Here is a 144,179-nt window from a genome sequence, read left to right as displayed (position 1 = left end):
CCTCAAGTATAAAGAATGGTTAGTAGGTGGATAGCATTCCTCCCCAAGATTGTGACTGATATAGGAGGGGTTCAGGAAGCACAAAGGGACAAGCCATCAAACTCATCCATTACCACAGAAAAACAACCCTGCAGCACTAGACAGGGAGAAAAGCTTCAAAGAGATGGATGCACTTCAGTTATTATTGACTTTTCTTTTGTTCTTACACAGAATCACAGACTTCAACAGTGCCTTCCAAACCCATGACCTCTAATGCCTAGAAGGACAGGGCAACAGGTGCAGGGGAACAGCACCACTGCCTGCAAGTTCCTCTCCAAGCCACAGACCATCCTGACTTGGAACTATATTGCCGTTCCTTCACTGTCGCTGGATGAAAAACCTGGGACTCCCTCGCTAATAGTACTGTAGATATATCTACACCAGATGGATTGCAGAGCTTACGACCACCTTCTCAAGGGCAAAAAAGGACGGGTAACAGATGCTGACCTTGCCAGTGATGCTTACATCCGAGATACAAATATAAAAAACAGAATTACATAAGAGTTCCAGCATAGAAACAGGCCATTTGATCCAAGTGGTCCATGCCACTGTATAGGTTCCACATAAGCTTCCTCATATCAGCATAATCTTCCATTTCTTTCTTCATGTTTATCTTGCATATGCATGTATACTGTTTTTCTTCCTTATCATAACCACTGTATAACTAATTCCTGCTGTTCCTATTCCCTTTACAAAGTGAAGTTAGGCAGCTTAGTTCTAAAATGATCTTTGATTTCAGTGTTGATTCTGTAATGAGTAATCTCATATTTGGTGATTCCAAGAAAAACAACTCTTGCTATTACTCTCCAACCTCACCTGGGTTATCAAGTCCGTTTTGCATTAAGACCACCTGCCCCGTTATTCAAGATTTTTTAAGTGAACTAAACATTTTCCTCTTCCACAAGTTCAAATGTAATACTTGGGGTTAGTGTTTTTGATTTCTGCAGTCTCTATAAGCCCTGGGTTGTTAGTGCATTGAAATTAGTACCACTACTATAAGCAGCTGCTCTACAGCAAACTCACTTCTGCAAATGCCAATTCTTTTTGATGTGAGTAAACTAGTTTCAGGAACTACACAAATTATTAAAGAAACAGGAGACAGGCTTGCAAAGTCAATCTAAGATGGTGTGGAAAGTGACAGGCATGAATGGGGAACAAAGCAAGCAGTATAGTTTGTTAAACACACAGCAAAATTGTTTGGATCAAAGCTGCTATTGAATAACAAATAAAAAAGTGTCTTCACATAACTCTACAATGTCAGCAAATTTTACTCCTTGTAACATTGACAGTAATTGTACAAAAATGGCATGGAGTTCATCCTAAACCTTACATTTCCACCAACAGTCCCCACACAAATATAAATCAACAGATTCATAGTTCCATTTGTGAAAGACAATTTCTGGCAGTCAACAAGACACAGTCTGCTTGTTTGTGTGTGACACTCCTTAATTGTGGTCATTAATCCCAGATTGATTTGGTGCTATGACCCAGATGATATTGTATGGAAGTCATTTTCCATTATACAACCCAATAACTATTTATACTGTGCACAACACTGAAACTGCTTAAAATAAATAACCAATACAGTATTTGGATAAATGATGCAGAAGCCCAAAAACCTCAAATAACAATGGGTACAACTTAGTTAATGAGCAACTCAGAAAGAAAGGTTTCTGCCCTATGGAATAAAGCCATTTGACAAAGTTACAAGAGTCAAGCTGATTGTCTGCCACTCGAGGACCGTACAAACGTCTATGCTGTACTTACAAAGACTAAAGCACTTATATAGCAGCTTACTGTGGCTCTGAAACACCTCAAAATACATGAATTGCTTTTATTATGTAGCTAATAAAAGTAGCTAGTTTTTGGGCACAGCAAGGTCTCAAACATTGATGACCTCCTAACCTGTTCCTTTTGGTGGTAAGAAACTGTCATGAGGAGAACACCCTTCTATTCTCCAAAGAGGGAATTTTAATGCCCACATCAACAGACAGGCTCAATTTCCCATCTCATCAGAAGGGACAGCACCACTGACAACTCGAGGTTCTCTCACAGCTACCCTGAAGTGCCAGCTTAAATTGTGTTCAAAAGTCTGGAGTGGAGCCAAATCCAAAACTGTCACACTGATATGGAAGTGGGAGATGATCATATGGATAGTGGCAAATATGAAAGAACGAAGTTAACATTTATAATTGTGTAAGTGCAAAAACAGTCAAACCAAACCAAGTATGAAAGGATCGGCTTGACAACTGCAATACCTTCATCCCATGTTGACACTGAAGCACAGCTGGAGCAGGCTGTCAAAAATCACACTATTTAAAAGAGCAGGGGAGTTTTCTGCAGTGTCATGGCCATTATTTACTCCTCAAACAACATCACAGAAAATCCGGCCATTATCGTGTCACTGCTTTTGTGAGTTTGCTGAGTGCAAATTGGCTGCCACGTTTCCCACATTACAACATTGACTACAATTCATTGGCTTTAAACCGCTTTGGGGTGTCCAGAGGTCATGAAAGGCACCAGATAATTGCAAGCTCTTTGTTTATTAACATAAAAGTTCATATATTATTTTTAAGATTACTAATGAATTTAATTAATATTTAGGTGAGGGGTATTTAAGACAGCATGCATTCATTGCGGTAAAGGAATGTTAAAAACAAATTATGGGGGCACAGAGAGAAATTGAAGTCATCAATCTCTACATTTTATCAACAATGACTGCCCTCAGCTCTTCCCCGCCCACCCTCACAGAAAGCAGTCTCCTTACTGTGACCTCTAATTACAAGAACCTGTAGCTGTATTCCCACTGGTTTATGACCATGGCAACTACGTTTATTGTTATTCCTCAGTTTAATGTGTTGGCACTAACATGTTATGAAAAAAATCATACTTAAGCTATTACTGCTTAATATTCTCTTTATTTATCACCTGCAATTGCTCCCATCACTAGCTGCTCCAGTAACAGGACTGCAACCACCATTTCACACTAGCAGACAAAATACCCTTTCCAGTTACAACCTAGATTTAAATGGACAGTACCTGAAACTACACGGTTCGGTGCCTTTCACAGTTCAAGTGGACGTAGCACAAAAATTTCACACTGTTACACTTCACAGGAATCCTAGTCATCCACCCCAGGCCTAGAATCTTTACAGTGTCTCTACTTTATCCATAACTGCTTGTGTAATGGAAACAATTATCAGCTGTTAAAACAATACTTACATAACTGTGTTGTCATCAACTAGGATATCACAGCCATGAGCTGGGCAGGATATAGTCTGCAAAAGGTGCAAAACAAATGAGGTCACCAATGCAGTCAGCCTCAAAAATTTCAGTTCCAAGCAGAGAAAAGGAAACAAATATGACAATGGATACATACCTGCCCCATACCTTCCTCGATGATTTTTGTAGTTAAGTATTCATTCCAGCACTGCATACAGAATTTGTGACCACACTCCAAACCTGTGAAGTACTGCAAAAAGCAGGAAATTAGTGTCATCAACCAGCGTCATCAGCAACCAGCACCTGAGAACATTTTAACATTAAATCACATGCAGCCACTTTACAGAAACACAGCAAAACTCTTAACATCGGGGTCTAACACAGTCCATGTGATGTCCAGCCCTGAAGCACAGGCAGCTAAGTCCTATTTGCAGTTATGGCTTATTTTCTGCTTTGCCCTAGTGATATTAAGATCTGATCTGTCAGGATCTGGAAGTGGACGCAAATAAGTGACAATGGATATTTATATATACAGGTGACCCCACAGCGCAGCCCCCACCCCCTGAAGGGCACAGCAGCACAGCCCACCATGCGACTCTGTGGGGTACAGTGGAGCAGCACCCCCAACCCACCACGCGACGGCACAGGATGCAGCTACCTGAAGGCAAAGCTTGGACCTTGCTACTGCAATAGACACTTGAAAGAATGAAAGGGTTTCTAAAAGACAGAAGTTAAATCCTTTTATGGAATAGTTTGGTGCAAATCATGATTCTCCTCCACACACACACACCCCACCCTCCCTTCCTCCCCCCCAAAAAAAAACTATTCTGGGAAAGGTTTGATATTACAATGCCTTCACTGTCAACACTCTTAGAGTTGCATCGCTCTAGACTCAGCCTACCACCTCGAGTATAGTGGAATCATCTGACTTATCCTTTCCCTTCACACGGTTCACTTGCATCTTCTCTACCCAACCTTGAACCTGCCGAACTAGTTCCTTTAAGCATTCTACCTATTGACTTGGTAAAACTTAGCTAAATCGTAAATAGTTTAGTGCTAGACTTCTAACCACCCAAGGGCTGGGTGCAGCTGTCTACAGTTAAGCTGTTGGATTTTGCTTCAATCTTCAGCCAACGGGCATCTTAATTATTTTAAAAATATTTTTTGTTCAGATCCAACTGACCCAGAAACAGGGAGCAAGCAGAAAAAATTATAGCTGGGCTTTGTCAGTGCCTTTGGAAATGCAGAGAGTTACACAACTTGCCTACGGGTAAGAAATTAATTCCTGAATTAAGCGAATACAACAGCAACTTTATAATTAGATGTTTTCCAGCCGATTGTTCTCTGAACTTTTACAGGGCTGGCTCATTAACTACAAGCACTTGAAAAGCAAAGGCAATGCTGAAAGACAGCACCATCTATTAAAAGAACAGTACTGGAAATAATAAAAGCTTTACATTGTCACTCATTGACAACAGGAAAGAAAGCAAGCCTCTGAGACTGATGACTCCTGTGAAGGACACATCACCTCAATGACGTAGGTAGAATAATCACAAATGACAAAATGGAAGGAGGCCATTCAGCCCACAAACTGTTTGTTCTTCAACTGGCAGTCTACTCTAACCCTAGTCCCTTCCCTATTATCCTTTAGAAATACTAGTCTCTGACTCAGTATTCATTTATGGCTAAGTAGTCCATGATCTTCTAAGCCTTTGAAAATATTTCTTCTAGATGCTCTTTGTAATTCTTGTGATAATCCTCAATCAATGACCCCTTGTCATGATTTGTTAACCAGTAGAAATTCTCTCTCATTACTGTCTCAAAACTTTTCAATCTTGAAAACCTATATTGGGTTACCCTTAACCTCAATAACTTCACATCATAACTATAATCTGTCAACTCTTGCATCACTCTAGTGAATCTTTGTCATCATCTTACCATGGAATGTGTCCAAAACTACAAACAGTACTCTCAACAGGTAAACTTCCTCATCACACTATTGCTTACGTTGTTGTCAGATAAATTTAATTTAATTACCCACTTTCGTCATATTACATTTTACAATTGTACCTATCAGGGGGATGTAAAAAATATCTGTTTGATTCAAGTCTGAAACTTAATGATTTCCTCAAATTTAACATTGTTTTGTTTAAATATTGAATGTTCAAACATCAAGATCCCATTTGTCTTTTAATGGTTATTTACCATCTTCAAACAACATATCCTCATACCTGGAGCTCTGTTCTTGCACTCTGTCAAAAGCCCTACTGTACAGCGTATGCTTCTATTTCACTGTTTTTATGCTGTAAACTGCATCTAGCACTGACCCACCCAATCCACTAGCCTGTTTATGGCTCCTGAAATCATTTGCATTTGTCTTCAGTTTACCAAGCCCTTAATCTGCAATATCAAACTTCAACATAATAGCTACATCCAAATCATTTATATAAGCGGAAAAATAAAGCGGTCCCAAAAATAGTACCTGGGCACCTCTGCCAATTGAGATCATCCATTCACTCTACTTTTGCCTCCTGTCCCCAGTCGAACCTAGCCATGTGATTACATCTCATTTACATCCTGGAACTCCCTCACCAACCACATACCTACACCACATGCAATGCAACAGTTCAAGGAGGCAACTTGCCACCACTTGGTCAGGGGAAATTAGGAATGGGCAATAAATGCTGGCCTAGCCAGCATCACTCTCATCCCAATATATTAAAAAATCACATGCCTTCATTTTAATAGCAGGGCTTCTATCAAACACCTTCTGATTATCAATATATACAACATCCATTATAACTTTACATCTTCACATTGAGGTTTCATTTAATTGTAATAAATTAGTCTAGTAGTACCTGCACCGCATCCCCCTCCAACCCCTCTGCCTCCTCATGCCTTTCTCAGGCGCTCACTAATTTCATCCTGCATTAAGGACTTTAGTGGGTTATTTACAGCAGAGGTGAGGCTAAATGGCCAACTTTCTAGTTTATACTTTACACAGCTCATCAAAAATAAAGTGAAAAATTTCCCCCCCCCCACCAACAACACACCACCCCCGCAACACAGTCCTTTGGAACAATTCCCTTTTGCAACAATCTCTGCAAAGTATGGATAGCACTATCTCCATTAATATTCCAGGACCAATACCAGCTAGGTTTGAAGACTCTTCTACTTCCATTTCGAATGTTTGTTTCAGATTCCAGAGGATGAGGATGGACTCCAAGACCATTCTCCCAAGAATGATGCAGCAGAAACATACACAGCTCTCCTGACCTTAAAGTATCATTTCCTACATTTAATCCCCACATCACCCACATGTAATACATAACTATCATTAAAAAGTGTGAAAACTTGGGCTCTTTCCCCTGGAAGAGGTGGAGAACCGATAGAGGGCTGTAAAACAACGAAAGGTTTCAATAGTTGGATGTGGAGAAACTATTTCCATTTGTGGGGTAGTGCAGAACAAGGAGGCACAAATACAAGATTGTCACTCAAATATCAAATAAATAATTTAGAGGAATTTTTATTTCACAGAAAGTGGAGAGAATGTTTAAACTCAGTTCCATATGGTGTGGTTAATATTTGGTAAAGTTCATCCTTCTGTGCCTTATCAATGACATCTTTGAGGGAATTTTGGACCACTGACGCTACTGGATTTCAACTGATTTTGGCATCAGCAGATCTGGAAAATAGTGACTCGGTGAATGCAAGACATTATATGTTGACATCTCACTCTGTGGACTCCACAAATATTATAAGGTCAGTGCCACACATATCAAAATCAAATATCATTGATTGTTAGAAAAGCAGTGCTTTTTGGGGAGAACGTTAAGAAGCAGTTCGTGGTTATCCTGAATACCAAGCTAATATAGTGACTATCTATCTGTATTAAATTCAGCCAATTCTGTTCCACCTGACTTAAATGCTTTATAGACTCCACTTAGCTGAATGTTTATATCCTGGGTAACAGGTTTAAGATTGACTAAAACTATTTTGTCTTGGATTCTTAAATACTTAGTCAATCCTAAATCAGTTACACAACATACATACAATAAATACAATGCCCAGTAGCAAATAAATGGTTAACTGGGTTAATACAGTGAACAGGTGATGTTACACTTACTGAATAAATTACACATGACAGTCAAGTTGATTATTGAACTTGAAGCACAGTGCCCAGATTACTGGTGAGAAACAATCCTAATCCATTTATCATAATTCCAAATTGCTGCCACTCAGACTAATTTAGTAACTCGAACCTGCAGTCACTTTGCAAAGCTCCACAAGATAATTAATCACTGTCTGCAACTCTCTTCTGCTTATCAAGAAAATAAAAGCTACAATAGCAAAATCAAGACTAAAGATCTGAGTAAGCCACTGTGGACCCACTCGACAAGAATACACGTTCTAATAAATTAATTGGAAAACTTGTGTAGTGGAAATAGATACTGGATATAGCTTGGAACGTCAGTCAGCTCTGCCTCCGTAATTAACACACACGGACACTTTTAGTCAAAAGATTCTTGAATCATTTGAACAGGGTGTACATGTTCTTAATTAAACATCTTCTAACAGTGGATAAACATCATGTAAGAAAGCCCTTGTTGAAAAGACAAAGTAAATAAGGGAGTAAGATGCCCCCTTGACTCTCAATAAAGTCATATTACTCACCTCTCCAGGTTAAGTAATCCATTTTTATACAAGATAAACTTCATACATACAGGCCCATTATAGATAAAACTACCTAATGAGGTCACAGGGGATGCCTGCCACTGTAAGAAAATGGATTAGCCTCAATCACGCAAGTTTCCTTTTCTGCAGCCATTACAGAGTAATCACAGAGCCACAAGCTTTTTCTGGTCAAAGTCACAAGCTGAAATAAAGATACCCAAAATACCCCGAGAAGGCTGTTTAAAAGGAAATAAAAATAACAATAATCTTTTGGAAATTGCTGGGTGGCAAACAGCAAAGTTTGAATAATGTTTTGCTTTTGCCCATTGAGGGCTGCATCGAGTCCTCCTTACTAACATCTGGGGGCTTGTACCAATATTGGGAGAGCTGTCCCACTGACTAGTCAAGCAACAGCCTGACACAGTCATACTCATGGAATCATACTTTACGATGTCCCAGACACCACCATCACCTTTCCTGGGTATGTCCAACCGACAGGACAGACCCAGCAGAGGTGGCTGCACAGTGGCATACAGTCGGGAGGGAGTTGCCTCAGGAGTTCTCAACATCGGCTCTGGACCCCATGATGTCACATGGCATCAGGTCAAACATGGACATGGAAACCTCCTGATTAGCTGAGGGGGTTGCAGTAGGTGGTAATGAATCAGTACTCCTCCACGTTGAGGGCACAGGATGTACTCTGGCTGGGGGACTTCAATGTCCATCACCAAGAGTGGCTCAGTAGCACCACTACTGACCGAGCCATAAATGACATAGCTGCTAGGCTGTGTCTGCGGCAGGTGGTGACAGAACCGAAAAGAGGGTAAAACCTATTTGACTTCGTCCTCACCAATCTACCTGTTGCAGATGCATCTGTCCATGACAGCATTGGTAGGAGTGATCAATGCACAGTCTTCATGGAGACGAAGTCCTGCCTTCACACTGAGGATATACTCCATCGTGCTGTGTGACACTACCACCAAGCTAAATGGAAGAGATTTTGAACAGATCTAGCAACTCAAAACTGGGCATCCATGAAGTGCTGTGGGCCATCAGCAGCAGCAGAAATGTATTCAACCACAATCTGTAACCTCACGGCCTGGCATATCCCCCACTCTACCATTACCGTCAAGCCAGGGACTCAACCCTGGTTCAATGAAGAGCGCAGGAGGGCGTGTCAGCAGCAACATCAGGCGTACCTAAAAATGAGGCGTCAACCTGGTGAAGCTACAACACAAGACTACTTGCGTGCCAGACAGCGGAAGCAGCACGCGATAGACAGAGCTAAGCGATCCCACAACCAATGTTACTTCATGCAAACGATTTGAAAGTAGTGAAATGGCTACTGACACTGTGATGACTATCACTGTGATGGCCTCACCAGATACAAACTGCTGAAACTATTACCTAAGCCCCCTTTTGCTCTCGTTACATAATTGGAAAGGTAAGTTGTTCACATCCATTCTGTTCAGTTTCAGAAGGGAAGAACTGTGACTTTCTTTTGGGTACAAGTTTTGTACATCAATCAGAAAGTCCACGCAGTCACAAGAGGTAGTCAGGACAGCCGGGAAGCTCTGATCTGTTCCAACCTAGCCAGCTTTGAGAAGGAACAAAATACTGAAGACATCCCTTTTTTCTGCTACTTTAGACATTCTAACTAGTTGGAAGTCACAGACGCTCTTTCACCATTAGCTAAAGAGGTAGTCCTTTCAGCCCTTTAAGATCATGGCCAGAACAGCACAAGTTGCCGGTTGTAGTCAGGCCTTCATATATATTCCAGAATGTAAGAATAGTTCAAAGTTCCTCAGTATTTTGAATTAGTTTCTGTTGTCTGCGCTATTCAGGTGGAATTATCAGAGATTCTATTCCCTCGTATACAGAATTTCAAACAATCAATTATAGAGTGGATAATGAAAGCTGCTGGTGTGCATTTGGTTTTTGGAAGGCTTGCCCTTTAATGTCATAGGGCAAATTCTCCAAGCCTCTTGTGTTGACAATAATCACCACAGGTGTCAGCTCCTGTTCTTTTACATTTGCATTATGCCACCTCTAAAAAGTTTTAATGTTACTTCAGCAACTGATAATGTCCTTCCAAAATCATTCGCAAAATTTAGCTGGCTAAACAGACAACTTCATTGTTCGGATAAAGTTCTTTCATTACCATCAGAGATAGTTTCAAGTGTGCTTTGCCTCTGAAGAATTGAGTGTAAGAATTATTAATCTTCTGAACTTTAAGGAGCTACAATTAAGAATACTATTTTCACAAAGACATTAGTGACACTGAATTTTGGCAAGTTTAGAGAAATTGCACCTTGAGTTTAAATCTCACTCAGACTTAAGTTTTGAAAAAGGGAACTTGTTCACAAACTTATGCAGGTGAAGGAAACTCAGTACAAGAAACACTAGAATTTATATAGCGTTTTTCACAACACCGGATATCTCAGAGCAGTTTACAACCAAATAAGTACTTTTAAGTGCCGTCATTGTCGTGATGAAGGAAAAGCGGCAGCCAATATGCATACAGCAAACTCGCACAAAGGGCAACATGATAATTAACAGATAATGTTTTTGTGATGTTGACTGAAGAATAAATATTGGCCAAAACACTGGGATACCTCCCCTGCTCTTCTTTGAAACAGCACCATGGGATTTTTTTTTTTTTTACATCCCCCAAGCAGGCAGAAAGAAGGGTGTCGTTTCTCATTTGAGAAACAGCATCTCCGAATGTGCAGCGCTCCCTCAGGACTACACTGGAATGTTAGCTTTGGTTTTTATGCTCAAGTCCTGGAGTGGGACATGAACCTAGAACTTTGTGGCTGAGACGAAAGGGCTACCAACTGAGCCACAGCTGACAGAAAAGATTTGCATTTATATAGCATCTTGGAACACGTTTGGGGCGTTTCAAAGCACTATATAATTGAAGGATTAATTTAAGCTGCAACTGCTGCCAAACATGGCACAAAGCAAAGTCCCATAGATAGAAAATGAATGAATGAATGGATAGTTCACTGTTTCTGCTAGTCTTGAGTTGGAATATTAGCCAGGCTATTAGGAAAAAAACTCCCTGCTCCTCCTCAAATAAATGCAGTAGATCTTTTACTTCTACTGGAGCAGATGATAAGGCCCCAGTTTATCATCTCCTTCAAGAGATAGAGTGATTTGTTAGTGTTGAAATGTAGTGACAGCCTTACAATCTGACAGCTGGAACAAGATATATGGAGCCAGTCTTATATGGAAATTTTTGTTTTAGAAGACATGAAAGACAGGCAAATGCCACAGACTCGATGATGTAACTATAATGATTTCCACAAGCTGACTTTCACTCTGCTGAATTTAGAAGTTTCAATATTCTTGTAGATTACTGCGCCCGAGACTGGGAATTGGCCATTGTGATAGCAGTAATGGGAGCAGCACTAATGGGTTTCAACAGGTTTGAAAGTATGTTCATGGTGAAAATAATTCATCAGCACTACATCAGCTAATAGCTCCACAGCAAGATGTGCAACTAAATACTAATTTGCTGCGAATTAAGAACAGTTTTGTTCTTTCTTCACAGGAAAATAGCTCTGTTAAAAGCTCGCGACTGGCAAAACATGCAGTGCCTCAGAATGCACCAATTTCAGAATTGTTAATTCTGATTTCAATCTGGTCAAACATCCAAGGATCCAAAATTGAGAAAACTTGTTGAATGCATCTTGGAAGATCCATTTCTTGGGAATGTCTTTGCAAAATAACCAGCGCCCTCCTTGTCAGCCTGGTCTATTGTAGCTCAGTCCACTTTGACGTGACTATATACATTGCCCCACAGGATGAACCTGTAGGAATCTGATATATTGCCCTGTGTTCCAACAGTTACACTCAGCACCATCTGCTCTCCAAGCAGTTACAATAAAGGAGTGTTCCTTGGGCTCTCATGATCCCACCTGTTAGAAAAACTGTTGTGAATGCAAAGCAACATCTGATGGCAACCTCCTTTTAATACATCTAGACTTGCCTCACACAGGTTATTCCAACTTTGTTACTAGGATGGCACTGAAATCACCACAGGTGGCATCGCCATTTCAAACACCTCGATTAGATCACCCCGCAACCCATGAAATGTCTCCATACACATGAACCACTTTACTGCAGTGACAGGAAAGATTCTGTTGCATCCTTGCACTGTTAAAAATATGTCCATAGTGAAAAACAATTCATCAGCACTACATCAGCTAATAGCTACACAGTAAGATGTGCAACTAAATTACAGAAGAGGCATAAATAGTTTAAACGAAAGGGCAAAACTATGGCAGATGGAGATCAATGTGAGAAATCTAATTTGGCTTCAAGTAGGTCAAATTGGAATATTTTATTAATGGTGAGAAACTAGAAGTTTTGGAAGAGCAAAGCAATATAGGTTTCTAAGTATATGAAAACTAAAAGTTAATGCACAAGTACAAAAGGGGGTCCAATAGAATGATAGTCTGCATCACAGAAGTGATGGTCAGACCCCCATCTGAAGTACAGCATTCTGTTTTGTGTACCCAACTTCAATAAAGATGTATTTCAGTAGGAAGGGGTATAGGGCAGATTCATGAGATGTATTCAAGAATGTAAAGGTTTAAATGATGGAGCAGATTGCATGAAGGTGGTTTGCAATCCTAGAGTTCAGAAGGTTGAGGTATGATTGAATGCAAATGTTTGAAATGACAATGGTATTTGATATGGTACAAAGAAACTTTTTTCTATGGTAGGGGAACCCAGGACAAGAAGTATAATCTTAAGAACCATTAAGAATGGCTAGGCCATTCAGGAGTCAAGTTAGGGAGCACTTCTTCACAAAGTGCAGCAGAAACTTAGAACTCTCCCACCACAACCCCTTCAACAAAAGACTGTAGATTCTGGGGATCAGCTGAAATGTTCAAGACTGAGATGAACAGGTTTTTGTTTTACAAGGGGATAAAGGGATATAGAGCAAAGGCAGAGAAATGGAGTTGAAGTACAGATCAGCCAAGATCTAACTGAATAGCAGAAGAGGCTTGAGGGTCCGAATGATCCTATGTTTGCAAATGGATTACCCCCTCAGTTTGAAACAGGTTAGACAAAAGAAGATGAAAACAGCTGGGCAGTGATTTAACAGCATATGCTGAGAGCCTCAACCTAATAAACAAATGTGGATTGTTTTCTGAGGTCAACTACTTTGGTTACTCTGACGTTGGTAATGCTGACTTTGGTAGAGACCCAGTGAAACAGAAGAAATAGAAAAAGGCAGGAATTAGATAGATTCTTGATTGACAAGGGTATAGGGGTAGGAAGGAAAGTGGAGCTAAGGCTGCAATCAGATCAGCCATAGTCCTATTGAATTGCAGAGCAGGCTCAAGGGACTGAATGGCCTACTCCTGCTCCTAATTCATATGTTTATAAGAAACTACAATAAAAATGTTGACTATAGTCAACAAATCCCAGAAATTCAGATAGGTACAGTATAATGAAATATAGCTTGGATAGTATTTCCATTGTGAATCTAATTCTAATGTATATTTTAGACTTTGGGTCTACTGTTAGTTGGTAGTGCCTACATTTTTGTTAGAATGAGAGAAAGTTGAAATAAAGCAAAAGAGAGCTGTGTAGCTCATATGATGAACATTACTCTAAGGTTCAGTTTACATGACTCTGAGGAATGTCAATATATTGCTGTTCAGTGGAACACAAGGACATAAAGGTCTGTGCGCTAAATCCTGAAAAATGTCCCTTTCAAAACTTCCTGTATTAAATTATCAGAGCAGCGTTTGTACAAAGCTTCTTCTTTTGTAGGAAGGCAGGGCAACACTGCAACATAAATTACATTACTGCAACTTAATGTAAATTAGCGTTACATTGGTCACTTTTCCATTAGGCTTCAGTAGCATTGCATCGTTGTTCTTAAACGCATCACAAGGGCATTCCAGGTCAAAAGTTCCTTGAAATGTTATCTTTAATTGAACCAAGAGGCATTAGGCTTTGCTTAACATTTAAATGTCATCACTTAGGCAACTTGCTGTGCCTTTTTTAATATCAATTTGATGCACAAAGTGATGAATCGTGGTGCCTGGGGATGCAATATTTTCCTATGCCAGGTTCCCAAAGACCTCTTTCATCAGGGACAATAACAGTCACCGTTGAAATTAACTGTGAGGAATGCTTCTCACAAGTCCTGTGTTCTGTGCTAATGAATGGTGGTAATAGATTATGTACATCTTATCAAGAAGAGGCTATGCTTAAAAGATCGACAGGTTCAACGGTTGCTTAACGTTTGAGTTACTTGTCTTGAAGAAAAAGTTGCAGAAAATATTTAGGAACACTTATGGTCCAAGGCTCTAATGATGCCAGTACAGCAGCTGGTGTTTTGGGAAGATCATTATATTGGCTTCTTATGTCAGAGTGGCTGCTGTCCTCTCAGTTACATATTTATAACATACGTCAGGAAAGAAAAATGCCACTTAGGCCATCATTACCTATTCCTCTGCAACATCATGGTATCTGATTGAAGTTTTAATAACCCCTTGTTTTTTCTCTTCATTACCTTCCTTGGTAGGTTTATAATATATCTAGCATGTTATCTATGTGTAACAGTGATAGCACCCTCATTTTAACAGATGCCTGCACAATCCCTTATAACTGGTGATAATCAGGCTACATATTAAGGCCAACTTTCTTGCCCAGGTTTAATTCGGCTCAGCTGATAGCAGTGCTCTACTTGTACTACACTGAGTCCAAACATGACACCGATGTCAGGAGCTTCACAGCTGTTGACATAATGAAGATTGCAAGGCAACTCAAAGCATCACTGCAGTCAACCTAACATTATATACTGTAACCTTCTAGCAAGCCTGGTCTAGTAAAGACATCTGCCTTACATCAGTTCCAAATGTTCTCTAAACTTTACAGTTAAAAACCAATATACAGTTCAAGTAACTGTTGCTTACCTCGTCCCCAGACCCAAGCAGAAAGATCCTCCGTCCTCCTAATGAGCACTAACTTTGGGAGGAGAATATTCTGTAGTATATAGTATATGGAATATAGAAGAGGGGCAAATGGTTTGTCTTTTAGGTGTAGTAATCACTTTTGGACTAGTATTTCACATGCCCTATTTCTACCTCTTACTGTGGATTTAGTGTTGGAGTGAACAATGAATGTGTTTGACCAATAAATTACCAAAGCTTTTACTTTTTGTCACTGCTTGTTTCTAGAATTTTGTTATAGTTGTTTGTATCACTAGAAACTAACTAGCAGTTTGACCTCTAGATAGATCAGTTGGAGAAATAACTCTCCAGGATTCAGTCTTCTATTTTGGCCTCCTTTGGTCACAAAAACTGAAGACTGCCATCGTAGAGCGTGCAAAACCAAAATTTGCAGATGCTAGAAATCCGAAATGAAAACAAAAAAAAAATGGAGGAAACGCTCAGCTGGTTAGGTAGCACCTGTGAAGATAGAAACAGAGTTAACGTTTCCAAAACGTTACCTCCGTTTATCTCTCCACACATGCTACCTAACCTGTTGGGTATTTCCAGCATTTTCTGATTTTATTTCATGTTGGATGATGGCTGTGCTCTCACATGACATAAAAACGAAAAAGTTACGAAAACTATTGTAAAGAAGGTGATGCAAATCCTTCAGGTCTCACAGCAATACTATGTACACAAATAACATGCAATCTCTGAAAAGAGGTTAACCTATTTTAATATTTCCCTTTAAACATAAAAATTTAAGATTTATATAGCACTCTTTATGCCTTCAGGGCACTGCAATTAAATATTTCTGAAATGCAGTCAATATTTTGGAACAAACAGCAGCTCATTTGGGCACAGTAAAGGTCCCATGAGCAGCAATGAAATAAATGACCATTTACTGTTTTTAGTTAAGGGATGGCTGTTGGCTCAGACACTGACTGAGTGAACCAAAGGTACTCCATATATAAATAAATGTAGAGGAGACCAATCTGAATGAATAGCTGGAATGAAATGTCTAATGTACCAAGGTTTATGTGAAATTGTCTTAGAAAGTGCAGAAAAATCAAATTAAAAAATTATTTAATTGAAAAGTGTTCTTGCTTTCCTGTGCAAACATCAGCCCAGAATGTTTCCTGGACCCTCCTATAATCAGAACCTTCAACATGAAATACAAGCTGAAGCTCTAAGAGTTTAGGCACATTGTAGTCGATCAAATGGACATAATTTAAAACCAACTTCGGGTTTCTAATTGTTTCACTGGAACAAACAATTTATTAAACTGAAGAGCTCCACGCAAATCAGACCCCCAAATTATGGTTAAGACACACAGGTCACAGCTATAGTTGCAGGTTCAGCAAGTTTAAATCAGGGCCGGTCTGAACCAGTAGATGGAACGCCTCAAAGTCTCCTCTCAGGAATAGGAACAGTTCATTTCATCCCAGAGACAGCCAATACGTTAAAGCTGAACGTGGAGGAGCAGTGCACAGACTTCGGCTTCATTCTTGCTCCTACTTATCCAGGTCGGAGAATCATCCTCCATCTGCTGTGTCTCATTTGTTCAGCTGAATGTCCAATTTTTATGTTTGAGGGGGAAATAAATGAGTGGGTGGATGTATTTTTGATAGACTACACAGCAAACTCAAACCAACTACTACTCTATACTAGGGGTGGCACACTTATGGAGATTTTCACCAATTAATGATCCATTTGGAATGACATATCAATATTGATTCAGTGAAATGGTTGGTCGATACAAACAGTACATACCAAAGGCGATTGGAAAAGGGAACATTTGGAATTGAGTGCGCCAGCAGGAAAGCCACAGGAGCTAAAACTAATCAATATCGGTCACAATATTGATCAAAAAATGCATTATTTTCAATACAAGGTGCCACCCCATACACTATACAGAGCTTTATAATCTCCACCCTACCTGGCAATCTGATACTGAGTTAGTGATCCTAGTGGCGCTTCCAGACCCCCCACTTTCTTCTTTCTAATAAGAGAATACGAGACTGGTTTCCACCTTGTCATTGCTTTATGCTACACCACTATTCTCAATTTCTACATATTATACAGTTATTAAAGCAAATGATTCAGTCTAAAATGTCTATAGATGTATAAAACTTTACACAATTTGTATACCCAATCTAACGCAGAAGTATCTAAACCTCTGCCTTGTTAAAAATCTACCTCAAATTTTCTTTTAGAAAAGGATCTAAATAAAAGACGCCCACAACAGTGAATGGGCCTGTCCAATGATATTCAAGCTCAAAGATAAAGCATAATTACTTGGGTGAGGCAGGGAGGGTGGCCTGTGCCCATGGGACCAGCCCTATTAGGAGATTCAGGTGGGGAGAAGAGAAAAATGATTGGGTGGGGAGTCTGGAAAAAAAACATTTCAAATGAGTGTATTTTGGACACAGAATCAAGTTCACTAGTTAAAACAAAGATAGGGCATTTTCAAAATTCATCTTTATAAATTATACTCTAATGGGTTAGAGATATCATCACATAAACTTCGTATGTTGTGTTTTCACAGCAACTATTGTTTTGTGGGACATCAACAATTTTCTAGGAAGGTTTTAACCAGCACTATAGACCAGGGTAACCAATTAGGGTTTGCTCCACTTGAGTTTAGGTTATGTTAATTTGTTAATCCAGTGTGAACTCCAGTGCTGCACTGTGTTAAATGATACCAGTTCAGTGTGGAAACTGATATACAAACGAACTAATAAATCTTTCATACAGGACATGCCAAGCACAGCAGCCAGGTCGATTAACTGTGGATAAGTGACCTCTGGCTATAAATCAGATTCTTTAACATTATGTCCCTGAAAGTGATTATTTCATACTTTCACAGTGACAGTGCACAGAGCAGACAGAACTTGAACCCAGTTACAACTGTCTCAGCTTAGGGTGAAGATGTAAAGTGTTACTGCGGTTACCACTGGCCTAGCATATCAAATACATCAATATCGCCAGGGAGTGAGTGAGAAAAGCTGAATTTATGACAGTCACGTGAGAATCCTGGAACTCCTGACCTCAATTCTGCAGGGGTACCTTCATTATATGAACTGTAGCTGTTCAAGGCAGTGGTGGCAAACAACCACCTCAAGGCCAACTAGGGATAGGCAATAAATGCTGGCCTTGCCAGAAATGCTGCCCTTATTGGAAAAATAGTTAAAAATGGACATGCAGGTGTGCTGCAAAAGAACTACAACTAACTCAAAGCCCACCCCAATCCCAGGTACAGATTGAGAAAACTGGGGAAAATGTAGAAAGGTAATCCAGATATCAGAGGGGCAACATACAACTATGTTACCAAGAAGCCAATTACAAAACGTTCTATTTTTACATCACATTTTCCACTCAAACACCCATTTTCATTACATAGCATGAACAAGTTTTGTTTGGGCACTTTAGTCATTGTGCGAATTTAGCATCTCACACAAAATTTTAACTTTTAAAAACCTAGTGTGCAAAAAGAGGTAGTTTAAAAGATTTCAGTGCTGATTTGCTTTGAGGCCACAATTACATGAATGCTTACAAGCCATATATAGCCATAACTTTGAGCTCACTCATAATAGTAACAGGGAGAATGACCAGATCAGGTTTTTGAGGCTTAAGCACTCAATTAGAATCTGAGTGGAGTTTTATTGGATATTGTAACCATTGACAAGGAACCAAGAAAATTACAGGAAGTGACCTGAAAAAAATTTCCAACATGAATGTTGAAGCTTTTTAAAATAAAACACAAAAGCACAAACATAGACCCTGCTTTCCAAATGATTGGTGACTGAAATGTATTACGAAACTGACTCTTTATGATCAATTCAAGCAAATGCATCCCAATACATTTGGATTGAGTACTTGGTAATATGGAACCATATAGCTTAGGAGTAACACCTTAGCCAAACCTCAGAAACACAACCCCTCCACTTGCTCAAAAAGTAGTTTCTGGTGACCAGTCAACAGTTTCTCTGTTATAGTTCTGTCTGTTCTACTATTGTGTTATTTACCAAGGCAGCCCAATAACATTTTTCCGGAATAGCTCAGATATTCTGTACAGTGCAAAATATTACACCTGCAGATGCTTGCCATATACAAACTGCATTGGTGCAGGCTGACATTTATTACCTTGGACAAGCACCAGAATCAATTGCCAGTCTCTAGCTTGTGAACAGACTATAATGGCAACAAAACTGGGGCTCCCTCAACCTACTTTACACAGGATCTGGTCAGTGTTACTGAAAATATTCCTTTCAGTAATTAAGGATTTTTTAATATTAAAGACATCACTTGGCAGAGTCCTTTCGAGTTGGGATTATTAACCAGTATGATTAATACGCCACCTCTTAAAAAGAGCATGTGATCTCTCCAAACACAACAAAAGAATTTTGATCCACTGAGTAATTTCAATGAGTGCCATGGTTCACCAGGGTGTACAAGCGGGACAAAAACTTAAACAGAAACTATTAGAATTTGTCATTATGAAAAATCTCCCTGCCAATTTTTTTTTAAAAAACACGGCACCTGTACCAGAACCAGATCTCAGTAAGCTCAAAAAATGAGAGAGATTGCAACATTTTTCTTGTTAAAAAGTTGCATGTTGTCCACGAACAAAGCAAAAATACTACTATAACTTATATAGGATTGGTCTCATAGTAGGCTATAAAGTATCCTACAGAAGAGAGCTGTAGCTTACTTGTCATTTGCTACAGTGAGCAGCAATTGGGAGTTACACATCCTTGGGTTACCCTAAATGGTCAAGGACACTGCAGCATTGAGCAAGGAGCAGGATGACTTATTTTAGAGGTGACTCACTACCCGACTGATCTGTTGAGCTTGCGTATTGCTCAGGAATTTTCCCCAGGATCTTATACACTTAAGCTGCTCCAATCTCAGTAACTTGAATGATTATTCCTGCAACTAACAAAGAGATTTCATGAAACCCACTGTGCACAGTTGTAAAATCTTATTACTTATGAGACATCGTTTGTGGCTGGCTGAACTCTGGCTACATCAGAAAGTTGCACCTTATGCTCTTCAGTCTGAGACTCACCGAGTTAGGATAATTCAGGTAGCAGATCGCACAAACCATGTCCTGTGAGGATGATCGAGTGTTCATCTGGCGTGTTCGAGATTTTTTATAAGGGTTTACTACATGACATTCTGCAAAAAGTTTCTCCAAGTTTCCATCAAAGTATCTGTAAGAAGCAATGCAGCCATTGCAAAAATGAATAAATTTTGTTCAATTTTCATCTGCTTCATATAGAAACATTTTCATAACAGGTGCCTTAATGTATAGAAGCATATCAATGGAAAACTTTATGTTTGCATACACTTAATTATCAACCTTCTCCCAATATAATTTCCTGTGTACACACTATGTAACTGTTTATGTAAATCTGTCATGCTGCAACTACACACCCCTTAGTGGAGGCACCACAACCCCATCACTGGTAAAAGAGCGTAATTACAGCGTGACAAGTTTACATTAACAGTTTCCAGTATAAATGTGGGTACAGGAATTTATAATGAAAATATAAAAATAACAAAATGTATGGCTTAATAAAACAGCAACTAATATCATCTACTTACCCTGTCCCAATTATCCCGCTCTTTAATTCTGCTTCACATGAAGACCACACCTGATCTTAACAAGTGGTGAACAACTCCACTGTTAAAGAGTCATACGGACTCGCAACGTTAACTGTGTTCCTCTCCACAGATGCTGTCAGACCTGCTGAGTTTTTCCAGGTTTTTTTTTGTTTTGGATTTCCAGCATCTGCAGTTTTTTCCTTTTATCCACAGGAGATTGGCTAGTTTTACAAAGCAATTTCCTGCCAATTTGCTTTTTAGCTGCACACCACAACCCAAGACAAATTTCTGGTCACTCCCATGTATGTTGGGATTAGCCACAGCCATGTTCAACATTAGCAACAATTCATAATAAGAGGTGGAAGGGGAGAACAAGCCTGTGAGGCCATGACCTTGTAATGGACAAAGGCTTAGAAAGTGAAGAGAATCCTGAAGACTCTGGCAATAAATTAACTGAGAGGTTGCAGAAAGAGCGTGCCAGTCAAATTGTTCTGAGTTTAGTTGAGGTAAATTATGGGCATTTGTTTAGTGAAGGATAATCCAAATGACTCCTCTACGAATTACACATAATTAATAACATTTTTGAGATTGGTTAATTCCCGATCCCAACATCAAATGCAACTGATCTAATTTTCTTTACATTCTGGAGTTATAAACTATGGGCAATTTCTAGGATTTAGTATTCTTGAAGCAGGGCTTTGCATGGTGCAAGTGCGTATCAGGTGCTTGGACAGGGATCAGTATCTCCAATACATGGCCCAGACAGCACATTGAGTTTCCTGGGGCATTGATTTGAATGAACAAAGCTCCCATATATACAACATAACATACTATATGTAGAATATATGTTACACAGAGTTCAAGAGAGTGGTGTCTATGTGTCCGGCAGACAGGTTAGGGCAGATAAAGATGGGTTGCTAAGTCTGTTGTGTCTGAGACTTATACAGTCTAATGTTGCTCTTGACATCAGCAGATATCCGAGGGCATTAATTAAATTAATCTAGCAACAAGTCTCTTGCAACTGGTCCTGAAATCTGCTATAGCTTTCCCTCCCTTTACTGCCCACTCCTAGGTGTTAACATTGATGGGTTTAACGTTTAACTAAATAATGTTCCAGAAAGATATCTAATAAAAGTCTCCCCACGAGAGGCGGTGCTCAAAATTTGTACTGCCTAATAGCTAGTGTTAACACTGAAGGTCTTTTCTTGATTTTCTATGTCTGTACAAACACAAAAGAGAGCTCATCGCTGCACAGCAGGTTGCCTGTTGAATGGATCTGACAGAGGTACAGGTAAGCAGCCAGTGGTAACCAATCAGCTCGGCAGACCCACAATCAAATACAACAATTTTAGAAAGAGAGGAGTGCTGCTCCATATAATTTAATTGGTATACTCATGGTGGCAGAATTGAACCATTAATGATTCAGCCAGGGTGAATGCCATGTAAATAGTGGGAAAAAAAATCCAAGTCCAGTTACACTTCATGATCCAGTGTCACTATAATGCCATGGAATAATTCAGGCCATGAACATCTTTCACTCTGGTAGGAAAATGTAATTGAATGGGCACCAGTGAGGTAGATGGAGCCATGATTGTTCACTGTCTATCATCCGAGACGCCTCCATCTGCTGCTGCATAATCTCATTACAAAGTTTGATGGTTGTAGCAAAGCCAAAGCTGTGCACCCAATACCAGCGGCTGGAGTGAGCTGACGAGTCACTTGACAATTGTGCTCATTTTGCAGAAGCATTTCTACTCGTGGCTGTTTTTGCAATGTGTCCAATCTACTGGTAGTCTAAAATTCATCCTGCTGAGCCCATGGGGTGGGCAACCACCAGTGTGTGCAGTCATTCAAATGTCTCACTGGTCTTGAGGTAATGGTCTAACTAGCAGTTCCAGGACCAGACACCAATGCCTGAACTAAATCCCCACTGATAGAACCACAGAAGTGAATGCAAAGCAAGGCAGCTTCACTTTGTTGTCTTTAGTAGGCAAGTATGAACAAGATCAGAGTCCCTCTACAGTAATATTACATAGGGACTCCAGAGCTCTCCCATCCGTGCCCCCCAGCCACCAGATCCAGTAAACTAGGGACACTGAAGCACCTGTACCCCCCACCATCACAGAAAGGAGTCTCCTCTGGTAATTCATCATTACTGCACGTTAATCCAGGGACCTGCAGGTTCCCACCTGTTCGCAATTCTTTTCTGTTTCACCCCACCAAAACCTTACAGGAAAGAAATGTTCCCTCTCATTCCTGATACAAGTCCCCCTCCTTAAAACACACAGCACTCACCCTTTAAAATCCCACTGTACACTCAACAGGTCATAACATTGCCAAAAAGGGTAATAAGCTTGAGGATTGGGAGTTTTAGAAACTAAAAGGTGAGCAAAAAAAATGTAAAAGGATAAAATAGAATGAGAGTAAATCAGCCAGAAAGATAAAAACAGGTAAGATCTTCTATAAATAGGTAAAAAGGAATAGAGTAGCAAAATTAAACACAAGCCCCTTAGAGACTGAGACAGCAGAAATTATGGGGAATAAGGTAATCACAAAGGCTTCAAACAAATAGTGTGGGACTGTTTTCACAGTAAAAGAACAAAACCCATACCAGAAATAGTGGAGCTCAAAGGACTAACCAGAGTTAACTTAACTAACTTAAAGTAATTAATATTAGTAAAGAAACAAAAACACTGGAGAAATTAATGTGACTGAAAGCTGACAAAATCTCCTGGACCTGATGGCCTGCACCCTAAGTTAAAAAGAGGTGGCTGCAGAAAAAGTGGATGCACTGATTGTAATCTTCCAGAACTTCCAAGAATCTGGAATGGGTCCAGTGCATTGGAAGGTGGCAAGCGTAATCCTGCTATTCAAGGCAAATGGTGCAAAGTTGTTCCATGGCTGGAACTGGGGGTTATAATCTCAGGATAAGGGATCATCCATTTAAAGTTGAGATGAGAAATTTCTCTCAGAAGGTTTTGAATCTTTGGAATTCTCCACCCACGCAGGGCATTGTGCATACTCAGTCACTGAGTATATTAAAAACAGAGGCCAAAAGGTCTTTATGGACTTTCAAATCAAAGGATATGAGAAAGTGGAGTGGAGGATCAGCCATGATTTTATTAAATGGAGAATTATGTTTGAGGGGCTGTGTGGCCTATTCCTGCTATTTCGTATGCTTATTAGAGTACTGTAAAACATGAACAGGCAAGCGGGAAATGCGATAAGGAAACAAAAGGAGCACTAAATAGCGTGGCCTTGCAAGTGGATTCATAGCTTTCTCTAGGTTGTCTTCAGCACAACGTATCATTGCATCACTATGCCAGCATCTCTCTGGTCAATTTCAAAACAGAATGCTGAGCGATCAGCCAGACAGCTTTAAGTGCCCGTAGTTACATTTGCAATTGGCTTTTTTGCCATTTTTATTTAATAACTGAAATTGGCCCTTCAGCAATTTTCAACTAGAACTTACTTTTAAATCTCTTACTTCTTCTAAATACAAACTTACACTGTGCAAATTTCTGCTGCAAGTAACTGAAGACAAAATTGAAGCAAAATAGATTTTACAATTAATAATAATGAGCCAAACATCCATTTATTCCGGACACACTGCTTGCAATTGCATTGACGTTATAAACCCAGTTCAACAGATCACCAGATATGCCAACAGAGGTGAGCCAGCCTGTCATGGCAATATTATATTTAGTGTTACTGTTTGAAACTTGGGAAGCTGATGTCTTCATATCAGATCCCTAAACTTATATTTCTCAAAATGTCTCCCTAATCTCAACTCCATGTTTGTGAGGCCACGAGTCTACCATCAGGATTTAACAATATAAACACAGGGAATTGGCTCAGAGACCAATTTCTGACCAAGCAAACTACAGAAGATCTACATGTAATAGCAACTTTAATGATGTTAAAATGTCTCACTCTATAGAATATGCCACAATGCCAATCACTTATTATAGTTTCATTCTAGAAATCAAGAATCTCTCCTTCAATAACCCCAAAAACATCACAAATTGCACCAATTCACTCAGATGTCAACTTACTGACCAGGGAACAGGCTGCTGCAGCCAAGTGTGATTTTCATGACTTTGCACAATGGATCTGTGGTCATCAGGGCCTAACTTTGATCCTTTCCTTGTAGGAATGCATTATGTTTGTTTCCCATTAAAATTGTTCAACCCAATTACCAAAGATAGATGTTTCTAGATGGGAAGGCCTGTTAACTCCACCATATGAAATTATGTTGACATTGCCCCTTACCCTCAAGAGCTGACACTCTTATACGGTACATAGGCCCATTATCTTCCCTACACAGACAACTTACCTTTCCATTAGTTTCTCCTTATCCCAGTTGAAGTGGCTGAGAAGTATCCTCGTGATAGTGGCTGGATTCTGGAGGTAAAAGACAAGATCAAATTACACAACGTCCTTAGTTTGAAGCACACTTCCTGTGATTCAGATCTTTAACTGCAGACAACAGTTGGTGTTAACTGTTCTCTGGGATTCCTCCAGTACTAAATTTTGTATAAGGGACACAGTTGACATATGAATGAGATCCAGGATTGTCAAATTGGCGTTAAAGCTCCACAGCTGGAAGAAAACACTTCAGTCGATGCACTGAAATATTGCGTGATGCATTTCAAGTATAATTTCCACCTTTGAGACAGAGGGTTGCAGATTCATCACACAAATAAACATAATGTAGGCCAACAGTAGGATTGAGGCCGTGGTGCATTTGTCGAGCAGTTGTTAAATTACAGCCCAGTCTGCTTGTTCCAATTGGTACATGTAGTTAAAGTTTCAACTGCACTGGCTGAAGGAGACAGGAGCTTCCCCCAACACTACTCACTTAACCACCACTAATACGGTTTAGGCACAAAACAGCTGCTCTAAACAGCCAGTGTACTTTAAAGAGATCTGCTTTATGCAAAACACAGCTATTTCAGTTACGTATGATGTTGTGTAAATTAATTTCTCATTCAGCACTGCCACCATCAGTAACGGACTTGTATTCACTCTTAAAGCTGGGACTTTCAGGCTCACCTAACAATGAGTAAACATGGAAAATCCCACCCTACCTAGCAGCACAAGTATAGGAATCCATCAAACACAATCAAGCATTATAAGGTAGCTGAGGTCATGAGTCTCAGGTTGCTGTGTAATAAGACACTAGTGTACTCAGGGCCAAATGACATGGAATGATTAAAAACATACAATGGTCTTCATAAAATGTCAACAACCCTAGTTATAGGTGAGCGCATTTTTATACATAAGCTTTTTATTCAATTTTATTTATTCAGTTGATAGCATTACCATATGCCCTACCTCACAGGAACTTATGAAGAGTGTGTGACTCAACCGTCACACACACAATTTGGAGTTGAGAGATCTAGAATTGCAAAATTGTAAATAAAAACACTCCATTAATACCTTGGTTAACACATGGCTGGTATACACCTAAAATTTCTTCATGGGATGTGGACATTGCTGGCAAGAACAGCATTTATTGGCCATCCTTAATTGCCCTTAGGATGGTGGTGAGCCGCCTTCTTGAATCACTAGTCCATGTGATGCACATGCACAATGATGTTAGGGAGGGAGTTCCAGGATTTTGATCCAGTGACAATGAAGGAACAGTGATATAGTTCCAAGTCAGGATGGTGTTACTTGGAGGGAAACCTCCAGGTGGTGGTGTCCCCAACCTACAAGGTAGTGGGTTTGGAAGGTGTTATTGAAGCCTTGGCAGTGTGTAGATTGTACACACTGCTGTCTCTGTGTATGATGGTGAAGGGTGTGAATGCTTAAGGTGGTGGATAATGTGCCAATCAAGCGGGTTGCTTTGTCCTGGACAGTGTTGAGCTTTGAGTGCTCCTGGAGCTGCACTCATCCAGGCAGATCTGTCACACTTCTGACTTGTTCTTTGTAGATGGCGGAAAGGCTTTGCAAAGTCTGCTGGTGAGTTACTTCCCCACAGAATACCCAGCCTTTGATCTGATCTTGTGTGTATTTATGCTGCTATTCCAGTTAAGGTCCATGCTGGCGGGTGAAGGGACACTGTTCCTTCAAGAGTAAGGTACCATGTGTGCCGTGTGAGCTGTTTCCACGCCATGTGTATTTCAGATTACATTATACAAGATGGTAGCAAAAAACACTCCAAATAAAGAAATGAAACATCTCAAATGCTTCATGTCCAAGAGAGAACCTGAGACAAGGATGGGACACAGTTTACATTATATTTATGAGGAACAAGGAAGTCCAAAAAAACCCAACACCAACCTCTCCTGTGTTGCCCATTTTGCCAAAAGGTCCAAATTGGCTGGCGCGTTTCCTGCATCACAACGTGGCTACACTTCACAAGTAGGTACATTAGTGCCTGCGGAAAGCGTTTTGGGACACCCTAAGGTTGTGAAAGGCACTACAGAAATACAAATCTGTCTTTCTTTTTTCACCAATCTGCCTGTATCTGCTGAATCTGCAATCAACAGGGACAGAGTGGGAAGTAAGGGAGGCCATACCACAAAAACCTTGAAAAATATTCAATTCTTCAGGAACGATGATGATATTCCTCACTTTATAACTAAAAATGTAGAGTGGATAACATTAATGCAGGAAGCTTTCCTATGCCCCTTTCAATCATGGGGCAATGACGGGGCATTGGTTTAAAATAGTTGAATAAGTTAAACACAGTTTTGGGACTGTGTTTGGATTTCTACAAGAATCTTTGTGGCTAATTTTTAATTTTTTAAGAATTTATTTATGGGATGTGGGCAACACTAGCAAGGTTAGCATTTATTTTCCAATATTGAATTACTTCTTATTTTTGGCATGAGGGTAAACGCACTTTGCCCACAAAAAGAAAATAGTGAGAAAAAAGCATAGTTAATCTGTTTTGGTGGTGGTGGTGGCTGACAGAGGAATGTTGACCAGGACACCAGATGAGCTGCGTGCTTTTCTTCAAGCAGTTCTGTGGGATCTTCCACATACATCTCAATAGGTGAGGGCGTGGGGAAGCTTCCATTTAGTATCCGAAAGACAGCACTTCCAACAGTGTCAGCTAAAATTAGGTGCTCACGTTTTGTGGAGAAGTTTGATTCAGAGGCAAGTGTGCTACCATTGGGCCAAGTGTTTGACACCTGACATACAAACCAGGAGCACACTAGTAAGCAGGCCACAAAGCAAAAGCCAAGAGCATTTCAAAGCTGCTGGAAAAGATTCCAGGGGCCTTCTTGAGCTACAATAAAACTTAGCTGTATGTGGCGAGAAACCTCAATGATGCAGATAAGCACCACCATCAATCCCCCATCCCCTATGAAACTTGGTTTTTGCAACAACATGTTTTAAAATAACTGAATGGATCATTGGAACCAAATTAAGGCACAAATACCTTACAGCCCAGATAACATACATTACACAGAACAAAATGAGTGGGTGGGAACCATCAAAAACACATCTACCAAAGGGTTCAGAGTATGCTGTAAACCTTAGCAACAAACCTCTAAGTCACTCCTAACAGGATTACATCCCTAGAGACTTTTTCCCCTGCTGTAGAATGGTCCAATACATCAGACAAGATATAAGATTAGAGCAACTAATGCTTTCTAATGGGAAATAGCACACGCATTCAGATGTTCAGCCATCCACTCAAATCCAAATTTCCATGCCCTTTCCTGTATCTTTCTGTAATCATTCCTATGAAATGTTTATCCAGTTCCCTTTTAAATAACATCATCATCTCAACAGTCACTTGTGTTAAAGCATGCCAAATGAATTAACCCAACAATGTTCTGTCTAAGATTTTTAGAGAATTGGTGTGTGACATTCTTCACAGCCTCTCAAACCGCTACCACTATGTTACACAACTCAACATGTTCGCTCCAGACATAGCCTAAGTTTGGAAGGACAGAACATATATCATTAGGTATTTTTCACAGTTCAACAGGATGTAGGAAGAAGCTCCTTACAAAGCCAGCAAGTGTGGTTCTGCCACATTATTGTAAACATTCCCATCTTGTTAATTTAGATCCTGATCCATTGAAAGCTGCAACAGCAAATAAACATTAAAATCTATTTACAGACCATACACTCGCTGTATGAGCAGGAGGTAAAGAGCAATACATCACTCTGCCGACATTTAAATGCACATTTAAACAGGGACCTTCCACCATTTTAATGATTGTTTGATGGTCGTGGCAGAATGTGTCAAACTTACAATAACCCTAACAACACAATGTAGGAAGCCTTTGCTCCCATGAGTAATGGTCGCCTACAACATGATTCAGAAGCAAACGGCCCCACCCAGGCACAAATTTCAGTTTCTGCTGGGAAGAACAAACTGCTGCCATCCTGGCTACCTCTGGGAGACAGCAACAAGATAGTTAACCATGAGCAGCCAAGGATTGGACCACAGCCAGCAGTCTGGCTGCACACTCACCATAGAGACAAGCTCAAAAGTAATGACGGGCAGGCTTAGCATCATCTCACTCAAACAAAGGAAAAATCATCCATACTGATCCTGGTCAGCGCAACATTAGTTGTGAACTGAAGGCAGCCATTCACCCTGTTTAGAACCCAGGCCTGTGATTCTAATGCCATTTAAAGTCCACCCTGAAGTGCTCCAGCTGAAAAGGTTTATTTTGATCAGCTGCTCATTTTGGGTAGAAAATCGGAGGTTCCATTCTTCAAACGATATCTACGGAAATCTGTGACCTTTTTGAGAAAGTGTCAATATTAAACTCCTCTTGAGCTCGCTGTGCAGGGGAGTCTCAATACTTTCACAAAGAACATACATTACAAGGAAATAAACTCAAATAAAATAACATTCAAATTTTACAATATTTAGTTCATCCCTTCAAAATGCTCCTCAGCAACTAACGTGTAACCCCAACATTTCCCTGGGCCAAAATGCTCCCTCCAAACACAACCCAAGTTTAGGTTTACAGAACCTGGAGATGTACTGCTGACGCATTAAAGAGAACTACATACTCCCACCAGCAGCTTGTGTTAAATGCTAGTATATCAAGCCAGGCCACTGCTAACTGCAGCCTGAAACATGGGATTGCCCAGCTTCGCAGTTGGTAATAAGGCAATTCTAAGAAATCAATCTCCTCTCTAGCAGAAAGAAGGGAAGGCTCTCTGGACTTTTCAGAGCATCTTACTTTGACATTTGGAAATAAAAATATCGGTTGGTCAGGGCTAATCCACAAGTCACTTGCCTCAAGGTAACTTATCAAAAATGACATCACTTGATGCAGGAACCATAATACGACAGGCTGAATTAAGCCACACATACCTCAAATTAAATCACCATTTGCATTTCTGGTGGAAAAGGATCTAAGTTATGAATTTAACATAACTGTTACACTGAAAGCACAGTTTTCAGTGTATGAAACTCAAAAAAAAAGTCCAATTTTCCTGATGGTTAATCAGGAAAGGCAGAGTGTTACTGAGCCAGAGAGGCCAGATTTAATCCTTAGGTTTAGGCTAGGTTCAAGAGTGAAGAAATCAGCTGAAATTCTGATGGCTGATCAATGGAAAGTGTGCACACAAACAATATGGTGCCTCTACCTCCATGCCCAAATATCCCTTTGACATCTACAAAAAGCGCAAGAATTGCCATTAGAACCATGAATTGACGTGCAACTGGTATGCATCAAACAGTATGCCAGCTAGTACTGGCACATTCCAGAAATGGGGAGCAAATTGGAGAGAGCAATCAACTTGTACGGAGTTGGAGTCTGGGCATCAAATCCTGGGGACCCATCCCTGGAGCCCAATTAAGCTGCTCCTCAAAATAGCAATTGCTTTTGTAAATAACTTGGGGAATCTGATTTTCATCACCCTAGAGGTTATTGAATTCACTCCTAGCAGTTCTGGCATTGTCAACCAAAAATACATTACCCCCCCCAACCACCTCCAGGCTCATCCGTGTACTGGGATCTCTACAGAAGAAAGCAACATAATTGAATTTTCTAATGGAACGCTGAATCCTTCAGCTGAACGAAACGAGTCTTCAACACTTCAAATGTCAGGTTCCAGTCACAGCTGGATGTTAATTCCGAAAGGATACTTCCCTACCACTGTTCAGTGTGTTGACTGGAATTCCAAAGGTTGCCTCAAGGTCAGCCCTGACAAATCAGGGTGGGGGAAGGATTTAAACAAACTTTCCACTCCTGATTGTTCAATAAGCCCCATAGACATGATCTCAAGTAAAGATTGGATCAGGCTTAACTTTTATCTGATCATAAAAAACTCATCCACACTTGGTAAATTGAAAACTGAGCTAGAATATCTAGTGCTGGCACCACACATTTCGCAAATTTAGGCTTCCCATTACCCAATGATAAACTCAAATACTGATTTTGCTAATAGAGCAGTGAAACACACAAGTATTAATATAACTAACATGTTGAATCCTAGAAGGTTGGTGACCTTTCAGTGCTGTCATTTAATCCAAGTTGTGTTGCCAAGCACATCAATGAGCAACAACTAAAACTCAAGGTCTCTTCAGGTCTTCAAGGAGACATGGTCCGATTATTGAAACCTGGCCACTTCTTATTAGGCAGCCTGAATCTTTAAGTGGGAGGATGTGGTGCCAATCAATGGGCTGCTTTGTCCAGGATGGTGTCGAGATTGCTTATTGCTGTTGGAGCTGCACTCATCCAAGCAGGCGGAGAGTATTCCAACACACTCCTGACTTGTGCCTTATAGATGGTGGACAGGCTTTGGAAGAGAGGGTGGTTAAGTCACTTACCATAGAAGGCCCAGCCGCCAACCTGTGCCACGAGCCACAGTATTTATGTGGCTGCTTCAGTTACGTTTCTGGTCAATGGCGACCACAGCATGTTAATGATGGGTGCCCCAAGATTCAAACATGGCCGCTATTCCTGGTTTTGCATGTATAGATTGGGATACCATAACCTTGCAGAAAGTATGTTTCCATCAGCTCTGAATACAGTCTGTGTTTATGGTAATGTGCATTTTCAGTGTCGGGAACTGCAATGAGATCTTCATGCAGCCCAACCTTTTGTTTTGCTTAGGTCCAAGAGTAGCTTTTAATGTATAGGACTAAGTTCACTACATTGCTCATTAATTCCAACTATAATTCACTTCATTTTCTTCTCCCAGATTCTGTTTCACTATGATCAATACTTGGTGGCATGTCACAAAAAAATTTTCTTCTCTTAAAGACGTCCATTGCTGGGAGGCTCCATGGTCCATAGAATATCCAGCACTGACAATCTCAGAACAATAAGACCAAAACTTCCCCAACCTGACCATGCATCAAATATAGCCATTTAACGTTGGTGGAAAGCTGCTGGAACTAAATAAAATTAAGTTAATAAAAACAGAAAATGCTATAAATACTCAGAAGGTCAGGCAGCATCTCTGGAGAGAGAAACAGATTCAGTGTTTCAGGTCAAAGACCTTTTGTCAGAACCGGTATCCAAAGTCGCAGAGTCATTAGGTTTTTTTAAAATTCATTCATGGGATGTGGGCATCGCTGGCTAGGCCAGCATTTATTGCCTATCCTTAACTACCCTTGAGAAGGCGGTGGTGAGTTGCCTCCTTGAATCATTGCAGTCCATGTGGGCTGTTGGGGGGTGGTTCCAGGGTTTTGACCCAGTGTCAGTGAAGGAAGGGCGATATATTTCAAAGTCAGGATGGTGAATGACTTGGAGGGGAGCTTCCAGGTAATGGTGTTCCCGTCCGTCTGCTGCCCTTGTTCTTCTAGACGGTAGCGGCCATGGGATTTGAAGGTGCTGTCTAACAAACCTTGGCGAGTTCCTGCAGTGCATCTTGCAGATGGTACACACTGCTGCTACTGTGCGTCGGTGATGGAGGGGGTGAATGTTTGTGGGTGGGGTACCAATCAAGTGGGCTGCTTTGTCCTAGATGGGGTCAAGCTTCTTCAGTGTTGCTGGAGCCACATTCAGCCAGGCAAGTGGAGAATATTACATCACACTCCTGACTTGTGCCTTGTAGATGATGGACAGGCTTTCGGGAGTCAGGTGATGAGTTACTCATCGCCAGGTTCCTTGCCTCTGATCTGCTCTTGTAGCCACAGTATTTATATGGCTAGTCCAGTTCAATTTCTGGTCAATGGTAACCCATGAGGATGTTGATAGTGGTGGATTCAGTGATGGTAATGCCATTGAACGTCAAGGGCTGATGGTTAAATTCTCTCTTGTTGGAGATGGTCATTGCCTAGCACTTCTGTGGTGCAAATGTTACTTGCCACTTGTCTGCCCAAGCCGGGATATTGTCCAGGTCTTGCTGCATTTCAATATGGCCTGTTTCAGTGTGAGGAGTCCCAAATGGTGCTGAACATTGTGCTAACATCCCCACTTCTGACCTTATGATGGAAGGGGGGTCATTGATGAAGCAGCTGAAGATGGTTGGGCTGAGGACACTAACCCGGGGAACTCCCGCAGTGATGTCCTGGAACTGAAATGATTGGCCTCCAACAACCACAGCCATCTTCCTTTGTGCTAGGTATGACCCCAATTAGTGGAGAGTACCCGCCCCCCCACCCCGCCCCCCGATTCCCATTGACTCCAGTTTTGCTAGGGCTTCTTGATGTTACACTCTGTCAATTGCAGCTTTGATATCAAGGGCAGTCACTCTCACCGCATCTTTGGAGTTCAGCTGTTTTGTCAATGTTTGAACTCAGGCTGTACTGAGGTTAGGAGCTGAGTGGCCCTGGTGGAACCCAAACAGATCAGGTTATCGCTAAGCAAGTGCCACTTGATAGCACTACTGATGACCCCTTCCATCACTTTACTGATGATCAAGAGTAGACTGATGGGCAGTAATTGGTCAGGTTGGATTTGACGTGCTTTTTGTGTACAGGATATACCCGGGTGACTTTCCACATTGGCAAGTAGATTGTACTCAAACAGCTTGGCTATGGGTGCAACAAGTTCTGGAGTACAAGTCTTCAGTATTGCCAGAATGTTGTAAGGGCCCATAGCCTTTGCAGTATCCAGTGCCTTCAACTATTTCTTCATATCACATGGAGTGAATCGAATTGGTTGAAAACTGGCATCTGTGATGCTGGGGACCTCTGGAGGCAGAAATGGATCATCCACTCAAGACTTCTGGCTGAAAATTCTTGCAAATGCTTCAACTTTATCTTTTGCACTGATGTGCTAGACTCCTCCATAACTAAGGATGGGGATGTTTGTGGAGACTCCTCCTCCAGTGAGCTGTTTAATTGTCCACCACTATTCAAGACTGGATGTGGTAGGGCTGCAGAGCTTAGATCTGATCCATTTGTTGTGGAATCACTTAGCTCAATCACTTGTTGCTTACGCTGTCTGGCACACAAGTAGTCCTGTGTTGTAGCTTCACCAGGTTGACACCTCATTTTTAGGTATGCCTGGTGCTGCTCCTGGCATGCCCTCTTGCACTCTTCATCGAATCAGGATTAGTTCCCTGGCTTGATGGTAATGGAGGATATGGCAGGGCATGAGGTTACAGATTGAGGTTGAGTACAATTCTGCTGCTGCTGATGGCCCACAATGCCTCATGGATGCTCAGTCTTGAGTTGCTAGATTTGTTCGAAATCTATCCGTTAGCACAGTGGTAGTGCCACATGATGGCGGGTATCCTCAATGTGAAGATGGGATTTCGTCTCCACAAGGATCGCATGGCAGTCCCTCCTACCGATACTCCTACCGGACAGATGCATCTGTGGCAAGCAGGTTGGTGAGGATGGGGTCAAGTATGTCAGTCTTGATGGTTCCCTCACCGCCTGCCACAGACCCAGTCCTTCAGGACTCGGCCAGCTTGGTGATGGGCATTGAAGACCCCACCCAGAGTACATTCTGTGCCCTTGCCACCCTCCAGCCTTCCCCCAAGTGGTGTTCAAGATGGAGGAGCACTTATTCATCAGCTGAGGAGGGGCAGCACATGGTAATCAACAGGAGGTTTCCTAGCCCATGTTTGACCTGATGCCATGAGACTTCATGGGATCTGGAGTCGATGTTGAGGACTCCCAACGCAACTCTCTCCCGACTGTATACCATGGTGCAGCCACCTCTGCTGGCTCTCTCCTGCCAGTGGGACAGGACACACCCAGGGATGGTAACAGTGGTATCTGGGGCACTATCTGTAAGGTATGATTCTGTGAGGATGACTATGTCAGGCTGTTGCTTGACTAGTGTGTGAGACAGCTCTCCCAATTTTGGCACTAGTCCTCAGACGTTAGTAAGGAGGACTTTACAGGGTCGATAGGACCGAGTTTGCCATAATTTCCAGTGCCTAGGCTGATGCTGGGTGGTCCGTCCGGTTTCATTCTTTTTAGCAGTTTGATACAACTGAGTGGCTTGCTAGGCCATTTCCCAGAGTATTTAAGAGTCAACCACATTGCTGTGGCTCTGGAGTCACATGTAGGCCAGACCAGGAAAGGATGACAGATTTCCTTCCCTAAAGGACATGGTGAACCAGGTGTGTTTTTACAACAATCGACAATGGACAATTAGGCTATGGAAAATGGGCATAAATATATCAGCTGTAAGCAGTTCAAAGTGTGGAGGCCAGCAGCTTCACATGTTTACAGCAACTTTGTTAAAAAAAGTCAAATAAAGCATCAATACAATTATCTGTTCCAGGTAAGCTCTCACCTGAACCTCTTGCAAAACGACGGTCAAACTCCCACATAAAAAAACTCCAGCTCAATATTATGTGCTCCCATCCACTTCCAAATGTTACAGACAGAGAACTATATGCTGACTTGTGGTGAGATCACACCTTTGCCAATAGTTGTATGAACACAAAGATCTTGTCAACTTGGGTAATTAGATTTTCTTTTTTTATCAAGATGGCAAGGTGATGTGGCAAGGACAGCGCAGGACACCAACATAGCAGAAAACTATTGATGAGAAGACAACTGAATGAACAGCAGCCAGCTTGGTTACTGGGTGTCCTTGCCTCAGGGTCCACTCTCTCTCCCCTAATCACATCCCCACCGCTACCGCATTGGTTGCTCCAAGTGATCCAAATATCAATTTCAACCAGTACAGTAAAACTGCAGTGCAATCAAAATCATAGGCAGAAAAAAAACTCTAGAAACTCCCATTGATAAATTAGAACTACCCCAATTCAGGTAATTTCCTCAACCAGAAATATTAAGCACAGAGGAAAAATACAACTGACATAACTGGAAACAATCAGGGGTTCATGAAGATTTCATTAGGGTACCTCACACACAATGAGCAGAGAATTCATGTCAATATATTCGACAAAGCCTGGAATCAGATACATACTAACTGACCAAAAAAAACTAGCTGCCCTCCTGGCACTTGTTCAAAATCCCAGTGAAGCCCAGAATCCTGATCAAAACTGGTCAGTCATACCAAGTCCATGAAAAGCAGGGAGAAATCACTCACTCATTCTGCCCACACAGACTGGCTCACTACCCTCCTCTTGCCTTCCCCTCATTCTGCCCGAGGTCTAGGTCTTCCCCATTTTCCAGCTTCCACCACCACCACCTTTCCTCTTCCAACACTGCAGGGTAACTCCCTACCCAGCCGGGTCCTTTTATATACCACACTGATGGCTAGGCCCCATGTCTGAGGCCTGCTCGCTCAGGCTTTCGGCGGGTTTTCCTGCGGCGTCCTAGCCGGCTCTGCCTTACCTCGATGACCTCGTTGACCTCCCGGATGCACTCCACCATGTGCTGGACGATCTGCTCGGCGCTCAACACCTCGTAGCGGTAATCCTCCTCCTCTTGCTCGGCGCCCAGGCCGCCCAGCCCGCCGAGGCCTCCAAGGCCGCCGCCGCCTCCGCCAACCCCGTCGCCATCCTGCCCGGGCTCCAGGCCGGGCTCCTGCATCTCCACCTCGCCGATCTCGAAGTTATCCTCGGGCTCGCTCTCCTCGCTGTACTCATCCTCATCATACATGTAGCCCTCGTCCGAGTCCATGTTGTTGTGTGTGTGTGTGTGTGTGTATGTGTTGGGGGGGGGGGGGTGCGAGAGGGCTGGTGTGTGGGGGGTGCGAGAGGGCTGGTGTGTGGGGGTGTGAGAGGGATGGTGTGTGTGTGTGGGGGTGTCCCTGCCTCAGGCTCCGCTCTCTCTCTCCCCCCCAACCCCCCCGGGCAGCGTTACCGCAACAAAGGGACTGGGCCGCGCTCTCTCTCCCGGCGACACCCGCGCCGCAGCCTGCGCCCACCCGCCGGACCCACGCCGTCACTTCCGCCCCGCTAGCGAGCCGCTTCCTGCTACACAATAGTCGCCTCCCCCCACCCCCTCTCTGTGACGTCACCGGTTCGCGGGGTATCGCGCGCTTTCTCATGTCACCACACCCCCCTCCCTCCCTCCCTCCTCGGCGCAGCGGTTCGCCGAGCCCCACCACCCCCCCAAGCCCCGCCCCGCGCACCGCCCATTGCCCCTCCCCCTCTCGAGCGCGCCCCCCCCATCTCACGAGCTCGGCCGCTTGCCGTTGGCTCCGGTTTCTGTCAGATTCACAGCTGTGTGAAGTCCCCACACGCAGATCGCTTTTACACTCAGTTACTCTCCATCCTTCACACACACACACACACACACTTATTTCCAACGTTCGGTTTTAATATTTACCACAGACTCAGTATTGTCTACCTCTCTCACTCTGCCTTTTCTCAGAGCCTCTCACTGATGAATCCACATCTCTCTCTCTCTGCTGCAAGCTCACCCCCGCCCAGTCACCTTTACACTCCCACCTTCAAATCATCGCCTTCCACAGCCAATCCACCTATTCACACTTACACTCACTCCTGTCACGACTCCGCACACTCAGTCACTGCAAACAAACATTCAGCGGTAGCCAACTTTCCAGGGCCACCCCCTCAAGCCCTTGTTTTGAGATTTCAGGCTGGTCGCCTCACCTTCCCCAAGCAGCGGCCCTCCCCCCCCCCCCCCAATACTGCTGGGAATTACAATGAAAAGAGGCCAAAAAAAAACAAACCACGGGAGAAATAAAGAGGTAAGAAAAATGGGGAAAGTCACCAGAGAAAGAGAGGAAAAAGTGAGGGTCAAGAGATAAGGAAATGGAGAGAAACAAAATTGGAGATGAAAATGAGCCAGGAATAAAGGCTTGGACTTTATGGAACATTGTAAGTTAGTGTTGAAAACTGAGTTGTTTGGCATAAAAGAAGAAACTGAACGACTTGGAACTGCTGCATTCGCATTTTTCTCAAGTTATGGAACACAAAAATATCCTCCATTCACACTTTTTAATATTGCCTCACTAACTCTCACTTTTTGGTCTCTTTCTTTCCCCCAGTTCTCTGATGTACGCACTGTTACACAGCTTCATGCTGATACAATGAACTAACATTTCATGCCTCTTGTCACACTCTGTCTCTCATAGTTTTATACTCAGCTCATCACCAGCTCAGTGGCAACACTACCAACTAAACCTACTTGACCTTGCCCCCAGTGACCTACCTGTCCGTCAAAGTATTGGTAGGTGGAGACAAAGTCCTGTTTTCACACTGAAGATACTTCCCATTTTGTTGTGTGGCACTACCACCGTGCTCAATCAGGTAAATTCAGAACAAATATAGCAGACCAAAACTGGGCATGCCATCAGCAGCAGAATTGTATTCAACCACAATCTGTAACCTCATGGCCTGGCATATCTCCCACTCAGCCATTACCATTAAGCCTGGAGATCAACCCCGGTTCAATGAGGAATGCAGGACAGCATGACAGAAGCAGCACCAGGCAAATCTAATAATGAGGTGTTAACCTGGTGAAGCTACAACACAGGACTACTTGCATACCAAACAGCGGAAGCAGCATGTGATATACAGAGCTAAATAGTCCCACAACCATCGGATCAAAGCTCTGCAGTCCTGGTGGACAAATAACTGGAGGAGGAGGAGGCTCCACAAATATCCCCATCCTCAATGATAGGCTAGTCCAGCACATCAGTGCAAAAGACATGGCTGAAGCATTTACAACAATCTTCAGCCAGAAGTGCTGTGGATGATCTGTCTCAGCCTCCTCTGGAGATCCCCAGGATCACAGATGCCAATCTTCAGCCAGTTCAATTGACTCCACATGATATCAAGAAACCACTGAAGGCACTTGAAATACTCTCCATTTTTCTCTCTCTTTCTCTGCCCTTTCTTTTTCTGCTGCCTGTAATTCAGGTTTTTTTCATTTCCAATGCTTGTTCAAATTCAACCTTCTTCATTTCTAACAGAAGTCTCACTACCTCCAGCTGTGACTCACTAGTGTCAGATATCACTTCCAGCTACAAATGCTGTGCTATCGCCTCAACTATGCCTGCTTTCCTTGCCCTACAGGTAACCTCAACTGCAACTTATCCGCCAACTCTGTTAACTTACTCTTAGGTACTTTTTGTAACCCAATCAGAGCTATATCTTCTACTTCCAAAAAAGTTTTAGCCATGGATACAGCCATTTTTGCAGTCTCACCACTTTAAAAATCCCTCACACCAACTCCTGAATTCAATGTGCTTCTCGTGCTCATAACCCTTAAGATTCACCAACTCCAAACCAATCACGGAATTTCAAATATCCTGCAAAAAGCCCCCAATTTGTTATGATGTGGAAGATGATGTGTGCCAGGCGGACCAAATCCACGCGGGAAACTTAGTCGTGCTATCACAACGGTTTTGCAATATGTATTATGAGATGTTGAATTCAGAAGTAATAAGTCCACCAAGGCCTTTAGCGATTTTAAAAATTAAATTAAAATATTTATCAAAATAAAAGATTTCAAGCACATACATAAGACTACAATTACTACTATAATAACTCCTAAAACTCCCAATAAACCTGACCTCCAGTTATACTCCCTTTAAGGCAACGGTCCGAAATAGATTTTAGATTTAAAACAGACTCAGCAAGTTAACACAATACCTTGGCCAACGGAATTCCAAATGGCTTTGCTCCAGCTTCTGTTTAATTAATTGGCAGACTTATGCACAAATGCTGGAGGCTTCATTACGGCTTTTCATACACTCCTGTTAGATCTTACATGACCTTCTGATACATAGCCTTTCATTCTCCTTTATATATGTTTCTCTCTTTTTAATATGTAAATTCTATTGTTCCGTATGTCTTTGGAACTATCTTATAATAAAAATTTTCAGTGTCAATATTGCCAGTAACCTTTGGGAAAAATAAACACATTCCTTAGCCTTGCTTGCTTGGCTGGTTGTAAACAGACTGGGATCCCTTTGAAATCCAAATATCCCTTCATTTATTTAAAAATGCAGATTCCCTTCACACCTTACATGCTAACCCAGCATCCACGTTTACTCATTAACATGTCAAGCACCTAGCTTCTTTTGATGACTTAAACTTGCAGTCTGCTTGACTACAAATGTAATTAAATCACACACAGACAGACCCAACTATACTTACCCGCCATGAGCCTACTTCATAATAAAACAGGAAAATTATTACACTTTCATGACAGTGATGTTCCCATGTATCTGCTGCCCTTGTCCTTCTAGATGGTAGCTGTCATGCATTTGGAGCCTTGGTGAGCTTCTGCAGTGCATCTTGTAGATGGTAACGCATCAATTTTAAAATGCTCATTCTTGTTTTCAAAACACACCCTGGCTTAATCCATCCTTTTCTCTAATCTCCTCTAATCCTATAACCCTCCGACATCTCTGCATTCATCCAATTCTGGTATCTTGAGCATCCCTCATTTTAATTGCTCCATCATCGGTGCCTTCTGTTGTCTAGGCCATAAACTCTGGAATTTGCGCTCTAAACCTCTCTACCTCTCTTTCCTCCTTTGAAATGCTCCTTAAAATCTATTTCTTCAACCAATCTGTTGGTCATCTGTCCCAATATCTCCTTATATGGCATGATGACAAATTTAGTTTGATGATGCTCCTGTGAAGTGCGCTGGGACATTTACTCATTAAAGAGACAAAATAAATATAGTTTACTGTTGTATTTGAAAATTTGCAGTTTTCCTGGCCAGGCAATAACCTAAGATATTTTCTGTTGAACTACTGTCTACCACATGTTCAGAAGTTGCCCTCATAAAGACACAGAACAAAAGAAAGAGACAAAGATGTAGGCAATGAATAAAGAAAAAGAGAAAGAAACCAAGCAGATAAAAGGTGACTGAAAAAGGAAGCAGAGATTAAAGATATAGAATTATAGAATTTTACAGCACAGAAGGTGCACTTTTGGCCCATCACCTTCATGTGCTAGCTTCCTGAAAGGGCTATACATTTAGTTTAATCGCCTGCCTTCTCCCTATATCCTTTGAAAATATTTTTGCAAATAATGACACACTTCCTTTTTAAAAATTACTATGAATACTGTTTGCGGGACACAAAAATATGGGTCTGCAGGAGTCATCACAACTTTAGATTGGTCTATAAAATGGCCTCATGACGCACAGTTCAGGAATAGACGAAAACATTAATAGCCCTTCAGATCTCAATTCGTTCCACAGGAACGCAAGAAGTAGGAGCAGGAGTAGACCATACGGCCTGTCAAGCCTGCTCCGCCATTCAATACGATCATGGCTGATCTTGGGCTTTAACTGCATTTTCTGTCCATTTTCTCTGTTCTAAAGAAAGGTCATCGACTTGAAACCTTCATTCTTTTTCTCACTCCACAGATGAGTTGCTGAGTATTTCCAGTATTTTCTGTTTTTATTTCTGATTTTGAGCATTCACAGTATTTTGTTCAAGTATTTGAGTTTGGTATTCAAACTAATTGGTACAGATCACTCAATATTTAACTTAGTACAGAATAGGGGAAAGGGAATTTTAGCAGTGTACACACGGGAAAGCAATACATAGCCACGATTCTCTCAGAATTGAAACTAAAGCAGCATTAATGTCAAAGCACTAATAAACAGATTAATATCTATTGCATGTACAGGTTCCACTTCTTAATTAAAATATAAAAGTGACGATCTTTTATGATAAAAACAACCAGTTTATTTCAGTGATTTAAAATAAAACAAGTTATCTAATCCAGAGCTGTGGCTTTTCAAACAACTCATCAGTGATCACCAGAAGATAAAGCATCACCTAGCAGCACCATTAACTTGTGAAGATGACTCATGGGCACACTAGCTTTCACAAAATAGGCGAATCAAATACTCAATTTATATTAGAAACCTGTCTTCAGAAGCAGATCACCTTTTGAAGGCAGAGCTGAAATGTAAGCTAGGCAACAGTAGTGAATTCCAGAGGTAATGAGATTCTCATTTTCCATGGGACTTGCCCTGCATCCATCTTCTTCCTGATACTGCAGATCATGCAGATCAGAATCTTCAATTTGCAAATGAGAGTTTTGAGCACTCGCATAGCCTTTGAACCCAGTTATATCACAGGTTCAATAAATAGGGGAGATTTCACATCCGTGACTTGGGTTCATGTCCAACCCTAACCGATGAGATTAAGGTTTTCTGCCTCTTCTTTTCCTGCATTAAATCTGTTTGGACCATGCCTGCATATTTCCTCATGGTTGAATCCATAGCACAAAAACTGACCCTTGTTTGGCAGTAAATTTGGCATTGGCATAACTACTGTGGCAATTGGAAATATCACACTGGTTTAGTTTGGGGGTCGGGGGGTGCGGGGGAGGTGGGGGGGTGCGGGCTGGCATGGAGTGGGGAGAAATTGGGGTTTCAATACATTCTTAAGGCAAAGTAGAGGAAGCTTTATCTTGAAGCTGGCTATGCTACATATGCTATGTACTTGGTAATGACAATGGGTAAATTGGGAAAGTAAGCTATTGCCAAGATTTAACATCCCTTGTAAGCACAAAAATAATTCACCCAAAAATTAAAAGAAAATAAACTTTATGATAGAACCTCACTTAATCTGTCTCTGCCACAAGGTAAGGGCTCTGAGTAGAATGTACTTAGGTTGCTAAGATCTGAAATACACTGCCTGAAAGAGTGGTGGAATCAAATTCCATTGGCTCTCTCTAAAGGCAATTAGATATTTTTGTTCGTTCATTCATTGGGGTCATCTTCTTCCAGAAGGTTGATTGCCGTGGATCTCCACCTCTGTCTATCCTGCGCTGCCTTTACACATTCCACATCCTGTCAACTGCATCCAGTCCATTATATCTGTCATCCATTATCTCTTCTGTTTCCCTCTTCTATGGTTTTCATTGATCGCCCCCTCCAATAAATGTCTCAGTCCAACATCTGCTCAAATTATGTGACCAAAATATTGTATTTTTCCCTCTTTGATGTTATACACTAATTTCTTCTTTTATTCAGCTATTTCTAGCACTTCCTCGTCATCTTTTTCTCTGTGTAGGATAAGCAGAACATCTATATGTTCGCATCTCAAATACATTCAGCTTATCATTAGTCTCTTTGGTTGTTGCCCATGTCGCTAAGACATATACCATTGATGACACAGTGTAGCACCTCTGTATTCTTTTCCCAAGATTCAGATTCAGTTTCTTTGATGTTAGCACATCCTTCATTCTGACAAAACTGGTCTTGGTTATCTCAATTCTCCTGCGGATCTCACAATCACATCTCCCATTGTCTATGATCATCTGTATATGAACCTTTTCACTTGTTTCAGGACTTTGTCCGTTTACTTCAACTTTCACTTCTTGGGTGAGGTCTCTGAACATCACCATTGTCTTGGTCTTCTTCATATTCATTATTAATCCATGTTCCTCACTCCTTACTTTTGCTTTGTTTCCTATGTCCTGTAGTGCTTCTTCTGACTCTGCCTTTGGCGCAGTGTCATTTTACACTCCAGGATTCTTTCAATGATTACTCTCAAGTTTAAGTCGCCCTCTCTTTTTCCTTTTTTTGGTCTGAATCCTGGCTGACTATCATCTACCTCTGCTTCTATAGACTGGTCATTTCTTTCCAAACTGATTAATAAAATAATTTTCATCATATGGCTCATGAGGCTTATTGTCCTGTGATTTGAGCACTCCAGGGCCAGGGAGAGAAATCATTGGCCCCGGTGCTTCTCCTGTTTCTGGGCCCCTTATTCCTCCCCCTCACAACAGCCTCCCACTTTAACCTCCCCCCTCAATCATTCATGATATTTTTCCCCTTTCAAGATTCACCAATCAATTCACCAATCACGGAAAAATATTAGTAAAATGATGACACACATTGTTGGCATCTGGTTACAAATATAGTCTGATATCTCTGCAGCATGGGTCATTAATATTAAGAGCAGCAACGATATAATGCAGTGTTAGTTAGTGTGCGCCCTCTAGGTGATCCCAATCTGACTATTAAACAAATAAGAAAGAACAAATTTTACTTTAACAGCATCATATAATATTGTTAATTTGACAGGAAAATATCCTATTAGTTATTTATAAAACTGTGCAGATGATAACACTGATTTTGGTGACTACCTCAAGCCTCATTAACATGTTCTGCACATTTCACCATATGGATACGATGATCGTGAATTCATATCTGGGGGAAAGATTCAATACTTGCAACCCAGATAAACTGCAAAAGGTCTTTTTCCATTCTGTAGAAGGAGAAGAACGCTTACTTTGCCTGGGTGCAGGATATAACCTCAGTGGTGGGGAAACTATTGGAAGCAATTAGAGGGACAGAATTAATCTACACTTGGAGAGGCAGGGATTAATCAAGGACAGTCAGCATGGTTTTATTAAGGGGAGGTCATGTCTGACCAATTTGATTGAATTTTTTGAAGAGGTGACCAGGTGTGTAGATGAGGGCAATGCATTTGACATAGTTTATTGGACTTCAGCAAGACTTTTGATAAGGTCCCCCATGGGAAACTGATAACTAAGGTAAGACCCCTTGGGATCTAAGACAATTTGGCAAATTGAATCCAGAATTGGCTGAGTGGCAGGAAGCAGAGGGTGATGGTCGAGGGGTGTTTTTGTGCTTGGATGCCTGTGTCCAGAGGGGTTCCAGAGGAATTGGTGTTGGGTCCCTTGCTGTTTGTGATATATATAAATGATTTAGACTTGAATGTAGGAGGGTTGATCAGTAAGTTCGCGGATGACACGAAAATTGGTGGGGTGGTAGTGAGGAGGATAGCCTTAGATTACAGGAGGATATAGACGGGCTGGTCAGATGGGCCGATCAGTGGCAAATGGAATTTAATCCGGATAAGTGTGAGGTGATGCACTTGGGCAGGACAAACAAGGCACGGGAATACACGATGAATAGTAGGACCGTGGGAAATACTGAGGATCAGAGGGACCTTGGTGTGCATGTCCACCGGTTCTTTAAGGTAGCAGGACAGGTAGATAAGGTGGTTAAGAAGGCATATGGGATACTTGCCTTTATTAGCCGAGGCATAGAATATAAGAGCAGGGAGGTTATGCTGGAACTGTATAAAACACTGGTTAGGCCACAGCTAGAGTATTGTGTGCAGTTCTGGAATCCGCATTATTGGAAAGATGTGATTGCACTCGAGAGAGTGCAGAGGAGATTTACCAGGATGTTGCCTAGGCTGGAGAGTTTTAGTTATGAGGAGAGATTGGATAAGACTGGGGTTATTTTCCCTGGAGGAGAGGAGATTGAGGGGAGACATGATTGAGGTGTATAAAATTATGAGGGGCGTAGATAGAGTAGACAGGAAGGAACTTCTCCCCTTGGTGGAGGGATCAATAACCAGGGAGCATAGATTTAAGGTAAGGGGCCGGAGGTTTAGAGGGGATGTGAGGAAGAATTTTTTCACTCAGCGGGTGGTGGAAATCTGGAACTCACTGCCTGAAAGGGTGGTAGAGGCAGATACCCTCATAACATTTAAGGAGTATTTGGATGTGCATTTGCGATACCATGGCATACAAGGCCATGGGTCTAGTGCTGGAAAATGGGATTAGAATAGTTAGGTACTTGTTTGACCGATGCAGACTCGATGGGCCGAAGGGCCTTTTTCTGTGCTGTAGACCTCTATGACTATGACTCTATTATTCAATATAATTATTTCATAGAAGGGGTGTAATTGGATTCTATTTTATCAGTAATCTTAAAGGGTAGAAAGATCAAATGACTTCTGAGCAACAAAGTGAATTGATTGAACAACATAGGTCTTCAATGTCAGTGAGAAGCATTGGAGTTCTCAAATGTCTTTGTGTAAGATACCTTTTAAGAGGCCAGAGGACAAAGACTGAATGGTTCACAATTGTATCTGTGTTTTCTTGATCAGCAAATCCAAAGACTCTGCTGATTTTTGCCTCTCACTACAACATATTTTCAATATCTACTATGCAACACAACATTATCACAATATTTCAATACCTCAAAAACTCACAAAAAGCACCAAGATAGTGTGAAATAATAGGTAAGTAAACAAAAGGACAATATTGAAGTCAATGGAAAAGACTCTTGAGAATCATGTGCAATGTGAACCAGGTTACTGATTCGCTATAAGCCCATTACATACTTCTGTCCTGCAATCTCACTCCACAAATCCTGCTCACAGTAAACTTTCATTAATGTTACGGACCGGAGGGGGGTTAATTTAAACAGCACTAACTTGCCCTCTCACCACCCATCCATAAACAGAAAGGTCTTTTTTTATTTGCTCCTCCCTTTATAAAGTGGTGGCATATTTCTCAGCCCCTCAGTTTTGGTGTGATCCAATTTTTATTAATAACCCCATAGCAAACTCGAGATAGGATGAGCTCGAAGGGTTAGTTTATTTGCATACAAACTTGGGGAGAGGGGTGTCGCAACGTTGCCCCCTTTGCATTCATACAGTAAAAGAGGGATAGAGTAAAGAAAGATTTACAATGCAGACCACAGAGAAAAGAAATGGTGCTTCACGTGGGTTCCAGAGCCCAGAATCAAAGTCCAATGTGGTATTCCTTCATGGAGGTCGACAGGCTGAAAACCGATGCTGGTTAATTCACTTTTCCAGTGGTGTTGACTTCACTAGATGAGAGAGGCATGCAGAGATGATTCAGTCTTGTAGGTGATGGTACAGGCTTTCCAGTAGAAGCAGCATGGATGGCACCAGGTACTCAATCTGGGCAGAGCCCTTTTTCTGTGTTGCTGCCAATTAGAAGTTAAAATGACAGACTGAGATTTTGCAGTACAGCAAGGCAATATTGCTGGTTATACAAACTAGAGGTCCATGCCACATTACCCCCACTTCTCCACATTATCTTTGACAACGGATGCTTATCCTTTGCCTGGGTTCCCAAGATGGTTAAATGTTCCAACTATTAAGACTTGAAAGGAAGATTATGGGGTCCTTTGTCCTAGCAAATGAATAGATTCCAGTTGGCCAACCTAGGTTAGGAAATGCAGATGGCCTTTATATAGCTCTCTTTGAATTTGGTCTGTGCAGCCCACAGGGGTGTCATTAGTGTCTGTTCAGATATAATGAGGTGCGAATTTCCCTGATACTGCCAGAAAGCTCCTTCTGTTCAAGGGTCAAAGACAAAGATAGCTTCAGCCATTTTAAAAGGTCCAGTTTTTAAAATTTTAGAAATAGCCATGAGGATACCTATTTCTATTTTATAAAAACATACAGAGTGAGATCCTAGTCCCCTCACATTAACAACAAATAAACAGAACTCCAGCCATGATTCCACCCTCTATTCTCAAGATAATTCTGGATGACAAATGCCATCTAGCCCAGTTCATCTCATTCTTCCAGAATGACGTAAAACCTATGTATTGTGAATATGGGTGTTATTATTGTAATATTTTTGGGAATATGGTGGTATTCTGTAAAGGTTGGCTTGGTCTTTCACAGAATTATTTTCAGGATTTTCAGGTTGACTTTCGTCTTCATTACAAGTACGAGCAGTATTAATGTGTTAATGGGTAAGTGACAGCATTTTTGATACTGCTCGTACTTCTCATTGATCATCAGAAAATCTATTTGATTTCTATTGAACATCTCCTGGACACTTCCAGGTGCACAGTCTTATTGGGTATTATTTGAGAGTATTCAAAATGACCAAGCTGTGTTCTTTACAGAACTGTATCAGGCATTCACCTCTGCTGTTCTTTGCTTCTAGTCCATGAGCTTCTACCATCTTTTCGCACCTATCTCTGCCAGCTTTTGCTCTAAAATCATCCCTGTCTATCAAGATATCTCCACACCTCACATGCTGCAATGTTTTTTGTACCTCCTCATATAATACATCAGCTTCTTCATCACTATGATCGTGCATGGGCCCATACAGTTCGAAACACACCATGTTCATCGGGTTCCCTTTAAATTTTGCCATAGTCACTCACTCTGATACTGGCCAATACCTCTGCATGGTTCTTGCTAGTTTCTTTGTTATCTTTATTCCCACTCCATTGTTATGTTCGCTGCCAACTGAGAACACAATCGCCTGCTTTCCTTTATCTGTGTTCCAAGATTCCGTCCATCTAACTTCTGCCAACCCTAAAATGTCGATGTTGAATCTTAACATCTCTCTCATGCAATTATCTGTTTTACCACTCCGGTAGAGTGTCCTCACATTCCAAGTTCCAATTTTCACAGTTCTTGTCTGGGTTTGAGATTTGCATCATCAGGTGGTAGTCTTTCTTCCGAGTTTGGGCTGCCTTCATCATTCACTGCCTATTCATACTTCCTAGCAAGTTCTTCCCTGTTTCTATTTACAGTAGAAATCTCCACAGGGACTCAGCTCTGTTACTGTCTTTACTAGATTCCATGTCTAACTACGGGTGAAACTTGGTGAGTACCCTGACTCTTTCAAGGTAACTGGCTGTTTGTCCTTAAGCATCATGATACGCTCTAGATGTGTCACACATTTTGATGAGCCATTAACTCTGAGTAGTGAGTTCTTCTGCCTCAACCACCAGTCCAGATTTTGTGTACTTGACAAGGGTGATGCCCCTTGTAACAGTATCTTGTGAGGTGCTGTTCCCCCTCACTTAGCCTAGCATTCTAGCCAAGGTGAAGTCCCAGGGCATGCCTGCTAGCGTGCACTACCAGCTCCTTGGAGGCATAAGTAAGAGTTGCATAGCAGCGGGAGACAAGTGATCCTTGTCCACACCCATGCTGGTGTGGATGTGTGGCTGACAAGGGTACAAAGGGATGTCTCCTCACAAACCACACCATACACCCCAAAAATTGGATATGTACTTCAAGACTAATTTGCAGGGTTATGGAGAAAAACTGGGGGTGTTGGACTAAATTGAACAAATCTTTCAAAGAGTTTGCTCAGGCACAACAAGAAGAATGGCCCCCTTCATGTTGTAAAATTCTAACTGTCACGAAACCTCAGAGCCCAGTGCGAGGGAAAATAATTCTGAAAGATTGGCACTAGGGGGCAATGTCAGTCTGCAGGCCTGGTCAGGACAGCTACAATGCAAAACACTACTTGGAATAATGACAAAAAAGACTTGCAGAAACATGGTGCGTCTTTCCTCTTTTCAACTTATTAAAAAAGTGTTGGTGCGGAAAAGTATTTAAATGACTGTCTGCAGCTTACATTCGATTTTACTCCTCATTCCAGTGGGAAAACCAGAGTTTCCAACTAGGATGAGCAACAACATGAGCACATGGCAAAAATATTCTTTTGGAGATTAGTAATTAAAAATGGAGTTTTGCCAAATACTAACAGGATAATAGTCATACAAACCAATGTGAAATGAATCCCCGCTGTAAACTCATTCAAGTGTAGACTCTCTTCAATCAGATAGAAGTGTGGTTGAGCACACCAAAGGACACTTAGAATAAGTCGCTGCCCTCCAGTGGAATTACTGAATAATGTTTGAAGCAAGGTCTGATTTCCACTCCACACATCCAACCTGTTAAAGAGAGACCTGAGTCACACTTAAGTACTTTGCCCAAAATTATTTTCATCTGTGAGCATTGTCAGCGAATGCCAGCAGCTTAATTGGATGTTACCACAACTAAATGAGAGTTAGGTGCTGACTTATTGAGTTGCCACAATACAGTAATTGAATAGAGTGTTAAAGGGTACATATTTTCTCAAATCAAAACACACAAAGATTACTTATTCTACATTACAATTCATTTAATGTTTCCTGCATAGACAGGCAAAAAATATAATTTTTAAAAATTGTTCGTGGGATGTCAGCATTACTGGCTAGGCCAGCATTTATTGCCCATACCTAATTGCTGTTGAGAAGGTGGTGGTGAGCTGCCTTTTTGAACCACTGCAGTCCATGTGGTGTATGTACACCCACAATGCTGTTCCAGGAGCTACAGAGAAGGAATAATGATATATTTCTAAGTCAGGATGGTGTTTGACTTGGTATCACAAACAACATTACGACAAATATTATAACCACTTCAGATAGATAACCTTTTCAGATCATAGCTATATTGAAAAAAACAGGCTTTTATTTGGCTGGAATTGGGCATGTGCAGTGAGAACCAAAAGCCCCAAACAAGAAAACATTAGGCTAACTTGCATCTTTCCTTTTGCACCACATGTCTGGACAATAAGAGGTATTACAATAAGAGGCAGTATCAAATTGAAAGAAAAAACATACAATATGGGAAAGATTAGTGGTAAGCCAGAGGATTGGAAAAGTTTTAAAAACCAACAAAAGATGACAAAATAAAATAAAGAGGGAGAAAATAAACTTTGAGGGTAAACTAGCAAGTAATATAAAAACAGTAACAGCGTCTTTAAATATTGTTCCCCAGTCCCACATTAATCCTTGTTATGCCAGATAGCCTTATACTACAAAAAATTGTTGCGGTCAATCGAAGGGTGGAAAAAGAGGGGAGCCATTCTAGCACTTCTCACAAGCTTCTAAGATATCTTAGCTATCTGAGTGTTACAGCAGACTGTGTTATGACCACAGCTGATGGTAATGCTGAGCAAGCTAAATCCCAGATTGAAATCTGCCTCGACTGATCGTAATCTGTTTTTTTTTGTATTGTAGAAACGAGGAGGGATAGCTACTGGACTCAAAAGTATGAAACTTCAGTGATAACTTATAAAATTTGAAGAAATAAAAATGTTGATGAAAAGAAAAGATAAAATTTAAATGCACAAGATAAAAGATACACAATTAGAATTGATCTTACAAAATAACCCCCAAAAATGTTTTACACAATGAGACTATATTTTTGGTAACAGCTCTTATAGATTCTTAACTGTAAAATTCAAGAAATATTATCCAAATCAAGAAATTGCCTTTCACTGCAACCAGAAGTACAAACTTCGACTTGCAAAACACGCTGATGTGGTTTTCCAAAGGCAGATTTAAAACAAACTGTTTCATAGGACCAGTATTCTCCTAGCCTAAGACTGAGTTACCTTCTTCAGTTAAAAATATTTCACAGCCAAAAACAAAGGAGTTGGCCTTCAGTGAGGCATCCCTCACAGCAACTCAAGCCAGCTGAAAATCTGCACTCATAAATACTTTTTTCCCTTTCATCTTCGTTCTCCATTGTCTTCACAAATCCCTTTAAACTTAGGTTCCCCAAATATTAAAACCCTTTATGTTCCTATGTTACCCCTATTTTAGATCAATAAAATTTAAAATGTCTACCCTGTTTACTCACAAATCACCTGTAAGATGCAAATATTCCTTTTTACCTTTGAACCTCTTTTGAAATTCAATAGCTACACATCAATTTCAACACTTAACCGCAAATGCAAATTTCAAATCTACTCTGTTTACTTGTAAATTAAAACCTACCATAAGGCCTCATTACAAATGCAAAGAGATAACGCCTTCACTCTTTCATCCTTTAGACTCCACAGACAATTTGACTCCAAAAACCTCTCCTTTGATTAACCATGGACACACAGAGACAAAGCTTCCCTTAAACAGAACATATACATAACATATAAAAAATATAAAAGTATACACATATCATCACAACTTCTTTATTTTAGTGATTGTGACAGATCTCTTGGCGCTGCCTTGCATGGACCCCTAAACAAAAAATAAAAAATACCTGGAAAAACTCAGCAGGTCTGGCAGCATTGGCGGAGAAGAGTACAGTTGACGTTTCGAGTCCTCATGACCCTTCAACAGAACTAAGTAAAAATAGGAGAGGGGTGAAATATAAGCTGGTTTAAAGGAGGGGGGGGTGGAGAGAGAAGGGGTGGGGTGGTTATTGGGACAAGCAAGCAGTGATAGGAGGAGATAACCTAAAGATGTCACAGACAAAAGAACAAAGAGGTGTCGAAGGTGGTGATATTATCTAAAAGAATGTGCTAATTAAGAATGGATAGCAGGACAAGCAAGGTACAGATAGCTCTAGTGGGGGTGGGGTGAAATAAGACTAAAAGGGCATAAAAGGTATAGATAAGTGATCGGTGGAATACATTAAAAATAATGGAAATAGGTGGGAAAAGAAAAAGCTATATAAATTATTGGAAAAAACAAAAAGGAGGGGGAAGAAACGGAAAGGGGGTGGGGATGGAGGAGGGAGTTTAAGATCTAAAATTGTTGAACTCAATATTCAGTCCGGAAGGCTGTAAAGTGCCTAGTCGGAAGATGAGGTGCTGTTCCTCCAGTTTGCGTTGAGCTTCATTGGAACAATGCAGCAAGCCAAGGACAGGCATGTGGGCAAGAGAGCAGGGTGGAGTGTTAAAATGGCAAGCGACAGGGAGGTCTGGGTGATGCTTGCGGACAGACCGAAGCGGTCACCCAGTCTGCGTTTGGTCTCTCCAATGTAGAGGAAACCGCATTGGGAGCAACGAATGCAGTAGACTAAGTTGAAGGAAATGCAAGTGAAACGCTGCTTCACTTGAAATGAGTGTTTGGGCCCTTGGACGGTGAGGAGAGAGGAAGTGAAGAGGCAGGTGTTGCATATCTTGCGTTCACATGGGGAGGTGCCGTAGGAGGGGGTTGAGGAGTAGGGGGTGATGGAGGAGTGAACCAGGGTGTCACGGAGGGAACAATCCCTACGGAATGCTGCCGGGGGGGTGAAGGGAAGATGTGTTTGGTGGTGGCATCACGCTGGAGTTGGTGGAAATGGCGGAGGATGATCCTTTGAATGCGGAGGCTGGTGGGGTGATAAGTGAGGACAAGGGGGACCCTATCTTGTTTCTGGGAGGGAGGAGAAGGTGTGAGGGCGGATGCACGGTAGATGGGCTGGACACGGTTGAGGGCCCTGACAACTACCGTGGGTGGAAAACCTCGGTTAAGGAAGAAGGAGGATATGTCAGAGGAACTGTTTTTGAAGGTAGCATCATCAGAACAGATGCAACGGAGGCGAAGGAACTGAGAGAATGGGATGGAGACCTTACAGGAAGCGGGGTGTGAGGAGCTGTAATCGAGGTAGCTGTGGGAGTCAGTAGGCTTGTAATGGATATCGGTGGACAGTCTATCACCAGAAATTGAGACAGAGAGGTCAAGGAAGGGAAGGGAAGTGTCAGAGATGGACCACGTGAAAATGATGGAGGGGTGGAGATTGGAAACAAAATTAATAAATTTTTCCAGGTCCCGACGAGAGCATGAAGCAGCACCGAAGTAATCATCGATGTACCGGAGAAAGAGTTGTGGGAGGGGGCCGGAGTAGGACTGGAACAAGGAATGTTCCACATACCCCATAAAGAGACAGGCATAGCTGGGGCCCATGCAGGTACCCATAGCCACACCTTTTATTTGGAGGAAGTGAGAGGAGTTAAAGGAGAAATTGTTCAGTGTGAGAACAAGTTCAGCCAGATGGAGGAGAGTAGTGGTGGATGGGGATTGTTCGGGCCTCTGTTCGAGGAAGAAGCTGAGAGCCCTCAGACCATCCCAGTGGGGGATGGAGGTGTAGAGGGATTGGACGTCCATGGTGAAGAGGAGGCGGTTGAGGCCAGGGAACTGGAAATTGTTGATGTGACGTAAGGTGTCAGAGGAATCACTGATGTAGGTGGGAAGAGACTGGACAAGGGGAGAGAGAAGGGAGTCAAGATAGCGAGAAATGAGTTCCGTGGGGCAGGAACAGGCTGACACGATCGGTCTGCCGGGACAGTCTTGTTTGTGGATTTTGGGTAAGAGGTAGAAACGGACCATCCGAGGTTGGGCGACTATCAGGTTGGAAGCTGTGGGAGGAAGATCTCCAGAGGAGATGAGGTCAGTGACAGTCCTGGAAACAATGGCTTGATATTCAGTGGTGGGGTCATGGTCCAGGGAGAGGTAGGAGGAAGTGTCTGCGAGTTGACGCTCAGCCTCCGTGAGGTAGAGGTCAGTGCGCCAGACAACAACAGCACCACCCTTGTCAGCGGGTTTGATGACAATGTTAGGGTTGGACCTGAGAGAACAGAGTGCAGTAAGTTCAGAGAGAGACAGGTTAGAATGGGTGAGAGAAGCAGAGAAATTGAGACGACTAATGTCACGCCGACAGTTCTCAATGAAAAGACCAAGAGAAGGTAAGAATCCAGAGGGAGGGGTCCAGGTGGAGGGAGAATATTGGAGGTGGGTAAAAGGATCCATTGAACGGGGAGAGGACTCCTGCCCAAAGAAGTGAGCACGGAGACGAAGGTGGCGGAAGAAGAGTTCAGCATCGTGCCGAGCCCGAAATTCATTGAGATGAGGACGTAAGGGTATGAAACTAAGTCCTTTGCTGAGCACTGAACGTTCAGCGTCGGAGAGGGGAAGGTCAGGGGGTATAGTGAATACCCGGCCGGGGCTGGCTGGGATCGGAAGATGGGGTGGGGACAGAGGGACAGGCAGGAGTGGAGGGTCCTGGATGGGTGTTGGTGTCGATGAGTTGTTGGAGCTTGCGTTCCTTAGCACTTGAGAGAAAGAGAAAAAGTTTCTTGTTGAGGCGTCGGATGAGACGAAGAATAAAATGAAACTGGGGGCACGCGCAGCTTTGGAAAAGCGTGCGGCGGTGCTGCTGGAGGGAGAGGTTGAGTGTGTTCATATGGCGGAGCATGGCACTGAGTGTGGATATCAGAATGCGACGGGAACAGCAATCGGAGGAACGTTGTATGTCCCAGAGATACCTGTAATCCTGGGTGGGTTCGAAAAATGAGGGATGGAATTTCAGTTGAAATCCACGTGGGGTAAGTCGGAGACGGAGACAGTCACTGAGAAAGGAAATATGGCTGTGAAAGCGGGTTTTAGTAACCACCTTGTCAAACACCAGGAGAGAAATAGAAAGCAATGAAGGTGAAAAAGGCAAGAGAGAGATTCGAAAATCCTGACGGAGAGTAGAACAAAACTTCTTCAAGGTAGGCATTTCTTGAAGAGAAGTGGCAGTCAATTAAACACAGAGTTAAAAACAAAAAGTGATTGTTACAGATCTTGCATGTACCCATAAAATCTTTGGAAAAGTGAATCTCCAAGCCACCAGAACAAAATTAAGTTAGAAACTTTATACTACTAAGTGCGGCCAGCAGTAAGAAACTGATTGTTATTGGCTTCAACTTTAAATGGCATTGTGTCTTTAACTAAACAATTTTCTATTTGTCTGGACACAAATATACAGCTCTTGGTAAGGCAATAGGTTCATCAAAATAAATAATCTGTCTTTCACAGGCTAAATATTCCAGTTCACTAGGTTGCATGAAGACTCATGCATTCCATGTGTAACTCCTACCTTAAAAGTTACTTGAGAGTGCAAATGCTGTACCAACAAAGGGAGAGGATGAAATAAAAACAGAAAAGGCTGAAAAAGCTCAGCAGGTCTGACAGCATCTTTGGAGAGAGAAACATAGTAATGTTTTGAGTCTCTATGACCCTTCTTCAGAACTAAAGAGAAGTAGAAATGTAATGAAATTTACACTGTTTAAGGGGGATGGAGCAGGTGAAGCTGGATAGAAGGTCAGCGATAGGTGGAGGCTAAGGAGAGATTGAGAAAGATGTCATGGACAAAAAGACAAAGGGAGTGTTAATGGTAGTGGTCAGGGGTAAAGGAGGTGCTGATAGTGGCATAAAGTTAAGAAGGCAGAATGCATTAATAGCAGAACAAGGATAAGCACTCTGTGAAAGAGCAACATGGAACAAGTAACAGGTGGCCCTTTTGGGGGTGGGGTGGGGGGAGGGGCGGTGGTTGGGGAAAATGGATAAAAAGTGGATAAAAAAGGGATTAAAAATGAATATAAGTGGATAAAAAATAAAAATAAATTTAAAAATAAAAGGAGATTTAAAAAGGGGTGAAAATAGAGGAGAGAGTTCATGGTCTGAAGTTGTTGAACTCAATGTTAAGTCTGGAAGGCTGTTAAGTGCCTAATCGGAAGATGAGGTACTGTTCCTCCAGTTTGTGTTGGGCTTCACTGAAACATTGCAGTGGGACAGGTGGGCATGAGAGCAGGATGGTTTGTTGAAATGGCAAGCGACAGGGAGGTCCGGGTCATAGAGAGAGTGCAGAGGAGATTTACCAGGATGTTGCCTGGGCTGGAGAGTTTTAGTTATGAGGAGAGATTGGATAAGACTGGAGTTATTTTCCCTGGAGCAGAGGAGATTGAGGGGGGACATGATTGAGGTGTATAAAATTATGAGGGGCATAGATAGGGTAGACAGGAAGGAACTTGTCCCCTTGGTAGAGGGATCAATAACCAGGGGGCTTAGATTTAAGGTAAGGGGCAGGACGTTTAGAAGGGATGTGAGGAAGGATTTTTTCACCCAGCGGGTGCTGGGAATCTGGAACTCACTGCCTGAAAGGGTGGTAAAGACAGAAACCCTCGCAACATTTAAGAAGTATTTGGATGTGCACTTGCAATGCCATGGCATACAAGGCTATGGGCCTAGTGCAGGAAAATGGGATTAGAATAGTTAGCTGCTTGTTTGACCGGCGCAGACTCGATGGGCCAAAGGCCCTTTTTCTGTGCTGTAGGCCTCTATGACTCTATGATTGCAGACAGACCAAAAGTGTTCCGCAAAGCGGTCATCCAGTCTGCGTTTGGTCTCCCCAGTGTGGAGGAGACTGCATTGGGAGCAGCGAATGCAGTAGACCAAATTGAAGGAGGTGTAAGTGAAGCGCTGCTTCACCTGAAAGGAGTGTTTGGGTCCTTGGACGATGAAGAGAGAGGAGTTAAAGGGGCAGGTGTTACACCTTCTGCGATTGCATGGGAAGGTGCCGTTGGAAGGGGATGTGGTGTTGGGAGTGATGGAGGAATGAACCAGAGGGAACAGTCCCTACGGAATGCTGATGGGAGGGTAAGGGGAAGATGTGTTTGGTGGTGGCATCATGCTGGAGTTGGTGGAAATGGCGGAGGATGATTCTTTGAATGCAGAGGCTGGTGGGGTGAAAAGTGAGGACAAGGGGGACCCCATCATGGTTCTGGGAGGGAGCAGAAGGTGTGAGGGCAGAGGTGCGAGAGACGGGTCGGACATGGTTGAGGGCCCTGTCAACCACAGTGGGTGGGAAACCTCGGTTAAGGAAGAAGGAAAATATGTCAGAAGCACTGTTTTGGAAAGTGGCATCATCAGAACAGATGCAATGGAGGCAAAGGAACTGAGAGAATGGGATGGAGTCCTTACAGGAAACAGGATGTAAGGAGCTGTAATCGAGGTAGCTGTGGGAGTCGCTAGTCTTGTAATGAATATTGGTGGACAGTCTATTACCAGAAATGGCAGAGAGGTCAAGGAAGGGAGGGGAAGTGGACTGTGTGAAGGTGTTAGAGGGGTGGAAATTGGAAGCAAAATTGATAAATGTTTACAGGTCCAGACAAGAGCATGAAGCGGCACCGAAACAGTCATCTATGTACCGAAAAGAGAGTTGTGGGGGGGGGGCCTGAGTAGGACTGGAATAAGGGATGTTCCACATACCCATAAACAGACAGGCATAACTGGGACCCATGCAGGTACCCATAGCCACACCTCTTATTTGGAGGAAGTGAGACAAGTTAAAGGAGAAATTGTTCAGTGAGAGAACTTCAGCCAGGCGGAGGCGAATAGGGATGGATGGGGACTTTACAGACCGCTGTTAAAGGAAGAAGCGGAGAGCCCTCAGACCATCCTGGTGGGGGATGGAGGTGTAGAGGAATTGGAGGTCCATGGTGAAAAGGAGTTGGTTAAGGCCAGGAAACTGGAAATTGTTGATATGACATAGAGCATCAGAGGAATTGCAGATGTAGGTGGGAAGAGACTGGACAAGGGGAGAGAGAATGGAGTCAGGATAGGAAGAAATGAGTTTCGTGGGGTAGGAATAGGCTGACACAATGGGTCTACCAGGACAGTCCTGTTTGTGGATTTTGGGAAGGAGGTGGAAGCAGGCTGTCCGGATTGGGAGACTATGAGGTTGGAAGCTGTGGAGGGAAGATCTCCAGAGGAAATGAGGTCAGTGACAGTCCTGGAAACAATGGCTTGATGCTCGGTGGTGGGGTCATGGTGTAGGGGGAGGTAAGAAGAACTGTCTGGAGTTGGTGCTCAGCCTCTATAAGGTAGAGGCCAGTACGCCAGACAACAACAACACCACCCTTGTCAGCAGGTTTGATAACAAAGTCAAGGTTGGATCTAAGAGAACGGAATGCAGCAGGTTCAGAAGGAGACAGGCTAGAGTGGGTGAGGGGAGCAGAGAAATTGAGACAGCCGATGTCACACCAACCCTTCTCAATGAAAAGATCAAGAGCAGGTAAGAGGCCAGAGGGAGGGGTCCAGGTGGAGGGAGAATACTGGAGGCAGGTGAAAGGATCTGTTGAATCGGGGGAGGAGGACTCCTGCCCAAAGAAGTGAGCACGGAGACGAAAGTGGCAGAAGAGTTCAGCATCGTGCCGAGCCTGAAACTCATTGAGGTGAGGGTGTAAGGGTATGAAACTGACTCCTTTGCTGAGTACAGAACATTCAGTATCAGAGAGGGGAAGATCAGAGGAAATGGTGAATACATGGCAAGGGCTGGGGTTAGAAGAAGGGCTGGGGTTGAAGGGACAGGAAGGGGTGGAGGGTCCTGGGTGGGTGTTGGTATCAATAAGTTGTTGGAGCTTGTGTTCCTAAACACCTGAAAGGAAGAGAAAACGTATTTTGTTAAAGCATCGGATGAGACAAGGAATAAAATGAATCTGGGGACAAGGACAGCTTTAAGATAGGATGAGTCGGTGCTGGTGGAGGGAGAGATTGATTGTGCTCATATGGAGGTGCATGGCACTGAGTGTGGATCTCAGGATGCAGCGAGAACAGCAGTTCAAGGAACATTGTATGTCCCGGAGATACCTGTAATCCTGGGTGTATTCAAAACATGAGGGACAGGACTTCACTTGGAATCCACATGGGGTGAGTTGGAGATGGAGGTAGTCACTGAGGAAGGAAATATGGCCGTGAAAGCGAGTTTTGGTAAACAACTTGTCAAACACCAGGAGGGATATGGAAAGCAATGAAGGTGAACAGGACAAAAGAGTCAAATGGAAATCCTGTCAGAGAGAAGAGCAGTACTTCTTCACAGTAGGCATTCCTGGAAGAGAAGTGGCATTGAATTAAATGCTAAGACAAAAGCAAAATACTGCAGATGCTGGAAATCTGAAACAAAAACAGAAAATGCTGAAAAAACTCAGCAGGTCTGACAGCGTCTGTGGAGAGAGAAACAGAGTTAATGTTTTGAGTCTATATGACCCCTCTTCAGAGCTAAAGAGAAGTAGAAATGTGATTAAATTTGTACTGTTTAAGTGGAGCAGGTGAAGCTGGATAGGAGGTCAGCAATAGGTGGGGGCTAAGGAGAGATTGAGAAAGATGTCATGGACGAAAAGACAAAGGGGGTGTTAATGGTAGTGGTCAGGGTTAACAGAGGTGCTGATAATGGCATAAAGGTAAGAAAGCAGAATGTGTTAATAGCAGAACAAGGGTAGCATTGTGTGAAAGAACAACATGGAACAAGTAACAGATGGCCCTTTTGCGGGTGGGGTGCAGGGAGGGCTGGTGGTTGAGGAAAGAGGATGAGAAAGGGATAAAAAGTGGATAAAAAGAAATAAAACAATGAATAAAAATAAAAATAAGTGGATAACAAATTAAAATAAATTTAAAACATTGAAAGGGAGAGGCTGAGCTGATTCACCCAAAGGAAATGCTTTTATTCTATTAATGCAACTTTTTGAAAAGGTTATATTTAGCCTTTGTGGACTATTTCCAGTTCTCTGAGAAGTGTTGTGCTGTTCGGTATTTTGCCTTTTTTTTATTGCTTTTGTAAATAATTGTATTTAAATAGTCTCTTGGTAGCACAGAACTTGAGTATTGCTGTCCTACCAATCAGCATCCCTCTTCTCGTACAGGATGAATTGTTTTCCCCTTTGAACTTTGGCATTCTTATGCCTGTCCTGATGAGTGCAAGGCAAAAAGCTTCAACAGCATGTCTCTTTTTTCAGCAATAATTGTATTTAATTAATCCAGAATAGTGGTTTAGCATATAGAAAGTGGTGAAATAGTGTGATAATATGTTATCAGGATTGATATGATTTGATGGGCTCCACATATTCTCCTGTAAGCCATTTACTGGAATGTTGATTGTTTATTCGATCTAAACTGTATTATCTCTTTTTCAATGGATTAATTCAATAATCCCATTGCTTTGTTTTTTGGTGAGGACTGTGCTTTTGGCAAGGTCAGGTGTAAGGAATGCAAAGTGGAGGCAAGCACTGAGGGGCACAACAAGTGTGAATACTGTAATGAGGTCAGCAAGTGCAGGTAGTGGACCTAGGCACTATCAAGATGGGTTGATTTATGAAAAAAATAAAATAAAATATAAATAAGCCCAAGAATGGAACCAGAGCTGTGCACAAGGGCTTTGTGCAAGTGGGGATTATAGGCAGTCCCAGGTGTGGAGCACAGGAAGAGGGAGGTGTGGATTAGGGCATAGGCTTGCTGAATTGAGTTTAATGCTTGTGGATGCCCAAATATCTTCACATCACCATGCTGTAAGTGGAGGTGCAGGTAATCTCCCTGTTATTTTAACCCTAGGGATACATGTTATATTTGTCTCAAAATTCAGCTCATAATAACAGTATTATCAAAGCCCTTCCTCTCAGTCTTGAGTTTCACATAATATAATTGATAAAGAATTGAAGGTGACTAAAATAAATCCAGAAAGGAAAAAGCAGAGACATAACCAATAAGTAAAAAGAAAGTTGACAGACTCACCTCACTTGCCACTACGTAGACAACAGTCATAAATATATACACAAGAATCTTTATTATTAAAACCCTCACTTATTACCATTTATGTATTGTTTCAGTGCAGTGAAAATGAGTCTGATCTTTTACACACACACAGTTTTGATGAAATGTCATCAACCTGAAATGTTAACACTGTGGAACTCTGCATAGATGTCAGGCCAGATAAGTATTCCCAACACTTTCTGTTTTTAATTCAGTATCCACACTATTTTTGGATACATATCCCTGCTTGCCCAGGGGCCTGCTTGAACTGCTGCATTCCTAATAGTGGAGGCACTGACACAATAGTGTTAGGTTGGGAATCCTAGAAGATGACCCAGTGACAGTGAAGGAATGGTGATATATGTCCACTTGGAGGTGATGGTGTTCTCACAATATTGTTGCACTTGTCCTTCTTGGTGACAACGGTCAATTGTCAAAGCGACCTTACTTGTAGCCACAGTGAGCAGGTGGTGGAGGTGTAAAGGTGCTGAGTCCAGTAACAGGGTCATTGACCTGACCTGAATGATGTGAAACTTCTCGAGTGTTGTGGCTGCATCCATCCAGTTGAATACTGCCTCTTGCATCTGTGGCTAATTTTAGAAATGAATTATATGACACGTTCAGTGTACACGCGTACAGGTAAATGTAAAACTGATTTCAGTCAGCATTGCAGTTGGGACACTAAACTGGCTCCGTACACCTTGAATCATGGTTCCCACATCTGGCCGTAATCCGGTGATCCCCAGCTGCAATGTGTATTTGTGTGGATGTTGAATGGGATTGGATATCTAGTTGCCAATAACACACTCCAGTGATATCCCGCTCCAGCCTCTTGTATGAGGAGTTGGGTAAGGAGGTACCCATGGGACTGTGACCCAGAAATAAGGCAGCACTTTCAGGAGAGGAGTGTCAAAACTTGGAGGGAAAATGTGGAAAAAAAAATGTTCCTTGGCTCATTTTAGTAAGATCTGCGTCTTATTTATCCCTTTAGTCATTTTGCACCATTTGGCCAATGACCACGACCTTGATGCAATGTGGAAAATGTGAATTTTGGGGGTAATCACATTAAAAACGGGATTCCCACCAAAACAAACAGTACCAAGGCAGTAACTCCACCCAGGCTCGAGTGTTCGTTATCTCCACATATTTTAACCACCGAATTAAATCACGCAGGGAACGGTTGGATTGACTCATCTCTTTATGAATGAAGCTGTGTTGAGCCCCCATAGCTGTATCGCCTTTTTAAAGTATCCTGGGATTGTAATATGAGAGTCTCTGTGTGAGGGGCTGGTCTCTGGAACAGTGGGTTAGTCACTCCCGTCGTATACATGCAGACTACTGGAGAGCGAAAAAACTTTCAGAAGGGAGTTTGAAAGTGCATGTGGGAGACAGATGGCTCCGACGAGGGGATCGGTTTTGTTGGCTACATCTTCAATGCTGCATCTCCTACTTATTCTACTGTCAAACATTGCATTAACCTCTGGAGGTGGGTTTAAATTCATCATTTAAACAGTTTGGTAGCTCTCTGGTAGGGGAGCATTTCTTTAAAGCAAATCTTTTGAGATGGAATTGGTCGTTTAGCGATGGTGAGGTTTGAATTTCGGTTGCTGACACTTTACTTGCAGAGGTATTTGGCCCCTGTGCTTGATTTCACTTGTTACAAATATCTCTGGTTCCTTATAAGATCAGCGCAGTAATTATCTGTCTGTGAACTGCAACCTTTATTTACTATTTCCACAAGCAATACCGGTTAAATATTAACGATTGATTTAGAGTAACGGCTGTCATCAGTCACTCTACCAGGAGTGCTCCTTGCCTCTCTCTTAGGGGGTAGTGCTGTCTGGGTTAGAGCAGAATTTATTGCAGTTAAATGTTAAATATATTCGCAGGTCCCTTTACTATGTTATCAACAAAATTAATTGGTTTGAAATATTCTCCAGCTCAGCTCCATCGGAACCCTGAGAAAGATGATACATGGAGAGTTAATTCATATTGTGATTCCAATAACCTGATGCATACAATTAAATATAGCGCTGCATTTATACTGTTATACCTGTATTTACTGTCCATTCTATAATTATGAGGCAGAGGCGATGACGTAATGGTATTGTCACTGGACCAGTAACCCAGGGACCAGGATAATGCTCTGGGGACCTGGGTTCAAATTTGAATTCAATAAAAAAAAACTGAAAGTCTAACGATGACCATGAAACCATTGTCGATTGTTGTAAAAACCCATCTGGTTCACTAATGGGAAGGAAATCTTACCTGGTCTGGCCTAATTGTGACTCCAGACCTACAGCAATGTGGTTGACTCTGAAATGGCCTAGCAAGCCACTCAGTTGTATCAAACTCTCAAAAAAGGAATGAGACTGGATGGACCACCCAGCATTAGTCTAGGTACCAGAAACGGCAATGGCAAACTCAGCCTGTCGACCCTGCAAAGTCCTCCTTAATAACATCGGGGGCCAGGGCCAAAATTGGGAGAGGTGTCTCACAGACTAGTCAAGCAACAGCCTGACATAGTCATCCTCACGGAATCATACCTTACAAATAATGTCCCAGACACCACCATCATCATCCCTGGATATGTCCTGTCTCACTGGCAGGACAGACCCAGCAGAGGTGGCAGCACAGTGGTTTAGAGTTGGGAGGGAGGTGCCCTGGGAGTCCTCAGCATCGACTGCGGACTCCATGAAGTCTCTTGACATCAGGTCCTGCTGATTACCACGTACTGCCCTCCCTCAGCTGATGAATCAGTGCTTCTCCATGTTGAGCAGCACTTGGAGGAAGTACTGAGGGTGGCAAGGGTGCAGAATGTACTCTGAGGGGGGGACTTCAATGTCCATATTCAATGTCCAAAAGTACTGACTGAGCTGGCTGAGTCCTAAAGGACATAACTGATAGACTGGGTCTGTGGCAGGTGGTGATGGAACCAACAAGAGGGAAAAACATACTTGAACTCATCCTCACTAAGCTGCCTGCCGCAGATGCATCTGTCCATGACAGTATCAGTAGGAGTGACCACCGCACGGTCATTGTGGAGACGAAATCCCACCTTCACATTGAGGATACCCTCCATCGTGTTGTGTGGCACTACCACTGTGCTAAATGAGATAGATTTCGAACACATCTAGCAACTCAAGACTGGGCATCAATGAGACGCTGTGGGCCATCAGCAGCAGCAGAATTGTGCTTGAACACAATCTGTGACCTCATAGCCTGGCATATTTCCCACTCCACCATTACCATCAAGCCAGGGGATCAACCCTGGTTCAATGAAGAGTACAGGAGTACATGCCAGGAGCAGTACCAGGCATTCCTAAAAATGAGGTGTCAACCTGGTGAAGCTATAACACAGGACTACTTGCATGCCAAACAGCACAAGCAGCAAATGATAGACAAAGCTAAGTGATCCCACAACCAATGGATCAGATCTAAGTTCTGCAGTCCTGCCGCACCCAGTAGAGAATAGTGGCGGACAACTAAACAACTCACTGGAGGAGGAGGCTGCACAAATATCCCCATCCTCAATGATGGGGGAGCCCAGCACATAAGTGTAAAAGATAAGGCTGAAGCATTTGTAACAATCTTCAGCCAGAAGTGCTGAGTGGATGATCCATCTCAGCCTCCTCCATAGGTCCCCAGCATCACACATGCCAGTCTTCAGCTAATTCAATTCACTCAACGTGATATCAAAAAATGGCTGAAGGCACTGGATACTACAAAGGCTAAAGGCTTTGACAATTTTCCAGCAATAGTACTGAAGACTTGTGCTCCAGAACTTGTTGCGCCCCTAGTCGAGCTGTTCCAGTACAGCTACAACACTGGCATCTACCTGGCTATGTGGAAAATTGCCCAGGTATGTCCTGTACATAAAAAGCAGGATAGATCCAACCCAGCCAATTACTGCCCCATCAGTTTACTCTTTATCATCAGTAATGTAATGGAAGGGGTCATCAACAGTGCTATCAAGCGGCACTTGCTTAACAATAACCCTGCTCACTGACGCCCAGTTTGGGTTCCACCAGGGCCACTCAGCTCCTAACCTCATTACAGCCTTGGTTCAAACATGGATAAATGAGCTGCATTTGGCCAAGTTTGGCATCATGGAGATCTCGCAAAACTGGAGTCAATGGGAATAAGGGGGGAAACTCTCCACTGATTGGAGTCATACCTAGCACAAAGGAAGATGGTTGTTGGAGGTCAGTCATCTCAGCTCCAGGACATCACTGCAGGAGTTCCTCAGGGTAATGTCCTCGCCCCAACCACCTTTATCTGTTTCATCAATGACCTTCCTTCCATCATAAGGTCAAAAGTGGGAAGTTCAGCACCATTTGTGACTCCTCAGATACTGAAGCAGTCCATGTCCAAATACAGCAAGATCTGAACAACATCCAGGCTTGGGCTGACAAGTGACAAGTAACATTCGTGCCACACAAGTGCCAGGCAATGACCATCTCCAACAAGAGACAATCTAACCATTGTTCCTTGACGTTCAATGGCATTACCATCACTGAATCCCCCACTATCAACATCCTGGGCAGTTACCATTCACCAGAAACTGAACTGGACTAGCCATATAAATCCTGTGGCTACAAGAGCCACTGAGGTGAGGAATCCTGCGACGGGTAACTCACCTCCTGACTCCCCAAAGCCTGTCTAGCATCTACAAAGCACAAGTCAGGAATGTGATGGAATACTCCCCACTTGCCTGGATGAGTGCAGCTTCCACAACACTCAAGAAGCTTGACACCGTCCAGGACAAAGCAGCCGCTTGATTGGCACCACATCCACAAAATTTCCCTCCCCCCACCACTGATGCACAGTAGCAGCAACATGTACCATCTACAAGATGCACTGCAGGATTTCACCAAGGATCCTATGACAGCACCTTCCAAACCCACAACCACTACCATCTAGAAGGACATGGGCAGCAGATAGATGGGAACACCACCACCTGGAAATTTTCCTCCAAGTCACTCACCATCTTGACTTGGAAATATATCGCCATTCTTTCACTGTTGATGGGTCAAAATCCTGGAACTCCCTTCTGAACTACACTTTGGGTGTACCTACACCACATGGACTACAGTGGTTCAAGAAGCCAGTTCACCACCACCTTCTCAAGGGCAACTAGGGATGGGCAATAAATGCTGGCCTAGTCAGCAAAGCCCACACCCCATGAATTAATTTAAAAAAAGCACAGAAGTTTGCAGCATAGTGAGAGGCCATTTTGTTCATGGTATTCGTGTCCTATTGTTATTACAGAGGTTATAGGTACAAATCTGTTGGCTACATTACAACACAAGTTCTTTCAATCACTGGAGAAACTTTAACCTTGGTAAGCTGAACCTGTACAATAAGGGCTACATTGCTCTCACTTAGTTTTGATAATGAGGTTTCAGTGTAAGAAGTAGATGGTGTTTGACCTGAATTCACTTGATCTGGATAAGTGGGATTTGTGCCTTGTCATTGCGGGTAGACATAAGTAGGCGGTACAGTAGCATAGTAATTATGTAACTGGACTAATAATCCAGAGTTAAAAACAGAAAATGCCGAAAATGGTCAGCAGGTCAGGGAGCATCTGTGGAGAGAGAAACAACTGAGTTAACGTTTTAGGTCGATGACCCTTCCTCATCCAGAGGCCTAAACTAAGTGATCTTGAGACATGAGTTCAAATCCCACCACAGTAGTTGGGGAATTTAAATTCAGTTAGTTAAATAAACTGGAATGAAAAGCTATAATCAGTAATGGTGACCATGAAACTACTAGACTGCTGTAAAAACCCATCTGGTTCACTAATGTCCTTTAGAGAAGGAAATCTGCTGTCCTTACCTGGTCTGGCCTATGTGGTTAACTCTTAACTGCCCTCTGAAATGGCCCAGCAAGCCATTCAGTTGTCAAGGAGGCTGCTCACCAATTCATTGCACTAGGGAAATTAGGTATAAATGCTGGCCTTGACAGCGACCTGCACATTCCACGAATCAATAAAAGCAAAAATATGGTTGAGAAAATTTTCTTCAGTACAATTGTACAATTGATCCCCATTAGGAATGATAGTAAGTGGGAACTTCATCACCAAAAAATCCAACTAACCACACAGTGGCATCAGTTCAATAAGAACTGCAGATGGTAAGGGTGAATCTAGGCGTGGTAGCTCAGCCATGAGTTGGAATGACTCATGTGCATGGGGTATGCATGATCTACGGTTGGAGTGACTCATGAGAGGTGTGTGTATGGCTCTGAGATTCATTGGACCAACATGTGGTCCAAAATCAGAGACACTACATGTGATGTAGAAGGTGTTAAGTTATTAAAAAAAAAATTTCAATTTTAGAAAATACAGTAATGTAATTTTTTTGTGATTTATGCACTGGATAACCCTTTCACCTCAGGTCTTACCCCTGGGCTGAGATTTGAAGTTCAAACCCTTGGTGCAATGTCTAAAATGATGTATTGTTGGGACTGGGAAAAGTTGTTATATTACTTTTGTGACAGGAGACCTTCTGAGTGCAAGTACTTCTGCTAAACTTCCTTTCCATAAATAGACCTGATTCTCTGAGTGTTCACAGTCTAAACCACTCATAATTGTTGCTATTAACTGACATTAGGGGTAATGTTTAATATTACTGAAGTAATCGCATGTAAATAGATTTGCAACAACATGGCTAGATGTTAAGTAATGGAGCTACTATGCAGTCTTCAAACTCTTCATTCTTTATGACTTTGGAACCATATAAAGTAGAAAGTCAGCCCAGATGTTGGCTCATGCTTTAGAAATAATAACCTTAATGGAGGCAAACTTTCAGAGAAATTGGTTGTTGGCCAAGACAAACACGACAGCCAGTTTACCATTCTAACTGAAAGTTACAAACTCTCTAAAAATACCCGACAATCTGTTAATATTCACATGGTCTTATTTGTGTTTTTTTTAAATTTTAAGACGGGGAATGTGTAGACGGAGTACAAACCCAAAGTGTAATCAGTGAAGGTAATAAACAATTGCACACATTCATTTGTGATATATCTGCAGCAGAGGAATAGCCAGCAGAGGCACTTGGAGGAATCATGGCCAAAACATTGGATAGCATAGGACCTGATTATAAGGCAATAAAAACAAATACTGAAAGGTCCGGTGCAGCATACAAGCATACATTCTGTGCTAGATGGTTGCCACAAACCATGTTGGTTAGAGTGCCTTGTAGCTACCCAGGGTCTCTGCCTGAAACAGTTGTTAGGCTCATTGCCTATGCAAATTGAGAGCCTTATGTCCCTTTCTGGCTCCTTTCTGAAGTTTGTTCATACCTGACCACAGCATGGACTATTGATGCTGTGCTCTGTTTTATCAGATGCACTGTAGTCAAACCGGTGATCTTTAAAATTGTTTACTGAATCTATGTGCAACAAATAGTGCTTCTTTGTTAAAACTTTAAGTTGTTGCTGGTCACTGCTCATTCTGTGCCCTCCTCCCCTCCACACTCACGCTTGTTATAGTTCTGGCACCTGCGTCTTTCACCTCCCTTGCTATCACACTGGGAAATCTGATTAAGTAATTGGGAAGCTCAGATTTATCTCTCTGAAGCAGGTCTGCTTCCCTCAATGCTCCACCACTCTTTCAGCCAGCTTGGTCCTTCCTCCTAGAATTCTCTCCCCAAATTCTTCCCACCTTAACTCCTCCCTCCCTGCTTTCGTAAATGTTCTCAACATTTTTCTCTTCTGCTTTCTCCGGTCCAATCCCAAATCCATCTGCCTATTCTTCCCTCCCAATTGGTGTTTCACTAAAATCATCCTTTGCACTCCAACATAAGGAATACAAGTTTAGGCTTTTGGACCATGGGGCCCTGTGCAATACACCTGAAGATTGTACCATCAGCTTTGTATCTAGTTATTTGTTTCTGTATCATTACTTCAAGCACAGCTAATAAACACAACCAATAGAGGATAGAGCAATTAGCCTGAAAACAGCAGAACTTAATTTCGCAAAGTCTTCTACAAAATTTATTCTAACAATTTACTCAAGGTAAATATCTTAATTAAAAATTAACATTCAACGGTACTAAAGTTATTCTAAATTTTTCAGATTTAGGTATAATCTCAAGTTGGTTATGTGAGGAAACAGTGATAATAGCATCCCATTTGTTCTTTAATCTTCTTTCTACACATTTACAGAACGTAGTTTCTTTTCTATAAGTAATTGACAGTGTTTTGTCTTGAACTAGGGCTAATAGGCAATAGACTCAGTGACAATGACTCAGCTGGATACTTTCTTGCTGAAGTTAATCTTTTACAGAAGTTTCCCAGAAGAATTTTCTTCAGCTTATACAGAGAAATGTATTTTTAAAAAAAAATCTTTGAGAACACGAAACGCTTTTTATAAGTTCCATTTATTGGACTTGATCCCACTTGGTGTGATTTTAGGCATGTTTTAGGAACAGGAAACCTCACGTTTAACTCACATCCCATTACTGGATTGAGTCATATCTCTCGTGTGCTCGGCAAATTCTCATGATACCTGTAATCTTCCTTCCGCCTGTAATTTTCAAACATCTTTGACGCTGGTAGGATTAATTTTGTACTAGTGGCAAAATATAACTAAAGAGACTGATAGCCTATAAGTTTGGCATCAATGTTCTGGCAAAATGTCTAGAACAACATGTTCTGAGCTTCTAAAGTTTCTCAAATGCGCTTTTTTTTAAATCCTAAAGGGGAACGCTGCTAGTGAGAGGTCTCCACTAGGTGGGATGATAATTTCTAGCAATGGGTTTCCTGACTCATTGGCTGCTGCAGGTAAAAGAAGAGAAATTAGTTTAATTTGAGCTTGGAATCAAAGGGGCCCAATGATTAAATTCTCCAAAAGTAAAGGTTAAATTTAACATGAGCAACGTTTGATTGACAATCTGAACTGAGTAGAACATGATAGTTCCTGAGTTACTGAGCCCATGGTACTGCCAAGCTGAGAATGAATAATATAGGATTAGTGAGCTCTACTATATTTGTCCCTTGAGAGGGGGCAGCAGTGAGAATCTTTGCCAAATCTTTCTTCAGGAGATTAGTGGTTTCTGTAGAAAGCAGAAAGAATAGGATTATAAATGATCTGTTGAAGAAACAGGTTTAATTGGGATTTTCGTTCCATGCCATCTTAGATTCTTAAAGCAATACGAGCATGGAAACTCATTCCTTCACAAAAAGCTAAGATTTTCTGCCCAGCCCTAGAATGTTGTCAGATTTTCATACCCTTAGGACTGGAGATTAGATTAATTTTTGTTTACCATTTCTCCTGGCCAGGAGATATAAGAGGTTGTCTTCTGCTGTGTAGAAAATGGTATGCACTGGCAATTTCTTTTCAACTTGAGTCAAATATCAACATTTCTGAATTTGGAATTGTGCCTTCCACTTCAGTCTTGCTCTGCCAGATTGGCTGCATATCCCTAGTATAAATTTTGGCTTCATCTATACCTAATTGTGTTGAATGTTAACTCTTTGTGACCGTTCTGTGAAAGCCTTCCATGATCACTGGGTGTTCAAGGACACTGTCTGCATGGTACAACTCTGTTCAGCCTCTTAAACACTTTCCTTCTCCAATTTCATATATACTCTTTCATTCTGTTTTAAATTATATGAGTTAAACCAAGGCCCATTTCCTTTCTTTGATGGTTTTCCTTACAGCAGAAACTTGACATACATTTTAAGATTGGCTGAACAGTCCAGTTCTAAAATAGAACTTTTTGCGTAGTTCTAGAGTCAGTTATAATTGAACATTGAATTATACTGATGAATGTTACTCTTTCTGTTCTTCACCACTTGCAGAAAGTGAATGTGTATGTGATTGAGAGATAGGCAGTTGGGAATATTCGGTAACGAATTGAGTGTTGCAATGGGCAAAGAGAGCAGGAAATCACTCAGTGTCATTTTTGGAGCAACTTGTGGGTTTATTGTGTCGTACTAAATGGTGGTAGTGTGTTACAAATTACTCAGGGAGTCCAAGTTGCTGTGGCAACATGCACTTTTACATGCACATTGTAGCCTAGAGCTATGGATAGTGATGGTAGAGGCTCCAACTTTCTTTCCAACACACGGCTGACCAGGAATTTCTGTTCTTGCTGCCTGCCATTGGTGTCTGTTGAAAGCATTTGCAGGTTGATAATTAACCTGTTTGGCCATGGTATGAACTCATTTTCCTTGGCCATCAAGTCCTGGGGTGGGACTTATACATGGAGCTTCTGGCTCAGATGCAGTGATGCTGTCCATTGTACCACAAGACCTCCCAATGGAGTATCAGGTATTTTCTTTTGTTCAGATTCAGTGTTCATAGGGATAGATCTTGACTTTTTATGTCAGTGTAAAGCACATTATAGCAAGTCGGTAATGCATTTTACATCTCTCCCGGTTTTTATTTTCATTAACTTTAAAACAGGCTGCTGACTTGCACTGTCAACATCTATCCGGTAATCTTTTGCTGACGAGAGTCCATAAAATAAACTTTGTGTGTCCCCTGTAGAAGAATTGCAATGATATAATTGACATAATTCATTACATCTCTATTAATTATGGATAACTTGACTTCATTTCCTGGATAATAATTTCTATTAATTGATGCTGAAGTCTAATGAGTCATGTTATAGTAAATATGTTTCCTTTTCCAGTTTCTCCCCATCTCTTCTGAAGGTGAGATATTTAACTAGGATACAGTTTCACTGGCTACTGGACACTGAATGCTTTCTTCACACCAGCAAATACAGTGAGCATTGGCAGACTGGTTGACAGTCAAGGCTAATCTGTCCTCACCCCATGTTTACCAACCCTCACATTCCACCAGACATCAAGTGAATTTTTTCAAATGAGGGAATCAAGACTAATAAATGGGCTTAGGAACTTAGTATGAAACCAGAATTAATCATTTCTGCTGAAATAAAGTATGTACAAGACTAGCAATTGGAACTTGGGAGTCTTTCAACCACCATTTACACCCTTGCCAACAAAAAAGACAGAAATGATAAACAATAGCAAGTAACATTAAACTTAATACCATAAAGGATAAAATACAGTCTGCAGTTTGTTCCAAGTCAAAAGTACATCTTGCTATTGATTAATAGCTCAAGTTAGACTCTTGGATGATATCTCAACCTCTTGTTTTTTACTGTCAGTTAATCTATTGTAAATGTGCAGCATCTATAAAATTAAAAGGGGATAACTTATGACTTCAGGATATCTCAAAGCTGCTTTACTGCAGATAACAGCACACCTCACAGTTTACAATATCTTGAAAGGGTGAAATTTGTGTCTGCACTTGGTGCAAAGTGCAGTTTGCTGTAGAACTGCCAAAATCTTCACAATCAATTAAAAAGCAATTCCCACAAACAGCAATTGGAATGAATTACTAGATAGCCAATATTTTGGCAGTTTTAGCTGAGCGAGGAACGTTGATCAGGAGAACTCCCTACTCTCCTTTGAGTATTGTATTGCTATGGAATTTCTTACGTCCATTTGAACCACCAGAACAAACAACTTAATGTCTCATCTGCAAGCTATCACCCCTAACTTTGGCAAGACTCATCTGACCAATATTTATTCCATAACCAACATTTATCCCTGAATCAACCATCAAAAGAAATAGATTATCTGGTCATAGATTTCTGTTTGTTGGAGCTTACTATGCACAATTGGCTATCACGTTTCCTACATTACAACAGTGACTACACTTCAAAAAGTACTTTATTGGTGGTAAAGCGCTTTGGGATGTCCTGAGGATGTGAAAGACATGTTTTAAATACAAGTCTTTTCTTTTTCCTTTCTATATTGCACTGAAATGTCGGTCGGCCTAGATCATATACTCACGTCCTGAAACATATTTAATATATACTGACACCGTAGACTCCAGTAATCCAGTACATAATATTACATAACCTTTTTATATGGCTTTTGCATATCTTTTAACTGTTCATTTTTTAAATTTGTTCTCAGGATGTGGGTGTTGCTGGCTAGGCCAGCATTTATTGCTTATCCTTAATTGCCCTTGAGAAGGTGATGGGGAGCTACCTTCTTGAACCACAGCAGTTCATGTATTGTAGGAACACCCACAGTGCTGTTAGGAAGAGAGTCCCAGGATTTTGACCCAGTGACAGTGAAGGAACGGCGATATAGTTCCAAGTCAGGATGGTATTTGACTTGGAGGGGAATTTGCAGGTGGTGCCCTTGTCCTTCTAGGTGGTAGAGGTCGTGGGTTTGGAAGGTGCTGTCAAAGGTTCTGTCTGAATTGTAATTCCCTGACATGAAAGAGCTGTGAAAAGTATGCACCACTTTCAAGCTGACAAAATAAGCTATTTTGGCAGTTCTACATCAAACTTCACTCTGCACCAAGTGCAGACACAAATTTCACCCTTTCAAGATATTGTAAACTGTGAGGTGTGCTATTATCTGCAGTAAAGCAACAGACTATTTTCTAACCGATAAGTAGTAGTGTTACACAGTACAGATTCAGGCAGAAGTTGGTAGAAGCAGCCCCCTGTGGGGTTTCACCAGCTGCAGTGTGGGCATAAACTTTGAAAAGCAGGGCTACATGTTTTGTTTTATTTCTGCTGTAGTACCACCTGAGGTATACAGCAAATACAATTCTACTCTCACTGCTACAATGTGTCTCAGTGCCTACGTCAGGTGGGCACCTACCACTGGATCCTTGTGACATTTTTTTTCCCCCATAGTGTCCATCTTTGTGGACCTCTGGGAGAAATTGCCAATTTGTGAGAAGTTTTGTGTTGTGGCCCCAAGTCCAGTAGGAACTGAACTGAGACTACACAAACTCACTTGGGAAGTTTACAGTCAAAAGGTGAGGGAGATTTTCATGCTATCAGTCTGGGCTGGAACTGAACATGGATCCCAGAGAAAAAGGAACAGTCAATCACCCAGTCCTTGCATCCTGTTAAAAAGTTAGGTTTAAAAACTGAATAAAATGAGTAATTCCTGTAGAAGGGTGGATTAGAATTGGATGATCCAATGGTTAGTTTACACACTTTTCCACTCTTCCAACTCAGAACTAGCTCAAATGTCACGACTATAACATATTGTAAATTAGACATGAAACAATTTTACTATAAGTTAAATCATAAATCTACCTTCAGAGGAACGAAGAGTATGAATTAATTTGTGTTTTAAGGGAAGCATCAACATCCTTACGTGAATTGGAAATGGCATATGCCACCGATGCTGCCAGACCTGCTGAGTTTTTCCGGGTAATTCTGTTTTTGTTATCAATAGTATTTATTATCTTGACCTTTAGGAATCTGTGCACCACAGTGACCAAGCCCAGTTTTTCGTGGAGTTTTCTTTCTTTACATCTTTTGACAGAAATGTATTTAAGGCATACATTATAAAACCAAATCCTGTTTGACTAAACTCATGGAAACCGAATTATCTGTTAGTCATCCTTTCCAACTTTTAATGAAAGGCCGAGGCTGTTTCAGTCTATGTCACAACCATCCGACCAGCATATTCCTCAGTTCACTCTACACAGCTAAAAATACATGGGAAAGAATAAACTTTCCACAAATAAAGATCCTGCGAGCTTACAGTACACCAAATACACAGGGATTGCCAGCCTGTGTAATTGCACAGGATGCATTGGGATTGTCTGTCTGTGGAATTCCATGAGAAACATTGGAATTGTCTCCCTGTGGTTACAATGCATCCAGTAACAGATGGGTACCATGTGTCAATGCCACTAATTGACAATCTGATTCAGGGCAGAAACTTGGTGCTTACCGTTGACTGTGATTAAGAATAAATTAGCCTGTGAACCTGATTGTGTCAGACAGAGTGTGAATGTATCTGTTAATATGTGAGACTATTTCTGTGCTTAAGTGGAATTGGGACAGAGTACATACACCAATAGTTGTGACAGTCTATGAGTGAATGTCAGTGATAATGGGTGCATTCATCGGTGAATGTGAGACTGAGTATATGCATCATTGAGGGAGTTTTAACTTCCAAGGATGGGTGGGTTGGGGGTAGGAAAGAAGGTAAAAGTTGTCTAATTCACAAACCAGACCCCAACCCACCTCCAACCTGCCCACAAAAAAATTTCACAGGGGAAGGTCAGGAAGTGGGTGACAAATTGCTCTCAAAAGGCAGGTTGATCACTAAAATCTTTTCAGGAAGCTGTGTGCTTCCATTTTAAATTATTTTTTAATTTTAACAAATAGAAGCCAAAAGCCTAGGGAATTTGGGCAGGTAAAAGGAGGTGAGAAGGGCTGAATCCATGAGGTAAACACCTTTTATTGTATTACTTCTGGGTCAGGAGAAACATTTGCCATTTACACGCGCATTCTGCAAGTTTATTAATGATTTTTAATGATGCAGTTATGGTGGACATTGGCTCAAGTACCTGCCCATTCTGGGACCGGGCACCTTGGGCAAATCTGCAGTCACTGAACATGATGTTTCAATAACAACTTGCACTTAGCCATTGCTTTACAATAAACAGAGCAAGGATATAGTGGACTATGTTGAGTACAGTTGGTTGTTGAGCGGTGAAGAGGTTCTCTACCCTTTAGAATAATGTTACTTTCTTCACAGCTTCCTGGCTTTCCTTTATTATAACCATCTGTGTCGGCAGGACCTTTTCTGTTCAGGGACTCCAGTCCCCGTGCTGCTGTAAAATAAGCGCGAGGGTGGCATGATGCACACTTTCCTTGCATCTGTAACTAATTAGTCCAGCTTTCCAGTAGTGACTGTTAGTAGCTTAACTGGCAGGAAGAAAGATTCTTTGTGCAGCGTATGACAAAATTGGATACCTGTTACAAAGATCCAACTTACAGTTTGTTTAAATATATCATACAAAAGAAATGTCCTATCCCATGAGAAAGGTGCCAAATGTGTCCATTGTAAGATTCCTCCAGGGGCTAAATTTCAATTTTATGCGTGAAATAAATATATTTAACATTTTTAAAAATGTATTTTCTATGCGCTGTTAATAGTGATAATAGGTTGAAAAAATAACCTGCATTCAACTTGAATGCACAAATATTAACTTCAAGGAAGAAGGAAAATGCACACATTAAGCCAGATAAATATCTAACAAAGTGACCAGCAAAAAACCCTAGCTATTGGTTCTGACCAGGAGAGACCAATTTCCTCTCTAAAGCTCTGCGTAAAGTCACAGCTTTCTCCTGATGATGATTATCTAACCAAATAATTTGCAGTTTCTTGTTTTCTATATGTATATTTGACCAAATAACTTCAGTTCTCCATGTTACCTAAAAGCTAGTAATCCCAAATTTTAATTTACTGCTAGTGCATTTTGTACTGCAAATCAGAAGTCAGGGCCTTGAACATGGTGTCAGTACAGAATAGGAAATCTCTTCATTACTAGCATAACAGAGATATTTTAAAATGAATAATTTATAAACAGGATGTTTAAGATGCATGTTCACTTTGTTTTTCTGATGTCCTGTAAGCCTCATTTGGGTCAGCAACTCTGTATCCAAACAGATGGATTTAAAGAGCAATTTTATTAGTTTGGGAATAGAAGAGGGGGATGCATTTGGTTATTCAGAAATATGAAGTCGGAGGAGTGCTCCCTTGGGGTGAATGAGAAACTAACTTCCCACATTCAGAGTTATGCAGGCAGCTATTAAGGGAAAGATAACAGTGGCTGGGGACCATAATAGAAGTGCCCTGTTGTACTCCTCAAACCTGACACTTATTCTTTAAGGAAATGACTGGCCTCGGCACACCAACTTGATTACATTTACTCAGAAGCAGGGCATTCATTAATGAATTTTCTAATGGCAAATAGATTACTAATTTTTTGTTCCCCATCTGTTTAAATTTATATAAATAAAAATTTATCAAATACGCTTCCTGAAATGGTTTTTTAGCAGGGTATTTTAATTCTGCTGAACTCAGCCTGTTAGAATGTAATTGTAAGCAGGAAACATTAAAAATCAAGAGCAGGTTTGCACTGGTTATCTGCCAATTTTCAAAGTGATTCAGAGGATAAGCATATTCCATGAGGTACAGTTGCCTGGTTGAAATGTAAGACAGAATTAGATTAACAATATTGTTTATAAATATTAATTAATGGGCTCTGTGAGATGAGCTTTGCTGTTGTTTATCCTTGAATACTGGCCCCTTGGTGAAGTTGCAATTTTGCTCATTATATTACTTTTCTCTCTGTTTGCCCCATCTCTGCTCAAAGTGCTAACTCTTTCTGCGATACAGCTCTACGGATAGTAGAAACACTTTGGTACATTACCAAGTGACCATTCTTCTGTACAGATCACCACCACACTGAGGGATACACGTACTTACTAAGTCACCTGGGATGGGAGGTTATTTTCTGTGTTAAATATAAATTATTCTAGTGAGCACAAATTAAATTTCCAGCCTCAGTGCCATATAGAGATAGTGACTAAGTTCTGGTGGAATGTGCACACTGTCAGTTGAAGTTGTCTTGTTTCAGAGTTAAGGTTGACTGGTATTCTTTGTGTTTCTTCAACATATTTTGTTCCGTTCCTCTCCAGCTGCATTTTTTCCAACAGGTCTAATATTCTCTGGGTTGTCACCAAAATCACTGCTTGCCACATATCCAGTGCTTGCATTAAATCCTTGTTAGCATTATGCAGCATTTGACTCTGAATATGCTGACTTAAAAAGGAATTGACTGAGATGCTTACACATGGCAACAGCTATTGTACTCCAAAGCATATAAAGATGTTTGATGTTATAAGATGCCATATAAAAATTCCTTCTCCAATGGTGTCTCTCTGCTGCAGATATTGTTACTGAATAGATATATGAATATTTGTTTGCATTCTTTTAGTGTTGCTATTAGTGGTTTTGATGATTGGAGTACTCAGCTGTAGACTGGGGCCAGTAGACAGATTTCAGAGCATCATAAGGTTTCTTTCAGTCTTTGCAGTCTGGAGCATATCGCTCAATATTGAGCTATATAGACCAGCACTGCACTGTGTGGTCTGATACTGCACATAGAGACCAGAAAGATCCTAAATTCAATCTCCAATCTCTGTTGAACAAATACATTTCACCAGGGTGTTGATTGGTTCTCAAAGGTTTGCACGCTTTCTCCTTATCTCTAATTGACATTTTTTCTTTTGAAAGTCTTCTTGTTTTCAAAACGCTTCACAGCCTCACCCCACCCTTTTGGGTTGTCTTCTCTAGCTGTATACACCAGATTGTACCCTTTGTTCTTCCAGTCTGGATTCTTGTTGCTGTCCATGCCACTATCAGTGGTCAGTTTTTGAACTAGGATGTGTGGCCTCTGGAATTGTCTTCCACTTGCTCTTGTTACCTTTACCACCACCTAAAAAGGCCTCATAAAAATCTCCCAACCCAATCCCCCTAAGTTACTTAGTTTCTAATCAGCACCTGTTGTTCTTGTCAAGCAACTTGAGTAATTCTTTTAAGTAAGAAGAACATATAACTCATACTATGTATAGAGGATCAGCCATGAACATATTGAATGGCAGAGCAGGCTCAAAGGGCCCAATGACCTATTCCTGCTCCTATTTTTCTATGTTGCTATGTAAGCTGTTGGATAGCAAGACTTTAGGACAACATGACAATTAACCACAAATGAGTTCCACATGCAAAACAATTATCAAGTAAAATGTTTCCACAAGAAGTTCATGGATGAAGGTCAGAATAATCAATTAAACAATTGCAGAACACGTTAAAATTTCAGTTTGAAAGAATACACTGAATATAAAAACAGACTTTGTAGCCTAATAATGGAAACAGATGAATATTGTGGAAATACTGATATTGGCAACAGGTCACAGAGAGTTTGAGTGGATGTGTTAATTTAAAAAGGTTTGTGATAGTTAGGGGAGAATGATTAGCATAATGTGTTAGTAATAAGCTTTTCACCTTCTGGGTTCAAATCTGATTCAGACTGATGGATTGAAAATCTTTAAGGATCCTTCGTTAATTGGGTTTATGTAGTCTCAAGTTCACTCTTGCTGGATATGGACTAATACTCAAGCTCTGTCTTATTCAGCTTTTACCAACACTGAATTAGCAGTCTCTTTCAGAGAGGCCACAGGAGGCTGCTTCCATTCCACAGCACTAACACATTACAGGTGGCTCTGAATAACCGAGAAATACAGTCTATTCAAGAAGCCTTCAGGTCTACTTCTTTTCATCAACCCCAGAGTTACAATCCTGAATGAAAGAATGCAAAGGACAAAGACATTATATTGGCCTGGATGTTGTGGTCAGCGCTGTTTCAAAGCCTTGGTGCTTGTGAACAAAAGAAAAATTAACCAGGGTTTGTTCCCCATTACTATCCAGTGACCCCTGCTGGAAAGTGTGCATGTTTGGATATTATGGGCAGAGTCTTTACCTCATTGGGTGGGCGGGCCCAGGAACGGCTGCGCAATGGACCACCGCCCACAATTGGGCCCCGACCGCAATTTCATGCTGGCTGGCAAATTAACGGCCAGCCAGTGTGAATCGCGCGCTGAAACGCTCAGCGCTGTCTGGGGTGGGGGGGTGGGGGGAGGAGGGCGAGCATGGAAGTCAGCGCATGTGCACAGGTGTGCTCAGTGAAAGCTCACTTGAAGGCACAAAGCTGCCTCAGAGAGCTGAAGATTTTTCACATTATAAACGAAGAGTTGAAAAATAATAAAAACATGTCCTCTCAAGAGACTCTCACCAAAAATGCAAAGGCCGCTTGGCCTATTCGCCCACCTGCCGACTGAACAGTTGGATGGGCAGCAAAAAATTCCAATTAATTAATTAACTAAGAGCCTTAATAGGCCTCTTAATTGTTGGCAAGTGCACTGCCACCTCTCGTGCCTGCCCACCGAGCAAAATATCTCGAGAGTGTGCGATGACGTTGGGATGCTTGCCCAACGTCATCGCGCACTATTTTACTCCCATTCGGGTTGGGCGCACACCCACCGATAAGGGAAATATTCTTCCCTATGTAGACTAGAATTGGGAGAACCTTCATGGTAAAATAGCTGGCCAAATCTAAATACTTAGGTTGATAATGTGTGAAGAATGGCAATTCAATGGAGTTATGTGAAAAGATGTCCAACGTTATGGTACTTCAGCCAGGGGAAAAAAAAGGAAGCACGTTAGGGGAATCGGAGCCAGACTAACTGTGAAATAGCAGTGTAATAAAAAGTGCTAATGCCACTGATACCATTTGTTTGATATTCCTGTCATTGTTGAATACAGTGTAAGGGCAAAATACGTTGAAAGCTGCAGATTCTAGTTAAGCAACTGAAATGTCAAATGCTCACCCTAGAACTAAATGTACATCTGAAAAAAATTGCCTTTGTAGTATTTGAAAAAGACACTGTTTGTGATTATTGTTTGATGTACATTTGCTTTTGAAAGCATGCATGCTCTGTGAAGTCTCTCAGTAGATTGGTCCTACAGCTGCAAGCAGAGTTCCTTTGAGTAAATCATAATCACTTGCTATAAAGCACATAACTATTGGGCTAGTCAGTGCCTGCTATCCTCAAGTAAGGCTTTGTAATGATGTTGGATCATATTTTAATGGCACTGCTGCCCAACAACCTATTTCAGTCTTTTAGACATTCTGTCAGAGAAACAAATAATCTGGGGGGAAACTAGCTACTCAGGAAATAGTGAGTCATTCTATTGGGCCCATCATAAAACAGCACTTGTACTCGCTTACTACTTCTGCTCTGCGCAAACTGATGAATAGCAGACTGCAGCCAAATCGCCGAGATTTTTTCCGTGCAAAAGAATGGAGCCTTTTTTAGCAACTTAGATTATAGATATTCTGGAAAAAGAGTGCACACACCCTCTTTCTTCCTCTCCCCAGCCACCCACGCTGTATCTTACTCACACATATTCACCTCTTTACCCAATCATTGGTATTCTCAGTTGCACTTTTTTTCTCAAACTTGCTTACAACGTCATGATGTGATTTTCTCCACCTCGGGCACTGTTGCTAATTTTGAGAGAAAGAGAGAACTTGTATTTTTATAGCACCTTTTGCAACTTCAGGACATTTCAAAGTGCTTTGCAGCACTTAACAGTATTATTTAAGTGCTCCTGTATGGAAATTCCCAAGTTTGATCCACAGCCTGTGCAGTGTTCACTGATCAGGATCATAATAGGAATGCTACAATTGAACCTGGCATTAAGGGACTAGGGAGTGACAATGGGGAGGCAGTGGCTTAGTGGTACTGCCACTGGACTAATAATCTAGAGACATCCCCAGGGGATCCAGGTTCAAATCCCACGATGACAGATGGTGAAATTTGAATTCAATAAAAAACTGCAATTAAAAGTCTAATGATGACAATGAAACCATTGAGGGAGATTGGCAAGAAGAAAATGTATCTATTTTGTGCTACTTTCTTTGTGTTCATGTAGACTTATATTTTATTGTTTGTTGCAGTATCTTTCTTTGGAGAGAGTTACATGGAGGTGAGGGAGCTTGGGGCTTTTACCTTCAGCAGGCTCTCCATGAAGTTCCTGACCAGTAGACAAAATGGGCTTCTTTTCCTGGCTTCAGGTCACAGTGACTACCTGCTGATGGAGTTGTATGCTGGAGCATTGCAGGTACAGTATTATGTGGGATAATGTGTATTTAAACCAATTGTGAGATAGAGCCATAATAACGATACTCATGGTCATTTAGATGAATAGTTTTTCACACTGAGTGAAATGTCTCAAAATAATTATCATAATTGGATTAATAGAGAAGAAATCCTTGGTTAGTGCTTTCAATGCACAGACTTATCTCACTTTCCTGCCACATGAATGAACCATTTGAGTGCCACTTGTATTCCAACCTGCTATGCTAACTTGTTTTATGGGTTTAGTTCATGTACATCCCAGAATGGCCCCATGCACTTATGTTGGAGTCTACACTTCAGACTGACTTAGAACAGTGTAGTCTGGAAAATAGTGATGCATTCAACCACAAATAAATTCCCTGACTTGGGTATTTCCAGAGTCAACAGTTTAAAGTGCTGATTCTTGTGGAAGTGCATGAAGCTAGTTTAGCACCAAGGGTTTCCTCGGGTCTTCTCACACACTTTGGCAATGTTCAACAGAATCTTCATTTACGCACACAAACAAAATCTGCATCAAAGTTACAGCGACAAAGCAGGAGAAGCCGTGAGGAAATTCTGAATACAGGATTTTTAAGGATTGACTGCATGACAAAAGAAAACAAGAAATATAATTTGGCTTGTTAAGTCTGTTTATTCCACAGCCATATATGGCATGAGCTATTATGGATCATATCCAAATCAATTTGATCTCCTGAAAAGAATTTTTCCCACCCCCAAAAATAAATTGACCAACGTTCAAGGTTATCTATCTAACTTCACGTCCTGACCGTCTGCTGTTCCTTAATCCATCTACTTAATTGGTCCAGATTCCTTTTGCCTTTAAACTTTCCATTTTCTGTACACACAAATCAAGCTGGTATGTAGTAAATGTTCCATCAGATGATGGATTCAAATGTATAATGCAATAATGTTTATTTCATGGAAATGTTTGTGTGTATTGAGCCATATTTCTCATTGCTGTGAGGTCCACACACTCCTTAGTGTAAAGCTCCAATATACATGTAGCCTGTCCTTCCTCTGTCAGTCACACTGATCACAATGGGGTTGATGATAGGGTCTTCTCTTCAATGGCCAATGCTATTTAAGCATTGCACACACCTATAGTGCAGTAAGCTGGCCTTGCTTTATAAAATGGCACTACGTGCTGAGGGATGCACTAAAGTTTGGGGCAGTCGCTGCATAGGCACAATGGGGAAAGATCACTATCTGAGGCCTTTCAGCCATAGTGCACTGAGAGGCTGGAAATTGTCTGGAACCCCTTGGACTGTATGCCTCATATTGAACGAATATGGTAAATATTACATGCACCTCGGAGTGCAACATGATCCATGTAGAACTTTCAATATCATTGCACTTACAGTAATGACCATTTTGGAATGTTTTTTAATGTTGTTTTAGATATTTTATGAATAAAGTATATTTTTGCAAAAATGAAATGTGGGCAGCTTAATGGGGAACTGGCTCTAAATAGTGGCAAGCTATCAAATTCTGGGTTATGGCATTAAGAAGGTATTTTTTAAGTGGAATTTTTGCAAAGCAAATGGGTGATCAAGAACAAAGAAACACCAAAGTACCTGCAAATAAACACAGCAGCTATTGACAGCAAGGTAATCCCTTTTAAGCTAATGAACAGAAACACGGGAAGGAGCTTCCTATGCAGCATGGGTCCATTCAGGGACTGTGTCTGGATCATTGTGCAAATACCTCAAATGCACTAATGGGTGCTTTCCCCAATTAACTTGAAAATGATATAATGAGCCTGATGGACATGCATTACCGCGTGTACTGATGATAGGGCCTCATAATTGGCAGCTCAAGAAGAAATGTTTTCTTTATTGACATTGATAATTGATTTTTGCCTTTCAGGCGTTATCTCCAGAAAGGTTTTCCATTCTTCAAACCTGCTTTAATGTTTTAGATTTAGGATCTGTTAGAGGGCAATGAATTGTGACTAGAACACCCCCACCACTGAACTAGAAACTTGGAACCGCTTGGCTCATACTAAACTTGGTGTTTAGGGTGAGGGAACATGGACTGTAGCTGCTACAGCAATATACATAGAAGAAGCACTACGACCATATTAGTAATTATTTATACCTCATGTCCAACTAGAGATAATGCAGACAATGCATTTCCAAAGCTGAATGCATAATCCAGGCATTGCCTAGAAAACTGTCCCTGGCATGCAGAGGTTTTAAAAATGAAAAATTATCCATCACTTGTTGAAAAAGGGTTTTCAAACACAGATTAGGTAATGGGAACAAAAACATAAAATGCTGGAAAAACTCAGCAGGTCTGACAGCATCTGTGGAGAGAGAAAGAGTTAACATTTTCAGTCCTTATGACTCATACAGACTCAAAACATTAACTCTTTTTTTTCTCTGCACAGATGCTGTTAGACCTGCTGAGTTTTTCCAGCATTTTACGTTTTTGTTTCAGATTTCCAGCATCCTCAGTATTTTGCTTTTATCTTAGTTACTGGGAACTGTTGATAAAGTAGCAATCACTAGGGTCAATTTCTTGAGCCAACTGACTATAGGTGTATTGTCTTTTCATACCATCTAGTACATGCAGTGAAAGAAATCTACTGATATTGAAATATTCAGTTGGAAATATTCCGTTTATTGAAGTCCCATGTGTAACCAATACAACCACAACTCTCTGTTCTCTTTTATTCTGCAATTGTCTGATTTTAGCTCAGCCTCTGCTCTTCTTACTGGAGCTTCTCCCAATCTATATCCTTCCACTAAATAAACATTTGTATCTTTAAATCCTATAGAACATGGGACACCCCTCTTGTGTGCTTTCCAATCAGTGTACTGTCCGGTCTCCTTGGCTTCAGTCCACTTTCTGCTTTACTCTTGGCACAAGACTAATTCAGCCCTACAGAACAGAGCAATCACAATCTGACAGAACAGAGCAATCACAACACGACAGAACAGAGCAATCACAACCCTAAAGAACAGAGCAATCACAACACGACAGAACAGAGCAATCACAACACGACAGGACAGAGCAATCACAACACGACAGAACAGAGCAATCACAATCCGACAGAACAGAGCAATCACAATCCAACAGAACAGAGCAATCACAACACGACAGAACAGAGCAATCACAATCCGACAGAACAGAGCAATCATAACACGACAGAACAGAGCAATCACAATCCGACAGAACAGAGCAATCACAACACGACAGAACAGAGCAATCACAACACAACAGAACAGAGCAATCACAATCCGACAGAACAGAGCAATCACAATCCGACAGAACAGAGCAATCACAATCCGACAGAACAGAGCAATCACAACACGACAGAACAGAGCAATCACAATCCGACAGAAAAGAACAATCATAATTCGACAGAACAGAGCAATCACAACACGACAGAAAAGAACAATCATAATCCAACAGAACAGAGCAATCACAATCTGACAGAACAGAGCAATCACAATCTGACAGAACAGAGCAATCACAATCTGACAGAACAGAGCAATCACAATCTGACAGAACAGAGCAATCACAACCCTAAAGAACAGAGCAATCACAATCCGACAGAACAGAGCAATCACAATCCGACAGAACAGAGCAATCACAATCCGACAGAACAGAGCAATCACAATCCGACAGAACAGAGCAATCACAATCCGACAGTACAGAGCAATCACAATCCGACAGTACAGAGCAATCACAATCCGACAGAACAGAGCAATCACAATCTGACAGAACAGAGCAATCACAATCTGACAGAACAGAGCAATCACAATCTGACAGAACAGAGCAATCACAATCTGACAGAACAGAGCAATCACAACACGACAGAACAGAGCAATCACAATCTGACAGAACAGAGCAATCACAATCTGACAGAACAGAGCAATCACAACACGATAGAACAGAGCAATCACAATCTGACAGAACAGAGCAATCACAACACGACAGAACAGAGCAATCACAACACGACAAAACAGAGCAATCACAATCTGACAGAACAGAGCAATCACAACACGATAGAACAGAGCAATCACAATCCGACAGAACAGAGCAAGCACAATCTGACAGAACAGAGCAATCACAACACGACAGAACAGAGCAATCACAACACGACAGAACAGAGCAATCACAATCTGACAGAACAGAGCAATCACAATCTGACAGAACAGAGCAATCACAACACGATAGAACAGAGCAATCACAATCTGACAGAACAGAGTAATCACAACCTGACAGAACAGAGCAATCACAACACGACGGAACAGAGCAATCACAATCTTACAGAACAAAGCAATCACAACACGATAGAACAGAGCAATCACAATCCGACAGAACAGAGCAATCACAATCCGACAGAACAGAGCAATCACAATCCGACAGAACAGAGCAATCACAATCTGACAGAACAGAGCAATCACAACACGATAGAACAGAGCAATCACAACACGACAGAACAGAGCAATCACAATACAACAGAACAGAGCAATCACAACACGATAGAACAGAGCAATCACAACACGATAGAACAGAGCAATCACAATCCAACAGAACAGAGCAATCACAACACGACAGAACAGAGCAATCACAATCCGACAGAACAGAGCAATCACAACCCTAAAGAACAGAGCAATCACAAGCCGACAGAACAGAGCAATCACAACACGACAGAACAGAGCAATCACAATCCGACAGAACAGAGCAATCACAATCCGACAGAACAGAGCAATCACAATCCGACAGAACAGAGCAATCACAACACGACAGAACAGAGCAATCACAACACGACAGAACAGAGCAATCACAACCCTAAAGAACAGAGCAATCACAATCCGACAGAACAGAGCAATCACAATCTGACAGAACAGAGCAATCATAATCCGACAGAACAGAGCAATCACAACACGACAGAACAGAGCAAACACAATCTGACAGAACAGAGCAATCACAACCCTAAAGAACAGAGCAATCACAACACGACAGAACAGAGCAATCACAACACGACAGAACAGAGCAATCACAATCCGACAGAACAGAGCAATCACAATCCGACAGAACAGAGCAATCACAATCTGACAGAACAGAGCAATCACAACCCTAAAGAACAGAGCAATCACAATCCGACAGAACAGAGCAATCACAACACGACAGAAAAGAACAGAGCAATCACAATCCGACAGAACAGAGCAATCACAATCCGACAGAACAGAGCAATCACAACTTCACCAACCTTGCTGTTTCCAACTTCCATGATTCCCATTATAAGTTTTTTTTTGTGTTTTTATCTTTCAGGTGAAATTAGAACTTGGATCTGGAGAAGTTGTATTGCATTCTCAGACTGGCTTGAAGCTTAACAATCTTGTTTGGCATGATGTTTATCTTGTGCATGAGAACAAGACTCTAAGTTTGACTGTAGATGAACTCTTCACAACTTCAGTGGAGGTGCCTGGCCATCCTGATAAGCTGAATATCGACAATACCCTATATGTGGGTGGACTTGGGGAGGCGAAGATTCCTTACTTATCAAGGCAATCCAGTCATTTTAGAGGCTGCATTTCCAAGGCTGAGTTCAATGATTATGACATCTTATCCTCACTTGCATCACATCCTGAGTATAGAACTGTTTATGAGGTTGAGGATGGATGTAGTAATGTAATTGTAGCGGGAGACAATTATCCTACCAACTTTCTAGGGCCAAAATCCTACATCTCCTTCCCAAGCTGGAATGCAAGAGAAGAAGGAACATTTGAGTGCTTTCTGAAAACAGTGATTCAGCACGCCCCTTTGCTTTATCATGCAGGATGGCAGACAGACTTTATTGTGTTAGAAATTACAGATGGTCACCTCCGCGTTTTACTTGACAATGGAAGTGGAATTGTTGTACTAGATAATACTCGTTTTGTTAGTGATGGAAAATGGCACAGTGTTAATCTGTTATTTAATATGAACCATATACAAATTAAAGTAGATGATGAATTATCTCAAAAGCAACTAACTGACAATGAGAAGACATATCTGGATCTCCGAGGGCACATGTTCATTGGTGGAATAGACAACAAAGCATCATTGGAATTAATTAAACGTGGACTGTCCTATGTGTTGGTGGAAAGAACAGTATCTGGCTCCTTCGTTGGCTGTATTCAAAATATCCGGGTAAACTTAGAGAAGAAAACTTTGGCAGATGCATTAGTCACCAAGGGTATTGATACTGTATGTGAAGATGAAGAGAATGAGGGACTGAAGGAAGGCAAGAATGAAGTGGAAGATGAGATTTCAGCAACAGAAATTCCGAGTTTTTGGGAGGTTCCAACAACTAATGCACCTTGTTTGCTCAGTAAGAACATATCTAAAGTCTTCAGTAATTTTACTAGACTATTAGATCTGACACCATTAATTGTAAAGGAAGAAGGAATTTCCACCTTGGAGCTCAATCACATTCATCCCACTATTGATCTAAGCAGAATTGGGGTGAGAAATTCCCAAGTAGTTTTCAAGATAATTCAGGATGCAAGACATGGGCACCTGAAACTTAATATTCCAGGTGCAAAGAATAGAAAAGCATTTACCCTATTAGATGTGATCCACCATCATATAACATACCATCATGACGGATCTGAAGGGTCACTTGACCAAATAACATTTGAAGTATCTGCTCATAGCAAACAAGAGATCCCGAACTGTTTAAGACAGGGTCAACAGTACATTTTTACTATAAAGATAATCCCTATCAATGACCCACCAAAACTAATCTTCCCAAATGGAAATCTTATGATGATTCTTAAAAATACTTGGAAAACCCTTGGTCCAGATGTCATTCGTATTGTAGATGCCGACAATGTTTGTTCTGAGTTAAAAATTATTATAGTCAATAAAGAAGATCCAGGTTATGTTGAAGACGTGAGAAACCCTGGCCAGAGAGTTGGAGAATTTTCATGTCAAGATCTGAAAGTGGGAAATATTCGCTATGTTCACAGTGGGGCCAAAGTTTCTGAATTATTGCTTCAGGTCAGTGACGGAGAAAAAATAAGCAACCCAACTCCTTTGAGAATTGTGGCCTTGAAAACTGATGTGCAAGTGGGCAACAACACTGGTTTAATTCTTCCACAAGGAGGTGTCAGTCTAATCACCATCAGCAATTTGTCTGTGGAGACAAATGCAGTCAGGCAGAAGGTGGATATTTTGTACAACATTACTGAGCCATTATATTATGGTGAGGTGCAGATCCTTGACAATAACGGGGAATGGAAACCGGTGGAGATGTTCCATCAGGATGATATAGAACAGGGCCATCTTCGATATTTCAGCACAGATCCCGAGTTTCGCAAACATGACACAACAGAGAAACTTGAGTTTGCAGTGATAATTGGACAGAAAATCCTTGAAAGCAATATATTTTTTATAAAAATAAAGAGGGCCAAAATAACACTGATAAGGATATCTCCAAATGAATTAAATAATGTTAGACGAGGAAAGATTACACAAAATGAACTGGAAGCTGCAATAGAAGGCCATACTGTCCCTGCTGATCTGTTCAGGTATGTTATTTTAAAATCTCCAGATAAAGGAAAGTTGCTGGTTCTGGATGAGGAGCTAAAAGTAGGTTCCACCTTCACCCAGGAGGACTTAAAACAAGTAGGTCTTACTTATGAAGCAACAGTTAGAAATGCTGAAGAAACCCAAGACAGCTTCCAGTTTCAAGTTTTTGTTGGAGACCAACACTCCCCAGTATATACTTATCCAATATTGATTGGCATTGATCCAGAGGTACCAATTTTAATGAGTAAGGCATTGGTTGTGGTAGAAGGAGGCATACAAACCATCACCAAGGATCAACTTTTCACCATAGGTCAGAGCACCACTGCTTTTGTGTATAATGTCACCCAGGCTCCTCAGCATGGGAAACTGTTCACACAGACAGACCTTGAGAAACCTATCACAATCTTTACGAATGACGACATTCTCCAAGAGAGGTTGATGTATAAGCATGATGACTCTGAAACTTTAGAAGACAAGATTGTTTTTGCTGTTGTGGAACAGTCTAAAGACGATGAACCTGAGGCAGATGTGATTCTTGGCACATTGAAGATTTTAATAAGACCAACAAATGACCAGCCACCAGTTCGAGTGGTGAACAAGGCATTTAATGTGACATTAAATGGGCAACATTTGCTAACCACAGCTGAATTTCGTTTTCATGATGCAGACTCGAATTTTGATGATTCCCAATTGATTTATACCAAGTGGGGGATCTCCAATGGTAATATTGTCTCTGCAGATGACACTGCTCATGAACTTTCCCGTTTTAGTCAGGCTGATATGGAAAAGAAGCGTGTGCTGTTTAAACATCATGGAGCTCATCGAGGAACTTTCCAGTTACAGGTGTCTGATGGTGTGCATCAAACTATGACTGTCTTGGAAGTGCATGCATTAGATCCATTTCTGAGAATAGTCAATAATTCCATTTTCTTAGTTCATCAAGGACAAGAGTCACCTATCCTTGGCTATCTCCTTAGTGTGGAGTCCAATATGGACATTTGGAGTGAGGAGGAAATAGTGTACCGAGTAACATTTCCACCTAGTCATGGAGAAATTCTAGTAGGTGGTGAGCTGGATCATTCTTTCTCGCAGAAAGATATAAACGACGGCCTAGTGGTCTATCGTCATGACAACAGCAGGCACTCAAGAGACTTTTTTAACTTTGTGGTTGAAGTGAAAGAGGTCAAAGCAAAAGGAACTTTTCCCATTTTAATTTTCAAGGAAAGTCACCAGCACCCACCGATCGTGGTCCACAATAAAAAGCTCTTTGTGGACCAAGGAGAAGCAAAGAAAATTTGGGATGAGCAACTCCTTGTAAGTCTAGTTAAAATTTTTTTTAAAAAATTCCCTCCAATTTTCTAACCTCTTCTGAATGCACCAACTCAGACTGTCTTGCAGGTCCGTGGGATTCTCTAAAATGGTGTTTTGCCCTTTTGAATGAGACACTATCATTTATTTAAAAAGCAACTAAATTGGCAGCATGCAATTTGAGACGCATGCAGCCATCCTGCAACCCAAGCCCCTGAACAAAGCTCACTCAGCTTGATGCTAGTGCCTTGGTCCTGTGAGGTAACACATTTCTAATGAAATAAAGTGTACCAAGTTTGGTTACTTCTGCAAAGAAATTCAATGTTCCAGTAGTTCTACTTGAAGAAATTGACTGTGCTCAAAGATGTGTCTGTTGCGACTAGTTTGAGTAGTTTGTCGTCTCCTCCTTCAGGAATCCACCCTGAAAGAAATTCTTGAGGTTGCTAATTAGCAGCAGAGAAACTGAATTATTTGCCTAGATTTTTTTACATTGAATAGCTGATACCAGATGGATTTGATTAGTTACATCTGCTTTAGATCAATGGTTCGGTTGATAACAGTTCATTACTAGAACTCCAAACCTATAGTTATTTTAAGACTTCATAAGAAATAGCTTAAATTGCATCTAGTTTAGATAACAGTAAGCCCTTAAGGTGTTAATAAATTAAGCAGGATTAGTGACTAGTGAGAAATTGACAATCTCTCACCAGACAGACCCCTGGGGTTGGAGAATGTTTCTATATTATTTACTTATGGTCACTGAGTTGAAGTTGCAATGTGTATCTAGAATTGATTTCTTAATCACAAAAACATAATATTGGATTTGGCCTTGGTAAACTGTTTTTGTTGATGACATCATTTAGTTTGATTATTCTTGACTTATTTACCAATTGTAGCCAATATTTTTCTTGCAAGCACTGGTTTAAATAAGCAGGAGAAGTGTCAAGTTAGCTTAATTGATAGGAGTTCAAGCTTCATTATACATCTAAGCACATAATTTGCACTGACAATTCAGTGTGGTACTGAGTGAGTGCTGCACTGAAGTGCAGTATTTTGATTAAGAAATTACACCCAAGTCGTTTGTTTGTTCAGGTGGATGTGAAAGATTTCACTGAACTATTCAAAGAAGAGTTCAGGAGTTCTCTCTCAATCAAAAACAGAGAATTCTCAATCAAACCTCCTTTGACACCCAAAACATAGGAGTTTTCTGTGGTACTTTGCTATGCACAAAATTGGCTGCCACATTTACTGACATAACAGTGACTACAATTTGTTGGCTGATAAAATGCTTTGGGATGACCCACTGGTATAATGAAGCAATATATAAATTCAAGTTCATTTGTCTCAATGTCTGAGCTGAAATCTCAAAGTACTGTCCAGTTTGGAGAATGATGGAATGCTGCGAAGCTGCTGGGGGTTTAAGGGTTAATACATTTTCCCGGCTTCCAGGCTCTGATTAACAAATAGAAACATTTAAATTCTTAGCTCCTGCTCCTTACTTGCTACTCCTGTTCAGGTTTAACATCTCCCTTCTAGCAGTGTCTGTGTTCCTGTCAATCAAATAAATAATTATTAGAAATTATTCACATTTCTGCCACTTCAGCTTTGAATTTTATCAATGATAATTAATTATCCTCCAATCTGTTGGTCCAGTCTAATTAATTAACAAACTGAATTGAATTATGTTATTCTTTGCTTCTCCAATTAAATCAATAAATAATGAATTGTTTGCTATCTTCCCTTGTCATTATCTGCTTGAGTAATAAATTCTCATTGTCAGATTTACAAAAGACACTTTAGCTGCCCCTTAAGTTGCTAACATTTTCCTCTCTTCTCTGTTAAGTACATTAATTACATCTGGAGTATTAAGATAAGGAGGAATTTCTTCACTCAGAGGGCGGTGAATCTTTGGAATTCCAGCGGACTGTGGAAGCCCAGTCATTGAGTATACTCAAAGCAGAGGTGTATTGATTTCTAGATACCAATGACATTCAGGGGTACGGGATAATGTGGGAAGATGGCATTGAGGTAGAAGATCAGCCATGATCTAGTTAAATAGTAGAGCATGCTCGAGGGGCCAAAAGGCCTACTCCTGCTCTCACGTTCCTACGAACTGCTTTTCAGACATCATCCAAGTAACCATTCTTTATGTGGCCTCTTTGACAATGAGTGTCAGCAACCATTCATGTATCGGAGGCATCACACCAAGCTTAATGCCATCTTCACGGAAGATTAATACTTTCCAACAGGGATTGTGATAGTGATCCAATAGGGAACCCTGGTCAGCTTGCCCCCTTCTTATTTCTGGGACACTAAGGATAATTGTGGCACCCAGGTTCTGCCCTGGTTGAGATCAGCTGATGTAGCACAGACTTGGCATTGACTTTGATTCATATGATTCCGCTGGATTTTGTGATTACCAACTGAGTTATCGAGGGTGGTCCTTATCTTGCTTGTTAACCTGCTATTAGATCCTGCAATAGATAAATATTAAGATGAATCAATATCCTTCCTTATTCCACAACTCTATAACCCTTTGAGTGAAATAGTTCCCTCAACTTTCCTGCCTACCCCTACTCCCTCATTTTCAATTCATACTCACTGGGATTTGAACCTTTTTCTACCAGGGATAATTTGCCTGGAACAATGTATGAATTCCCTTCATAATCTTAAAAACTTTTCAATTTTGTGACCTCGAACACTTCCTTTTCCCAACTCAAAATCACTCAGCTTCCTTAAACATTCTGTCTAAATTAAAGTGGAATAATCTAGAGTGTTCTGAGGAACTGTAGGCTCACTAAGCAAGAAGCTTAGAAACCTCCTCCCTTTGATTCAATCCTCGTTCAGTTAATTTTTTGACCTTTTCTATATTTTTAAAATTCCATTCAATTTACTTTTTCATTATGTGAGGCCATTAATTCTGCTTGTAATTTTCAGCATTGCAGGCAACTTTTAATATTTTGTTCAATTTATAAGGCATTGATCAGTCCATTAAGCACTGGATTTGGAGCCAGAGGTCCTTGGGCTTTAATCCTACAGGATTCTGCTTCCCATCCTTCTGAAGTGGGTGAGCCTTAGGATTCAGTGATAGCATGGTGCTTGAGTGTGACCTATAAGATCTATAGATCTCGTGAGCAGTAAAAATGCAGGTCAGCACTGCCTCACACTACCATCTGGTGGTGATGTGACAGGATTTGCTCTCTCTCTCACTCTCTCTCTCACTTTACAGCTATGATAGTCTGGCCTTTTTAATAGTTCTTGGGTTTAGGAAATGTGTTTGATTACTTCCGAAATTCTTTCATAGGGATTTGATTCTGTCTTAGGATAATTGGTACCACTTGCTCGGCCAATCCCCACCACTGTGAAAATGTACCCATTAATTTTGCTTGAAGATTTGGACTTAACCTTATCCTTTATGTTCATTCCACAGTAATGAGGTGAAACAGTTGCATATCTTTCTTCATGCTCACTGCAGAATCTGGAATTACTTTCATCGCTTTATTGCCTCTCATTTAAATATACTGATGGTTATCTGTGAGAATGCGACTTAGCAGCTGCATGTCAGCTGTTCAAAGCTGTTTCATAGTCTTTAGTTTGGGCCATTGAGTTTAAACCCAGCTGGATAAGTTTAGAAAGGGAAATTTAATACTTGGAAAAATTCTCTAACTTACTTTATTCTAATTTAACTCCTGCCTACTATCTTTTATTTATCTTTAATGAAAAGTATTCATTCTACTGATTGTGCTAAAAGTTCCCTGTTGTGTAAATTCCCATCTAGTTTCTCAGTTATGAAAATGTTTTCCTTTTTTAAACTTTTTATTTATGTTTTTTATTTTTGGCCATTAGACTGCATAAGGCTCGGTTATAGCCATACATTGAACACTGAGCACAATCCAGCTGACAGCCCATAACAACTTGCAATTATATAAAACATTTAATATAAAAAAAAGCTTTCCAACATACTTCACCGTGACCAAATCTGTACAGAATTTACAGCACAGAAAAAGACCATTCGGCCCAGCTGGTCCATGCTGGTTTATGCTCCGCATGAGCCTCCTCCTACCCTACATTATCTAACCCTTATCAGCATATCTTTCTATTCCTTTCTCCCTCATCTGCCTATATAGCTTCCCTTAAACAAATCTATGGTATTCACCTCAACTATTTCCGCATGGTTAGTAAGTTCCACATTCTTAACACTCTCTTGGTAAATCCTATTGAATTCTTTGGTAGATTTATTATATTCATGGCCTGTAGTTCTGGTCTCCCCCACAAGTGGAAACGCATTCTCTACCTCTACCCTATCAAGCTCTTTCATAATTTGAAAGATCTCTATCAGGTTGCTCTCTCAGTCTTCTCTTTGCCAGTGAAAAGCAAGCCAGGCTGTTCAACCTTTCCTGATAGTTATAACTTCCAGTATCGTACTTGGAAATCTATTTTTATTTTTTTATTATTTGCACCTCCTCCTGTCTCTCTGTAGATGCAAAGCTGATGAAAGTGGACTGCAAAGATAAACGACAGGAGAGTTTGAATATAACTGGGAATTGGGCAGACAGCTGGCAGATGAAATTCGATGGCGAGAAATACAAAGTGTTTCACAAGGGGGGAACAAGAAGTTCAGGAAGTAATGATGACTTAAGTGAAAGAAAATAACGCGCATGGAAAATGAAAGAGACCTGGCTGCCCTGACTGGCAATAAATTGAAATTATTGCAACAATGCTTGGTGGTAGCGAATAAAACAAACCAGATATTAAAAGGTCAAAATTGAGCTGAAATAATAAAGGAAATCTGCCACTTTATAAATAAGTGGTGTGACTGCACTGTGCAGCATTCTGGTCATAACAGTAACAATTTCTATTTCCGTATTTATACCACCACAGCAGAAAAGGATATTGCAGCTATTGAAAGGATACAAAGGGGAGCAGCAAGAATGATTAAGGGAATAGAGGAGCTGAATTTTGAGGAATGATTATTGTAGGCTAAGTATGTTCAAATTGAAGAGAAGGGGTGATCAGATTGCTGTTTTCAGGATTAGACAATGCTGACCATGACCAGTTGCTTCACCTTGCCCAGAACAGAACCAGAGGATACAAGCGACTGTCGAAGGGTGGGTGGGGGGGTGGGGTGGTGTGGAGGCTAAATTCAAAACTAATCTGCAGAAACACTATTACAGTGAGCGAGTGGTCAAACTTTCAGACAGACTCCCTACAGAGACAGTGGAGGCAGTTGGTATTGATTCATTCAATTGCAAATGAGATAGATTTCCCTCAGAAAATACTATTTCGGGATCCAGTAGATGAGTAATTTGAGGCATGATGTTTGGTGACGTGTAATGTGATTAGGAAGAGCATGTGACTTGGGTCTAATGGTTTTCAAATCTCTCCAGCACTGAGGGTTTTCCCTACTCATGCCTGGGTCTATTGTAGACACATTGATAGAGATTGATCCCTGTGATTAATCAATAACTCCATTATGATTGTATAATGTGACTACCAGGATGGTAGAAGGTGAACTCACAGAATTGTTACGACGCAAAAGGAGGCTATTCGGCCCATTGTGTCTATACCAGCTCTCCAAATGAGCATTATGGCTCGTGCCTTTTCCCCATAACCCTGCACACTGTTTTTATTTAAATATTTAACTGATGGACCTCGGATTGTTTTCATCCAATAACCCCTATATTCCTATTTACCCAGCTGAAGATATCTCAGCAATGATGTCAGGTTGAAGAATCTCTGACCGTTTAGTCCAAAGAAGTCAAGTCAGGAGAAATTACTCAAGAATAAAAGATATTTAAAGGGCTAGAAAAATTGAATTCCAGTAATCTGTTTGAGATCGTCACAAACTCCAAAACTAGGAACATGGCTGAAGCGTAAAAGAGGGAAGCACAGAGAGTGTACACTTAATCACTTTGCACAGAGGAGTAAGCATGTGGAATGGTCTCTGGAGAAGAGGTGAAGGCAGAGAGTGTGGGATATTTTAAGAGAAAACTTGGTGGATGTTTAAGAGAGTAGGCGATTGAGATCCTGGGACCGGATGGATGGATAAATATTTTCTGCTCCTGTACTTTGCTTTATTTCTTATGTGGGAATTTCAAATAATGAGATCCAGATGGGTGAGATTAGCATTTGAACATTTTAACTGAACAGTATGAACTTCTGCTGTCTGCCATTTTAGCAGCAGTGTTAGCTGGGCTGCAGCTCTTGTTGAAATACAACACAGAAGAAATTTCCTGAAAAATGTGATGTTGGCCAGAGGCCATTGTGTAAGCACTGAAGAAGAGTCATACGGACTCGAAACGTTAACTCTGTCTTTCTCTCCACAGATGCTGTTAGACCAGCTGAGTTTTTCCAGCATTTTCTGTTTTTGTGTAAGTTTTATATTGTGCTAAGACTGTGCTGATGATCCTGATTCCTGATGTATGTTTCTCATGTAGTCAGTTGTAATCCAGCATTAAACTTGCTGTGATTCACTAAGGGTCCACAAAGGGCAGTCTTCCTACTGAAGGTAAATCTCAGCAAGTAGGCAGAGGTGAGATCATTAACTTTGAGCTAAAAAGGATAGATCAGAATACTTTAAATGCTGAAAAGCTACAAAGATTGGAGTTCCAAAGAGACTTGGGGTCCAGGTACACAGATCATTAAAATGTAATTGACACGTACAGACAATCAAAAAGGCAAATGGAAAGCTGGCCTTTATATCGAGAGGACTGGAATACAGGCGAGTAGAAGTTACACTTCAACTGTACAAAGTCTTGGTTAGATTACACCTGGAGTACTGTGTTCAGTTCTGGGAACCAACCTTAGCAAGGAGATGAAAACAAAAAATGCTGGAAAAACTCAGCAGGTCTGATAGCGTCTGTGGAGAGAGAGAGATAATGTTTCAAGTCCGTATGACTCTTCTTCAGATCTCAAGGAGACATTGGCCTTGGGGAGAGTGCAGTGTAGATTTACCAGAATAATACTTAGACTTCAAATTACAAGCTGAGATTACACAAACTGGTGTTGTATTCCCTGGAATTTAGGAGGTTAAAAGGGGTGATTTAATCAAAGTATCAAAATATTAAGGGGAAATGATAGGGTAGATAGAGGGAAACTATTTCCGCTGACTGGGGAGTCTAGGATTAGGTGACATGGTCTAAAAATTAGAACCAAATCTTTCGGAGTGAAGTTAGGAAACACTTCTACACTCAAAGGGCAATTGTTGCTAGATCAACTGTTAATTTTAAATTTGAGGCTGATAGATTTTTGTTAACAGAAGGTGTTAAGGGATATGGGGCAAAGGAGGGTATATGGAGTTAAGTCACAGATCAGCCATGATCTCAGTGAATGGCAGAACAGACTCGAGGGGTTAAATGGCTTGCTCCTGTTCCTATGTATAAGAGCTTTGGGATATTTTTATTACAGTAAAGGTTTTTTATAAATGCAAGCCGGTGTTTACATTCAGGATACCACTAGCTTGGTGTCTGAATTATCTGCCTTACAGAGACTCCCCATGATTTATGAATATCTAATACATAATACTTTAAAAATGTTGGTTATGTTACACCATTCCATTTCATCATTCATTGAAAATTCCTATGCGAAGAAACACATTGTACAAGTGCCATTATCCAGCCGTGCCTGCAGGAGGCGGTCTAAGTGCCTGTTCTCCATTTTAAATCTGTCGCGGTGATGTTCGGTGGAGCAGTGGGTTTTGTTATTGCAGCTAGGCTGACTAACAGGCAGCTTTCCCCTGCCACATCAACCCCTCACTCCGCGCTGTCATAACTTTTGGAAACTGAGCAGACATGTATCAGCCAACGTTATCACAATCTCCTGCACCCCCCTTCAAAGATGTCTACACCCCCAGGAGAAAGCAGTGATCTCTGCCCCAGCTACAGAGTTGTTCAATATTTCTCCCTCTTTTTGTCAGTCTTGCCTCTCTTGTCTGACTGCCCCCCGCCGCTTGCAGTCTTAGTGCTCATGGGACATTGTCACCCCCGTGTGTGTTATGCAGTCCATCATCTGCCACCCATTCAGCGATATTCCTAGCCTAATTACCCTGTATTTGTTGATTGTCATTATAAGCAGTTTGAAAGTGGTATTTCCCTAATGCTGATCAGTGTTGCAGAAGCTATGAACTGGATCGTGGAGAATGTCTTCATCATTACCAGCACCTTTGATATCCTGTGAGATTGTTTATTAAGAGTTGACTTGAGACTGTCTTTCATTGAAGTCTTGTGTCTTCTCTCAAATTGATGCAAGAATGTATTATCTTTGAAAGAATTGTGAGACAAGATTACTCATAAAGCTCCGTGGTTCATGTCCTTGGTGTGTCAAGCCAGGGGTTAAATTGGTTGCCTGTTGTTCACTGAATTACCAAGCTGTTGTTTGTGTTTTAAATGAATGTATTTTGGTTTTTTTTTGTGCTTTCTTGGACAGGTCTTTCACAACGATAGTGTTCCATCAGATTTGATCTACTCTGTGAAAGCAGCTCCTGTGAATGGTCAGTTGGTCATGGTGACTGAGAGCCTGACTGGCCAACAGGAACCCCTCAAGTCATTTTCCCAGGATGATATAAATGGAGGAAGAGTTCAGTATGTTAATTCCAGATTCAGCCCTCAGGGGGATGCATTCATTCTCGACGTGTCCAATGGATTTAAGATGGTCGATGGTCTCACAGTACTGGTAGAACTCATTCCTGATGTAATTCTCTTGGTGACACAGAATATCTCAGTGAGAGAAGGCGATGCACAGGCCCTCACCGGAGATATCCTAAATATTTCCAATTACCTTACCTCTTCGAATTTCGAATTTTATGTAACCAAAGCCCCTAAGCATGGCAGAATTGGACACCAAAGACTTCCTGAAGACAGTGTTTCTTCTTTTACTATGGGAGCGGTAGGTTGACTGGTATTTCCTTTTGTTGATCTTCCTTCTCCTGTCTGACTGCACCTCTTGCAGTCTCAGAGCTCATGGGACATTGCCACCTTAGTATGTGTTATGCAGCCCATCACCCGCCATCCATTCAGAGAAATCGCATGCGTTCTGCCAATAGTATTCTAGAACTCAAATGCACAATCAATGTGTGTCCTCAAAACGCTGCCCTGGTAAAGTTTACAGGTGGCTGCTATGTTTTAGGGGTGCTTAAAACTAATCTAGATGTTTCTGTCTTTCTTGTCTTGAGGAACTAGGTAATATTCTAACAATATCCCCTAGGTATGGCACATCTCTGGTACCTGCTTATTATAGGCAATGGGCTGCTCAGTAATGACCAGTATCAATGAGATGCGCAAAATATCCACTGATACACAGCAACTGATCTGTATGGGGCTCTATTGATTTAAATCATTTGCTTAGTATTTGCTTTGCTATTTCTGAGATCTTCCTTCCTAATATTCCTTTCCTGCACATTTTTAGGTCCAAGAAGAAGCAGTGTTTTATTTCCATGACAACAGTGAAACGTTGATGGACAGCTTCACTATAATTGCCAACATTTCAGAGATTGGCAGACAGAGTGAGCCAATGTCAGTGACTGTGACCGTGATCCCCATTAATGACGAGGCTCCTGTTGTTACCATTAATACTGAACTGAAGGTAAGAGTGTTTTTTAGATTCGCTCCTCACTCTCGCAATGAGTGACCAAACAAGTTCACTGGAGGGAATAGAACGCTCTCTGCTGATGCCCCAAAAACTCACCCTGTTTAGGAAGGAGAGATAGATACTTTCCAAATCTGCTATCACATACAGGCTTTGGATATTTGACATTGTTGGAAGCCCCTTAAGTATTAGCGGAGAGATAGTGTAACTTTAAAATGTCAAAATAACTTTTAGCTTTGACCAATTCAAAAGCTTTAACTTCATGTTGATAAAATCTGTCTGAATGAACGCTGATATTTTTGAAACAAAACAAAAACAGAATTATCTGGAAAAACTCAGCAGGTCTGGCAGCATCGGTGGAGAAGAAAAGAGTCGACATTTCAAGTCCACATGACCCTTCAACAGAACTGATGTGGACTCGAAACGTCGACTCTTTTCTTCTCCACCGATGCTGCCAGACCTGCTGAGTTTTTCCAGGTAATTCTGTTTTTGTTTTGGATTTCCAGCATCCGCAGTAGTTTTTTGTTTTTATCTCTGATATTTTTGCTCAGGTCTAGTTCCAAATCGATTAGATTTTAAATTATTTTGTGAATTTTGCATTCATTAATGTGAGGGATGAGAGTTGCAGGGAAGGAGATACATTAATCTTTACAAGCACACTCTATGCCAATGTTAACAGAGTGGACACCGGGTGGCAGTGTTACTGGGAATGGACACTGGGTGGCAGTGTTACTGGGGATGGACACTGAGTGGCTGTGTTACTGGGGATGGACACTGGATGGCAGTGTTACTGGGGATGGACGCTGGATGGCAGTGTTACTGGGGATGAACGCTGGGTGGCAGTGTTAGGCAGTGGAAGCAGAGTGAATGTTTTTAGGCAGAGGTAGATAGATTCCTGATAAACAAGGGGTGAAAGTTTATCGGGGGTAAGCAGGTGGTTACAATCAGATCGGCTATGATCTTATTGAATGGCGGAGCAGGCTTGAGGGGCCAAGTGGCCTACTCATGCTCCTAATTCGTATGTTCTGTGTTATTGGGGATGGGCAACTGGGTGGCAGTGTTACTGGGGATGGACACTGGGTGGCTGTGTTACTAGGGATGAACACTGGGTGGCAGTGTTACTGGGGATGGACACTGGGTGGCAGTGTTACTGGGGATGGACACTGGGTGGCAGTGTTACTGGGGATGGACACTGGGTGGCTGTGTTACTGGGGATGGACACTGGGTGGCTGTGTTACTGGGGATGGACACTGGGTGGCTGTGTTACTGGGGATGGACACTGGGTGGCTGTGTTACTGGGGATGGACACTGGGTGGCAGTGTTACTGGGGATGGACACTGGGTGGCAGTGTTACTGGGGATGGACACTGGGTGGCTGTGTTACTGGGGATGGACACTGGGTGGCTGTGTTACTAGGGATGAACACTGGGTGGCAGTGTTACTGGGGATGGACACTGGGTGGCTGTGTTACTGGGGATGGACACTGGGTGACAGTGTTACTGGGGATGGACATTGGGTGGCTGTGTTACTGGGGATGGACACTGGGTGGCTGTGTTAGAGTCATAGTGTCATAGAGTTTTACAGCATGGAAAGAGGCCCTTCAGCCCATCGTGTCCGTGCTGGTCATCAAGCCCCTATCTACACTAATCCCATTTTCCAGTACTTGGCCCATAGTCTTGTGTGCTATGGCGTTTCAAATGTTCATCTAAATACTTCTTACATGTTATGAGGGTTCCTGCCTCTACCGCCCCCTCAGCCAGTGAGTTCCAGATACCCTCCCCACCCCCTGGGTTAAAAAAGTTTTCCTCAAATCCCCTCTAAACCTCCTGCCCCTTACCTTAAACCTATTCCCCCTGGTTATTACCCCCTCCACTAAGGTTAAAAGTTTCTTCCTGTCTACCCTATCTATACCCCTCATAATTTTGCACACCTCTATCAGGTCCCCCCTCAGCCTTCTCTGCTGTAAGGAAAACAACCCCAGCCTATCTAGTGTCTCTTCATAGCTGAAACACTTCAGCCCAGGCAACATCCTGGTGAATCTCCTCTGCACCCTCTCCAATGCAATCACATCCTTCCTATAGTGTGGCAACCAGAACTGCACACAGTACTCCCGATCTGGCCTAACTAACACTTTATACAGCTCCAACATAACCTCCATGCTCTTGTGTTCTATGCATCGACTAATAAAGGCCAAGTATCTCATATGCCTTCTAAACCACCTTATCTACCTGTCCTGCTGCCTATGAACATGCATACCAAGGTCCCTCTGATCCTCTGTACTTCCTAGGGTCTTACCATTCATCATGTACAGCCTTGCCTTGTTAGTTCTCCCAAAATGCATCACCTCACACTTTTCAGGATTAATTTCCTTTTGCCACTGTTCTGCCCATCTGAACAGTCTGTCTATATCGTCCTGTGGTGTAAGGCTTTCCTCCTCGCTATTTACCACACCACCAATTTTCGTGTCATTTGCGAACTTACTGATCATACCTCCTACATTCATGTCTAGATCATTACAAACAGCAAGGAACCCAGCACCAAACCCTGCGGTACACCACTGGACACAGGCTTCCAGTCACAAAAACAACCTACGACCATCACCCTCTGCCTCCTACCACTAAGCCAATTTTGGATCCAATTTGCCAAATTGCCCTGGATCCCAAGGGCTCTCACCTTCTTGACCAGTCTCCCATGCGAGACATTGTCAAATGCCTTACTGATGTCCATGTAGACTACATCAACTATCCTACCCTCATCTACACACCCAGTCACCTCCTCGAAAATTTCAATCAAATTTGTTAGACATGATCTCCCCCTGACAAAGCCATGCTGATTATCCTTGATTAATCCTTGCCTCTCCAAGTGGAGATTAATTCTGTCCCTCAGAACTTTTTCCAAAAGTTTCCCTACCATTGATGTTAGACTCACTGGCCAAGAGCTCCTTGGTTTATCCCAACCACCGTCCTTGAATAATGGTACCACATTAGCTGTCCTCCAGTCCTCTGGCACCTCTCCAGTGGCCAGAGAGGATTTGAAAATTAATATCAGGGCCCCTGCAATCTCCTCCCTTGCCTCCCACAGCAGCCTGGGATACATCTCATCTGGGCCTGGGGATTTATCCACCTTTAAGCCTGCTAAAGCTGCTAATACCCCCTCCCTCTCAATGCTAATTTGTTCAAGTATATCACAGCTCCCCCTCCCTGATTTCTATACCTACATCGACCTTCTCTATAGTGAATACAGATGGAAAATACTCAAAACCTCACACTTGTCTTCCGGCTCCTCTCTCAGATTGCCACTTTGGTCCTTAATGGGCCTTACTCTTTCCTCTTGCACCTAATATACTTATAAAACACTTTTGGATTTACCTTTATTTTACCCACCAGTGTTTTTTCATGCCCCCTCTTCACTCTCCTAATTTAATTTTTAAGTAACCCTCTGCACTTTCTGTACTCCTCTAGAGCTTCGGCAAGTTTTGAACTCTCGGTATCTACCATAAGCTTCCCTTTTTTACCTTAATACTGTACATTCCTCGACATTCAGGGTTCTCTGGACTCGTTGGTCCCACCCTTCACCTTTACGGGAACATGTTGGCCCTGAACTCTCACTATTTCCTTTTTGAACGACTCCCACTGCTCTGATGTAGACTTTCCTACAAGTAGCTGCTCCCAGTCTATTTTGGCCAGATCCTATCTTATCATATTGAAATTGGCCTTCCCCCAATTCAGAACATTTATTTCCAGTCCATCTTTGTCTTTTTCCATAATTACCCTAAATCTTACCATGGGTCACTATCACCGAAATGCCCCCCCACTGACTCTTCTACCACTTGCCCAGCTTCGTTCCCTAAAACTAGATCCAGCACTGCCCCCTCTCTTGTAGGACTTTCTGGCTTAAAAAGCTCTCCTGGGTATATTTTAAGAATTCCACCCCCTTTAAACCTTTCACACTTTATTGAAATCCCCTACTATTATTACCCTATTATTTTGCTCTGAGATTTGCCTACATAACTGCCCTTCTCTCTCTCCCAGACTATTTGGGAGTCTATAGTACATTCCCAGCATTGTAATTTCCCCCTTTTTGTTTTTAAGTTCTACCCATATGGCCTCATTTGAGGAACCTTCTAAGATGTCATCCCTCCTTATTTCAGTAATTGACTCCTTGATCAATATTGCAACTCCACCTCCTATTTTACAATCCGCCCACCACAACCCCCCACGCCCCGCTGTCTTGCCTGAAGATTCCATACCCCGGAATATTGAGCTGCCAGTCCTGCCCCTCCCTCAACCATGTCTCCGTGAAATCATTGCTTCCCCATGTGTTAGTCAACACCCTCAACTCATCTGTCATCGCAAGACTCCTTGCATTAAAATAAATGTCATCCAGCCTTGCCATGCTCCCTTGTGCCTTAACTTGACTATATATGCCCTGCCTTCCAGACTGAATTTGTTTTTGTTCTATATTTGTCTTTATATCACCCCCTACTATACCTCCACTCCATATCCCATCTCCCTGCCAAATTAGTTTAAAGCTCCACCAAAAGCACTAGCAAACCCCCACCCCCCCCCACCCCCCCCAGGATGTTGGTCCCGTTCTGGTTCAGGTGTAACTCATCCAACTTGTACAGGTCCCACCTTCACCAGAAACAGACCCAGTGATTCAGGATACTGAAGCCCTCCCTCCTGCACCAACCCTTCAGCCACACATTCATCTGTTCTATCTGCCTATTCCTATACTCACTAGCATGTGGCCCCGGGAATAATCCAGAGATTACAACCTTTGAGGCCCTGCTTTTCAATCTGCGACCTAGCTCCCTAAATTCTTGTTGCAGGACCTATGTTGTTGGTACCAATATGAACCATGATCTCTGATTGTTTGCCCTCCCCCTTCAGAATGCCCTGTGGCCGTTCAGTGACACCCTTGACCCCGGCCCCAGGGAGGCCACACACCATCCTGGAGTCACATCTACGGCCGCAGAAACGTCTGTCTGTACTCCTCACTATTGAGTCTCCTGCCACTATTGCTCTTCCTCTCTTTCTCCTCCCTCCTTGGGCTCTGGCTGCACTCTCCAGAGGAGTCATCACTCTCACTGTTTTCCAACAGAAAAATGGTTCTTGAGATGCACTCTGGAGCTTTCCTGACGACTTGCCTGCCTCCCTTCTCCTGACTGGTGGTCACCCATTCCTTCTCTGTCTGCACTTCCTTAAGCTGCGGGGTGACCACATCTAAAAACGTGCCACCCACGTAACTCTCAGTCTCACGGATGCATCGCTGTGCCTCCAGCCACCCCTCAAGCTCCGAAACCCGGCACTCAAGCTGATCAAACTGGTGGCACATCCTGCAGATGTGGCCATCCAGACTGCCAGGAGCGTCTAAGGCTTCCCACATACTGCAGGCCGTACAACACACGGGTCTGAGCTCCCCTACCATGCTTTTAGTAAAAATACTCTTGCCCTAAATTTAAGCCAAATAAAAAATGATTTAAGTTTCTTTCCTTTTTAAAAAAAATCTAGAACTCTTACATTTCCTTAATGTAGCTTAAAGTGGAGAAAAACAACTTACCCACTACCTACCAATCAGCTCCCTGCTTTGCACTGACGTCACTTTCGTCAGCCTTTTCGAATTCTGGCAGGGTTCCTGTTGGGGTTTAGCTGCTGTTCCGACTGGCTCGATCTGGGCCTCGACCCTCAGATTTTTATTGAGAAGCTTCACTGGCGCTGTTCACCCCCAGGTTCGATCCTCTCCGCTCCCACTGTTACTGGGAATGGACACTGGGAGCAGTGTTACTGGGCATGGACGCTGGGTGGCAGTGTTACTGGGGATGGATGCTGGGTGGCAGTGTTACTGGGGATGGACGTTGGCTGGCTGTGTTACTGCAGATGTACACTGGGTGGCAGAGTTACTGGGGATGGACATTTGGTGGCAGTGTTACTGGGGATGAACACTGGTTGGCAGTGTTACTGGGGATGGACGCTGGGTGGCAGTGTTACTGCAGATATACACTGGGTGGCAGTGTTACTGGGGATGGACGCTGGGTGGCAGTGTTTCTGCAGATGTAGAAAACAAAAACAGAATTACCTGGAAAAACTCAGCAGGTCTGGCAGCATCGGCGGAGAAGAAAAGAGTTGACGTTTCGAGTCCTCAAGACCCTTCAACAGAACTAAGTAAAAATAGGAGAGGGGTGAAATATAAGCTGGTTTAAGGTGGGGGGAGAGAAGTGGGACTTCTCACTTCTTCCCACTTCTCTCTCCCCACCCCCCCACCTTAAACCAGTTTATATTTCACCCCTCTCCTATTTTAACTTAGTTCTGTTGAAGGGTCATGAGGACTCGAAACGTCAACTTTGTTCTTCACCGCCGATGCTGCCAGACCTGCTGAGTTTTTCCAGGTATTTCTGTTTTTGTTTTGGATTTCCAGCATCCACAGTTTTTTGTTTTTATTTCTGCAGATGTACACTGGGTGGCTGTGTTTCTGCAGATGTACACTGGGTGGCAGTGTTTCTGCAGATGTACACTGGGTGGCAGTGTTTCTGCAGATGTACACTGGGTGGCTGTGTTTCTGCAGATGTACACTGGGTGGCAGTGTTTCTGCAGATGTACACTGGGTGGCAGTGTTTCTGCAGATGTACACTGGGTGGCAGTGTTGAGCTACATTTTTGGTAAATCAATGCCAGCTCACTGATTTTTTTTAATGTAAAAAAATGAAAACAGGATATGCTGGAAATAGTCAACTCAGCAGCAAAACAAATGAGAGGTCATTGGCCTTTAACATTAACTCTCCACTAATGTTGCCAGACCTGCAGAGTACTTCCAGCGTTATCTGCTTTTATTTCAGATTTCTTAACATGACGCAGTATTTTGCATGTGTATCCAGATTTTTTTTCACCATTTTTAATCCATTGGTAGCCATTCCTGGGCCCTGAGCTCTGGAATTCCATCCCTACACTCTCTCTCTCCGCCTCACTTTCCTCCTTTAAGCCACTTACTAAAACCTTTCGGTTTAACCTAGCTTTCGGTCATCTGTCCTCATATCTCCTCATGTGACTCGGTGTCAAATTTTGCTTTACAATGCTCCTGTGAAGTGCCTTGGGATACCTCACTCTGTTAAAGGAACTATACAAATGTAGATTATTGTTGTTAATACTGCTTTACTTTGCTCGTTCTTCATGCTTCTATTTTAATCCCCCTATCCTCCATTTAGCATTCTCTATGTCCGGATGGTGTATGTGCCTTTTACCTCTGATTTTTCTCATTTCACCTCCTTTTGTCTGCTGTGAACATCACTTCTGCCACGTAACCATCCCTGTTCTGCATCTAAACACTTTCAAAGTCACTCTCTTGTGTGTGCGTGTGGTCATTGTGGGGTATTTTCCCCTTCACCCTAACCTTGTCCTGCTCCTTTTTAAATGCAGTTTGTCTGTCATATCTACCAGCTCTGATGAAGGGTCCATGTCTGAAATGTTGATTCCTGTTCTCTCCTGCTGTCAGGCCTGCTAAGGGTTTCAAGCATATTTTTGTTTCTAAGAGTTTCTTTGTTAATTCTTGGTAGGGAGGTAATTAGGTTAATAAAAGATCTGTATCGGATATGGAGATTACAGGTGGCTGTGGTGACAGCCGTATCCAGGCATGACCATAAAGTGATGGCTGGTGATATGAGTGATATAATCTATCAGGAACAAGGGTAGTGCTTTATCATAGGTCACTCAGTGATGAGAAAGAAAATTTATGAACCTAAATGTTAGGTGTAAATCTATTAAGAATCTGTGCTTCAATATATCTTACTGGATTGAGAAATCATGGACAGTAGTACTCATGTTAGCTGGAGAGATATATTCACTGTATATTGTGTATTCTTTGAAGATGCATTCTACTATACTCATAGTCTGCTCTTTGTTAATACTTCCTTTAGTCTCCCATCTCCATTCAGATATCAGGCATGCTGTTAATTAATACCCCCCAGAACTTGCTGTGAGTTAATACTCCAAAGAGACACAATTAATGTTCTAATGTGGCATTTTGTCAATTAATATTCATACAGTGCATTGTATCCACTAATGATCTAACCCAGTCTGTACTAAAATAATATTCATTCTGAACTGGGCATTATTCTTGCTAACAGGTAACTTTCTGCACAAGTAATCATACAATCTTCAGTAATACTGGTCAGTATTCTGCCTGATAATAGTCCTACATTCGTACTTCTACCAATAAAATAGTCTTCTAGTATGTTAATCAATAAGCAGAGGCTGGGAATTCTGTGCTGAGTAACTCATCTCCTGACTCCCCAAAGCCTGTCCACCATCTACAAAGCACAAGTCAGGAGTGTGATGGAATACTCTCCACTCGCCTGGATGAGGGCAGCTCCAGCAACACTGAAGAAGCTCGACACCAACCAGGACAAAGCAGGCCACTTAATTGGCACCCCTTCCACAAACATTCACTCCCTCCACCACTGATGCACAGTGGCAGCAGTGTGTAGCATCTATAAGATGAACTGCAGCAACTCACCAAGGCTCCTTAGACAACACCTTCCAAACCCACAGCCTCTACTATCTAGATTAGGACAACAGCGGCAGACACATGGGAACACCATCACTTGCAAGTTTCCCTCCAAGTCACTCACCACCTTGACTTGGAACCAAATCGGGGTCAAAATCCCTCCCTAACAACCCTGTGGATGTACCTACGCCACATGGATTGCAATGTTTCAAGGCAGCGGCTCACCACCCACCTTCTCAAGGGCAATTAGGGATGGGCAATAAATGCTGGCATTCCAGCAACATCCACATCCCGAGAAGGAAAATAAAATATGTTAGGTTTCACTATAGTTTGAAGCATCCAAAAGATAAGTTGTTATGGGTGCTTGTTGATTGAGTGTCCACTCAACACAGTGTACTGCAGATTGATTTACTCATTAGCTCTGATCAATCATGTTCCTCTTTCAAGCAACCAGCTTCTTTCTCAAAACCTTGTTTCCTTTCTAGTCAGAAATAGTCTTGTGGCTGATGCTCTCTTCTCCATTTTAAAATGCTGGGAATGAACCGAAATACAGAAGAGGTTGAGAGGTTTCTATCTGACACAGCCTAGAGAGGCTGAAGATTATAAGCCAGCAAAGGGGAGTTAGCTCGGTGGATGTTGGAGGGAGAGGCAGTTTGGTGAACCCGATCATTCTGAAAGAATCACTGCAGTTGGGCTATTCCTCTGCACAATGCAGGTTTATGAACACCAAATAAACACTGCACAGCATTTGATGATTATTATGGGTACTAACAACAAGAACTTTATTTATATAGCGCCTTTAATATAGTAAAACACCTTCACAGGAACGTTATCAGAAAAAATTTGCACTGAGGCATTAAGGAGATATAGGTCAGGTGACCAAAAGCCTGGTTGAAGAGGTAAGTTTGACAGAGTGTCTTAAAGGAGGAAAGAGAGATGGAGAGGTTTAGGGAGGGAATTGCAGAGCGTTGTGCCCAGGCAGCCGAAGGCACAGCCGCCAATGGTGGAGTGATTAAAGTGAGGAATATTCAGAAGGTCAGAATTAGATGAATGCAGAGATCTTGAAGGGTAGTTGGAGCTGGGGGAGATTGCAGAGATAGGGAGGGGCAATGACAGTGAAGGATTTGAACATAAGAATGAGAATTTAAAATTTGTGGATTGATGATGAGTGAGATAAGAGGCCTTGCACTTTTAAGTATTTATAATAGTAGAAAAATATTGTCTTATTCTTAGATATGGGAAGACAGCAATGCTGAGATTTCACAGGATTTACTGAACAGTGAGGACCCAGATTCCCCTGCAGAAGAATTAGTTTATTCCATCAAGCCTCCATCAAATGGCCATGTGGCTCTGAAATCATCGTTGGATGACAGCATTCTGGAGTTTACCCAGGCACAGATCAACAACGGACAGATCACCTTTGTGCATCATGGTAAGGTGGTCATCATTGTTAATTATTGAGCTGGTTGATTACATGTTCTGGTTATTCAGCAGGGGCAAGGCTGGCCTGATCTTACAGTAGAACCTGGTTATCACAGTCCCAGTCAGCACCGTCAAACACTGACAGTGATCAGGACAGTAAAGTGTTCATGAAGAGAGAGAGAAAAGAGCCTGTGTAAAGTTAGTGCAGGTTGAAGCAAGGTCAGGAGAGTTAGGGGAGAAGGTGACAAAGTGTTAATGTCACTGGACTAATAATCCAGAGGCCCAGGCTAATAGCCTGGGGACATGGGTTCAAATCCCACTACGGCAGCTGGTGGAACTTAAATTCAATTAATAATCTGGAATATAAAGCTAGCCTAAGTAATGGTGACCATGAAACTATCATTGATTGTTGTAAAAACCCATCTGGTTCCCCAATGTCCTTTAGGGAAGGAAATCAGCCGTCCTTACCCAGTTGAGCCTACATGTGACTCCAGACCAACAGCAATGTGGTTGACTCTGAACTGCCCTCTGAAATGACTGGGCGAGCCACTCTAGTTCAAGGACAATTAGGAATGGGCAACAAAATGCTGTCCTTGTCAGTGACACCCACATCCCATGAAAGAATAAAGAAAAAAACAGTTAGGTACCAGAGCGAGGAGTTGGGATGGACTGAAAGATGTTTTCTCAAGCTTGGCTTCTCTTGGGTTATTCAGTCAATGTGGATTCAGAAACAGCCAGCAGAACAAATAAATTCCCAGAGTTGGTGCTTTTGGATCCAGTCCATGTCCAAACTAAAGTTTTACAGCCATCAGAATGAATGCAGCAGCTGATATCACCAGTTATCATGAGGAAGGAGAGCTAATATATTATACTTCCATTGGGATAGGAGGCCTAATTTGTTTTTAAATATAAGGCATATTTATTTTATTTTTCCTTATATATACTGGGGATGACTTTACATTTGGAAAATGAGGATACATCTATTTTAAAGTCTTTGTCTCAGTGTTGTAGGCAAGTCTTGCATTGCCACCAAGTACATATGCAGCAAGTCTGCGTAATCAACCCTGGGCAGAGCTACAAAATCTTCCTCTCCCTAATTCAAAAATATCTTCAGAAGTGCTCCTCTCATCTTCTTCCAAACCCTCAATCACCTGCTTTAGAGCCTCTTCCTCCTCCTGAATCCTGACTGTGTTGAAATCTAGCCTTATCGCACCTCATCCAACGCTAACTCATTCTGATCCAGGCCTTCACAATGTGCAGCTCCTTCAACTTTTTTAATCTCTCACACCTCATGGAAGCCACAAGTTTCCAAACACAAGACTGAAATGAACTAACACACCTTCTTCTCAATCCGTTCACTCTTGGTGTCGTCCTCCATGTGGGGTGTGGCCCCTTTTCTCTGGTTACTTATTTACATATTTTTTCATTTATTCTTGGGAGATGAACATCTCTGGCAAGGCCAGTATTTGTTGCCCATGAAAAGGTGGTGGTGAGCTACCTTCTTTTATTGCTGCAGGTGTAGGTACACCTACAGTGCTTTTTCTCTGTGGCAGTTTGATACAATTGAATGGCTTGCTCAGCCATTTCAGAGTTAAGAATCAACCATGTTGCTGTAGATCTGAAGTCATAGGGCCTGACCAGGTGAGGACATCGGACTTTCCTCCCTAAAAGGCAGTAGATTAGAACCAGGTGGGTTTTTAATCCTGTAGTTTCACGATCATTATTAATGAAACTAGCTTTTTATTCCAGATTTATTTGTTGAATTCAAATTCCACCAGCTGCCATGGTGTGATTTGAGATCATGTCTCTGGAGCTTTAGTCCAGGCCACTGAATGACTAATCCAGGAACATTACCACTGTGCTACGGTCTTGCTTATTTTTCTTTATTCTTTCATGGGATGTGGGATTCCCTGGCAAAGTCGGGATTTGGTGCCCGTCCCTAATTGCCCTTGAACTGAACATTTCAGAGAGGGCACTTAAGAGTCAACCACATTGGTGTGGGTCTGGAGTCACATGTAGGCCAGACCAGGTAAGGACGGCAGATTTCTTTCCCTACAGGACATTAGTGAACCGGGTGGGTTTTTATGACAAGTGATGATAGTTTCATGGTCACTATTACTGACACAAGCTTTAAATTCCAGATTTTATTAATTGTATTTAAATTCCACTAGCTGCCATGTGGGATTTGAATCCGTGTCCTCTGGGCATTCCCTAGGCCTCTGGATGACTAGTTCAGTGACATTACTACTGTGTCACCATCTCCCCTAAATGGTGATTAATAAAAAAGAAAATATTGAACGGATGCTATTGTGCTTCAAAAGGTTGATATTTTTTCATATAGAAGTCAGATAGGAAACCTTGTTTGTAAAAATTGTGTGCGTTATAATCTATAATTTGCTTTTCCCCTGGTGTCCCTCCCATTGCAGGATCATTGTCTGGAGGATTCAGCTTTGAGGTGTCTGATGGAATGAATCGCACACCTACACAGCTATTTACAGTCAGCGCTAGACGCTTGAATATCCTGATTGAAACAGAGGAGCCTCTTGTTATTTATCCAGGTAAGGACATGGGTTGCAGTAACTGGTGTGGGGGACGTCAGGCACTGAGAGCATTCAGAGATCCCTCACTGTCACCCCAGCTGAGGGCAGCTGAGGTTCAGAGCCAAGCAGGGAAGGATACTGGGATTTTCCTGTTGTGTGTGTGTGACTAGCTGGCAGCAGGAATGTTTGACCCAGTCCAGCATTAAGAAACTGTACTGAGTCCCTCAATGAGGAGATGTCTAGCCACTTGCTTGGAAGGGATCTGGTGTATGATCTGAGTGGAAACAGGGAGTGCGGATCAAGGAAGAGAAATTACTCTCAGTTTTATTGATGAGAGTTTTTGGAAGAGTCCAAATCAAACAAGGTTTTTAAAAAGTTGTCTTTTCATGCCCTCCAGGAACACGCCAGCCAATCACAAGCCAACATCTGAAAGCGAGAACCAATGATGACAGCAAAGCAAAGAATCGACCAATCATATACACAATAGTGACTCCTCCAGCACTGGGACAGCTAATCAGGGTCCAAGAAGGCAACGTAACCAGGAAAGTTTCCAACTTCACCGAGAGAGATGTGAGTTCAGTAATCGTTTCCCTTTACTTCACTGGAGAATCTTGCTGAACAGATTCTTACATAAGCGCAGTTACTTAGAGCCTATGGCCAAGCTCTGCTGGTGGTTCAGTCAGTCCAGTGAAATGTCCATTATGATTCTGGAATGTATATCTGTGGACCTCTGTGGAGGACAGGTACAGACTTGGGTGTGATTCTTCGCCCCTCCCCCCACCCCCGACCGCCCCATGCCAATATGGTTTAATAACACTTCCAAGACTTTAGTAATTACCCTCCAGTACTGAAGTTGGGTGGAGGTAATGTTTTCAGCCCTGTTGTCTATAAAAAAATATCTCAAAGTGGTGGATGGATTTCAGTGAAACTTGGTACACAGATAGGGTATGGCCCAACAAAGAACTGATTAGTTTTTGGCAAATATATTGGCGGGCCCTGGACTTTTTTTAAAAGGATCCTTTAACACTGGGACATGGGGTGAATTGACTTTTTTTTTAAGAATGTGGTGGGTTTAATTAGAATGTTGTTGTTTGATTTGGAATGTTGAAGCTGCTGTGGTGGAATTTGTCACAGCTGTCAAAATTTGAGCAGAGTTTTCAGAGTAGGTTGTTGGATGTTGATTGGCCTGAAGCTTCCTCAATGAGATAGAAGCTTCTAATAAGATTTATTTTCTCGGCTTTGTAGTTACAGAACATCAACCAGACAGGGAAAAGCCTCAAGGGAGAGTTGCATAATTGTGATAATTTTAACACAGTGTGGTGGATATATGTCCTCTTCACTTATTTGATGATGTTAATGTCACAATAAGGAGGTGGTAGTGGAGAAATTGGACAGGATAAAAACAGATATGGAGGAGATACTTCAAAGGCTGGCAATGCTCAATGTTGAAAAGTCACCCAGTCCGGATGGGACGCATGCTAGGCGGCTGAGGGGAATAAGGGTGGAAATTATGGGGCCTCTGGGTTATATAACAGACAACTTGAGCATTGCACATGTTACAACTCCTGTTCATAAAATGGGAGAAGTTAAACCAGATTGCGCCATCTTGATGCAGGAGACGCTTTCACTTCAGCATGCGAAGAAAGCCCAAGCCAGGGACTTTAATTCATGGAATAACTTTACCCAAGCTCTAAGCATTTAAATCAACATGTTTGGGTTGTTTCCAGAATAGAACTGTCAGCATTCAGTTGTGTGAAAATTCCTAGGAGAAAGATATGAGAAGAACAATCCAAGACAAAATTAATTTGTCACTTGGAAAAATTTGATTAATGAATTACAGTGTAGATTTATTAAAGGCAAATCATACTTAACCAACTTGTTTGAGTCCTTTAGTGTAATGGAAAGGCTTGATGAGGATAGTGCAGTTAATATTGTGTATATGGACTTTCAAAAGGCATTTGATAAAGTGCCACTTAATAGAGTGGGTTAGCGAAATCTTTAATATGGGGGGAAAAAAAAGTACAGGACTATTGGGAAAGAACACGCAAATGGGACTAATTGGATAACTCCTTCAAAGAGCAGCACAGGTACAATGGGCCAAATGGCCTCCTCCTAAGAGTCACATATGAGGAATGGCCACTTGGGCAGATTAGTGAAGGATCTGCCACTACCTTCAGCAGGAAATTAGAACACAAAAAAGATATCACATAAATTACACTGGAAAAAGACTGTATAATATAATCTGAACATTGGCTTTTTGGTTGTAAAGGGTTGCTGCTGAAACATAACTTTCCAACTCGTGGTATCTGTTAATGTCAGGGGAGATAAATGACTCCCTGAAATCGCATAGCGCATACTCCATGCTGGAAGAGAATAATTAATATCCACACTGGAAACAATGCCAAATCATCGACACATCTCAAATCAGCCCAAAATGAATGGGCACCATTACCTTATCTGTCAGATTACTGCCAACCTCCTTCACACAGAACTTGCTTAATAAATTCCGTGAATTATTTCACAGCTCCTTTAACTCTTCGGGTCCTGGAGGTGTTTGAATTGGCCCAGCCAGGTACAAGGTCATTTACAGGTGATCAAATCTGTCTTTTTCACTGGGATTAGGCTGGTGGTAAAATTCATCAATTGAGTCATTCTGTACTTAGCTTCTGTCAGCTGAGGAATTGCAGATGGGAGAGTTACACCCGCAGAAGCCTTGGAGAGCTGGTGTATATGGCCACCTCTCCAGGAGCCCCCTCCTCACTGATCTACCACCAACCTAACAGCAATGGGTCAGGAGATCCCTGCAGATGGGAGGGAAGTCATTCCCTCACAGGAGTTTACACTGAGCCATGTGTATGCCATACATTATCTGCCCCTGCTCTTTGTGTCTAGTGTGGCAGTTTACTGAGATATCTATTTTGTGGTTTTCAATTAATCTCGTCTGTGGAGCCTAGTCAACAGAAACCTTGTCAATAACCCAGTCTATCAGGTCATTGCTCTGTATCAATAGGAAGGAAATGAAGGTCATTATATGAGATATATATGTTGTGTTATATACATTTTCCCTCTAGTTTCTGCTGCCTTTTCTCAAAGCTCTGTCTGATGCTGCAGTCTGAGGCCATGTGTGCCGCCAACCCTCATCGCAACTCATTATGTTGCTGGGATGATCCTTGGCAGTAAGTGAGGAGTATCAGAGCCAAGCTCATTTCTCTGCTCACCTCAAATCCACATAACAGTTTTGAGCAGGAGATCACTAGTTCGATGCAACCTCATCTTCAGCCCAGACAGATTACAATTGGAGACCAAGTGGGTCTGTGAGGATTTCTCTGAGCAGAGATTCCTGCAATCACTTGTAAAGTTCTTCAAACGAAGAGCAATCCTTGTGAAGGATGATTTATATGTTCAGCTTGTATGTAGCTTCCAGGCAAATCTAAATGTGATCAAGTAGAACTCTCTCCTGCAACTGAATACAGCCACAGTAGTTAATCTCTGAGACCTGGTTAGTGATAGTAACCAGGACCTAGGGCCTGGGTTAGTGATAGTAACCAGGCTCTGGGGCCCATGCTGTAACATCGGCCAAGGATTTATTTAGTCCAGGTTTTGCTGAACATTTCTAAGCTCTGGTTTACGGCTTGTGCCAAATCTGAAGCCTAGAAATACCAAGGCAGAGGCTGCCACATGGAATGGTTGAGGTGAATGGTATTTAAGGGGAAGCTAGTTAAAAACACACAAGGGAAAAAACTGAAGAGGATTGGAAAGAGGCTTCGAGCATAAACACCAGCACTGACAAGATGTACACAGTTGCAATGACTTTGTAATTATGTACTGCAATAGTGTGGGGGTTAGTAACACTTGGGATGATATCAGTGCGTAGTATTCTTAATGCATTCTCTACTCTTCACCAACAGCTGGAAGCTGCGAATATTTTCTACCAACATAATAGGCCTAAGAAGCCCTTTTGGAAATCTCAGGACTCATTCCAGTTCACAGTTTCCTCTCCCCCAGCAGTTACGGAAAGACAGACCCTGATGCTATGGATCTCCTTTGAAAACCGTAGTCATGAACAAGGCACTCAGCTGTGGTACAATAAAGGTAAAGTACAGTTTTTATACTTTGTCAGCGTTCCCTCTCTTTCAATGTAACAGTGAGTCTTGAGATACAGTTCCAAAGGAACCAACTGTCCTCACCTGCCCCACCAATGCGGCCAGTGGTTTTGGTCAGGGTATTCCAGATGACTGGTTCCTCGTTTCTATGCCCCCATTCCCGGTGCCCCTAGTTAAATACGTCCGGGGTGATCAGGGGCCTCCTGAAATAATGCAATTCGTCCGCAGCCTCAACAACCTCCCACTTACCCCATCGTCAGCTCTATACCTCTCCGAGGTATCTGCATTCCTCTGGTCCTGGCCTCTTGAACATCCCTGATTTTAATCTCCCTACCATTGGGGGCCGTGCCTTTAGCTGCCCGAGCCCTAAGATCTACAATTGACTCTTGAAATCTCTCCGCCTCGCTCCCTTTCTCTCTCTCTTGTAGGTGCACGTGAAACCTATTTTGACCAAGCTTTTGATCACCTTTCCTAATATCTCCTTATTTGGATCAGCATCAAATTTTGTCAGGCGATGTTACTGTGAAGCACCTTGGGACATTTTACTGTGTGAAATGTGCGATAGCAATTCAATTTGTTGTTGGCTTGACAGCACTGAGCAGCTCTCATTCCAGCCAGATATACAATGTGGGAGAAGGGATGCACTGTTTAAACAAAGTTTCAGGGTCAAAACCAGGTCAGAGAGATTTCATGTCAGTAAAGACCATTTTCTTTTGCAAATGCAAGTGGATTAGACTCTGCGTGCAAGAAAGGCAGCTGCTGTCAGGAATAGTATGACTGGACAAGAATTGACTGAGTTGTTTTGTGGGAACAAAATGGAAGCAACAGCTTCTATTTATATAGCACCTTTCATATAAATACACCCCAAAGTGCTTCACATTATAAAACAAAATCTGACACCAAGCCACGTGAGGAGATTTTAGGTCAGATGACCAGAGGCTTGGTCAAAGAGGAAGGTTTAAAGGAGTATCTTAAAGGAGAAGAGAGAGGTTGAGAGGCTGAAGGGTTTAGGAAGGGAATTCCAGAGCTTAGAGACCAGGCCGCTGAGGGCACGGCCTCCACTGGTGGAAAGATTAAAATCAAGGGTGCACTAGAAGCCTAAATTAGAGGAGCACAGATATGAAGAGGATTGTGATGCTGGAGGAGATTACAGAGATAGGAATGCACAAGTCCAAACAAAGTTGAGAAAAGGCTCACAGACACGATGTACGAGTGACTCACACATGCATGAACAGAAGCTGACCAATCAGCCATTTCCACAGTTCTGTTCAAACAAAAATCCTCTGGTAGGTGAGCTGTAAGTGTTAATGTGTAGTCCAGTACTTCGGCTAGATTGTTGTTCCACATTTTCTATCATTGCATTGCTCTAGCACCCTTGCCCAAAGGATTGTGGCTTCCCAAAGGGGAAAAGAAGCTAAATATTTGCTGCTCTGCTTCGTCCCTGGAGAGAATTGTCAGACAAGTTTAGAGCACAACATGACTCTTTTCACCTTCATTCCTAACTCCTGTACTTAATCAGAAGAGGAGTCACAAGCTGACTTCTAGGTCTCAAGTTTGCTGAAACTGAAACATAAGCACTTTTCCAATTCAGATCAATGAATTGTAGAATGATTACAGCACAGAAGGAGGCCATTAGCCCATCATGCCTGTGCCTGATCTTTTAGAGAACTGTCTAATTAGTTTCACACGCCTGCTTTTTCCTCCCAACTCAGAAGCTGTTTTGGAGTCAATATTTAATATTTGTAATTTAACATCACTACTTAGGCAGCAAATATTGCCAAGCATGCTAAGCGTAGAAAGCGATTGGATTTGCAGCAAATTATGCACCACATTAACTCACACCTGTCTCTGTCAAAGAGCTGATACTAGCATGATGGGCTGAGTAGCCTTCTTCTATACTGTATGATTGTACAAATCGTCAATCTGAAATGGAAAAATGTTAATGTTTCAGTTGTAGCAAAGGTTTCTAGCAACTGAGACATGGGGAGAAAGCTTGAGATTTGTCCCAACGATCGGTTTGTACAGTGAATGAAGCAAATGCACAAGAAGGATTAAGAGTGTGACCATTTGTGTTTGAGACCAATCCTATGGGTTCTGTCCAACCACCTAGAAAGGAACATGTGTCATTCCATGCTGAAGTACAAGTATTTGAGGATTACGTTTCCTCTTTCACACCACCTGTTTGTGTTTCTGGCTTATGCTGTAGTTATAAGTGGATGCATTCAGTAACGCAGAGGTTGAGGGTTACAGTTTGCAGGAAATTAGACCTCACATTAATTTAGTAGAGCAGATAAATACCAATGTAGAAATAATGAAGGGGTTCTTGTAAATATGGCATAGTTTAGAAAGAGCAAGTGCCCCTAGCCAAGCTGTTCCAGCACAGCTACAACACTGGCATCTACCCTGCTATGTGGAAAGTTGCCCACATATGCCCTGTACACAAAAAGCAGGGCAAATCCAACCTGGCCAATTACTGCCCCATCAGTCTACTCTCCATCATCAGTAAAGTGATGGAAGGGCTCATCAACAGTGTTATCAAACGGCACTTACTTAGCAATAACCTGCTCACTGAGCCCAGTTTGGGTTCTGCCAGAGCCACTCAGCTCCTGACCTCATTACAGCCTTGGTTCAAACATGGACAAAAGAGCTGAACTCCCGAGGTGAGGTGAGAGTGACTGCCATTGACATCAAGGCAGCATTTGACCGAGTGTGGCGTCAAGGAGCTGGAGTCAATGGGAATCGGGGGGGCGGAAACTCTCTGCTGGTTGGAGTCATACCTAGCACAAAGTAAAATAGTTGTAGTTGTGGGAAGTCAGTCATCTCAGCTCCAGGATATCACTGCAGGAGTTCCTCAGGGTAGTGTCCTCGGCCCAACCATCTTCAGCTGCTTCAACAATGACCTTCCTTCCATCATAAAGTCACAAGTGGGGATGTTCGCTGATGATTGCACAATGTTCAGCACCATTCGTGACTCCTCAGATACTGAAGCAGTCCATGTCCAAATGCAGCAAGACCTGGACAATATCCAGGCTTGGGCTGACAAGTGGCAAGTAACATTTGCGCCACACAAATGCCAGGCAATGACCATCTCCAACAAGAGAGAATCTAACCATCACCCCTTGACATTCAAAGGCATTACCATCGCTGAATCCCCCACTATCAACATCCTGGGGGTTACTATTGACCAGAAACTGAACTGGACTAGGCATGTAAATACTGTGGCTACAAGAGCAGGTCAGAGGCTAGGAATCGTGCGATGAGTAACTCACATCCTGACTTCCAAAGCCCGTCCACCATCTACAAGGCACAAGGTGGAGTGTGATGGAATACTGCCCACTTGCCTGGGTGAGTGCAGCTCCAAGACACTCAAGAAACTTGGCACCATACAGGACAAAGCAGCCCGCTTGATTGGCACCACATCCACATTCACTCCCTCCAACACCAATGCACAGTAGCAGCAGTGTGTACCATCTACAAGATGCACTGCAGGAATTCACCAAGGCTCCTTAGATAGCATCTTCCAAACCCACGACCACTGCCATCTAGACAGACAAGGGCAGCAGACACATGGGAACACCACCACCTGAAAGTTCCCTTCCAAGCCACTCACCATCCTGACTTGGAAATATATCACCATTCCTTCACTGTCGCTGGGTCAAAATCCTGGAACTCCCTCGCTAACAGCACTGTGGGTGTACCCACACCACATGGACTGCAGCGGTTCAAGAATGCAGCTCCATACCACCTTCTCAAGGGAAATTAGAGATGGGCAATAAATGCTGACCCAGCCAGCGAAGCCCACATCCCATGAACGAATAAAAAAAAATTGGATAGAAAAACCTAGGCAGGCTCTCTGAGAGATTTGACTTTTCCACAGCAGCCTGTTGCATGTATATAGTGAAAGAAGCAATGATTGGTCTTCTGCAGTCCCAGAATTGAACCAGAACCAACATTAGTTGGCTTCTCTTTTTCTATCCTTCTTTCAGGATTAACCCTATATTGGCAATCACAGCAGACTTAGTCCCTTTGAAATGTACCCAATATTGATGATGCTTCTAGATATTGAGGAGTTTAGACCAAGGAGTCAGCAATGTAGGATTAAATATGAGAGATTTAGGACAGAGAAGAGGAGAAGCTTCTTTTATACAGAGGGGTTTTGAAGCTGTGGATTATCATGGCAATTGATGCGGAGACCAAGTCAACATTAGAAATAAGCTACATAGTGGTTGCAAAGAGGATAAAGAAATATGGAAAAAGGAAAGGCACAAGTTAGGATAAATGCCAACATAGACAGGTTGGACCAAATGGGCTGTTTCCTCGCTGTAAATTTTATGAAATTAGTAAAAAATCTTTATTTTTTTCTCCAGGTCTTGTACTACCTGAAGGTCAAAGTGCAGCAATTGACCAGTCAATGCTGGATGCTTCGAATCTTCTGGCCAGTGTGCCAAAACCTCAGCAGTCCGCCTATCATGTGATATTTGAGGTGACCATGCAACCTATCCATGGCTTTCTCTCATTAGCTGATGTGCGCAAGGTGCAGCACTTTACACAGTCTGATTTGTTTGATTCTGCGCTAGAGTATACACACAAGTCCGGGGCATTAACAGATAGCTTCACATTTCGAGTCTGGTTGCGTCCAAGGAGAAAGTCATTTTCACATCCTGCGGATGATGGATCTGTTATTGTTATTTCTGAGCTCTTCAATATAACTGTAGTGCCAGTGAAGGATCATCCTCCACGGATTGTAACTACAGGACTCACCCTGCATGTCCTGCAAGGCTCCAGCCTTGTGCTGACACAAGATCACATGAACACTGTTGACGTTGATAACTTACCAGAAGAAATTCGGTACAGTATCGTCACAGGACCGGATAATGGTTTCTTTGTGAATCAGGTTAATGACAGCATGGCCATAAAGCAATTCACACAGGCGGATATCAATGCTGGCAGAGTGCTATTCAAAGCAGCTGGGCAGGCAGCTTCTAGCATGTTCCAGTTTAGTGTCTCCGATGGGAAATATTCAGCAGTTGGGGGGTTTGTCGCTATTGAAGTTATGCCAGTGACTGTTAATATGATCCACAACAAAGAAATTGTATTACTGCAGGGTAATGCGTCAGTGCCGATAACCAGAGAGGAACTCCTAATAGACACCAAAGAAAATGATGTTATACTCTATAAAATAACCCAACAACCAAAGTATGGAAAAATAATTGTAAACCAGTCTGTTGTGACCGAGTTCTTGCAGAAACACATTGATAATGGAGAACTAAAATACTACATGAAAGATTTCTCTGTTTATCGAGACAGCTTCCATTTCTGTGCAGTGACCCGTGAGGGCAATCTATCAGGTACCGTGAATGTTACCGTGCAGCCCCTGGTAAGGGTAGCCCGGAATGTGTCCTGGCCCAGAAGTACCACCATTCTGATTGACACAGATGTTTTGGATGCTAGTGATCTGGCCAAGAAAACCCAGAGCATTCCTTCCTTCCACATCATTCAACAGCCCAAAGCTGGAAAACTAATCAAACTGCAGAAACAGAATGGAAGTCAAAACCAGCCCAGAAGTAACTTTACCCAAGTTGATCTAGAAGATGGAAGTGTGGCAATGGAAGTTTTTGATTATGGTGAGGCTAGCCCTTACTCTGACATTGATGGCTTCCAATTTCTCCTGAAAGCTAATGGTGTGCCACCTGCCATTGGTACTTTTGAATTTAGGACTATCCCATATATACCTACTCATCATTACAATGCTACACTGCTTGAAGTCCCCTCCTTGATTGGGATTAAGTTACCAAATTCCAACAGCAGCCCTACAGTCCAGGAAGGTGATAAAATGGACATATATTCATCGACTGTAACTTGGGATCCCAATGAAATTGCCAGAAGAGGCAATATACCAACATCAGACAATGTAGTCACAGGATTCGAACCAACAGCAAGCAATGAGAAGGTTCTTACATCAGGGAATAATCTTACAGCTATTATCATTGCTATCATCCTTATTGTTTTGCTGTTGCTAATTGCTGTAATAATTGCAATTTATCTGACAAAACGCAACAAAACAGGAAAGCATAATGTGCAGATGCCTCCATCAAAACCCAGGAATGGCACTGTGGAGAACTTTAGGAAGACAGATCAAGTTCAGTCTGTTCCTCTAGTGAATGTCAGGCCACTAAATGGCACAGAAACACAACCCAACAGTGGGCATGTTAACCCTGACACCAACCAGTTCTGCAGGACAAGCAATCCTACTCTGAAAACCAATCAGTACTGGGTGTGATCTCTGCACCGGCTCACCCACTTCACTGTCCCAGTCCAGGATGGTGCTTCAAGTGAGTTATCACACCATATCAGCACCTTATGTACCAGAGACAATAACATTTCCACTAGGTCTCTGCTTTAACAACACAATAGAGAACATTCTCGAACTTCATCTGAAAGAAGAAACATCCCCAATTGGATGGGAATCCTGACTCATCTGACTGTCCACTTGGAGGCTAGTGGCTTGTAAGGTCATTTTGCAAACCAGTCCCTTATTGGCTCCCAGAGATGACCCACTCCACAATTCAAAAATATATTTTAAAAACTGGTTTTAAAAAAAGAACACACCAAGATAATATTTATTCCAACTTCATCAGCCCTTATTGGTTGTGGTATTGTCATTGTTGACTCTTGCTGGTGGAGAGAGAGGGACAGACAGACGCGAGTATTCAGACAGACCATGATGAGGATGTTGGAGTTGGGTTGTGTATGCATCAGCCTGCAATACGATTATTGCAGTTTTGATTAACAGGACCAAAGGTTATTTAATAGAACATTGCTCTGGTTCTGAATATTTTATACACTGTAATAAGAAACACAGATATATTCACATAGCCACACTGTCCCTACAGAACCTGTGAAAATAACACCATCTATTTCACTCAAGACCATGAAAGGCTGATGAGATTCCCAGTGGCAACCATATTGGTTTTGATTGTTTCACAGTGTTAAAGAGGAGTTGGCATGTTTGCTGTAGATTTTTGATTGAGTTGATGATTATTTAATTCTTGGTACAATACAGTCCTATTCTGATTTTAATGAAGGACAGCAATAAAACAGCACCTGCAAAATAACACACCAAATCTCCCACTAAGCCTTCCTTCTTCAGTTTTCATTGCCTTCCTAAGTTAGACTGCCACTCATACTACATTGATCACCACCTTTTCTGACTCCCATGTCAGCTGATATGTTTCCTTTTCCTTAGACATTATCCCCTTCCTTTTCAACATGGCCCCTTCCTCAAAAAAACAACCCTTGACCTTACTATCCCCCTCTCCAAACGGCCCAGATCGTGCACCCAATGATAAGTAAAGATATTAAAGGCAAACTTTCTTCAGCCGGAGCCCACACTCAATACAACAGCATTCACCATTCTGAATGTTAAAACTAATCTTCAATAAAAAGCTAATAATTGCTAATAATTCTAATTCTTTGTTAAGAGTCTAGAAAACAGCCATTGTTGTCTGTCAGAAAGCTGACTAAGATTAACATAACCACAGAAGAAGGGATTCCTGTTCTTCCATGACATAACAGCAAGTACAGTGGGTCCCATCAATCAGAATTCCCGCTCTAGGTGAAAATTGAATCTTGTGTTCCATTGAATCCTGGAAGCTCGTGAGCTCTTCCAAGAGCAGATTGGGACAAACAAAGGGAATTTTAGTGTAAATTCACACCAGTAATGAATACTCAAGCACAGGTTGTATGAAATTGGCAAACACAATATAAATTTCTTATGCTGGATATAATAAAAATAATGGTTCTTGGAGCAATGTGGAATTTTTGTTCATTTACACGGAACCAAATGAAGCAGGAAATTACCAGGTTTGAACAGAGTTTCCTGACTTTAACTACAAGTGCCTCAGTGCCTCTTTGGTTAGGAAGGGTGCCTGCTCTTGATTCCCACTGTGGTGAAAAGTCTGTTGTAGGGGGAAAGAATCACAGGTGAAGTTATGATGTCCCTTATAGTCATGTAGCCTGTCTTTGCTCACATGCAGAATGGTCACCTGGATGAGGTATAGGAAGGCAGGCACTCAGTGGAACTGTATCTGTGCAACTTCAGTACGGGGACGAATAAAATTGGAAGAAAAACACAGTCCTGCAATCCTCGAGTGGGTGATGGGCGACTGTGCACTAAAATGAATCAGTTTGTGTCCAACTCCCAGTCTGGGCACTACAGCTGCAACAGCTTTGCATTGTTGTGGTAATTGGACCATAGAGATTCTAGAAAATAGCATCCAGTTTCCAGATGAATTTGGCCTTTTCCAGAAGAACATAACCTGTCATCAAAGGGATCCTCCAGGGTACATCCCAGCAGGTCCCTTTGAGAGACAAGTTGGCAGCAATATCACAAGAATAGCAGATGTTTTAAGTGAATTATTTGTATCAGTATTCATAAAAGATGGTGTGGAAAATCTTGGATGACACAAGAACCTATAACATTTGTGCAGGTCACAGAGTATGTGTTACGAAAAAGTGTTAACTATCAACAGGGACACCTGGAGCAGATGGTATACACTCTAAAATCCTCCCAGGAAATCAGTGAAAGGTGAGATTCGGATCAATACTCCATAAGTGCAGGATCTATCTCAGGTTTGTAGGTTGCTTCTTGTTTAATTTGAATTGAGAAATGAACGGGGGAAATGTGAGGTATTACTGTAACATAATGCCTAAAATGTGATCTAGAGGGGCTCTTGGTCAGAAGAATTCAGGATTGTTTTAAAGTAACAAATTGCAGGATCAAACATCATTTTCCCCTCTGAGACCTGGGTTTCTGTGGTAATCTGAGGTGTAATACACCTTTAAGAGGGTGTGAGCAGATTGGCCACGTGACTGTAAGACCCAATAGCTGTGTAGCTCGGGTTACAATGTTAGTGTTAGTATAGAGTAGGGTCTGGTTGGAGAAGCACACATCATGTTAGTGCTCTGTTGTCTGTGTAAATAAATAGCATGTGCTTCATTTCATATTGGTCTCTGCGTCTGCAGTATATTGTAATTAACTCACCCGCCGACAGATAAGTGTGCAACCGGTTCACGAGCAAAGCGACCCCATAGTAGAACATAACAACTGGCAGCGAGGCAAAACACGACCAATCGACAACACCAAGGAAACCTGCGAAAACTCAACTGTAGTGAATTAGCCGTGCCCTGCAGGCCAATTGTAAGTACAGTACAATCCTAAGCCTTCACCCATAGTCATCAAAGTTACCTCCCCCCAGTATGCCACAATTTGGCCGCATCGAACAGTTTGATCAGACCACTGACGACTGGTCGCATTATATTGAACGCCTTGCGTTTTTCTTTTTGGCCAATGACATATCGGGGGAGGAGAAGAGGCGGGCGATCCTCTTATCGATATGGGGCAGTAAAACATACGGCCTAATTCGTAGTCTAATGGCACCCATTGCCCCAGATTCCAAGAGCTTTGATGAGTTGGTGAATCTTGTGAAAAGCCACTTTCAGCCGAAACCCTTGGTAACAACGCCGCGTTTTAAATTAAATTCGCGGTGTCGCGGCCCTGGAGAGACAGTCGCTTGCTATGCAGCAGCCTTAAAACAATTAACAGAGCACTGAGAGTTCGGCACGTCGATTAATGACATGTTAAGAGACCGATTAGTGTGTGGGATTAACAAAGACGCCATTCAAAAAAGGTTGTTGTCAGAAACAAATTCAGACTTCAGCAAGGCGCTGGAGTTGGCGCTCACAATGGAAAGTGTGGTCAGGGACTCAGAAGAAATCAAGGGAGCACAAAATTGCACCATTCTTCATGTTGGGAGGGAGGCACCAGCTAGAAATGGCGCGGAAGTACAGGGCTCCACAGAAAGGTGGGAAATAGCCGCCAGTAACAGAACAGCAAAAAGCAATGGTTTAACGGATAAAAACCACATTAATAATAGCAGAATTGGAACCAGACAGCCTGCAAACGAATGACCATTTTAAAAAACCGAGTGTTTCTACTGCCATCGCAATGGGCACATTATACAATATTGTAAAGAAAGATTGAGGCAAAATTTCAAACAAAAAGGCAGAAGTCGTGAAATTTATATAATGGAGAAACCAGAAGAAACAGAGTCAGAGTCACTACACAACTTAAAAATGGGTAAAACAGAGCCAATCCACTTGACAGTAGAAGTCAACAGAAAACCCATTTGAATGGAGGTGGATACAGGCGCATCCACAACAGTCATAGGGGAAGGCACGTTTAAGTATCTGAATGGAGGAGGCCACTCACTAAGGCTGGGAAACTCAGGTTAAAGACATATACTGGTGAAGATATACAAGTAAAAGGTATATGCAAGGTTCCAGGACAGCATGGAAGCCAGTCTGCTAATCTACCTCTCATGGTGATAGCAGGCAGAGGTTCGAGTCTCCTCGGAAGAAACTGGTTAAGAGAGATCAATCTTGAGAAATTACTGAGATCCCAATCAGAAGCAGGAAATGTTGCTGTTTGGAAAAAGGAGCATGTAAAGACTCAACAAAAGGAACTCGTGGAACTGATGCTTCTGGGCAGAGTTCGAGTTGAAGTGAGTAACCTCCAAAAAGAAAAAAGAAAACCTGCTGAAGGACTTTCACATATTACAAGATTCCCTCAGATCCCAATTTGCACCACTAAAAAAGTGAGGAAGAACCAGAAAGAATTCCGCATATCTCTGGCTGAGATGAACAACCAATTAGCCAAGAAAACACAACAATGCTTAATTCTCCAGGAAACAACTAATAAATATAAAAAAGAAATGGAAGAACTGAAGAACCAGCTACGTGGAAGCCAAGAAGCCTTAAAAATAGAGACCTCTGAGTTTTCAAAAGAGCTGACAGTTGAGGAAATGCTGGAAGACTCAACTGCCGAGTTCACTCAAGTTGAGCTCATATCTGAGCCTAGTCTGGCCAATAGGGAAGTTGAAGAGGAAGCCAAGATTAAAGTCAGCACTGCCAAGAAGAAAACCGATCAAAAGAAGACACTTCGGAAGAGAAAGCAAAATTACTAGCAAGGCCCTGAATTTTTTTTTTTACACAATAGGAAGCTGATCATTTTGTGTTGAATTTAGCTTTGCCCAACATCCTGATTCTCAGAACCTGCTTCACAGTTGCCCTTCATATCCTTGAACTTGGAGGGGAGGAGCAGCAGGAGTGCAGGCGATTGGGCCTTAAAGAGGTTGAAACCATTCCGGTTGGAGTCTACACCACAGGTAGAAGGAACTCCCCTTGTTTTGGAAGTACCTGTAGGATCTGCTGAGCCTGAGAGAGTCGAAGAGGCAAACTCACAGGTTCCTACTGGGAAGCCGAGTGGACAGGTAACTCCTGAGAGGGAGGCCTTGGAAAAACCATCTGAAGTCGTAGAACTACGACAGTCGACTCGTTTGAAAAAGCCTCCGGAGGATTTAAATTTGTAAATAGTTAATATATTGTAAAATGTACTTTCAAGTAAAGGGGGAGGGATGTGGTAATCTGAGGTGTAATACACCTTTAAGAGACTGTGAGCAGATTGACCACGTGACCGTAAGACCCAATAGCTGTGTAGCCCGGGCTACCATGTTAATGTTAGTCTAGAGTAGGATCTAGTTGGAGAAGCACTTATCATGTTAGTGCTCTGTTGTCTGTGTAAATAAATAGTACGTGCTTCATTTCATATTGGTCTCTGTGTCTGCAGTATATTGTAATCACCTCACCTGCTGACAGATAAGCATGCAACCGGTTCACAAGCAAAGCGGCCCCATGGTAGAACATAACAACTGACAACGAGGAAAAACACAACCAGTCGACGACACCAAGGGAAGCCGCGAAAATGCAACTGAACTGAATTAGCCATGTCCTGCAGGCCGATTGTAAGTACATTACAATTGTAAGCCCTCACCATAGTTGTTGAAGTTATCTCCCTCCAGTATGCTACAATTTGGCCGCATCGAACCATTTGATCAGACCACTGATGACTGGTCACATTTCTTATTGGCCAATGACATAACAGGGGAGGAGAAGAGGTGGGCGATCCTCTTATTGACATGTGGCAGTAAAACATACGGCCTAATCCGTTGTCTAACGGCATAGTAGAACATAACAGTTTCAATTTAGCCTAGACTGAAAACGGAAGTCTCTTCTCTCTGGTTGTGTACAGATACCAAATGAAATGAGTTTGGGGTCTAACACGTGCATGCGTTCTCTCACACCCATACCCCGATACATAACAGCCACATATACTAACACACGCATAAGAAGGAAGATATACGCAGACATGCCTAAATATACACATGGCACACACAACTCCATCAACACGTACTCAAACATCTGGACACATCAACATATTCCTGTTGATCTGTTAATAATCTTATGCAAGCTAACACACAGAAAGTATTCACCCAGTTATACATATACCGCAAGGCTGGAATACTGGGCAGAAACTGGAAGCCAAGTCATTTCAGTTACGCCTGGTCGGAGCTGGATTCCAATTCTGGGCGATGGTGAGAAAGGAACCCTCTCATTCAGTATTTTGTCAACTATAACATCTCATTACAATATCATGCAGTGACCCTCCTTGTTTCAGCTTGCACACCCTCTTCCAACATACTGACTCGAGGCTTGAGGCAGCACTTCACACTCATTTATTAAATAATTTTAACCATCAGTTGTTCCACACTGCTCATCCAGTGTATGTGAGTGTGAGAGTTACAGATATTTGGACTTATGGGGCCATTATTCTGTTGTGGAAGTAGCATAGGGTTGCCGCATTTAAAAATCCAACATTAAGAGTTACAGTCCTACAGTGGTAATGTTACTGGACTGGTAATCCAGAGGCCTAGACTAATGATCAGGAGACATGAGTTCAGATCTCTCCAGCGCAGCTGGGAAATTTAAATTCAATTAAGTAAATCAGGAATAAAAAACTAGTCTCAGTAATGGTGATCATGAGACTACCAGATTGTTGTAAAAACCCATCTGGTTCACTAATGTCCTTTAGGGAAGGAAATCTGCCATCTTTAACTGGTCTGGCCTACATGTGACTCCAGACCCACAGCAATGTGGCTGACGCTTAACTGCCCTCTGAAATGGCCTAGGAAACTACTCTGTTGTGACCTCCACCTTCTCAGGGGCAATTAGGGATGGGCAAGAATAAATGAATGAATTTTTAAAAATGACACGAACTTACATTTTCGTAAACTCCAAGCAGTCATCTTAACTTATGGACTAACAAATTCAAGACAGGACTGCTGGTGACTCAAAGATAGAGAGCAACTTTTGAGTACATGGCAAGGCAGTTCAATTCCATTCAAACTAATGCCAAAATCCCAAATCCACTAACTTCACCAGCCAGGACAAGGGCAGCAGATACGTGGGGACTCCGCCACCTGCAAGCTCCCCTCAAGTAACACATCATCCTGACTTGGAAATATATCACCATCCTTTCACCGTCACCGGGCCAAAACCCTGCAACTTCCTTTCTAACAGCACTGTGGGTGTACCTACACCACATGGGCTGCAGCGGTTTAAAAGGCAAATTGGGGTGGGCAATAAATGCTGGATTTGCCAGAGCCATCCTCTGAGCAACAGATACATAGTGAGTAGATGATGGCATTGGACTGCTTCACGCTGACTCACAGTTCATTGGACAGCAATGGGCAGGGTTAACAGATGAATCAGGGAGGAGTCCATTGCCTATGCTCTGGCCACCAGATGGCAGTGTTGTGCAGACTGGGCCAGTGAGACCCTGTGCCAAGTCGGAGGTTGGACATAGCTGAAGCATTCAAATTAATACTGTGACATAATTATTGCACAATGTCAGGAGTGTTGGAGGGGATCGACAATAAACGACACAGCACTGGAAGGAGGCATCATGAAATCACTCACACAGCCAATCACAAGCCCTGGTATACACCCAACCAGGAACTAAGAACCTGTGAGTGCCAGGTCAATGTGGTAAGGCATCATCACAATATCCCTTAATTGTAAAGAAACAATAATTCTTGCTGTGGGGGGGCGGGGGGAGGAGAATGCGTTCATTACACCATACAATAGTTACACACAATTACTTTGCATCTAAATATGATGATAAGAAACAGATGAGCTGGGAGAACTTGATACCCTTGTGCAAAAGATTACCTTTATGGATGGTCCCTAGGAACCAATTTAACCAGGTAGAAGAGCTGCCTGTCCCATCACACAACCTAATGTGTACACTCCAGCCAACAAAGCCTTTAACCAAACAACCACAGGTGCAGCAGCCATTCCAGGTGCTTATCACACGGCCTCTGGGACCTCATTCCATACATAGAATTACTGATATAACATACTGTGACACGCTTATACCCCACACCCCTCAGTGACACGCTTATACCCCACACCCCTCAGTGACACGCTTATACCCCACACCCCTCACTGTGACACGCTTATACCCCACACCCCTCAGTGACACGCTTATACCCCACACCCCTCAGTGACACGCTTATACCCCACACCCCTCAGTGACACGCTTATACCCCACACCCCTCAGTGACACGCTTATACCCCACACCCCTCAGTGACACGCTTATACCCCACACCCCTCACTGTGACACGCTTATACCCCACACCCCTCACTGTGACACGCTTATACCCCACACCCCTCACTGTGACACGCTTATACCCCACACCCCTCACTGTGACACGCTTATACCCCACACCCCTCACTGTGACACGCTTATACCCCACACGCCTCACTGTGACACGCTTATACCCCACACCCCTCAGTGACACGCTTATACCCCACACCCCTCAGTGACACGCTTATACCCTACACCCCTCACTGTGACACGCTTATACCCCACACCCCTCACTGTGACACGCTTATACCCCACACCCCTCACTGTGACACGCTTATACCCCACACCCCTCAGTGACACGCTTATACCCCACACCCCTCAGTGACACGCTTATACCCCACACCCCTCAGTGACACGCTTATACCCCACACCCCTCACTGTGACACGCTTATACCCCACACCCCTCACTGTGACACGCTTATACCCCACACCCCTCACTGTGACACGCTTATACCCCACACCCCTCACTGTGACACGCTTATACCCCACACCCCTCACTGTGACACGCTTATACCCCACACGCCTCACTGTGACACGCTTATATCCCACACCCCTCACTGTGACACGCTTATACCCCACACCCCTCACTGTGACACGCTTATACCCCACACCCCTCACTGTGACACGCTTATACCCCACACCCCTCACTGTGACACGCTTATACCCCACACCCCTCACTGTGACACGCTTATACCCCACACCCCTCACTGTGACACGCTTATACCCCACACCCCTCACTGTGACACGCTTATACCCCACACCCCTCACTGTGACACGCTTATACCCCACACCCCTCACTGTGACACGCTTATACCCCACACGCCTCACTGTGACACGCTTATACCCCACACCCCTCACTGTGACACGCTTATACCCCACACCCCTCACTGTGACACGCTTATACCCCACACCCCTCACTGTGACACGCTTATACCCCACACCCCTCACTGTGACACGCTTATACCCCACACCCCTCACTGTGACACGCTTATGCCCCACACCCCTCACTGTGACACGCTTATACCCCACACCCCTCACTGTGACACGCTTATACCCCACACCCCTCACTGTGACACGCTTATACCCCACACCCCACTGTGACACGCTTATACCCCACACCCCTCACTGTGACACGCTTATACCCCACTCCCCTCACTGTGACACGCTTATACCCCACACCCCTCACTGTGACACGCTTATACCCCACGCCCCTCACTGTGACACGCTTATACCCCACACCCCTCACTGTGACACGCTTATACCCCACACCCCTCACTGTGATACGCTTATACCCCACACCCCTCACTGTGACACGCTTATACCCCACACCCCTCACTGTGATACGCTTATACCCCACACCCCACTGTGACACGCTTATACCCCACACCCCTCACTGTGACACGCTTATACCCCACACCCCTCACTGTGACACGCTTATACCCCACACCCCTCACTGTGACACGCTTATACCCCACACCCCTCACTGTGACACGCTTATACCCCACACCCCTCACTGTGACACGCTTATACCCCACACCCCTCACTGTGACACGCTTATGCCCCACACCCCTCACTGTGACACGCTTATACCCCACACCCCTCACTGTGACACGCTTATACCCCACACCCCTCACTGTGACACGCTTATACCCCACACCCCACTGTGACACACTTATACCCCACACCCCTCACTGTGACACGCTTATACCCCACTCCCCTCACTGTGACACGCTTATACCCCACACCCCTCACTGTGACACGCTTATACCCCACGCCCCTCACTGTGACACGCTTATACCCCACACCCCTCACTGTGACACGCTTATACCCCACACCCCTCACTGTGATACGCTTATACCCCACACCCCTCACTGTGACACGCTTATACCCCACACCCCTCACTGTGACACGCTTATACCCCACACCCCTCACTGTGATACGCTTATACCCCACACCCCACTGTGACACGCTTATACCCCACACCCCTCATTGTGACACGCTTATACCCCACACCCCTCACTGTGACACGCTTATACCCCACACCCCTCACTGTGACACGCTTATACCCCACACCCCTCACTGTGACACGCTTATAGCCCACACCACTCACTTTGACACGCTTATAGCCCACACCCCTCACTGTGACAGGCTTATAGCCCACACCCCTCACTGTGACACGCTTATAGCCCACACCCCTCACTGTGACACGCTTATACTCCACACCCCTCACTGTGACACACTTATACCCCACACCCCTCACTGTATCACGCTTATACCCCACACCCCTCACTGTGACACGCTTATATCCCACACCCCTCACTGTGACACGCTTATACCCCACACCCCCTCACTGTGACACGCTTATACCCCACACCCCTCACTGTGACACGCTTATAGCCCACACCCCTCACTGTGACACGCTTATAGCCCACACCCCTCACTTTGACACGCTTATAGCCCACACCCCTCACTGTGACACGCTTATACCCCACACCCCTCACTGTGACACAGTTATACCCCACACCCCTCACTGTATCACACTTATACCCCACACCCCTCACTGTGACACACTTATACCCCACACCCCTCACTGTGACACACTTATACCCCACACCCCTCAATGTGACACCCTGATATATCCCACACCCCTCACAGTGACACCCTGATATGCCCCACACCCCTCACTGTAACACATTGATATATCCCACACCCCTCAACTGTGACACTTGGATATACCCCACACTGTAATACTCTGATATACCCCACATCCCCTCCTACACCCCTCACTGTAACACTCTGATATATCCCACATCCCTCACTGCAAAACTTTGATATATCCCACACCCCTCACTGTGACACTCTGATATATCCCACACCCCTCACTGTGACACTCTGATATACCCCACACCCCTCACTGTGACACTCTGATATATCCCACACCCCTCACTGTGACACTCTGATATACCCCACACCCCTCACTGTAATACTCTGACATAGCCTGTACATCTCTATCATTCTGTCTGTGTGTGTTACTCAGGGATATCTCTTCTCTCTGCTGTTTGGAGTTTGGTTTCAGGGACACAGCCTCAATTCTGTATTTTTGTAGTTTTCACATCTCGTCCTATTGGTTCCTGAATCACGGTTTCCTCAGCCCAAGGATTGCTGGGTTTAAGCCAACCCACCCTCAGCTTCCACTTGCATTGGTTTGCAATTCTAAAGCTTAGCGCTTAAAACAACCTCACCTTGCCTCTGTTTTGTTTGTTTTTCTCTGATCTTACACCCCACCATTTCTCCTTGATCTTATGGACTCACACTGGGGTTTAATTCTCTTGCTTCTGACTGCTCTTCTGAACTCTTCAGTCTTCATGATTCTGCTGAGACCGTGAGTAACAACAGATTTCGCTAACAGAGGATTTCATCTACACACATGCATTTTCCACCAAAGGTCACAAGGCAGGATCCTGGTTGAATTTTCTGTCCTTGGTCCAGCTACAGTTAAGAAAGATGATAATTTAAACAGTTGCTTCACTTTCAAAATGGGCATAGGAGATGAGATGTGAAAAGGCAGAATATGTGGAAAAAGGAGAAACATAAAAATAAGAAGTTTTCGAGAATGAGTAAATGAAGAGCATTAGGCCGGGTATCTCAATGGACCCAAATGATGGGCTGAATGGCTTGATTCTCTACTGTAAAGTTCTAATTACAGAATGGAATGATATCAACTCTCCAAGGGTTAAATTATGAGGAGAGAATTGGCAAACTGGAATTCCTGGAATTTAGATGGTTAAGAAGTGATTTGATTGAAGTTTTCATGATATTAAGGGTTTCAGATAGTGTAGATAGAAAGAAACTATTTCCACTGGATGGGGAGGCCCAGGATGAGGGGGCAGAGTTTAAAAATTAGGGCCAGAGCTTTCCAGGAGTGAAGTTAGGAATCACTTCTGCTAACTAAGGTGGGTAGGAGTTTGGAACTCTGTTCTGCAAATGGCAACCGATGTTAGATCAATTGTTAATTTTAGAACTGAGATTGATGGATTTTGTTACCAATGGTATTAAGGGATATGGGGGCAAAGGTGGGTATATGGAGTTAGACCACAGATCAGCCAATATTTATTAAATGGTGGGACAGATTTGAGGGGCTAAATGGCCTCCTCCTGTTCCTAAGTTCCTACAGTGAGCTTGTTGAGAGTAATGGCTTCATACTCACACTTGCTGGAAAGTGAATCTATATGGGTATTAGATGCAGATAGCTTCAGGCTGGTCAGTGTTTGAATAACAAGGCAATTCTCAGCTCACACATGGCAAACAACCACTTGGGTAAGTCACTGGAGTGATCCCAAAACTCAGTTCAAGATCTTCAGGGAGATGGGAAGAAATATTGATACAATAAATAGAAAGCAATCTGAGGAGCACAACGCTCAGCCAATTCAATCATACTGAGCAACTTCCACAAGGAAAACCACATTCAAATATCTGATTCCTAAGTTCCAATTAAATAAGATTATCATTGATTTCCATTAGAAAATTTTTAATATTCTTTCTCTAGCTGCAACTGCTTCATACCAGACCCTCCAGCATTCATCACGTGGGGAGTCTGTAATCCAATCGTGGTGCTGTCCAATCTTCTCTCGTGAGAATATAAGAAAGCACAAAAATGGAAGAGAATATTTAGCATCTGAAACCGGCTCCTCCCACTTGTGCACATTCATTCTCCCCAGTGCTGCAGAATATTTGAGTCTATTGAACCTCAATAATCTACACCACTTTTAATGTAGTAAATTTTCTAGGTTCTTCAGAGGTTGGGGGGTGGAAGGGGGCAAAATAAGGTAGGAGTGAGGAATAATTGGGGATACATTTAGGGTGAAATGTAAGAAGTGGATTTTAAGAAATATTTTGATGATGGATAAAGTCCAGAGTTAAGGAGGGAGTGAGAACAATACGGGTGGTTCACTGGTAGCAGTGCGAAGACAGAACTGGCAGTAGATTTGAAAGAAAGGGGAGAGTGAGAGCAGGATAAAGCGCTGGAGGTGACTGCAGAGGACGTGTGATGTGAGGCCATGGAGGGCATTACAGATGTGTGGATTCTGATCAGTGGGCTGATGTGCCATATGGCACAGCCAATGATAGTGTGCTATGTGACCTACATTCAGTGGGTATCATATGAGTCGTGTCAGTCTATGTATTCCACACTGACCCTGAAAAGGTATTATACACTGTTGTATTTGTACCGTGTTGCTAAGGATTGGCAGAATTACAGACAATTGCAGATATGGGTCTGTAAATGGATATTTGTAGAGTTGGTTTGATTTCAGAGGGAAAGCTGTTTCCGAGCCGGACCAGATCCCAGTGTTGGGTTCTGAAATATAATTCTTTTGAATTTCCTGCATTTCCATCTCCCCCTCTCCCCCCCTCCCCCTGCCACTACACTTCAACTTGGGGTCATCTTAAACACATCCTGGTTAGCTGCCAGAATCACATTCTCCAGAGCTTGGCTGAAGACAGGGTATCCAGTGCATTTCAAACAGGGGTCATGTCCTGAGAGATTGTGGATTTGTAGGAATCTGGTATGTTTCAATTGAGCATTCTGAAATTCCAGTCTGAAAATTAATGCTTCTTGAGTTGTTAGGCAGAGGGAGATTCGACAGGGGCTCACTTTATAAAACTCGGTTGTAAATAACAGGCACAGCAGAATCTTCAAAACTTGACTGCAAACAGGAAATGCAAACAAACTTTTCCTTGTCAACAGACCCGGCACATAAAGATATTGTGTAGCTCTTAAACTCTGGAATATCCAGCAACAACCAGGTCACAGTGTTAGCTGTGGCTCAGTGTGTAACACTCGCTGTGTAACACTCATGCGCTCGAGTTAAACAGTCATGGCTTCAAGCCCCACTCGAGAGACACGAGAACAAAAATCTAGGCTGACACTGCAGTACCAAGGGAGTGCTGCATTGTCGGAGGGTCAGTATAGAGAAAGTGCTGCAACTGTTGGAGGCTTAGTACTGAGGGTGTGCCGTGCTGTTGGAAGCTCAGTAAAAGAGACTGAAGGCTGTGAAATCTTAGTTTAGGGTTAAATTAGCGACATGAATAGAACCTTTAATAGAGGGTCAGTACTGAAATGTTCAGCCCCGATTCCTCTTTCACCAGCCTGTTGTATGTTTGCAGTTTGCTCTAGTTTCATGGCAGGTTTCTGGAATTTGCAGTTTTGCCGTTTGTTATGAATCTGATTATTTGGGAATTTCTTGGCCTGATGAAAAGAAGCATTTTTGGAGGGTGGTGGTGGGGAGCGGGGGAAGTTGTATTGATTCTTTTGAGGGCTCATTTGGATAAATATCTTGCTTGGCTTTGTGTTTGTAGTAGGAAAGGACTTCATTTCCCCATCTTTGCTCCATTTTCCATGATGACCCCACCCAATAAAAAGCTACTGATCTGAAAATGAATCTGAATACTGATCTTGAAAATTTTAGTGACGACCACCTAGTATCCACAGCCTTTTGGGGGAGAGAATTGCATTATCCTTTGAGGGGGGGGAAAATTCTTCCTGATTTTACTCCTAAATGGCCTGTCTCTAATTTTAAGATTCTGTCCTCTTGCTCCGGATTCCCCCACCAGATGAAATAGTCTCTCCATAACTATTGCTTGAATACCTTTATCATTTTTAAATACCTTGATCAGATCACCCCTCCCCTTAGTCTTCTAGACTTAATGGAAATATGAGCCATGTTTATAGAAACTTCCCTCGTTATTTAACCCTCTCAGACCTGCTATTATTTTGGTGAATTTGTGCTAGCGGGGAGTCACTCAACTTCTTCAGGCTCCGTTCTGAAGGAAGCAGACAGTGAGTCAGAACATTAGCAGACTGTAACATCCTCGCTCACTGACCCACCAGCCAGGGCCCTGTAAACATGGGCAGCTATGACACAAACACACTCTAGTGTGTTGATTCCATGATAAAAGGGGTGGATGAGAGAGTCCTGCTGCTGATCTTGCCCATCAGATGGTGAAATGTTGTGTCCCTGGGATAGGCACCTTTGCCATCCTGCTTCCATTTCCTACAGCTTATTACACGGGAACAGAGGAAAACGCAGAGCGAGAAAATTCCATCGGGTTTTCTTGATTCACGTCACATGTACGCTCTGCTCTAAGATGGACTGTAGCCCTTTTAAGAACACAATTTCTAAGTTTAGATTATTTACATGCTTTGAAATAAATAAAGAGCACGGGTGAAGTAAATGAGTTAGCTGCTTTTCCTCTTTTGTTACTGCTGCGTGCTTCCAAAACACTGGCCCCATTTCTGCAGGAATGTCGACACTCTCTCTGTAATGTGTCCCAGCTGGAATCATTTTTACATCGGAAACCTGGGGACAATTAAAGTTCTCGGGCATGTAGGAAATAAAACGGGACATCAGCACCCGTGTGGGGGAGGAATGCTGAGCTTTAGTTTCAAATCCACAACATCAGCTGAACAGAATTCAGACAGTTGGCGGTCTGTGCTGGAACCTAGCTCAGGGTGGAACTAAACAGGGCGTTTTATGTTATGAAGGATATCTGCTGCTCTCTAATGTGGGTGTGCCTGAACATACATGACTAACATCTGGTTCAACTGCATTGATACTCATCTACGTTCAATGTTTTAAGCTCAGTTGATGCCAGTTTCAGAGGTGCCCCAGCGTGTTGTGAAATTTTGAAGCAGCTTTCGGAAAGGCTTTTAGACTGTAGTCTGGTATATATAGTTCAGGTCCCAACTATGGCTCAGTGGGTACCACGGTTCAAGCCCCACTCCAGAGACTTCGGCGCTTAATCCAGGCTGACACTCCCAGTGCAGTACTGAAGGAGTGCTGCATTATCGGAGGTATTATCTTTCAGATGGTATCTTCAGCTGAGGCTTCAGTTGCTCTCTCAGGCGGAAATAAAAGTACCTGCAGCAAAATTTGAGGAAGAGCATGGGAGTTATCCCTCACGTCCTGGTCAATATTTATCCCTCAACCAATATAATAAAAATCGATCATCTGGCCATTATCACATTGCTGGTTGTGGGATCTTGTGCGTAAGTTGCCTGTTGTTTCCCACATTCCAACAGTGACTACACTTTAGAAAAATAATTTGAGACATCCTGAGGTTGTTAAGGTGCTATATAAATGCAAGTCTTTCTATCTAATGTCAATTTCTCTGCTGCTGGGGATTCACACTCACTGTCCCAACGTGAAAACTGTTTTACGGTAAAACCAAATTTGGTGCGTAAATCTATTCTTGGATTATTTGATATTTTAATATTGGTGTCAAGCTTTTTGAGTGTTGATGGAGCTGCACTCATCCAGGCAAGTGGAGAATATTCCATCACACTCCTGACTTCTGCCACCATCTACAAGGCACAAGTCAGGAGTGTGATGGAATACTCCCCAGTTGCCTGGATGAGTGCAGCTCCAACAACGCTCAAGAAGCTTGACACCATCCAGGACAAAACAGCCTGCTTGATTGGCACCACATCCACAAACATTTACTCCCTCCACCACCAATGCACAGTAGCAGCAGTGTGTACCATCTAAAGATGCACTGTAAGAACTCACCAAGGCTCCTTCGACAGCACCTTCCAAACTCACGACCACTGCCATCTAGAAGGACAAGGGCAGCAGACACATGGGAGTACCACCATCTGGAAGTTCCCCTCCAAGCCACTCACCATCCTGACTTGGAAAAAATCGCCGTTCCTTCACTGTCGCTGAGTTAAAATACTGGAACGCCCTCCCTAACAGCACTGCGGATGTACCTACACCACATGGACTGCAGCGGTTCAAGAAGGCAGCACACCCCCACCTTCTCAAGGGCAACTAGGGATGGGCAATAAATGCTGGCCTAGCCAGCGAAGCCCACATCCCATGAAAATGTCCTTAAATTCATCCACTGTTCCTCCAATGCACAGTGGGTGAGTGCAGCACCTGAAACAAGTGCCCATGTCCAAACCTGTGATGAATTAGCTGAACTCAGTTGGTTGTTGGGAAAGTGGAAACTTCTAACTGTTTGGCTTTATATTGTTTGGCAGAAGTATAATAACATTTATCCCAACCTGCCAGCATGCTCCATCGAATGAATGCTGATCATTAGAGTTCAATTGTTTTTTCAGCAAATTCTCTGTTTTTTCTGTCTGATCTCTATAGGAGAAAATGTTTTTTGCTTCTTCGCTACATTCTGCCAATGCTCTTAGCTCGAAAGGCAACCCATGACAATCTCAGCGTGGTACAAAATGACCTCTGGAACCTCATCATCTGAAACCTATTAAATTATGAGGGTAGGTTTAAGAAACATAGACATAGAAAATAGGAGCAAGAGTAGGCCATTCCCCCCTTCGAGCCTGCTCCGTCATTCAATATGATCATGGCCGATCCTCCATCTAAATATATTCAGGGTTGACCTCCACAGCCTTCTGAGGTAGAGAATTCCACAGGTTCACCATCCTCTGAGTGAAGAAATTTTTCCTCATCTCAATCCGAAATGGCCCACCCCGGACTCTGACGCTTTGTTCTTGACACCTCAGCCAGGGGAAACATTATCCTTGCATCCAGTCTGTCCTACCCTGTCAGAATTTTACATGTTTCAATGAGATCCCCTCTCATTCTCCTAAACTCGTGAGTACAGGCCTAGTCGACCCAATCTCTCCTCATACAACAATCTGCCATCACCTGCCAGCACTTCAGTGGAATCAGTCTGGTGAGCTTTCACTGCATTCCCTCTATGGCAAGTATATCCTTTCTTAAAGGAGACCAAAACTGCACACAATACTCCAGGTGTGGTCTCACCAAGGTCCTGTACAGCTGCAGTAAGACATCCTAGCTCTTGTACTCAAGTCATCTCACAATGAAGGCCAACAGCCCATTTGCCCTCCTAACTGCTTGCTGCACCTGCATGCCTGCTTTCAGTGATTGGTGTTCAAGAACACAGGACCCAGGTCCCTTTGTACATCAACATTTCCCAATCTATCACCATTTAAACAATACTCTGCCCTTCTGTTTCTCCTACCGAAGTAGATAACTTCACAATTATCTACGTTATACTGCATCTGCCATGTATTTGCCCACTCATTCAACGTGTTTAAATTGCCTTGAAGCCTCTTTACAACCTCATCGCTTACATTCCCACCAAGTTTTGTGAAAATATTACATTTGGTTCCCTCATCCAAATCATTGATATATATTGTGAATAGCCAGGGCCCAAGCTCTGATCCCTGTGGTACCCCATTAGTCACCGCCTGCCACTCTGAAAAAGACCCATTTATTCCTAATCTCTGTTTCCTGTCTGCTAACCAATTCTCAACCCATGCCAATATATTACCCCCAATTCCACATGCTTTAATTTTACAGACTAACCTCTTAGGTGGGACTTTATCAAAAGCTTCTAAAAATCCAAATACACCACATCCACTGGTTCTCCCTTATCTATTCTACTAGTTACATCCTCGAAAAACTCGATAGGTTTGTCAAACATGACTTCCCTTTCATAAATCCATGTTGACTTTGTCTAATCCCGCTGATATTTTTTAAGTGTTCTGTTGTCACATCCTTTACAATAGACACTAGTTTTTTTCCCTACTACTGAGGTTAGGTTAACTGGTCTGTCATTCACTGCTTTCTCCCTCCCTTCTTTTTTAAGTAGTGGGGTTACATTTGCCACCCTCCAATCTGCTGGGACTATTTCAGAATCTATAGAATTCTGGAAGATGACTAGGCTAGACATATTCTGAAGTATCGAAGTTAAAGACCTGATCTAATCGCGGTGCTTAAGATAATGAAAGAATTTGATAGGGTAGATGAGAGAAACTATTTCCTCAGGTGGGAGAGTCCAGAACAAGAGGCCAAAACTTTAAAATTAGAGCCAGGTTGAGAAGCACTTCTTCAAAGGGGAGTGGAAATGTGGAACTCCTCTCAAGTCATTCCTGAAGTGCAGTGCCTAGAACGGAATGCATGAATCCAGATGGGGTTGAACCAAACTCTACACTTGAAGAATAACTTATAACCCTCTGCATTCCATCTCCCTCAAGATAAAGGCCAATACTCCATTAACATTTTTAATTATTTTTTTCTACCTGCCCACTAGTTTTTACTGATTTCTGTACTTGAACAACTAAATCTCTATCCCCTTCCACAACTCCTAGCCTCTTGTCATTTAGAAAATATTCTAATCAATATCTCTGTACTCTGATCTCTGTATTGTCATAGGAAATTACACAGGTTCAGACATTAAGCAACATGTCTATGGAACTGTAGGCAAAGAGTTAATGCCTTCTGGAGAGAAGAGGAACAAAACATGAGGTTACATTTTGACTTGGTATTATTGAAGTATGTTCTAATATTGAAGCTCCCTTTTTGTGGCAGACCTTATACAAACACTTGACCTTTTTCCAGGATGAGTTTATTTCCTGTGATTTCCTTTTCTGACTATGAAAATTCATTGTAAACTTTAATAAGTCAGAATTTCCACATTATGGGACACACAAGGAGGAAGAAGTGAACTTTAAAAGTCAGACACTTTGGGCCTTGAGAGATTTCAACTCAAAAAAAAAATCAATTCTTGGATCCATAACTGGCTCTGATACCAGCCTCTGGGAAACAGTAAACAGGCAAAGGGGAATGGAAGGTGGTGACTGAGGGGTGGAATGAGGTGAAACTTGTCTTCTGATGGTAAGGAATCTGCACCATGGCAACAGCAGAACAAGCCTCAGGTTACATTTCAGGTTTGGCCTCAGTAACATGATCACAGCAAGCTCCATCCTATCACCCAGCAACCGTCATACCTGTCTGATGACAGCAAATGACTTGTTTATATGATCGCTACACAGAGCGAGCACTCCACTATACCTGAAAATTGTGTTTGTTCATTGCTGCTGTGTTTGTTCAGACGGGGGAAGGGAGCAAATAGATCAGCCCGTGCTCGGTTTAGCTCCCCTTGCTATATTGACTGTCGGATATCATCAATTTGAGAGGCTCCACCCCACTCAATATCTCATTTACCTTGCAATGCTGCAGAGTCTCATCAGTGACAGCTCTGGACAGTAATTCTGTGGGACAGTCAAGACTCAACTCCCCAAAGAAGTAAAAACTAGAAATGCTTGAAATACTCAGCAGGTCTGGCAGCATCTGTGGAGAGAGAAACAGAGTTAATTTCAGGTCAAGGGCCTTTGGAGGCTTGAGAGACTTTTCCCTCAGTTCTGGCAACATGTCAGAAATAGGGTGTGGTAGCAGAGTGGTTATGTTACACAGCTTTGCAAAGACAAAAACAACAGGTTCTGGAAATATTCAGCAGATCTGTCATCATCTTTGGAGAGAGAAACAGAGTCAAACATTTTAGTTTTCAGATTTCCAGCATCTGCAGTATTTTGCGTTTATTTTAGTAATTCAGAGACCTGGACTAATAATAGAGGCATGAGTTCAAATCCCACCAGGGCAGCTGGGGTATTTAAATTCAATTAAATAAATCTGGAATAAAAAGCTAGTCTCAGTAATGGTGACCATGGAATTACCGGATTATTGTAAAAACCCGTCTGGTTCATTGATGTCCTTTAGGGAAGGAAATCTGCCGTCCTTACCCTGTCTGGTCTACGTGTGACTCCAGACCCACAGCAATGTGGTTGACCCTTAACTACCTTTCAAAATGAACTAGCAAGCCACTCAGTTGTATCCACAAAAAACCCCACTAGCACTGTACGTGTACCTCTACCACAGGGACTGCGGCAGGTCAAGAAGGCAGCTCACCGCCACCTTCTCAAGGGCAATTAGAGATGGGCAATAAATGCTGGCATAGCCAGCGGCGCCCACATCCCATGAACAGGTAAAGAAAAAAAAACTCTGGAGTGGAGCAATCTCACTGTTGGGCGAGGCCAGCATTGAAACATGAGTGCTAACACTGTTACTGAGACACACACCAGCTGCGAATTTAAACTGCCCTTGCACCAAACCCATAAATCAAGATTATACCTAATCACTGTGCTCACACTGAACCAATATTATGTTTAATCTCTATGTATCTAATACAATCTTCGTTTGAATGTACACATCGAGAGTTGACCTTCACAGCCAGGCAGAATCAGGAGAAGGGTGAAAGGAGATGGAGGTGAATGAAAATCATAGAATCTCTATAACATCCCAGAGCTGTGTTGTTATTGGAGCTTCTTAATGCAAACTCTGTATATTTATCACAGCTCCATTCCCCTCCCTGTCTCAGGGTGAACCAGACTGTTCATAGTCTCTGTGTCCTATTTGGTATCCCAAATCCACCTCCACCATTACTCCAGCCCATCTACTGCTGAAACCACACACCAGTGCCTCTGCAACCGCTACACCCGATTATTCCGATGGACTCCTATCTGGCCTCCTATCTTGTACTCTATATGTAAACCATAGCTCAAACAAAACTCTGTTGGCCGAACTCTATGCCTCAAAGAGGTGAGGTGAGAGCGACTGCCCTTGACATCAAGACAGCATTTGACTGAGTGTGGCATCAAGGAACCCTAGCAAAACTGGAGTCAATGGGAATCGGGGGGAAACTCTCTGCTGGTTGGAGTCATACCTAGCACAAAGGAAGATGGTTGTGGTTGTTGG

The 144,179-nt window shown here is 42.4% G+C and overlaps 2 protein-coding genes across 3 annotated transcripts in view; one reads left to right on the top strand and one right to left on the bottom strand.

The window, feature by feature from the left end:
• Positions 1–36,605, bottom strand: part of LOC144670048 (E3 ubiquitin-protein ligase ARIH1) — a 52,725-nt gene extending 16,120 nt beyond the window's left edge. The window contains exons 1-6 of one of the 2 annotated variants that reach the window (XM_078532404.1): positions 36,157–36,570; positions 24,844–24,911; positions 19,969–20,113; positions 16,837–16,899; positions 3,419–3,511; positions 3,262–3,317 (exon numbers count right to left, since the gene is read on the bottom strand). In XM_078532404.1, the coding sequence (XP_078388530.1) occupies positions 3,262–3,317; positions 3,419–3,511; positions 16,837–16,899; positions 19,969–20,113; positions 24,844–24,911; positions 36,157–36,444 (713 nt within the window). In that variant the 5' untranslated portion in view covers positions 36,445–36,570. Of the gene's footprint in view, positions 1–3,261; positions 3,318–3,418; positions 3,512–16,836; positions 16,900–19,968; positions 20,114–24,843; positions 24,912–36,156 lie in introns of both variants that reach the window. The other variant, XM_078532405.1, reaches the window with a different exon arrangement.
• Positions 36,606–61,786: 25,181 nt separating this feature from the next.
• On the top strand, positions 61,787–123,789 carry cspg4 (chondroitin sulfate proteoglycan 4). The gene is made up of 10 exons (XM_078532435.1): positions 61,787–61,906; positions 80,822–80,985; positions 86,289–89,846; positions 98,265–98,723; positions 99,243–99,419; positions 109,153–109,351; positions 111,768–111,899; positions 112,279–112,451; positions 115,790–115,973; positions 120,352–123,789. Exons 1-10 carry the CDS (start codon positions 61,813–61,815, stop codon positions 122,262–122,264), a joined length of 7,053 nt encoding a protein of 2,350 aa, XP_078388561.1. The 5' UTR covers positions 61,787–61,812; the 3' UTR covers positions 122,265–123,789.
• Positions 123,790–144,179: the final 20,390 nt, after the last annotated feature.

This window comes from Cetorhinus maximus, chromosome 30 (genome assembly GCF_964194155.1).
Source record: "Cetorhinus maximus chromosome 30, sCetMax3.hap1.1, whole genome shotgun sequence".
In the NCBI taxonomy this organism is placed as follows: Eukaryota; Metazoa; Chordata; class Chondrichthyes; order Lamniformes; family Cetorhinidae; genus Cetorhinus; species Cetorhinus maximus.
Note: the sequence above shows the minus strand (reverse complement) of the source record. Positions and strands in the feature narration are given on the sequence as shown.

Bases quoted from the DNA above. Each gene is read 5' to 3' on its own strand.
- cspg4 (XM_078532435.1), top strand. From the start codon at position 61,813: ATGGCTCCGACGAGGGGATCGGTTTTGTTGGCTACATCTTCAATGCTG. The intron at 109,352-111,767 runs GTAAGGTGGTCA...CTCCCATTGCAG, and splicing joins GATCACCTTTGTGCATCATG to GATCATTGTCTGGAGGATTC. The intron at 112,452-115,789 runs GTGAGTTCAGTA...CTTCACCAACAG, and splicing joins CCAACTTCACCGAGAGAGAT to CTGGAAGCTGCGAATATTTT.